This window comes from Wolffia australiana, chromosome 5 (genome assembly GCF_029677425.1).
Source record: "Wolffia australiana isolate 7733 chromosome 5, ASM2967742v1".
NCBI lineage: Eukaryota > Viridiplantae > Streptophyta > Magnoliopsida > Alismatales > Araceae > Wolffia > Wolffia australiana.
Window position 1 is genome coordinate 21,202,750 of NC_135839.1, and position 134,799 is coordinate 21,337,548.

The 134,799-nt window shown below is 42.1% G+C and overlaps 6 protein-coding genes across 7 annotated transcripts; 3 read left to right on the top strand and 3 right to left on the bottom strand.

The window, feature by feature from the left end:
• Nucleotides 1–7,206: 7,206 nt before the first annotated feature.
• On the bottom strand, nucleotides 7,207–78,709 carry LOC144703846 (zinc finger FYVE domain protein). Of its 2 annotated transcripts, XM_078576115.1 has the most exons (36): nucleotides 77,864–78,709; nucleotides 64,763–64,904; nucleotides 63,393–63,665; nucleotides 63,120–63,287; nucleotides 62,824–63,036; nucleotides 59,572–59,666; nucleotides 52,047–52,218; nucleotides 51,350–51,741; nucleotides 50,719–50,845; nucleotides 50,432–50,506; nucleotides 50,286–50,357; nucleotides 49,971–50,108; nucleotides 48,969–49,116; nucleotides 48,210–48,568; nucleotides 44,075–44,517; nucleotides 43,656–44,000; nucleotides 32,339–32,560; nucleotides 31,258–31,348; nucleotides 31,102–31,179; nucleotides 30,656–30,946; nucleotides 30,357–30,554; nucleotides 29,593–30,066; nucleotides 29,148–29,309; nucleotides 28,749–29,078; nucleotides 28,596–28,678; nucleotides 27,037–27,141; nucleotides 20,326–20,548; nucleotides 19,699–20,055; nucleotides 14,244–14,345; nucleotides 10,935–11,075; nucleotides 10,699–10,787; nucleotides 8,523–8,605; nucleotides 8,328–8,443; nucleotides 8,108–8,193; nucleotides 7,601–7,700; nucleotides 7,207–7,481 (listed from the first exon to the last, which is right to left on the bottom strand). In XM_078576115.1, exons 1-36 carry the CDS (start codon nucleotides 78,616–78,618, stop codon nucleotides 7,416–7,418), a joined length of 7,314 nt encoding a protein of 2,437 aa, XP_078432241.1. In that variant the 5' UTR covers nucleotides 78,619–78,709; the 3' UTR covers nucleotides 7,207–7,415. The 2 variants fall into 2 exon arrangements, with proteins under 2 accessions (XP_078432241.1, XP_078432242.1); XM_078576116.1 differs by lacking the exon at nucleotides 50,432–50,506.
• LOC144703847 (uncharacterized) lies at nucleotides 66,084–67,181 on the top strand. Its single transcript, XM_078576117.1, has 2 exons — nucleotides 66,084–66,771; nucleotides 67,113–67,181. The coding sequence occupies exons 1-2, from the start codon at nucleotides 66,150–66,152 to the stop codon at nucleotides 67,139–67,141; spliced, it is 651 nt and encodes a 216-aa protein (XP_078432243.1). The 5' UTR covers nucleotides 66,084–66,149; the 3' UTR covers nucleotides 67,142–67,181.
• Nucleotides 78,710–98,071: 19,362 nt separating the features above from the next.
• On the top strand, nucleotides 98,072–98,910 carry LOC144703850 (FCS-Like Zinc finger 10). The gene is made up of 2 exons (XM_078576121.1): nucleotides 98,072–98,610; nucleotides 98,687–98,910. Exons 1-2 carry the CDS (start codon nucleotides 98,108–98,110, stop codon nucleotides 98,784–98,786), a joined length of 603 nt encoding a protein of 200 aa, XP_078432247.1. The 5' UTR covers nucleotides 98,072–98,107; the 3' UTR covers nucleotides 98,787–98,910.
• A 1,576-nt stretch (nucleotides 98,911–100,486) lies between these two features.
• MFP1 (MAR binding filament-like protein 1) lies at nucleotides 100,487–103,221 on the top strand. The gene is made up of 4 exons (XM_078576118.1): nucleotides 100,487–100,877; nucleotides 100,957–100,982; nucleotides 101,058–101,186; nucleotides 101,271–103,221. The coding sequence occupies exons 1-4, from the start codon at nucleotides 100,622–100,624 to the stop codon at nucleotides 103,017–103,019; spliced, it is 2,160 nt and encodes a 719-aa protein (XP_078432244.1). The 5' UTR covers nucleotides 100,487–100,621; the 3' UTR covers nucleotides 103,020–103,221.
• Nucleotides 103,222–103,525: 304 nt separating this feature from the next.
• On the bottom strand, nucleotides 103,526–106,572 carry LOC144703849 (uncharacterized). The gene is made up of 4 exons (XM_078576120.1): nucleotides 106,247–106,572; nucleotides 105,518–105,623; nucleotides 104,425–104,568; nucleotides 103,526–103,891 (listed from the first exon to the last, which is right to left on the bottom strand). The coding sequence occupies exons 1-4, from the start codon at nucleotides 106,540–106,542 to the stop codon at nucleotides 103,631–103,633; spliced, it is 807 nt and encodes a 268-aa protein (XP_078432246.1). The 5' UTR covers nucleotides 106,543–106,572; the 3' UTR covers nucleotides 103,526–103,630.
• Nucleotides 106,573–112,591: 6,019 nt separating this feature from the next.
• Nucleotides 112,592–121,353, bottom strand: PPD5 (PsbP domain protein (Mog1/PsbP/DUF1795-like photosystem II reaction center PsbP family protein)). The gene is made up of 11 exons (XM_078576122.1): nucleotides 121,207–121,353; nucleotides 120,913–121,076; nucleotides 120,597–120,714; nucleotides 120,355–120,404; nucleotides 120,162–120,229; nucleotides 119,678–119,776; nucleotides 119,546–119,605; nucleotides 119,389–119,448; nucleotides 113,047–113,101; nucleotides 112,920–112,969; nucleotides 112,592–112,810 (listed from the first exon to the last, which is right to left on the bottom strand). The coding sequence occupies exons 1-11, from the start codon at nucleotides 121,293–121,295 to the stop codon at nucleotides 112,712–112,714; spliced, it is 912 nt and encodes a 303-aa protein (XP_078432248.1). The 5' UTR covers nucleotides 121,296–121,353; the 3' UTR covers nucleotides 112,592–112,711.
• Nucleotides 121,354–134,799: the final 13,446 nt, after the last annotated feature.

The window sequence follows — 134,799 nt, forward strand, 5'->3', positions numbered from 1 at the left end:
TTCAATGAGTATCCACAGCTCAATTTCCTACCATGTACACTTTTCATCACACTAAGTGATCCATTGTGCATTTAAAACCCAATATGAAAGTACATTTGCTTGCCATAAGAACATGGTAAATGATTTTCCAGAAATAACTTGGAGGTTTTCAAATTCATACTTCTGAAAAATAAATTATGATTCATTTTCATGAATGAATATTTAAGTAGGCATTAACATTCAAGTTTTAAGGTCATTTCTTCAATTTTCTCTCCACTTTAAAATTTATAGCTTTTTGGTAGCTTCATCAATGTTACCCACAAAATAAAATACATGTTTGGGAAGACTTTATAGTTATTCTGAAAGAATAATTTTAACGACATAAAAGGCTTATTCTAGGCCAATATATTTCTGTGAACTACTTAATATTTCCGCACTTCATGACCTTGGTCTAGCATGCTTTTGCCTCCACTCGTAAACTTGTACGTTTACAACGCTCTTCTATCTTAGTGAGGGAATCAGAGTTCACCACTATTTACATGTCAAAGTGAAGCCAGAAAAGTGTAGGCGAAGGATGATTCTTCACGTAAACATTGTAAAATTGCGCAGGTAGCAAGAAAAAAACCCTATCCAATACCGTAGTATTTGGCCTGTCAAGATATGTTTTTTTGTTTATCCATTTCCCTATTAATCCTGAATCTAATCCTCTGGTTGAGAGAAAGATATCCACGCGGATAAGATATTTATGGATTCATGAGAAGAGAGTAGCCTTGCTGGTCCCTTGGGTACCTATTAAATTTGAAATTGTAAATTTTTCTCTCATTTCTGACGTATCTATATATACTATATCTATAATAATATTGTGGATTTGTGTCGTACTTAATCAGTTGAAATGTCATACATATATGTGTGTGTTTGTTATGAAGGGCTACTCAGTCTTAGATAGAGTTAATTCCATATATCAATGCAATGAATTCAACTCTACTCTGAGGCATAAAAATTCATATGCATAAAATTAATGATATCAATATGCAAACACATGATAAAAATGTTATAAAACGGTAGAAAATAGCAACTTAAGCTAGATTTGGTGAAGCAAGTATATGACAATGGTGATAACACTGACAGTATAAATATATTTTTATAATATAAATTTTATGATGAAATACATGTTATCAGTAACCATAATTTCATTAATGTTATACCTACATAACTAACCGTTTCATCATTTTTAAATAAAAAAAATGATTCCAACTTGAAATTAAAATTGTAAATATACCAGGATCATTTGAGATATAAATTCATACAATTCATCCCATGAAATGAAAACAATATCTGAAAAGTATTTCAGTCATCCTCCCAATTCAATATCTTGGGTATGAACAAGTAAGTTGGAGTTTATTCACCAAGGAATATTTTTTGGAAAAAAACGGTAAAAATGACATAAGAATATAAATAATTGGACATGTTTATATTAACTATAGAGTTATATTAATGATACCATTCGCCTTTCTATATATCATCTAAAATTTCTTTAGGCTAGTATGGACCAGAAAAATCTCTGAGTGTGTCAGCTTGGGGGAACCATCTAACAGATGAAACTATTACCATCAAAAGGTAGATGAGATTAGTACCATACTTATGCAAATAAATGTGGAAAAGTTACTTATAATACTACTAAACTACGATACAACCACTTCAGCCATTGTTTTTGAAAAGCATATTATGGCTCTCCCATTGAGCCATTCACCTTCAGATATTGTTCACTTTTTCATTTTTTCTTCTTCTTTAGCACATCCATAAAACTTCTCGTAGACACAGTTATATTATCTAAATATGATTGAAAATATATGAGTCCATGCATAATTACACACTAAATATTAAGGAGATAAATAAATATATCTTTGGGATGGTAATTAAGGTTTTCATTGTTCCTCAATAATAAAATGATAATATTCTAAATATATTTTGCGTAATAAGTTCAAGTCAATAACAGAAACTTTTCTATCAATATCATCATGAGGGTAGAAAAACTAATAAATTATGATTAATATAGACTTTTTGAATGTGTTTAATAGATGATTTGGAATTTATACTGGCCAATATTTTTTACTCTTAAGTACCAGTCTACTATGTCATGAATATTTTTTTTTATTTAAGTTCCATTGCATATCATTGTAAAAAAATATAATGCTTTCAATGGAAACTTTTACCAATTAGTGATATTTTTATGTAATGTTTATTTATAATTTATTCTTATAGTGCTTAGGATTTTGTGCAAACTATTGAGTTTACGTAAAATTGTCTATGTTCACTAGAAATGATGTTAAATAAGAAATGGACCATGAATATGTAACATGCAAATTAATAATGTCATTTGGGATGAACATCCAACGGTTTTCATGTCATCATATTCTGAATTTTATGAGAAAAATAAATTCTGTTAGATTGAGTGGTACTATGACATTCAAGGTGAAAATATTAAGAATCCAGGATTGTAGTTTCTCACAAAAATCCATAATTATCAAATGATATTGTTTTATCGTAGGAGACTACTGCCACCTATAAACACCAATAAATTTCATTAAATTATTTGAATGATTCATCCGCATGCACATCTAACTTTAATATGTCAAAGGTACTATGTTTTGATGGTGTAAAGGAAATTATACTGGATTTTTAAACCAATTTCTTCTAGAAATAAGTTTCCCCCTCTTCCAAGCTTAAATTTTTTATCTAGGACAAATATTTATTGAGATAAGACCATCTAATTAATGATTCCAGCGGGTGCTCTTTATTTTACTACCCTTTTGGAGGATAAGCATTCCATGCATGATTATATCATTTTACTCATTTCATAAGATAAAGTGACTCCTTCGGAATTCAGATAATCCAGTAGTATCTTCCTCAACCCATAACCTGTGATTCAAAACCTTTGAGCTGCACCAATGTTCATAACATCTTATGCATTAGGGGGTGCATGGAGGGAGATTCCATTGGGAAAACATATTGATATTACACCTAAAATTTGACATTGGGGTTCTGTGATTTATGATCTTTAATTTATTATAAAATTATATGAATATGCATTAAGTATTATCCTCAATTTCATGCTAAATTACCTTCATACTGTATTTAATTTCCTTATTAGGTACTATTTAATTTCCCCCCAATTCATGATATATATTTTTATGATACAATTTAATTTTTATTGATAAATGGTAATGCATTTCAACTACCAATTCTGTGATATTTTTCATAAACATTATTAAAAATAATTTTATATTTCATTAATAATAATCTAAATAAATTATGGAAAGTAAAAAATAATAACTTTAAATTTTAAGAGTTAAAAATTAATGCTATTTAACTTTAAAAGTTACGGAAAATATTTGAGGACAACAAACCTGAAGGGCAGCCTCGCATGGGATGGCATGATTAAGGAGCCTTCTAAAGGGAGGGTCGCAGAGACGTTCCAGTAAAATCATGTTCCTTCAAGGGTTTAGATAAGTGAAGAAAGAAATGGCCCATGCGGATGGGGACTGTGCATCTACAAATCGAGTTGAGACTGGGTGTTTATTGGCAATAAAAAATCCTAAGTATGATGCTTGTTTGGGAAAAATGTGAAACCATATAGAGTTTCATAAGTAAAAGATTCATCCCGGCACATCAGAGAGTCATGTGAAGGGAAAATCCTACCTTTCATGCCTGGGATAGAGGAGCCCGTTATGGGCTGCTCCTAATTTCCTTCTAAAATCATTAAATATGAGACTATTTAAAATTTTAATTTAACGTAAAAGCTATTGGGTACATAGCACAAACAGGTGAAAAAAAAGATTGACAAAAACAATCATTTTGTGAATTTACTTTGGAACGAGACTGAGCAGCTGACCAATTGCAATTTTGTTGTTGACACTGAGAAAAATCAAGAGAACCTGACATCCATCCTTATCAGAAATTCTACAAGACTTATCATTGAGGACTACCAAAAAGCATAAAGCTCCAAACCAGCATAGAAATATGTTTTTTGATGGATAATATACCTTCCACTTGATCTTCAAACTTGAGGCTTTTGAGGAAAGGGGAGATAATTTGGATGAGTTTTCTCCAACTCTAGGTCATTCTAAAAATGATCACTATCTGACTGCTTAATTTTATTGTATGCTGATTCAATCGGAACGCTGAACTTGCACAAAATGATTCAAATACTCTATATCCTAATAATCATGATGGATCATCATTGAATACTACTAATTTTCCCTCTAACCATTTCAGATAAGAAGTTATCACAAAACTGTATCTTTTACTCATCATGTTATCATATTTTTCTTCCTCCATTTGTTCATATACCTTCTATTCCATCTTTTCTCTTTTATGAGTATCTCCTCTCCATGGGCGCCACTCTGTATAGCCTCCATGTGTCTTATATTTGAATATCCTTATCCTTCCACTACACAACCTTCTTCGCATACACTTACCTTATTTCTAATCAGCCTTGATGCCCTCTACATTACACTAAGTTAACATTCTTACTATGATCATTTTTTACCATAATTAATATCTGCCATGTCTTCTCTCCATCTGTTCTTTCACTCCCTTTTATTATTACTTTCTATATCTTAATATCATAATTATATTATGTCACCAATATCTCCAACTTCCTATTACATTTATTACAACCTCTTTACTCTCTCACTTAATCTTTTTAAAATATGAACTCCAATATTTTCTAATGACTAATACTTGAGCAGTTTATCTCACTCACTGCCACATGATTGATTATGTACCATCATACCAATATTATTTGACTGAAGATAAATTCAAATTTGAAAGACACCCAAACTTATGTTAACAATTTGGCATTATCACTGGGCCTGAAATAAGATTTTAATATTTCCATTTTTAAACCAAACGTATTAACTGAAAAAGTATTTTACTTGGATCTCTATATCTTCTAGTTCATCCTTAGTGCATGTTCCATTTTTTTTGATAAACTGATATCTGGTTATTTTACCCTTAAAAAGATAGGTGGACATTTGAGTTCTTCTTGAGCACGTCTTCAATTTTATTTCAAAAATATATAAATATCTATTTTCCCTTTCTTCATATTTACAGTTGAAAAAGAAATGTCATGGTAATATTAATATAACATATTTTTTAGTAGCTGATTTGTTTTAATATAATATGTTACCGTTTATCAGTATGATCCAAATACTCTTATAATTTAATAAAATGATTATTCATATCTCTCATATTATCCTAATGCATGAATTATTTCCTCTGATTGTAAAAGACATTGTTAGTTAAATGATACTGGAAATAGAATAAATTGGTCCTTGAATGCAGTAGATAAATGGAATGATCAAGGCTATGACTTTTGTGTACAGTATCAGACTTCTGACATGAGTTCACTTATAGAATGCCTCAAATTTTCATTTGATTTTTTTAAAAAAAATAACATAGGTTACTGAAACGAATTTGATAAATTTAAGAAGAGGATGCATTGTAAGTATCTCGGTAATCAATAATACATTTATGATCAAAATTAGTGCAGCATTAAATAATTTTAGGAGAGATTACAAAGAAGGGAGAGCTACCAAATCTGTAATCACGGTGCTTTTTAGAGATCCATCAAAAAGGGAGGATTTCCTTAAAAAACCAGAATTGAAATCTGATAAGTATTTTAGTAGAGCTTATAAATGACAGCAGTTCAAAATGGCGGGAAAATAACTAACACTGCAGGGAGAAGAAATTTGAAATTTAGGGCTATAAATAACACTGCAGGGAGAGCAAAAAGGGATACGGACAATTTTTTCTTCCACTTAAGATCCATTGTGGAAGCAGGAGCTGGAGCAGTCAGAAGGGCAATTCCCGACGGCCAGTTGAGCAGGATCCAATTGGATCTCATATCATCTTCTCTTTCATTCATCTGTTCATCGAACGCTGGTGATATTATTCAATTGTTTACAATACAATTTACATAGTTGATATGAAGATCAAAATAGTGTGGGCATTCGGGTTGTTGTTATCCACACTATATCAAAATCTTTACATATGAGAGTTAAAGAGAATTTAAAAGGCAAAACCCTATTCTCTCCAAAAACATAATAACACAATTAGATGTTTTACAAGATAAGAAGGTGAAATGGATACCAGATGATTTGGTAATTATCTTAATAAATTCCATAAAATTTCTAACATAGAAAGAAATTTACTCACTTTCATATCTCTCAGAACAAAGTTCCATAATATTATAACAAACTACTAAGTGAGCTTGAAAATTTTCATAATCTTAAAACCTGCGATTGTTTCTTTTTTCAAAACATTTCCGTATATATAATGATAAAGAGGGAAATGAAGATGATCTGGAATGGAAACATGGATAAAATGATGAACAACAATTGAGATTGTCTGAACATTTTGAAACAGACAAGTTTAGGTGTGCAAGGAAAACATGTCCAATACTCTTGACTTGTATGTTGAAATTTAATTTGATTGTTCTCCTTCCATTGAATCATACTAAAGTTTATAAATAACGTAAACTTAACACCTTCCTATTTGTACCTGCAATAACTAGTATTAGAACACGCTAACATTAATGTAAATTTTGCACACTTCCTCCTTTCAACTTTCTTATCAACTCATTTTGTAAGATTGAATTTTTTTCTACAAAATAGTTACTGTAAAGTCGACCCACTCATGATTATATAAAGGTTTGATAATTTCAGAATTATTTAAACAGTATATGGTCTGACCTGACCTCATCCCACTGTAAGGAAATGTGACAAACATATATTTGCTTAGGTCTATGCCACTCGAGCCCTGACCTGAATTCTATGAATTGATACAGTAATCAAACATATATCATTCTTTCAAGCGAGTAAGATGAATTAATCTGATAAAACACAACCACATAGTTTTTGTAGAATATACATTAGAAAAATGTAGTACAAGGCAAATATACGACAAAAATAGTCATCGTTGATATAGGACAGTGTTCACATTTTAACCATTAGACATGCATTTCACTCACTAGGAAGTGAAGTTTACTTCACAATAGGTCCTGTCAGACGATTCTACACTAAAACAAAGGCATTGACAGGATACAACCAGGGTTAAAATGAAAAACATAAATAATGAAAAACTTGCAATATAAAATCTCTCTACCTACTAGAACAGGTATCTCCACAATTTAAAAGATTATAAATGTTTAGTAAGCGGCAGAAGAACACGTGAATATCCTCATTTTTTCACATTATCAACATATTATCTGCACAAACAGAACAATAATCCACAGAAGCAGCTCTCCAACAGAATGAACATCTGAAACCATCTCTCTCTCTCTCTCTCTCTCTCTCTCTCTCTCTCTCTCTCTCTCTCTCTCTGTGTCTGTGTACACATACCTATCTCCAACACCCAACTGTTTTCTCAAGTAATTACATGTACTGCGCCAGCCACTGCTTGCACATGTCAAGGACGGGAAGGGCGTTGGCGTGCAAAGCCTGATATATTGTAGCAGGAAATAAGAAATGACAAAATATATTTCTATATATGAGAAAAAAATGAGTGCAAGTGTGATGGATCAGTGCAAGGGTGATGGATTAGTGCAAGGGTGATGTACCTGATGAGCTACGTATTGAACATCAGCCACACTTCCACTTCGCGACGCGATTTGGAAAGCACTCTTCAAGCGGCCACAGATAACGCATGCCAACACCTTCCTGTTCAACCAGATAAAAGCAAGAACAATTGAGTCACTCTTTTAACCATTCATCAGCATAGATTTTATATTAAATAAAAGAGAGAGAGAGTCGACCAAAGTTAGCAAACATATACGTTTCCTAAGCTTTTAAATTCAAGTGATATTCTGGGATTCACGAACCATCATTTTCAAATCAAGTTTTCAGAAGTAGCTATGATGTCTAAAGTTGGCTATCTTTTGAAAGGATTTATTCTAATAGATGATAAATTGGGAAAATAACCATTATAAATATCTTTTACTAAACCTGTAGACTGACCAAATATCTGCTACACGGCTTTCATCTTCCCAGGGAAAATTGACCTCAGACAATCATTCACTCATAAACATAAACCCAATAAAAATGGAACTAATCTGAACACAATCTACCTGTGGCTACTGGTCAACATGTCGATAAGTCGGTCTGGGCGCTCCTTGTGCTTATTGGCATACACATTGATTGCAGCCCCCAAAACCTAGGAGAGAGTGAGAGTGACATAATTGAACTTAAAGAATGAGTAAAAAATAAGAAAAGGTATGTTCGTGTTCTCTTCTCATTGTTCAATTATCTCTGGCTAAAAATATCTTGTTAAATAACCAACAGTATTACCTGGTCCCAGTCTTCTTCATCAATTAAGCCCTTAATATTCTTCAAAAAATCAGTTAACTGGCTGCCCCTCTTTCTCTCAGCAAGAGATGCTGCTACTGCAGCATAAATATCAGGAGCTGCAATCAAGATAATTAATATAGTGAGGAAAACACAATGGTTAAAAGATTTCAATAAACAAAGAATTAAAAAAAGTACCCGGAAGATTGAACTCGTGAATAATTTGGAAGGCTAAGTCAAAATTTTTCTCAGCGAGTTTTTCTGCAATCTTGCAACGCCGCCTGTTGAGGTACTAGTGGGAATTAGAGCCAGGAGAAGACCAAAATAGGAAAAAAAATGAAAAATGAAGAATCAATTATCCAACTAAAGCATCAATATCAAGTCAAATAAGCGGCAATGGATTTTGACATTTTCCCTCCGAAATGTCAAGAGGCTCGCTGTCAGAGATACCCAGTATTTCAAATATCTAGAACTGTAATTTTTTTATTTTCTGAAGAATAGAACTGTAAATTTCTACATGTTATATTTCATCAAATTTTTTTTGGATCCATGAATAAAACAAAATGGGCATCGAGTAGCGCCAGACAAAGAAGCAACAATTACTACTGAGTTGAATGTCTATTTTGCCATTGTAATGGTTCCCTACAACAACTTGGAAAATTTTATAATCAATATCGGAGCAACCAACTTCAGGTTAGTCATCAATTTAAAAGCAAAGAATCAATTTGGAGACCAATCATTAGAGTGAAAATCTATAAACCAAATAGTGCCCCCTACTGTTTTTAAACAACTTAGAGAAAGCCCTATAATTATTTCAATCAAGAATACCACAATTAAGGGAGTAATTATTTTGCAACTGAGAAAACAGATGATTATTTGATCCCTGGTTAGCGCTTGAATCTAACATTACTATCAGAGCCAGTTGGCAGTTCAAATCCCATAAGCAACACGCTGCACACTTGGGACATAAATAGGCAAGCGGCAGAAATAGGGGAATGTTGAAGAACAACGTCCTGCTTAAAGATGAAAAGTAATGTCCTTGCTACCAGCTATAGCTTTTAGCCCAGTTGTTCAGTGCTTGAATGTAAAAATCATAGCCAGTACTTTCCACCTATGCCATTTCACTTTTATACTTCTCCCCCCTACCGGTTCCTGCAAAGGCCTTGTACTTAATACTATTCATGTACAGATAGGGATTGGAAGTTTGTTGTTCAGTACCGAAGAAACATTGTTTGTCGACGAATGAACAGACAAAATTGCTTTTCCTGTTCTTGCTCATGTTAGTGTTCGTGTTTGTTCGCAAACATTCGAGATCATAGGCGAACAAACGCCATCCATCCGTGTGTTTGCATCTGAGTCCATAAATCTACGCATGGAACTCGCAAAAATGGATGCCAATCTGACGCTGATGCGCAACGTTTCTTCTCTAAGCAATATCAAAGGAAGAAAGATAGACACGTGTGATTTGACTCAGCGTTGACTAAGCATGTGGGAGTTCAGGTATAAATAAAGGGGCGGCGGACAACCAGAAGGGCATTCATTTTCTTCAAGAAGTGAGTTGTCAATAGTGGCCAATGCTGGGAGCAGGATCAGGCCTGCAGTCCAGAGCGAGGGGGAACATGAGGTGTCCTCAGGACTTCTTCTTCAATAATTTCTTTATCTCTCTATCTTCTTTACTTTTCTCCTGAACATTGAGCTTGGAAACTCTCAATAATTCCTATCGATTGACATACAAGTTTTCTTAGCATTGCGGATCTACTTATCAATCACAACATACAACAAGATTGTGGATTGATATTAGACGCACTGTTTAACATAGAGCCCCATCACTTTGTTTGTTCTCTCTGGTAGTTCCATGAATTTTTACCCATACTTAGACCTGCAGTAGAAGCATAGATGAAGTGAAGAGCAAACAAGAGATATGTTCAAGAGGAATTCAAACATATATTCGAGAGGAATGTTCGCCTCATAGAAAGGGCAATAGGTGAACCCTTTTGGAAATGAGAGGAAGTAGTTCTTGCTCTTCCAAAATGGCATCAGCTCCGAGCGACCAAGACAGCGAGACTAGCACATTTTCTTCCGCTGTCTAAGTAGAGATATGCTCAAAAAAACGGCACCTTTTCCCTGCCACATTTTTGCGAACAGACAAACCATTCTCTAACATTGTTTGCCAGGAATTTTCCTGTTCTTTCACGAATTTACGCACATTCACAATCAAACGGAATATTTTTTTCAAATATCTAAGTACAGAATTTTATCCTATCCGACGGATCTTCAATATTTCTAGGTTTGACAAACTTCATTCAAAACATAATCTAAGAGAAAGTATAGATATAGACAATACATAATCAAACCAAAAAAAAGAAATACCAACCGGAATGTATCAGGATCACTCGGATTTCCAAAAAGTGAATATTCCCATCGATGCTGATCGGTCTCATTGAAAGCTTTTATCACATCAGTCTGAAAGTTGTAAACCAAATAAGACAGCAGGTAAGGGCACTTAAATATTGCTACAAATTCTGAGTTATGCCCAACATTTTGAACAAAATGATACATAGAATCTCAAGGGGAAACGAGAGGAACAACATGAAACGACAACACAGGCACCTGAATTGCTGCCCGAGCGGAAAGCTTTACAAGGCCCTCCTCACTGAGCTTTTCAGAGGCACTCTTTCTGCGCGTAGTTTTTGTGGCAAGCTTCGTTTCCCCTCCCCTGTGCCTTGCGGATAATCCTTCCTCAAAATGAGTCTAACAACAGCATGTTCCAAAATTAATAAAAATGTAAAGGATACTTATCAAAAAAAGAAATTAAAATGATCAAACCAAAAAAACAGACAAAATTTATGTAATAAAATGACTTTAAATAAGAGTCTGAATAATCTTTAACCACTATCTGAAAATTAATACATCAGAGAAATCAAATATTATTGCAGAAAAAAATACTATCAAAATGCAACTCTCCCACAATCATTTAAACGGCATATTACTTGAACTAAGATCAAATTCTTCACGAGGGTAAGAATTGTGTATCACTATTTTGATCTAGACATCAGATCTGTGTGATTATTCCATCATCCGGTGCTCATCCAGTCCTTGGACTACATTTTGTCAGGTATATATGAGACTTAAATAATCACTCTGGAAAAAAGCAACACCATCTGTGAGAAAGCTTTGATATTGATGTGATCCGACACTGCATCTACGAGCGTCGGCCCAGGCCCACGTCGGGAGCCCATTAGCGGAGTCTACTTCAACCTACTGCCGGAGGAAGAGGGTGGCTTTTTGACTCTGGTAAGTGCCTACGCACCTCTCCCACTTCGAAGGCCCTTCTGATCTCCATCGATGCAGACGATCACTGCTGCGCGAGGGCAGCATCCCCGGCCGAGTCAGACGTAGTCGTCAACCCCGTCTGCTCAGAGGCGTCGTCAACCCTGCCACTCGTCCTCCCTATTCCTCTATCTTCCTATCTTCTTCTATCTTCCTCAGACACGTGAACTATTGGACATTGTTAAGTTCTATCAAATAGTTTGGAGTTACAAGGAGCTTAACAGATATGAGGCCTATTTACATTAATATGCACAGAAACTGAATCCACCTCTGAGATAAAAAGGGAGAACGGACGGCAGGAGAAGTCACTTTGGCAATTGACTCTTATTATCTCCACTTCTCTCTCCCTCCCCCACATGCACACAGTAGGTGGCTTTTGTGGGGTCATATGTTACCAGCCACTTCACCCAGGTCATTTTGATTTTTCTCTCCCACACACTCACATAGTATCAGCCTAGTTTTATCCACTGACACCTTTAACAAAAAAATGATAAAGGTCAATCAGTCTTAATAATTTCTTCATTTATCATGGTATGAGGATGATTAGGTCATGGTGCTCTTGATCATTATTAATTGAAATTTCCTTTCTTATAATGATTGCAATTTTCTTTGTCTTTGTGATACTTGACAATTCTCCTTGAAACAGTTTTTCCTCGTACAACTCTGCTTCTATTTCATAAAGCTCTTGATTCTCTATATCTTTCGCTTATTTACGAGGACAAGACAACTCTTTCTTCATATGGCCTCCTTTTAAATGTGATTCCCCTACTTGTGAGAGCACTTTCCTCCTTTTCTTGGGAGAACTTCATCCCTTACGATTACTGTCAACGGAGTATGACCAAGCACATGCTCCGTCACATATAGCACACAGTTTTAGGCAACTGTTGGCCGTTGTTATAGCCGTTGGCAGATCTATTGGGCGTTGGAAAAAATGGTTGTTAAGCCCAATAACTGTATATATGTAACCCTGGAAATCTAATGATACTTGAAGGTCTCTTTCTCTTACGGGATTCCCCGTTCTCTCTCCAATTCTTCTTCTTCTTGACAATCACAATTGAGTCTCATGTCGCAACCATTTTTTCCTCTTCGTGGCTGTGATTCCTCTTTGCAATCACTATCTCCCTCGACCTTCAGTGACCAATCTCTATTTCTCAATATTACTCACTCCTTTATGATCAGCTTTCTTGTGTTCAGAGTACCTACTTTCCTCCAGCAATTGCAAATTTTCTACTGTTGTCAGCGTAATTGGAGATCATTTCTTTCCTCTTTATGGATCCCTTCTATTCTTGGAGACAACATCCTTCTCTCTAAGAATCCGTTCTTTGTTCACAATTTATTATTCTCTTACACATTGTGATCAATAACACATCTTCACCATTAGATTGACAATAAAACATCCACGTCAGACATGTTAGATACATCGAGTGAGATAACTCTCCCTTCTTCAGCAGCAAAAATTACGAGGCCAATTATACATTTTGATGTGTGGTAGTATCACCTCCATAAATTACAGTACACTAGAAAAAAATACTTCCCATAGGGCCAGTATATCCAGATTAGCCTGAAAGGCAGATAGAATATTCATCTTAATTAAGATTCTCCACCATGATTATAAGCTATTACAATCAACAGATTTAGGAAGAAAGCCATCTTAATTAATGCCTTCCCCACACAATGTTTACGAATGTGGGTGAAGACTAAATACATCCAGACTCCGTCAAAAACTATGGTAAGCTACTAGTCTCAGGTAATAAATCAGATTTGGAATAGTCTTCCGAATAAGGAGAGCACATGAAAAGGCTTAGAAAACATAATTTGAAGCGATAACATTGTCAACTAGGATTGGCTGCTCCCCAAATACTTTTTCCGGGAGGCTCACATTAATGTTATTTCACATCATCAATAAAAATTTTTTAGCAACATTTGCAAACCTTCCCCCTTCATCATCCATCTCCTGACAAGATAGATTTAAAAGTCACGAAATGTGTCTTTTATTGCTACTTACCCACACAAAAGGCCATAAAAATTTTCATTTTCTCACCAAAACGTTTTTTATTTATGGATGTCAAGCTGAATGAGAAATCTCATTTCCCTTCAACACCTAAAAAAGTATTTTATTTTATCCAAATCATGTGGTGAGTGGCTTATTTTCCTATGAACCCATCCAGACCCATAACTTAGACTCCCATATCGGCTTTAGTGATCCCCAAGATATCCTCCATAGCTGCCTCTAAGGACAACAAAATCCCAACAATGATTTGGACAATCCTACTGCTTTGCATAAGTACAAAAATGACCCTATTAGTCTTCTTGATCAGTCCATCATACCTTCAGTTGATTCTACCTACACCAGTGCCCAAGCTGGATGACTTAGGTATACTTATAGCTGACCACAAGGGTACCCACGCTTGCTTGATATACCAGCTATATTATATGAGAAAAAACGAATATGGATAACCATTTCAAGCACACAATATGTCTCTTCTTACACCCGGAATGAGAAAAAAACCTTACAAGGAAAAATAAGGTGACTCGTTATTCTAAACACAAATGGAAAAAAGAAGAAACAGCTTAACACAAAATCCAGACCTTGGCATGTTCCAGATGCCTTATTGCCTCTTCTTGGGTAGTTGAATTCATAAAGAGTTGAATACAACAAAGACCCGCAGCAACATGATCACCTCTGATTACCTAGACAACAAAAGAAATAATTATTTGAAGTAATTCCATATTAATATGTAGAAATTAATGACATGCAGTTTTTAAGAGCAAGCATAATAAGGTTTCCAGCAGGAGGTCATAAATTCAAAGTATATTTTCAGATCTCTCTATGGAAACCGCGCATGCTGTATTCAATATAGGCCCAATATCATAGACATTTATACTATCTACAGTATACGCATACATCATCAAAAGAGTCGAGAGATTTGGCCATGCAAAACATACCAAAGGGCCTAAGATATCCATTTTTTGGTTAGTTCTCAACTCTTTAATATATTTACCCTTCAACAGTTTGAGGTACTTATAAGGATTTTAAATATCCATCTTGCCTGAAAATAATAAGTTTGCAAGCGGACGAGGACTAACACTTAAAGAAACCGATAGAAAACATTAGCACTATGTCATAAACAAATTACACAATTGAAGGTAGAAAAATAAATTTTAAGGCAAGGAATTATGAAATGATAAAAACATTCAACTTCAGCAGGACTTTTGTCTCTGAATGGCCCTACATATCCAGACAGTAGTATGTTTCTCCTAATGCCCCTCCCGTATCCTCGCGTAAGCCCATCAGTCGGAAAAATGGCGTTCACCCATTCCCAGGCATTTTGTTCCCCTGTGCAGGGAACTGTTCTGTAACAGGGATTGCTCCATGTCCAAGAATTCGGCCACCCATTGATCTGAAAGAGCACTGTCTATGATCGGGTTCCACATTCCGTCCCAACAGGCTCGCACCATAGCATTAGGGCACTGTGGCAATGCATATAAGCGAGGAAATGCCTCTCTCAAAGTGCATTGTGGAAACTATGCATCCAACCAATGCTGAAATGCTGACCCATTTCCTAACTTGGCAGAGAAGAACTTGCCCCTTCTCCATTTAGGCCCTTGATTCCTGCCCTAACCTCCTCTGATAAAGGTCTAATAAGTTCTGCATGTTATTCTTGAATCACAATCCATGCACCCCTACTTCACCGCTTCCACCAGGTATGTTTCCCCTTCTTGGAAAAAGGCTGAAAGTGTTACATGATGGTGTGACCCACTGCATATGTCTTGATATGCTCCTGGCCCACTACCATCTGTCTGGTTTGTCCGTCTTTGACCATTTGCTGCAGGATGGAATTTTTTTGTCTTAGTGTCTCGTGGCCCTAGCAATGATTACCTCAATCGTTGCCTCCAGTCCATCTCCAGTTTCTTGTCCCCTCTACAACTAACCACTCCACCTCTTCCATTCATTAGCCTCTTCTTCATCTAGAGTTCCTACGTCCTCCATATCTTCCAACTGTTTTATCATTGTTAAGGCCTCACTTCTCTTCTTCCTGCCCTCCCGTATATGCTTCCAAAACCTTAAAAGGTGCTCCTGAACTTGTAATTCTAACGGCAAGTGTCTGCCTCAGATCAGAGCCTACCTCGAGAAGCCAACCTGTTGTAGCCACCTCGTTAAAGCCGACCATTAGACTAATTTGAAATCATGTGGAGCTTCTGTACGCCTCAAATCAGGGTGTGATCTTATAGTGGCCATGGAAGTGATCTCACTCTTGCTAATCGGAACCGCTCTGCCAACTTTACTAAACATAGGAATTTTTCCAGTCTAGATCGCATGCTGCAGCTTGTCATGATCCTCCATGTATACAAAGTCCATGGCCCCATTTCTTGTAGGGCTGCCTCTGATACGAACCACCAAAAGACTTCTGGATCTGGATCCCACCAGTTCATGTCATTGGGTCAGTCCCTTGTCTCTAAAGACACACTGAAATCTACCCCTAGCAATAACGAACACCCTTGGAACCTGGACACCAGGTCAGCAAACTCATCACTCTGCCTTTTCAGTTTGACCTCTGCAGAAATTTGACCTATCAAGTGTCCAGTTTCGAGAACATTGCCTCATTTCAAGCTACCACCACCCCCCAGAACGGTCAACTGCATTAGTTGCAAGGAGTCCTCTTCTTACCACATACCAACATAGTTATATGTAAACATGCCATTGTGGCTCCCCATCCTCTCAGATAGCTTCCCACTATTGCCTCCTCTCATCCCGGAGGCCGCGAATGTCTCATGCAAAACATTTCATGGTTGGGCGAATGTTTACCCTTCCCTACTCACTATCGGCTGCAGTCCAACCACTGCAGTGATCTCTGTTATTCAATTATTTTAAAAGGGGTCTTCCTCCTCATTTAGCTCCCCAACTGCTCTGCCACTTCTTTGTTGATAACATCCTTGCTCATTCCCGAAGGACTGGCTGCCCCCATCTGTCCATGATCCACCTTAGTGCTGCATCTTTTTAAGTCCTAGGCTGCTAAGTTCACTCTTCTGCTTTTCTCCGCCTTCATTAATGCAAAGATTCCCCACTCATGTTTCATTCCCAATTTATTTATTTTGCATAGGAGCCCTTCCCCTTAAGTATCCTCCTTTATCACTTGTCGCAGACGCTGGCCTGCAACTCAGCCACTTTAGCTCTTGTCCTCAGTGCGTTTGGTTCCTCTAGTTGACGCATGAGCTGAGGGCCAAAGAGTGTTGTCCCCTCAATTTGTCCAAAGATTGCTACGGCGCTTCAGCCAATGCCAACTCCCTCTGCGTGCCCCCTGCTGGTCGTCATCACAATGAATGCTAGCCTTCATCATGCTTTCTGCCCCTTTTGGTGTCGGGTCGGTTGGGCTAGGTTTCAACTGTGTTTCCCCCCAGTGCATTGTGGGGGCCCCTCCACTGCTGCTTTCCAATCCCCCTTAATGTTGTTCTTTTCTTGAAGTCTTCTTCCATAAATGCCTTTCTAAATTGTGGTGGCTGCAGCGGCGGCGGCAGCCATACAGAAGCAGACCCCTAAATTACATTCTGGGCCCTGAAATTAGATAAAAGATGGAGGCGTGGCTTCCATAAGCCCCTTTACCTCATCTAACAACATGTTGGGGTTCCCTTATTCCAGTCCAACTGAAAGGACTTGCCAGAGCTTGCCACATGGCCTGATTAAAGCCTCCAATACTGGCCTGGTTTAGTATCTGATATGATCCAGCAGCAGGTATACATTCGGAGGAAGGCACGATCTGGGCCCATTACGCAAGCACAGGGCCAACCAGCAGCGTCTCATATTTAAAGGTCTCTCTAGAGGCAGCCTAGGCAGGAATTCACACAGTAAGCTTCCCCTTCCTCTCGTCTTCTCCTCCTCGTCATCGATCGTGACCCTCTCTTCCGTGGTTCGTAGGTCGGCGTCCTCCCAACCAGGCTGAGCCCTCAACTACTCTCCGGCGATCCTTTGCTAAGCTCCTCATCATTCCCGTTTCTTTCCTCTCCAACCCGCAAATTCATGTACCTTAAGTCTTGCTCTCTCCCTGTTCCTCTCCCTGCCTCGTGTTACTGCTACTTTGGAACAATCTCTGTTATTCCACTGAATTTTGGGCATTACACTTGGTCATTGATCCGTCCCCGACAAGGGAACGTATCAGTATCCCATTAGGACACACCGTGCTTCCAGAATGATTGTGTTTCGCCCCCCTATTGAGGTTCCATCTTTTGGAAGGACCCGATGCCAGTTTAGCTCCCTTCTCCCGTTCACCTCTTGTGAACAGCCAATGACTGTAATATATGCTGCAATAGAGGCCCCATAGACGAAGAAATCCCTATTCCCTAGAGACCACAACTCTGCTTCGTTGAGGAATGGAAATTTCTTCCCATTTGTTATGGCGCCTCCTCCATCACTCGGTTCCTCTCATAACCTCTCCTACTAGGCACCCCATGAGAACCCATGATGTCCATTCATCTCTCTCCTCTCCACTCTAGTGTCCCCTTTCCTCAGGGGTACCCCAAGCTCTTCGTCTCCGGCCTGGGAGCCATTAGCGGTTTGATCCTTCGTTCTCCTCTCAGACACTCCCGGCGATGATGGCCCATTCATCTATACTTGTGGCATACCAACAAGCCTCAGCATTCCTTCACTATTGTTCAAGTTTCACGCATCGGTATCAATTTAACCCCCTCCAACCCAACGTTGGTGACTCAGGTCTGAGAGATGCTCTCCACCGGCATGGTCCCACTCTAACCCAGCCTTCATCTTCATCCTCTTCTGTTGTGTAACCTCCCCAACCTCCTCTACTTGTACCTGCAAGGACATCCTGCTGGCGAACCCTGTATGTTCCCCTTTTAATACCACAGAGGCATCTCTCCCTCAGCGACCCGCTCTCGCCGGCAGCCTCGGACCACCTTTGAGTCTCAACCCTAACGCACCATCACTATCTGGAAATTGTTCCCCATGCTTATGCGATACAGCACAAGCTTGGAGATTCTTTGTGCGGGTGATCTTTGTGTGTGCAGCCACATCACCCAGGAGCCTCCTCATCCCATAGCTTGGAGACCTGGCCAGAACCATAACTTGCTGGGATCTTCTATGCTGAACCCGTGGCCCATCATCTTGCTCTTGTTATTAAACCACAGTTCTTGGATGATTGACGCAAAAATTTTGCAGCAGTTCTTGTTATTGCTCTTGTTATTCCCATAGCCTTGATTCTTTTTCCTCTTTAACTTCTATATTTTTATCTGGCCACCAAACCTAACAAGCTGAAAGTAAAGAAGTCAGGAATTAAATCGTGGGTATGTTAGTTTATCCTCCCTCCCCCCCCCCACCTCTCCTTAACTGCTGCAAAGACTGCAGCAAGGAATGCTGCAGGGCCACATCAAGAACTGCCAGAAGAACAGCACCAAGAAACACAGCAAGGCCACTGCAAAACTGCCCCCACTGCAGCAAGAAACCACCGCAGGATGAGTCATGACACGAAGAACCACGAGGCATGCTGCAGGAGACAAATTTTTTTTTGCCTTCCTCGTAATGTTGTTTTGTCTCCACCAATTCAGGAAAGAGTCTTCTTCCACTAATGACTCTATTATGATAGTCACTTTGTATTAGGACCGGGCCTCATTGGGCCTATTTTCTCTCCACCCCTCTCTTCTTTTCTTTCTTGTATGCCATACTAATATGGCATCCACTAATGGAATTCACTTGGAATGATTTTTTTCTCTTCTTCTCAGCCTTTTCAGTATCCTTCATGAGGAAACTGTTGCATGTTATTGTTACAGAGAAGGGAGCTCATGGTATATTCCATTCGCCTATTAAAGCAGATGCCTTGGAATAAATATAACCCCTGCTCCCTTGCATACATCTCATCTACCTTCCATCTGCTCAATCCTTAAATGGAATACTCCATATTGGAAACAGACAACATATCAATATCAAAATAACTATGAAAGGTAAATGCAGTAAAACAACATAGAATACATTTAGTTTTAAGTGACAAGCAATAAATTTCATATCAAACTCAAATGACAAATAGGAGAAAATATGTACCTGGAACTTATAGAGATAATTGAAGTGTCTATGAGTCTCACAGAAACTACACACACGCGTGAGGGAAAGTAAAATGTATTGTCTAACAACCGAATCTTCGGGCATCTTAGCATGCCTGTCAGAAAGAACACCCTCTAAAATACTCATTGCTCCATAGCCCACACAAAGCTCACACAGATCCTCAATAGTCCCATAATCAGTTGCCAAAGGGTCAGATCTTTGAGATGATAATGAAATCCCAGGACTATGTGACTGCTGAGAAAGAGATGGAACAGCATCAAGGGGAAAAAACAGGATACACGCATCCAAGTAGTGACCATGCCGGAACAAGAAGCTGAGCAATTTTTGTCGCGCAAACTGAAATTGTCAATTCGAAAGTATCATAAATAATTATCAAAAAATGCGCAAAAGAACAAAATTTTAAAATTAAAAAAGAAATTAAACAGGATATATGAGCATATTCCACCTTGTGTTTGATATTTGATTTAAAATTAGTGTAGATAACTGAAATAAAATATAATAAATGCTTTAATTTTATCCAACCATTAAGTTATGAGGAACAGCTTAACTTGCAACAAATGATCGACTCCCATCATTAAGTTCCCTTTTCAAAATGATAGAACAAACCTCTTGTAAATAGTACTTGCATTCAACTAATCGAATGTTGTCCAAGTTGCTGCGCGGCCCGTCATCAGAATCAGTCATTGATTGGTTATTCGAAGATCTCTCGGAAAGCCTTGATCTCTCAGAACGAGGAAAGGTAGATGGCATGTACAGAACATTTAGGTAAGAATCAGCAGAAAGAGAATCATCCAAAATTGTAGAAGCACTTCTCTCCAGATGGTCATACCTACACAATGCTCATTAGGTAAGAGGCACTATTACAAATTATCAAAAGCCAAAAATAGAAACAGTAAAAATATGCAAAAGGGAACCAAGTTATCAGAGCAAGAACACATATATTGTCATCATGTCATACAATTTATTATACTTGACAGAATTTGTGATCATGATTATAACTCAATACTCCAGCTCATATTCCTAAGAAACACTTTAATTTTATCTTTGTCTAAATGTGGATTAGAACATGGATCTTCAGAAAGCTAACCAATTCTCTTTCACAAACATAAGAAAAGATCTGTAAAATCCTATATTGAGAGCCAGGGAGAGAGAGAAACAGGGTGGCAAGTGGAACCCATTCCCCCAAGTCCGAGAGGAAGAAACTACTGACTTCTACTAGTAGTAGAGATAGTCAAATAAGTGTATAGACGACCAATCTTCGGGACGAGATATCCAGCAGAAGATGATCTCAGAGGATATCTCTAATTTAAAGTAGAAGCTGATTTCCATAAGAATTAAATATGTGAGAGTTTCTGGCATAAGATGATGAATGCAGCATAAGATGGTTCTGTAGAATCAATGCTCTTCTATTAAGTTTCTAGATGGAGGACAGAAAGAAAGAAGAATCCGGGGCAGAGAGGAGCAGGGCAGTGGAAGGAACTTTGCTCCCTAAGATGAGTCCCATACACTAAATATAGGAATATGCACATAATTAATCTTATAATCCCTAGGGTCATCTTCATTTATCTAGCCCATTAGAGGATTTTGAGCAGTTCACTTTGAAGGAAATTTCCTTAAATTCCAATACGCCTTTAAGTGGGCACCCAAGATTCAAGAATTTAAGCTTGCAGCTTTGCTCAACCACTCGTCTCCTCCTTATCCTATTCCTCCCCTGTCGACAATCCAAACATTCCCTACCTCCCTACAATTACTTCACTGGATCTTAACCCACCTTGCCATCCTCGGCTTTCGACAATTCCCTTCCCCTCTGATTGTCTCATCCTTACCAAATCTCCAGCCTACTCCTCACTTGTTCCCTATCTCCTCTACTTGATCTCGCTACCCTCTCTCATAAAATCATTTCCAACATAAAACTTACATCGACGTGCATATCAGTTCCCCTAAACCTAACAACATCTTACATAGACTTGCCATATTTCATCAGTAAACTGGATAAGTTATCATCAAAACGTTGAGCAGAACTTGACTGATCTATGGGATTAAAACTTTCCATATTTTGAAGGCAATAATCCAGGCTATTGGATCCAGTTAACAGATTGATATTGCCGAAGCATTTTCCTTACAGGAGAATACAAAGTATTCTCCATGATGATTGAAGAGTTCAACTTCTATAAGAGTTCTCCATTGGGTCACCACACGTTTTTTAGCTACCATGCTCCCCCAAGAGACAACAGACTGACTCTTGCTCTTCTATGACATAAAGTTACCACTTACCTCTTAAGAGAAACATTATAACTAGTAGTGGATGGCAAACAACTGCCAACTTGCCCAATCAGAGTAGCCACATGCATCCAAGTAACCCCAATTCTGGTGGAGATGCCCGTTGCAAGAATGGCATATGATGTAATGCAGAAACTCAAGGTAGCCGCTATATCATCAGTGCATAGGGAGGATAGAAGTGGCAATAATACCCATGTGAGGCTTGTCAGATGGCCGAACACGGAAAGCTGGCTTTCAGTAATGTGAGTGAACACAGTTTTATTCATTTCTATAGCGTACATGTGATGTATGGAGTCCTCTATCCAGTCTGTCCCCGACCCATTGGTTTCCTTATATTTGTTGACGACTGTAAAAATTTTACTTTGGGTACATCTCTTGAAGGCCAAATCTAAGGTTGCAAAGGCAGCCAAACTATTATGTGACATTATTCAGAACCATTTTGATACCTCTGTGAAGTGATTTCCATCTGACAGTGCCCGGGATTATTTTAATTCTCAAGTATCAAGCTACTTTGAACAAAAGATAATCCTCGATGATTCTTCTTTCTTGAGCACACCCCAAACGAATGGAGTCATAGAATGTAGATTGGGTATGGTATGATGTCGGCGAAAACCCTGATTTTGCACCGACATGTTCCCAAGGCTTATTGGGGAGAAGTTTTTCTTACCAGCACCCATCTCGTCAATTGGATGCCTTCTAGGAATTTTGGATATGAGAGTCCTCGACATAAACTGTCCAAACATTTTCCTTTGGTAAAGTTGAGGACTGATCTCCTCCCCAATACTTCTGGATGTGTGGCCTATGTTCATGACACTTCAATCTCTGGGGGAAAGTGATATGATCCGGCAGCGGGTTTATGCTCGGAGGAAACCACAGGCCGGGCCCATCACGCACGCACCGGCCCAGCCCACATCAACGCCTACTTAAGAACCTTCCCCGCGAGCAGGGAAGGGAGGCAATCAGACAGTAAGGTTTCACTCTCTTCTCCTACCTCCCTCTCCGGGTTTCCTTCACTCTCTCTCTCGTGGTTCATGGTTGACGCGCCCTCTTCTATGCAGAGCCGACAGCCACCAGCCCCGCCCATTCCCGTTTCTTCCCTTTCGACCCAGGGAACTTCTCCTCTTCCTCCCTCCCCTCTCCTTCCTGTTATCGACACTTGGATCGTTGAACTATTTCCACTTGGATCCTTCCTGTTATCGACACTTGGTGCGTATCGACACTTACATCACAGCTGTTCTATTCTGTACTAGTGTCACGTTCGATGAGGCATTATCTCGAGGAAGAAATTCCCTGAAGCCGGGAAAGTCACAGGCCAGCTTGAAGAGCCCATGTGAGGATTATATGGTCCTACAATACACTACCAATGAGCAGTCAATAATTGACAAAGGCAGCCCAGCATCTGACTAACCTCACTTAGACCAGATTCAAAGTTGCCCACTAGCAATGGTGCAGCTCCACTTCCCAAAACAGTAATCCCAAATGAAGTGCCCCAAGATTTGAGAATTGTTTCTGCAAAACCTTGAAACAGAGAGGAGGAAGACATGGACAGACAGTCGTATAGGCCCATGACATTGTGCAAAGGTATTTTTTAAAACATTTAAACAGACTATCACCTGACGAGTCTGTGACCCTCCCAATGGAACCTTACATACCCATTTGGTCTATCCAGACATGTTCAAAACCTCCTCTCTCCATCCATGCCCCAAGGAAACCAGGCCGTCTAACGTCCCTCCAATGCATGAATAGCCCCATCAATACATGTGGTCCTTCCCCTGAACAACACCTCATTCCTACGCAATCATGTGGCCCAAAGTGCAACCAGTTACCCACCCACCTTCCTTTCTTCTACACCTCTAACTCTAGATTGAGCCAAAACGCCTCTTCTGAATTCATGTCCACCATTGATATCTCTTGAATGGACCAAATTGTGTGAGCAAAAGGGTGGTCAAAAGATAGGTGTTGGCAGTCTTCTTCCCCTCTTGAGCATAACACACGTAACGACGATGTATCTGGGTATAGCTTGTTGCGAAAGGTCCGGGTCATTAGTCTTCTCCACAATAGAAACCGGGAAAAATCCAGGCCTTCGTCGGGACATTTTTTCCACCATATGAACTTACAAACTTGGATAATTGTCACGTGCTCCTCTTGCCCCTCTCGAATCCTCACATATGCCTTTTGAACCGGAAAAAGGGCCATTGACCCATGTCTGGCCATTGACCCATGTCTGGCCATCTTGTTCAGTGTACCTTGGGATTAACTGTGCTGCAGACTGCTCTATGTCCAGGAATTCAGTAACCCTTTGGTCCGACAAGGCACCACAAACATCAGGTATCCACACTCCATCCCAACAGACCCAAACCTTGGGATTAGGGGTCCGCATGATGCATGCAAGCGACGGAATGCTTCATACAATGTGCCTTGTGGAAACCATATATCCAACCAATACTGAAATACTGAGCCCTCGCCTAACTTCTCAGAGAAGTTTTTTACTTGAGGGAATATTTGTCTGTGTGCTTGCAAAAAGGGTGACAGCCCTTGGAATGGGGTTCCTTTTTTCTCCCACTCCAACCCCCTGCCATAGTTGTCCCACAAAGTATTTTAATTGTGCACAAGTTTTTGAAACTGTACTTAATGACCCTATTATCCAATCTCAAATTTCACATTCTATGAAAGATATCAAATGAAATATTAACCCGTCTGATCAGACAGTCTCGGCAAATGTGGGGACAATAAACATACCAGGAGTTGTAGAACAAGCTTTGGCCAGTAAACCATGGAGTCAAGCAATGGATAAGGAACTGAAGGTTCATGAGAAGAACAAAACACACGAGCTAGTAACTCTCCCACCGGGTAAGAAGGTGGTGGTGCGCAGTTGGTTATACACTCCTAGGTATCAAGCTCATAGAACTTTGGAAAGACAAAGCCAGGTTGATATTCAAGGTTTCACCCAGTCTTATGTCATAGACTACTCTAAGACCTTTGCACCCATAGCCAAATTGGATACTATTTAGGTACAATTGCTTTTGTCGCAGATCTGAATGGGGATATCCAATAATATTCTGTGAAAAATGCTTTGAACTTGGAGAACTTGACGATAAGGATTACATGTCCCTACCTTCCAGATACAAATACAACAGCAACAGGGGTATTGTATGCAGACTGAAAAAGACACTCTATATTCTGAAGTAATCCCTCCATATGTGGTTTGACAGATCTATCAAGACAATGAAGCAACTTGGCTATAGACAAAATAATGGGAATGACACCCTCTTCATCAAGCACCAGAACTCCAAACTGGCTGCCCAAATTGTTTATGTTGACGGCATAATTATCACTGGTGATGATGATAAGGAAGCCAAGCACCTCAGCAAGTCACTTGCCAGTGAATTCGACATGGCTCATTCCAGTGAAGATATACTCATTTCTCAACATAAGTAGACCATTGGCTTACTTCAAGAAGCCAATCAGCTGGTTGGTAAACCTGCAAGCACTCCTACAGAACCTACTGTAAAATTGGGTCTAGGAGAACCATTCCCACAATAAGTCGGGATCTTTAAAAGAGATTGAATGGCAAGTTGATTTACCTACACCATACACTACCCGATATTTAATTTGCAGTACGTGTGTTGAGCCAACAAAAGCATGATCCCCATGAGATATATCTCAATGCCGCCCACTGATCCTTGCATACTTGACTGGAACCCCAGGAAAAGGGTTACACTTCAGGAGGAACTCAGATTTGCAAGTCTATACCAACGCCGAATATGCAAGCTCAATAAAAATCAAAGGGCAACATTGGGCTATTATGCATGTGTGCATGGTAGTCATGCCAGTAGGAAGAGCTAGAAACAGCTATTTTTCTCCATATCAAGCGCTGAAACTGAGTTTAGGGCATTGGCCCAAGTTATTTTGAATGCATGTGGATCAAAGCTATCCTTGAACTGAAGTTTCCGTCAGACAGTCCAATCCAACTGTACAGTGACAATAAGTCAGCAATAGCGATTGCACAAAACCCAGTGTAGCACAACTGGACAAAACAAGCAGAGATAGATCGTCACTTCATCAAGGAAAAATTTGAAAGTGGCATTGTTGATCTTGCCTTTATCGAATCAGCAGCTCCGTTCGCTGATATATTCATCAAAGGACTCTCTCCATCAACCTTCCACAAGTTAATCACCAAGCTTGGCATAGACAACATTCACAAGGCTTCCTTCCCTATGGTATTTCATCTATTTTCCTTGGAACTGATATTAGGCCATAGGTGACAAGGCCCATACAAAATAACTTAAGTTGTATCTTATTATTCCGAGCCCATTTGTGACTTACTGCTATTGGGCCCTTCAACAATAACTGGTATTTAAGCCAGTGGTATCTGAGTTATAAATTTGAGGTTCTTATTTTCTAAACCCTAGCCTCCCACCGTTGCATCTAGAAGAGCATTGTCCCTGCAGTGTTCCACATTAATAATATGATCTACATAGACCACAAGTGATAGATAGACAGAGTATGTGTACCAAGAAAAAACATAATGATCCACAGCTCTGCAATTGACAATGTAGAAGGTACATATGACAAATGGATAAGAACGGCCACATACAGGAGTCCACTATATGCACAAATAGGATGGTGGGTGCAAAAGTGAGGAACCTATGCTCGGCAATGGGAAGGTCCAGCATAGCATGGGGGGTGGGGGTCATCAGACAAGAGGAAGACAGCCGTGGGAGTGTTGGGCAAGCCGGAGCATGGACAAATCACACATAAGGCTCTAGATACCAATCAAGCAAGAACAAGGATAAGGAAAATATTTCCCACCAGGCAGAGACAAAGGGTTAGGTAGCAGACTGGGTGAGTTAGGACAAAAGATTAATACACTGTCCATAACGGAAGATTTGTCCATAAACTCAAAGCAAGCATTGTCCCAGTTCAAGATGGGGAAAAAATTGATCGGTTCATAACTAAAAAATGCAGAAATTTGTAAAACAAGTAGCATACAAGATATGAAAATTAGCAACCCCATAAAACCATGAGCTCACTTACATAGAACGGACAGCCGAAATGTCCACTGGTGGTCCACCCTCCATTGTATTTAGGATATCTTCTATAATCGTGACAGGATCGCCTTTATATAATTGAAGAGCTTGCCTGAGTTTGAAGAAGAAAATCCACTAAAAATTATTAAATCATTTTTAACCAACATTTTGACAGAAATAATAAAGAAAATCCTAAAAGCCCTAAAAGTGTTTTCTGATAAGCAGAAACGGGAAGGAAATAGCCAAATTAGATAACACATTAACAATCCTATCTCTGGAATCAACAACTTAATGGTTTACCTTGAACTAATTTTTATCTTAAAGAAATCGCTAAGAACCCAACCAACATTTAAATCACGTACCCTCGAATTAGGGAACCGCCAACGTCATTCGTCACGTCATTCCTCAAGGTCACGAATCCATGAACGTTGACGTGACGGATGACGTGACGGTGATAGATGATGATTGTTTGTCCCCTGATGGTGACAGAAGACGTGACCAAAACCCTTGATCGATGACGTGACAGTAACAGATGACAATTTTTAGCCCCGTGATGGTGACAGATGACGTGACCAAAAGCCCTTGACGTGTGGCGTGACGGTGACGGAGGGTCTTGGATGTGTGACGTGACAGGACGGTCATCACGGATGACGATGGTGACGGAAATTTTAAAACATGAAAAAAGGAGAAAAGGGGGGTAATATATTTTTTCTATTTAGAATAAAGTTAGAAATATTGTGGGCAAAATTAAAAGTTGAAAATTTTAAACATACATTATATTATAAATAGAGGGAAAAACAAAACTAATGCCTGACTACTTTATTCTATAATTTAAAATTAATACTATTGGTCGTATTAAGAAAGTATTAAAGTATAAAATCCTATAAGATATTAAAATTTTAAATTATGGAAAAAGGAAATTAGGGAAAAATAAAATGTATTTACATTTATAATAAAAGGAGAGATATTTACATTATAATGTGTATGAATACTGAGAGAGAGAGAGAGTGGGAAAAAGAGAGACAAATGGGATCTTCGGAAGACCCAGAGAGGAAGTCTTGAGAGAGAGAGGAAGATTGAGAGACGGAGGGAGAGTGGGAGAAAGGGAGAGAGAGAGAGAGAGAGAGAAAGATTGAGAGACGGAGGGAGAGTGGGAGAAAGGGAGAGAGAGAGAGAGAGAGGAAGATTGAGAGAGGGAGGGAGAGTGGGAGAAAGTGAGAGAGAGAGGAAGATCAAGAGAGGGAGGGAGAGTGAGAGAACGAGAGAGAGAGAGAGAGGAAGATTGAGAGAGGAGATGTCCTTCCATTCCCTGCGACAAGGACGCCGATAGGAGACAGGACGGGGAGGGTACGATGGATCTGGTTAGGGGTGATGAAGAGGTGATTGATTTTCGTAAAATCAAGGGACGCATGAGAGGACAGGAGATGTGATGAACTTCCGGTCACGCCTCTGTCCATCACCATTTGTCATCCGTCCAATCACCTCCGAGCCGTCACATCCCGGACGTGATTCCCTACCTCGAATACCAAGAATTTGACTTTAAAACAAATAAATAAAGACGCTTACTTGAATTTCACTCGGGCCTGGGCATAATGTTCAATCCGAAGCAAAGCATGACCCCATGAATTCCACACGGTAAAAGCATCAATCTGAATGATGTAATTCACTTGATGAGAAAGAAAAATGTGAAAGGTGAAACAAAAAATAATGCAGCTTTACCTTGCACTTTTTGCAAGTGTAAATAGCCATGCCATACCGTTCATTCTCAATCAATCTGTCTCGTAAGCGAGCAGATGATTCATCATCAGCGATATCATCTAGAGAAGCAACAATGCCTGATCCAAGGAGACTCTGAAGAAGCTCAGCACGCCCTTGCCATAAATCGGCTTGTGAAATTAGCTCTGAGAGTTCGTCCTGCCCTTGACTAACAGTACAGGGACTGCCAGTATCAGTAGATTCATCTTCCATCTCCCTGTTTTTCTCAGAAAAGCTGGGTTGATCACAAGTCCCAGCCTGTCTTCTTAGCAGATTTCTTGTATAAGACAGTGCCTGAAAACTAGGGATAAATCAGTATAAGATATTATAGTCAAGCCAAAAGTAACAAAGAAAATAACATGCCTGCACAAACACTTCTGTCCCGTGATATGCCTGACCAATTGTTTCCATAGATGCATTCAATGGCACCATTTGCGAGTTTAAGACTTTCTTCATCTGGGTTATACACAAAATGAGGGCTCCTCCAGCAGATTTCAACTCATCAGAACATAGGGAAAGCAGCTCCTGTGGAAAATGTGAAACATTGGTTCTTAAGGATAACTTCCACCATGATAAATAATAAAATGATTAAGGAAAAATTATCTCCAAAACGTAGATTCCACAGAACATTCAACTATGAATTTCTGAAAACAACTGTTGAAACTTATGAATTTAGCCCTTTAGGAACTTCGATGAGTTGCTCATTCCACTTACTGTATATATATAGAACCCCAGATAAATCATGAATCTCAGGAAACACTAACTGGATCCGCAAAGAAAGCACATCATAGGCGAAATGTATTATTACCTTGAACAGACTTATGTCTGGTACGCTTTCATATTTGTGGGATGAGCGAATTGCAGCATCTTTATTAGGATCTCCAGTTAACACCCATTCCTCTGCAGCAGATATAAAAGCAGGACGTTCCTGAAAATCTGTAGAATATGACTGATCTTGACTGGCCCCCGTCATTGTTTCCCAAGAACCTCTATCTGGCGATGTGCCTTGATTCTTTCTCTTGAGAGTAACATCCTTAGAGGTGCTCTTGATTACTCTGTCACGAGACCAGGAGAAAGCCCTGTATGCCTCTTTCTGCAAATTACTCAAACTGCTGGTAAAAGTAGCCCTAGTTGGTGGCATTCTTTTTTTCTGCTTGTAACGAGGCATAGGAACAGACAATCTGGGTTCCCTTGGGGTGGCAGAAAGGTTAACCGAAATGGCCTTAGCGGCATACACGAGAATCATATTATCATCACACAGGGATGTGAACCTTTTCAATATCTGCATACATCAGAAATCCACAATGAAAATAAATAATTATGAAACATAAACGGATAAAATAATCACAAGAGGATACCAAGACTTAGAATGCTTCCATCATAAAATTAGTAAAAAAGAGATTAAAAATCTTCAAATCAAACAAAAATGAAAATATCATAAATTAGAGTCATGAAAAGTCCCAAACATGACACCTAATAGTCTTTGTGCCACTTTTTGTAGAACACAGAACGAATTAAACAGAACATTGATGAATTCTAAAAAATTGATTAGAAATAACAAATAAGAACTACCATGGATGCATATTGTAAATGCTTCATCATCAGCAGCACTTCCACAATCAAATGAGGATGTTCATGCAGACCCGAACACTTTTGCTGCCAAGGTAAAGGCAAAACTGCAAGAACCCGAAGGCCCATAGCCCATGAATTTAGTCTTGTAAGCTCTGGCTCCGACAGGTCTCCACCCCTTCTCTTGAGGAAAAAATGAACCTAAATGATACAAGAGATATATGAAGTATTGAAATATGTGGGAACATAAGTGGGAATAATGAATACTCGAGCAATATAGTTTTTTCCCTGGATATATTTACCAGAAGCTGCTTTGAACGAAGATCAGGTAAAAGCTGCATTGCGCTGATTGCAACCGCCAGGGAATCACCAGGTTCATTTAAAGAAGAAAGAAATCGTGCTGCCTCGGCAGGGCCGCCACCACTGAGAGGATCTGTGGTCAAAAGCTTGACAAGTTGCTGTGCCTGCAATTCTCGTTTCAGTTCAAGCGACAAAGACACACTATTTGCAACTTCCAGCGCTGCTGAGACAGCCCCTTTCCCGGCAAGCCTAAGAGCCAATCCTTCAGGGTCTTCCTCACAGTGGGCCTCTACCTGTGCATAAAGCTTATCAATGAAAGCAGGTGGCCTTAAAGCCTTCTACTGAGACAATACGCAACTCTACGTAAGTAAACCAGAGTGCATTTGATAATTTAAAAGCCAGCCAGTTTGTCATCCAAACTAAATTTATTTCAAGTTTAGAGGAATACCTCTTGCCAGCAACTGAAACTGTCGTCTGCATTTAAGACACTCTTGTATCTCAGTAAGGCATGTCTTCTTTGCAGAACCTATAATATATTGTAAAAAAAATTATGATTATCAGCAAACAAAGGTAGGAAGACAACAAACCTAGGCACAGTTGAAACCTCAGTTCTAATACGACAGTCAGGAGGTAAATGGCAACTACACATTAGAAGAACCTCCAATCCAGCATCTAATCCCCACCTGTGCAAGTTCCTAAAACCACATAAACAAAAAATCAAGCTTACTTAAACTTTGAGTCCATCATAAATTTTAGTTGGATGCATGATTCTACAGGTTACAGCAAAAAAGATTGTAGGCAGCTTACTTAACATTGTAGCACAACTCAAATCAAAAAATGTTTTTCGAGAGATCAAACATAAAATTTATTTGGTTTGTCATCACACAATGCAATCAAAGGCAATTATATACTGGGAAAAAAACAGGATGTAGGCTCTTTCATAATTTATCTTTTAATATAGAAGGATGTCAAAATAAGTATTTTCATGTGACTCAGAGAAATTGTTTGGTTCATATTATTCTGCCATAAGTTTGTACAACATCCAAGATTTCTCAAAAATAAAATTTCTCGCCAAAACATATCAATGTACGTTACTACAGTCAACCCTCAAAAGTTATTTGACTTGGCCTTTGTCAGCTAAAGGATTTGCATAAGAAACTAGACCCCAAATTCAAATGAGAAATAATTTCCTTATAAAAATAGATGGAGATAAATTCAAAAACTATTAATTTTCCTCTTCTTTATATTTCTCGAAAGAATAATAGCCCATATCCAGATCGCCTTTTAGCAAAACGTTTCAATTAACCATAAAGGAAATTTGGCAACACAGAATACTGATTTATTTTGGGTCACTGTGACTACTGATTCACAAAACTTTGTAAATCAATGGTTCTAGTCCGGCATGATTTCAACTGAATAAATATCAACATCAAGGTTTCACAAGGTATGTGTTCACTTCTAGTCCTTGAAAGCATTTTGAGAATATTTCTAGTTCATGTGAAAGCCAGAAGAAAACATTATGTGGTAATTCATTTTTCAGCATTAATGAGAATTTTGTTATTCATATGATCCTTCTGTAAACCAAGAATAGTGTATGAAGGAAACGTAAGATAGATCCCACAGAAATGTATCTTATTTGACAATTTCAATAAAGTGATTATTCAACTTATCGTGCAGATACTAACTTTAGAGCAAGCCGTGCAGCAAGTTCTTTATCTTTGAGCCGAAGACAATACTGCCAGCTGTCATCCGCAGAAGTCTGAGTAGAACCTTGTGGGATCTCAAAAATAGGAGTATTTACTTCTCCACGCTCAATTAACAACTTCAATAATCTATCTGATGCTCCACAGCGCAAAAAACGATCTGAAAGTGCAAGAGCATCCACGAGTTTTCCACGGTCGATTAACCTATCATCAGAAAGGAAATCAATGTGGATCCTCAGACAGGTCACCCAAAAAGTTCACCCAAGTATCATTAGAAGTTTCAAAACACTTCAGAATCATGTATAAGTAAAATAGGATACTCGCTACAAACAGTCCCCAAGATAACATGAAGATGTATCGCATGTAAAAAATTTTCAAGATTAATTATGAGAAATGCCCACAACAGCTGGTTCAGCTCTAAGAAGTGACATTGCATTTTACACGACTGGAAAAATATATCCAAAATTGTGGATGAGAAATTTCAAGAAGATTTGCAGCTTACCGTGTTTCAGTAGGAGAAAAGGTTTTTCATTGAGTAAGACCTTGAACACTAAAGAGAAGTCATGCTATACCCAACATATCACTGAGTACAGGCAATTGATTTTTTTGAAGAAAATAAGGAAGACCACCCTTAGCAGTGGTCAACCTGATGCTATTAAGAAATGGAGTAGTGTACAAACCATATACAAACTGACCAAAATGGTCTGCCATTCACCTCTCTCCAAACCAAAAAAATATTAGCGCCTAAAAGTCCTGAATGACATTCTCCATGGAAGCCTTCGTTCCTTGAATACCACACTTCATTGCGGTGCAGCCATATCGCCCATATCACCACAAGGAGTCTCCCCAAATCCAGCTTGCTCCTGTATCTTCTATCACCAGTTGAGGCCCAAAATGCCTCATCGGAGGACACATCCGCCCCCGCCAACTATTGTGATGCCCATATTCCCTCGGCGAAGGGACATGTGAAGAATAAGTGGGAGCAGTCTTCATCATCTCCGGCGTACAAAGGGCACTCTGTCGAAGCCGTCGGGACCCATCTCTTGCGTACGACTCTTGTAACTAATCGTCGCCGCCTCAACAACCAGCTGAAGAGCCTCACCTTGAGAAGGGTTTTTTCATCAACAAGGAGCATGTGGTGCTGATTGTTGAATCCTCCAACGCCTCCCCTCTGATCTTCATATAGGCCTCTTTTACCGAAAAAGTTGTCCCTTGCCACATCCATCCATCCCATGACTCCCTCATCGGGCTAAGATGGAAAAGGACTTGTTGCATCTTCATGAACTCCGAAAACCGTGGCTCTGATAATGCCCATGCCATGATTGGGCTTCATGCTCCATCCCAACACTCATCAGTGGTAGCGTGAGGGCTCCGCCCCAGTGCAAAAAGTCTTGGGAATTCTAGTTTCAAGATGCTTTTATTGGACCAGTTATTGGTCCAAAATCGAAAATCAGCACCATCTCCCAATTTGGCATCAAAAAACCCACGGATACCCGGTATGGCTTGACGTAGACTTCGTAAAAAATGGAGACTCCCCTAGAGTTTTTTCCCAATGCCGCTCCCAATCAATTTCTGAGCCATATCTGTCCATCAGGACATTCAAGACCAGGTCCTCTTCTGTCGATGCAAGTCCTACCACCCATTTGGTCAATAATGCCAAATTCATGGATTCCAAGTGGAGGATCCCCAAACCCCCTGTTTCACGGTCTGTATACTATGTTCCACGAGACCATAGGCAACCCATTGCGCTCTTCATGTTCATTGTCTCCCCAAAAGAACCTTCTCAACAATTTATCCAAGTGTTTTTCCACACCTGTTGACATCTTAAAGAATGAAAGATAGAAAACTGGGATTGCTGAGAGCACAAATCTCAGCAGCACCAGGCGACCCCCTTTTGATAGCACTCTGTTCTGCCAGCCGTCCAATCTCCTCTCCACCTTCTCAATCACTGGTTACCATTCTGCATTTAACATATGTCTCCATGTCAATGGAAGACCCAAATAGCTCATCGGGATCGACCCTCTAGGTGTGCCAAGAGCACTAGCACATTGGGCCTCCTTAGCAGAAAGTCCAAACCCCACAAATGCCGAATTGGCTCGATTCAAATGTAGGCCTGAGAAGTCTGAAAATAGATCTAATAATGTAGATAAAGTGCGTGCCTGCTCTGCCGATCCTTCTATGAAGAATGTTGTGTCGTCTGCATACTGAAGTAAGGGAATGCCCGCCAGATAACTCTGTCTGGAAGCCTCTTAGGAGGCCGCATGATTGCAGGCTTTGAGGTGCAAGTAGCAAAAGTATCCACTGCTAGAACAAAAAGTAGAGGTGCTAACGGGCAACCCGGTCTGACTCCCCTTTGTGGACGGATCCGACCTCATTCAGCATTTCCATTCACCAGGACTGAGAATGAGTAGGACGTAACACATCGCCACACCCAGGCCACCCATTCATTGGGGAAACCTCGTTTTCGCATAACAGACCAAAGAAATCTCCAATCAAGAGAATCATAGGCTTTGGCAAAATCGACTTTCCATAGGAAGCCCTTTGTCCCATCTCTCTTCCATGTTGATACAATCTCTCCTACTACCACTGCTCCGTCCACTAATTGCCTTCCTGGAATGAATGCCGATTGAAATGGTCCGACTATGTCTCCATTTTCCTTCTTTAACAGGTTGGCCAGCACTTTGGCAATGATGAGATAGATTGAGTTCGATAATGCAATGGGTCTGAAATCCCCCACATTGATTGCTTCTGGTCGCTTGGGCAACAGAAACAAGTGTGATCGATTGAGTCTTTCCAAGCCAAAATTTCCTCGTCGGAATTCGTCTAAATTGTCCATAACCTCGGACCTGACCAGCTCCCAAAACTCACCAAAGAAGAATACCAGAAATCCATCTGGGCCCGGTGCACACTCGCCATTTAGCCCTTGGATTGCTTCTCGCACTTCTTCTTCAATGAATGGTTTCACTATCTCAATCTTTTGCTCTTGTGTCACCCGGGATGCATTTCTTCCGCTCCACCTCCACCGGTTTCGACGCCTCCGTTTAGTTACTACTCTGAAGTGATCTGCTAATGGTCCTCCCACGGCTCGTGTTCCAACGTATTCATGGTCCCCTCCTGCACCCTCAGTATTTGGTTCGACCGACGTCTTCCATTCGCCATCAAATGAAAAAAGCAAGTATTGGCGTCCCCCACCTTCAGCCAAAGCTGCCATGAACGCTGCCTCCAATCAAGCTCTATCTTCTTGTCTTCCTCTTCCACCACCTCTCTACATGCCTTTCTTTCATTGACTTCAGCTTCCACTAAGCACTGTGTGTCCTCTGTGTCATCTAGCTGTCGGACTCTTAATAGTGCTTCATCCCATCTGTGGTGTCTCTCCCTATTTTCCTCTTGAGCCCCACAAGATGTTGTCTTAATCCTGTCAGTTTGGTAGCCAACCTCTCTGTGGCCGCGCCGCGATTGGGTTGTGACGTCCACCACGATACCACTTCTTCCTTAAAGCCCATCTCTCTTAGCCACGATCTACCCAATTTGAAATATGTAGATCTATTTTCGCCGACATTATCTTGCTAATGGGTATGATAACGGTCTAGGAAGTGCTCTCACATCAGCCAATGGGTATTCATCTAGCATTTCCACTGAGCACAAAAATCTGTCCAAGTGGGAGAGGGTGGAAGGTCCCCTCGTGCTTCGCCATGTGTACGTACAATTTGTCAGCCCCATTTCTTCCAATCCAGCTCCCCAAAAGAATGACCAGAAATTCTTCGATCCTAGGTCCTGGCCTCCGGCAACTTTTGATCTATCCACCGCCTCCAACGACACATTGAAGTCCCCCCCAAATAGTATTGGAGTCCCATGAAAGAGTGAGACCACTCCTTCCAGCTCCACCCACAGTCTGTCTCGCCGAGCTGCAATTACTGGGCCGTAGACTGACGCCACAACACAATGGAAATTATCACTCCTCCTTTTCCGTTGTACTGCCACCACATACTGTCATGACCAAGACCCTTCCTTACCAAAAGCTGCCGTGTTCCAAGCAACTAATAAACCTCCTGACCTTCCGACTGCATTGACTGCCACACATCCCTCCAAGAAATTGTGCCCCACCAAATTCCACTCTTTTGCACCACACTTCTCCAACATCATCGCTTGTAAGTAAACTATTGTGGCCCCCCATTGGCGCAAATATCTTCCCACCACTCCACATCTCCTTTCATCTCGGAAACCGTGCATGTTCCAAGAGATGTACTTCATAATTTCTCTGATGGCTTCCCCCCTTGTCGCAGCTCCGGCTGCAAATCCACTTTCTCGGCTAACTCACGCACCATTTGTTGCATGATCTGATTCTCCTCTATCCCAGTTTCCACTCTATGGCTGGATGGCGCTTCAATCTCCTTCCCCTTGTTGTCTTGCTGTCTTGTTTTGTCTCCACCCATCACTTGTCGTGGTTCCACTTTCCTTGACAGCCCTTCTTCTCGCAGCCGTATTTGACCGTTTTTCCCGGTCACCATAGAGTCAGTCAAGGCCAATTTCCCTCGCTGGTACACGATGCCCTTAAAGCGTTGAAGGTCTGCCCTTCTTGATCTGACGTGTCCTCTGGGGCGCCCTTACCCTCTGCCATGGTGGGCTTTGGCCTTCCTTGTTGTTTTCCCCTTGTTGGAAAGCCACCATGTTCGGCTCATCCGGAACATCTGGTGGCTGCAGATGATCTGAGCTGTCTCGCTCCATAACTTCCGTGGTCTTGCCAGGACATGACGGCACAAAGAGTGTCGGACAAGCCGTGTGTATTGCAGAACTGCTTTCTCCCGCCTATGCCAGACTTTTCTCTGTAGTATGCTGCCCCGTTTGTGCTCGAATGGGGGAGATCCTCTCCATCTTGTCTTGTCGAGCCCCAAGACTCCTAGTGTTTTCCGGTGCTGGCGGTGGGATCCTGGGTCGGAACTTCACTCTAAAGATGTCCCCGCCCTCTTGTAGCCGGACCGACCCTGGTATCGGATCTTGGGCTCGCACGGCGAAGGGGACCGCCACGCAGGGGAGGGGGGGGGGGGGAAGGGGGTTGTGCGGGCTCGGGCTCGCCGAGTACAGGTAATTGATACGATAAAATATGCCTCAAGAATCCAGAATCGAAAATTTTGGGAGAAAAAGTCGGTAATGACTAATGTGACTTGCTAAACACATTAATAGGGTTTCTCAGGCTTAATCAAATAATATTGGTTTTGATCAGTCCGGCCTCACGATTAATTCTGGAAAGAAATCATGGTTGAACAGTTGAAAGATATATTACGCAATGCGCGAGTGCATTTTCACAGACGTCTGGGCTTAAGATACTGAGAACATTAAATCCATTTCTTTCCTTTAGTTTCCTAGTTCCATTGTTCCATATACTGTCATTCAAACAGTCTGACTAAATTTAATAGTACCGCACATTAATGTGCGTTTGTCACTAGTTGAAGGAGTTGTTTTTTTTAAAGAAAAGCTGAGGGAGTTTATACATTTGTTATTTTGTTTAGTATATTTTTTTCTGAAAAAAATGGGGAAGATTACTAAAGAATAGTAACCAACCTGCTGTTATTAAAGAGAAATGACCCTTTAATGTACATGACAGCCAGGATGGGCCATCCTTCAGTCTCATCTTAACCAGTAAGTAACAAAACTTTCCAACTCATGAAGAACGTAGTCCATCAAAAGAGCACCACAAAGAGCCTTTCCCATTCCACCTTTTTCCTGGATCTGCTTTCCCTGCTAGATCCCCAAGAGGCTTCGTCAAAAGACATGTCCGCCCATGAGATATGTTATGATACCTATATTGCCTGGGCAAACAAACATGCAAAGAAAAGGTGGGAACAGTCTTCCTCACCACTTGTGCACATAACACATTATGTCGAGGTGTCCAGGAATATTCTATTCTAGAGGTTTCATGTCACAAGTTTCCAATCAACATCAACCATCCAAAAATCCACACTTGGATGGGAACCATCTATTCCATATCAGACGTCATGTGGCGGAAATTTTTAGATCCTCGTGCAATTTCCCTATTATCTACATGTAGGTATCCCAGACCAAAAAAGGGGTCCTCTCCACTTCCAGCCATCATGTGGCTCACTCTAAGGTCAGAGATGTAATAGTAATTGTACCAGGACCATCAGCTCTTTCACTCCAACCCCCAACTATAACTGTGCTTCAGGGCGCCCATGACCAGATCCTCTGGCTACATGATTATCCCCACATATTTTGTCAGCAGTTCCAAGTTCATGGAGTGTACATGAAGCATCCTCTCCCCCCCATCCATGGGTCAACAAACTGTGTCCAATGAGGCCAAAGACAGATCCTGTTCTGACTACATAATTCTGCCTACCCCTTTTGACAGTAGTGCCAAGTTCATGGAGTGTATCTGAAGCACCACCAACTCATATGCTGATTCTTAGACATCAGCCAGTTCAGACCTCATCTTAATTTCGCCCAAGTTTCATCTGGTTCATGTATAGATCACTCAGGTTCTGGTCCATAATGATTCGCAAACCTCGCATGGGGCTAATAGTTTTCACTTCCCATGTCATGGAAAACCTTTTTCCCACAACTTAGCCCTATCTCCTTCTTGGATAGATTCTGTAGGAACTCGCAGTCATATTGGGTCAAATACCTGTTAAGTCCCTGACAAAGACTTACCAGAGCAAGAGGAAATGCCAAGCTTCTGGTTGATATCCACTAAATACAGGAAGATCTCACCTCTTGTACCGGCAGTCGAAATCTGTCCTCTCATGAGGTGGTGCGGGAGCTTCGGCATAGGTATAGGAGTTCCCAATCACCAGCACCTTATTTTTTAACTGAGGATTCATAATTGCGATCTCCTGCATGATATGCTCAAGTACATTTGTAACTCTATTTTGGTTTGTTTCAACCTTGCTGGCTAGGGCTTCCAATTTCTCCTCTAGATCTGCCATTGGATCCAAGAATCGAGTTGACTCTGATACCAAATGTTAAGACTCCAAGAAGAGTGTGCAGTTTGGGGAGAAAATATAGAGATCTCACTCAACAACCAATATCCAACATGAATATTCGACCACAAGGCAATACAAGAATAGTCCTGACATACAGACCGAGATCTGTATGAAATAGGGATAGATCAAGAACAAGACAGGGTACAGTAACTTCCCTGTCAAGAACCGTGGAGTCAGCGTTCCAGATCGAGCAGCTGCAGTCCACACCTGGAGGATCTCCTTCTCTCAACTGGACGATCGAAAAAACATCCCCCCTTGGATGCAAACCCTGCCTTTATTTATATAGGCGCTCCCCCCGCTTATTTGAATCTTCACATGTGCGCCTTGTTACTCACGTGCGGAGGGAGCTTGGCGTTTCCTCTTGCTCTTGTAAGTCTTTGTCAGGGCCTTATCAATACCTAGCTACAAAGGTTGCCTCAACAAGCCATTCACGCCCTTGCCTACTCTCTTAGGCATTTTAAAGACCGAAAGATACAAAATCAGGATCTTTATAAGGACCAATCTCTGTAGCACCAAGCAACCACGCACTTTGTTCTGCCACCCTGTTTATCTCCTTTCCACTTTCTCGACGACTAGCTACCAATCTGTGGTTGAGAATCCTCCCCCCTTGATGGCAAGCCTATATAGTACATAGAAACTGACCCAATGGGTGGCCCAAGAACTTCCTAGAAATGGACCTCCTAGCCGAAATCCCAAAAAAGTTGATTTCGTGCAATTGATCAGTACGCCTGAAAAATCTGCAAGTAGACCTAATTATGTGGAGAGATTCCTAGCTTCTTCCATAGAGCCCTCCGTAAAGAAAGAGATGCCATCTGTATAGTGGAACAACGGGATGCCTTTTGGGTAGCTCGTCATCAAGAATCACTTCAGCAAGTCATATGCGCATGCTTCGATGGTAAAGGTGGCCAAGCCATCCATTGCTAGAAAGAAAAATAATGGTGCCAACGGACATCCCTGAGCACCCACTCATAAGACCAACAAAGAATGAGACATAACATATCTCCACACCCATTCAGAGGGAATGTATCCCTTCCTCATAGAGGACCACAAAATCTCAGCCAAGAGAATCATACGCATCCACATGTCAACTTTCCACATGAAGCTTCTGGTCCCCTTTCTCCTCCATGCCGTTAGGATTTTGCCTGCCACTATTGCTCTCTCTGCCAGCTCCCTATCAGAGATGAAGGTCAACAGAAATGGTCCGACTAGACCTTCAATCACCCCCTTAAAGAGGTCTCAAAACTAACAATCATAATGGCCCCCTAGTGCAATCAGTTGATTTGCTCTACTCCATACTCGCCTTTTCGAAACTTTTATAACATGTCCATAACCTTTGTCCCGACCAAGTCCCCGAATTCACTGAAGAAGAGAACTGGAACTTCATCAGGTCCCATCCACCTTCTCCATTTAGCCCCTAGACTGCCCCCTCACCTTGTCCTTAGAGAAAGGCCTCACCAATTTAGCCCCTCAGCCACTCATTTCTGTCGGTTTCAGTCCCCACCCAAAGAATGCCCTCAAATGGTCGGGTATAGCAACCCTAGTGCTTATGCCTAGTTCCCCACCTGCACATATATTATTTGATTTGATCTCCTCCTTCCATTCACCATTAGATATAAAAAAGTATGTGTTGGCATTGCCCTCTTTCAATCATAGTTTTCGTATCCTTGTTTCCAATCAATCTCCAGTTTCTTATCTTTATCCACCACCACCTCCATGCACACATTCTTTTCCCTCGTCCATTTTACCAATAGAGTTCGTGCATCCTCCGATAGATTGGCATGCTGCCTACAGTTCATCCCCTCCCGAATTGGCTTCGTGGCCACTTGTAAGTGACATTGTAATCACACACATTTACTGGCCAACCTTGCCGTGGCCCAGCCTTGCCCAATCTGTCACAACCGTCACAACACCAGCTCTTCCTTCAACCCCTTCTCCATCAGCCATTATATATCCATCTTGAATTATGTTTGCCCTTCTCTGGCCCTCATATACCTGCCACACTATCGAGTGATCAGACCTTCTCTGGCCCTCCTATACCTGCCATACTATCGAGTGATTGGACAACTGTCTAGGGAGTGATCGCATGTCCTCTAGAGGAAATTACTCCAATAGTTTCACCGAGAAAACAAATCTGTCCATGCCAGAAAGTGTAGTGAGCCCCCCTCACGCTTCACAAGGTGTATACACAATCTGCAGTTCCCACATGTTGGAACCCTGTTCCAGATATGAAGGACCAAAAGTTGGTGGACCCAGTTCCTGCTCACCAGCTCCATCAGGTATATCCTCCATCTATAGCATCAGGTTGAAGTCTCCCTCAAACATCAATGGGAGCCCCAAAAAGGAAGGGCCCACTCCAATTAGCTCCCATAGGGTAGCATTAACTAGACTGTAGACTGATGCCACAACCCACTCATAGCCATCACTCTGCCTTTTCAACAGTATTGCAACCATAACTTGCCCTGTCCATGTGTCTTCTATGTAGACCACCACTTAACTGCCAGATTGACCACCCTCATTCTCTGCCTACCCCACCAAATTCCAATCATTTGCCGTATAAGTTTCCAACATTCTATTGCACACAATCCACCACAGCACTATCCACTCTGCACTGCAGTACGTCGCTCGAGTCCATGCACATTCCATAAGACACACATCATGGCTGAACTGATGGCTTCCCTCCCTGCCTCCTCCACCCTCTGAAATTACAATGCCTCGACCATTGCACGAGCCCTCTGATTCATGAGTGGATTGTTCTCTGCCTCATCCTCTCTGCCTCCATAGAGCTCTTTTTCGAGCTCTCCATACCTGGACAGGAGGCCGTCTTATGGCCACAAAATGGCAGACCGTCATCAAGAAGGTGGAGTGAAGGATGACAGGATAGATTCTGGTTGATGCTCTCAGCCCACCCCATCTTCTACCTCTCGGCCTCAAAGATACCGGTGGGTGTCGGCAAGAGCATAGAAGGCTTGAGGAAGGGAGTTCTATGAAAGTCTTAGGGTTGGGAACAGGGGGATGGCCCCAGTATCGTGGGACGCAGTATGCAGATTGTGAAATCAAAAGAGGGGTGGGGTGGAGGGGGGGATCGGGATATTGCAGTTTGGGGAAATGAATCTTGTCCTCTTCGCTAAGTGGTTGAGTAACATTATGGGACCAGAGGTGGATATGATTTCAAAGGTCCTGCAGGAAAATTTCAAACCACAGCTGGACTGGGAGAGGTGCACGGCTCCAGTCAAAGTGGCATAAGCATTCCGCCAGGGCTGAGGCAAGTATCCCTTCAAGCTCAAGGACTTTTCAGCACCAAACAAGATGATTCTATATTTTTCTGATGGGGCCCTCTACTAGCAGAGTTCCCATATCTATTAACCCTTGCGAAAAAGCCTCAGGCCATGATTTGGGATTGTTGGAATGGCACGTGGATCGTCCCCAATTTGTCTGACAAGAGGGAGGAGTATAACATAAAACCGCAGGTGTTACTGCTTCTGAGCACCTCAAGTGGGTCACAAGACAATTGGTTGCAGTGCACCATATTCTTCTCAGCCCAGGATGATACGTGAAGACAAGCCCCGGCAAAGGCATGAGGAGCTGACAACCATTCATGCATGCCGACTCATATGGAAATATATGATCCCCTAAAAGTGAGGTTATTTGGATGGTTTCTCCTTGAACAAAGACCGATGATGATGGCCAACAAGAAGAGATGGGTTCAGACATCTCTGTAGTGCGTGCTATACACAGGAGCTGAAAAAAACTGTCATCACCTCTTCTTCAAGTGCCCTTTGGCAGGTTAGTGTAGGCTAGCCAGCCAACCATAGTGTCTCAAAGAGACCTGCTGGGACTCTTTATAGGCCAGGGATCCAGGGCAAGAGCTGCACCGTACCAAGGTCATTTTGAAGGGAAGGGAGGTTTTGCAGGACCGTGTCTTACAAGAAGTGGCGTGAACAGAGGCTGTGGATACCCTTCGGTCACATGTATATCCATAGACTTTAAATGACCTCCCTCTCATTTAAAAAAAAAACAATTACGAATCTGTTTTAAAATTGTGAATACTAAAGTATTGTAAATATCTAAAACTCTACCTCTGCACATTGTTTGAGAATGTAGGGACAAAATTTTGAATTTAATGTGCTTATCTCCTTCTCTTACCAAAAATTATAATGTAGCCCTAAAAAAGGATTCAGGCCTAGGATGTGCGTAAAACCCACTTTAGAGGGAATGCAAAATTAGAAATGTCAACAGATATGTTTCAGGATGCTTCTAGAAAATTTTCATAATTAGAAAGATATCATCCTTTCTTTGTTACATACCTCTCCACAGCTTTTTCATAAGGTGCCTCATTCTCCCAGTCTAAAGAAAGAAACATGGTTGAACTATCTGGAATACCATCAGCTGTAGATGACTCCTCATAACGGTTGGGAATACCATCGACTTGATTGTAAGCATCAGCAGAAGATACAGAATCATGGCTGCTGAAAACTGTCTCCACAACCTCTGACTGAACATCGGCTTCAGATTCTCGAAGGCGTTTAACAGAATAACTACCTTTAGGCATACCACTTGCCACATCATACATAGCAGTGGCTGCTTTTGCTGATTCTGATACTCTACAAAGGTTAGATTGCATTTGTATCCAGCGGTTCAAAGTGCCAAACCTGCCCAGAAGTGTGAAACAACGATGAGAGAATATACAAAACAACACAAGCCGCCCAGCTATCAGAAAATTTACCTCTCAGATTGATCGAGAGCAAATTCATAGAGTAATCTCTCAGCATCAAGGACTTGCAATGATTCCCCCTCTGGGCTCGAGTCATTATTTTTGAATAATATGCAGCTCCCAAAAACGCACCCCAATATTGCCCGCACCGGGGAGAGCTTGACCAAATGCTTTACAATGTCCAGTTTAAGAGGATAAAGAGAAGGTATAACCTCAGGAGGAGATGAAGGGATAGACTTAGTCCTCGAAGGATTAAAAAAGTCCTGCATTTCCTTTTCCTCTTCCAATGAACTGGATAAGACAGGCACACTAGCCCAGCCATCTCCAGAGATAGGTGGAAAAACTGGTGGCACACAAGCAGATATTATTTCATGAACAAAATCAACACACATAATCTCTGCCACTTTTGCCGCTGCATCAATACTTCCTCTTTCAAACACAAGGCGCGTTAAAAGCTGAAAATAGAAACGATGAATTAATTTGAATTGTGATGGGGCACCATGATCAATCAATCTCACAATTCAAGTAAAAAACATAAAGTCATAATAGAATTTTATTGTTGACCATGGAACGCATCTGTTAGGTGATTTAATACATAATTTAAAGGTGAGAGGGTTGATCACCATTCACAGTTGATCTTCCTTTTTTTATTCAAAAAAAAATCCAAAGGTGAGTATTGATAGGCTCAGTATGAGTGCTAAGGATGCTTAGTTTCCACCCTGACTAGGACATTGGACCCTGAAACCCTGATTTAAGAATGCTTCAAAAAGACTGCAGGCCAGCAAAGAAACCCATCGAGACTGAAGTAGAACACAATTTCCACATGAGAAAGGATGCAGAATTTCTCATTTTAATAAGGTATATGAAGAAATGAGCATGCTCTTATTGTTAATTTTTAAGTAAAAAAAGAGGATGAACACCTGACGAACCGGTGAACCTCCTATCGGAACCTTACGGACCCCCTCCCTTTCATTTCGACCATTCAAAATCACCCTCTGATAAGCATCTTCTGCAGACATACCACTCAAAGAAAAGAAGAACCGATAATGCCACACGTGTGGACTGACTCGTACGTGTGGATATTTGAATAACTGGCGGGAAACCAAAGAGCTTGCAGTCGATGGGAGGAGGTTATAAATAAGAAACAGATCTGGGCGGAAGGGCATCGGACATTTTTCGTCAAGAAGTTCTTGGAGATTCTCCGTGGCTCCGCCGATCCGGCCGAGTGGTCACTCCATACCGTCGTCGCCAGGAACGGCTATCCTTTAGTCGTTCTCTTCTTCTTCCACTACTTTCTGATCGTTCTGTGATAAACTGTTGCGTTGCCTCTATTGTTGCTGCTTAAGGAATACTGTTCTTCGGGAACTCCTTATTGATACAATTGTTGAGCGGGATCCCGCGGTATTCTAACACCCTCCTCCTCCTGCCGGTCACAGGAGCCACGCTGCCTGAAATCCTTCCTCTTCGTGTATAGCTCCATCCGTAGAAGCCGTTCTTCCCCTGAACAACACCTCATTTCTGTGCAGCCAGATGGCCCACAGAACCGTTATTGCTCGTCCACCTTCCCCGTTTCCTCTGCCTCTACACTTCTGTACCCAGTCCCAGAAAGCCCTTTCCGATGTCACCTTTATCCTTGTCAGAATCTGGCTGGCCCAAATCGTGCGCGCAAAAGAGCACTCAAAGAAGAGATGGTTACAGTTTTCTTCACCAGTCATGCAGAGCATGCATTGCGACGATGCATCTGGATATAGCCTTCTACGAAAGACTCTTGTCATGAGTCTTTTTCGTGCCAGCAGCCATCCAAAAATCCTCACCTTCAAGGGGACTTTTTGTTGCCGTATGAACCTACAGCATGCTCTTATTGTGATCCTTAAACAAATAGATTCTCAGTTAATTACCCTCTTCCATGTCAGTTTATACAGCCACTGGACCAGTCTTCTTCCTGCTTCCTTGCCTCCCATAACATATATGATAGTATTCTTCACATTCTTCTGGATTTCTTGTGGTTGAATTGTTAGAATTTCTTTATCTTTCATCATATTCTCCATTTCAAAGTTCCTCTGATTCTTTTCAGCAGAAATTTTTCAGTAACTGTCAACTCACAGTTCATCCTACTGGATTCTATTTGATAAGGTGTTGAGGTGTAAAGTTGAATCAATTGGAAAGAAGAATGGGTCAGTCTATATTGCAATTTTCTTTACTAACAGCTGGTTGCCTATTAAGAATGAGAGAGATTCAGATCTGATGGACAAGGTCAAATTACTCCATTACAGACTCGGATATCCTCCTTTGCAAATCATGCAGCATATGCTTCCTTCATCTTCAATAACAGAGTTGTACACAATACAAACCAAAGTGTTGATGATTTAAGTATAGCGCTCAATGAGGATCCAAATTTGGAGACAGAAATTTGAAGAGAGAAGTTCAGTTTACCTAGAACATAATCAGAGGTTGATTGGGCGGTTGATCTTTCTAGATTACACCAAAAAATATATGCAACAATCCGAGAGGGACTTGAGGAAGGAGCAAACAGCTATCCAGGCATCTTGGGCTGTATGGCAACAAAACATTCCGCTGAAGGTAAAGATTTTTGGCTGGCTTTCATTGCAAAAGAAACTGGAGACTTGCATCTTTCACCAGAGGATGTACACAAATACATCGGCGGTGTCCACTTTATGCACAAGAGGGGATGAGGACTGTAATCATCTAACCTGCAAGAGTCCCTTCGCCTGCACGATCTGGGCCACCAAAGCATTATCATAGGTGGAAGTGACATTGGAGGAAGCCTTCCAGGAGTTCATTTAGAGAAGTAGCTCTAGGAGGAGGAAAAAGGGGGGCCAAGCGATGGCAGTGCTCTGGGTATTATGGCTCCATCAAAAGGAGGTGCTATTTAGGGGGAGGAAAACTTCTACGAATGGGCTGGCCCACAAGGCCAAGGGCCTCATGGCGTCATGGTTCCGCGAGGGCAGAGGGGTTGACCATTTACGAGGAGAGCTTTAGGGTCTACACATGCATGTTGGGTGATTACCATATCCTCAGGCAATTGGCCTTTTAATCATCTTTCAAGAAAGGTGATTGAAAAATATCAACTGCTTCAAGCACAAGGTGAAGGAAGAAGGCATGTTTGCTCTCAGGTGCAGCAACAGGATCAGCGTCATTTGTTTTGGTATTCTGGTCATGCAGCTCCAGTCTGATGGAGCATCGGCAGGCTAACAGCCTCCGGAAGTGATGTCAGGCTAACTGAGGACGAGGAAAAAGGATGGGAATAGTTGCATCAGAATGAGGAGTTGTTCAGGCTATCCATGATTTTGGGTTCACGTAACATGGCCTGGTTCCCTCAGGTCATGGATGGAGAGTGGAGGATTTGAACATGTTTGGATAGACCAAATGCGCATGTAAGGTTCTACTGGATGGGTCACCAACTCGTCAGGTGATAGTCCGTCTAATGTTCAAAAATAAAAATAAAATCATCTATGAGAAAAAAATTAATTTTGGTTTGATCACCGATTTCAGATGACCTTCCCTTTTTTTCTTGAAAAAGAAAATTCATTTTGCCATCATATAATTCATTTAAATAGGACAGCTTTCCCATTAGGGGGACAGCCAAGAAGTATCAACAGATGTGTTTGGCTCCCCCAGCGAAGTCCATCCTGCCGCTATCTTCCCCCCAGCAACGTCCACCTGGTATTCCATGTCCCTTCGACCAAAAGCATTCCGACGTCCTCTCCCTCCATTGATATTATCTCCCCAATACGAACCCGCAGGTACGTATCACAACCCATGAGGAAAACACTATCAATTAAAAAAAAAAAATTTTGAAAAGTGATTTAAGGTGGTCAACCGACAAAGCGGCAACCACCCAGAGTTACATGATCAAGCCAAAAACACTATCAATTACTATCAATTAAAATAATGATAAAGCCAAAAAATAAGTAATTAGTAACAGGGAAAAACTCGTAAAAAGTAGGGACCATCAACCCAAAGATTTGATCTTAACTTTAGTATAACTTTTGGAAGACTAAAAATCTGAAAAAGATAAGTGAAAGAAAACTTGCATCTTTAGAGTCCAAAATTTAAGAAATAAACAAGCCCCATAAGCAAGATAACCTTTAGAGTCCAAAATTTTTGCTAGGGAAAGGAAACTTACATCTTTTGGCCATTCGTAGAGAAGTGAGAAGAAATTGAAGTCATGCGTAGTATCAATCCCATCAACGATGTCCCCAATTGTTGCAATATAAATAATAAATGCCGAAAGATATGTGGATGGTTTGGAACTCAAAGGCCCAAAGAACTTTGCAACGGGATCCTTCACATCCTTCGTTGAAGAACGGTTGATACTTTCCTCCCTTGAATTAGATTGCAGTCTAAGTCCAAGACCCAGAACAGTACCATCTTCAGGCATTAAAGTTTTTTCCCTATCCATATGGTAGTCTATACCTTTTTCCTTGAGATAACCATCATCTGCCACGTCGTCGGCTAGAGCCCTCGAAAGGTTATGAAGCTTTCCTGAAAGTTTGCATCCGAAAAAAGGAATAGATAAAATCCCCCCAATAGCACATACTACCTCAATCACAAAATTTGAAGCACTTCCAGCCTACAATAAAAGCCATATTGTTGGCGAGCAACACCCAGCCTATGTTATGTAGCACCCTTGCTATTACCTATGGATTATATCAGTGGTATGCACTTGAATCTTAAAATGATATCAGAGACAAGGTTTCAGGTTCAAAACCCTGAAATGACACACTTTGTCTGGGCCATTTATATGCCACTGTCAGGTGTTGTGGGGGAGTGTTACAGAACAATAATCTGCCTAGGTTAAGAAGTACCACAGTGGTAAGCATTTGAATTTTAATACATGTTGATTCCATAATAAGATCCACTAAATTATCCATGCTTTTCTTACCACTTAGGAATTGCCGTCTTCCCTTATGAGCATCATCAATGATCTGGTTGAGGATAGCTACAGCACGCCTCCTCTGCCGCCGCATTTTTGGTTCCACGTGTGCTAGTGACCTTCCAGAGAAAATTTCCGCCGGAACTGGAGCTTCCTCCTACAGGGAGTAATTAAAGGTCAAGGATATCAATTACAGCACACTCTCAACCAACTTATGAAGGGGAGCATTGTGAGATACCAATTGAAGAAAAATGAATTGGATTGGCTGAAATGAAAGAAATAGAGTGATATTGTTCAGATTACAAAACTCCTCTTCTTGATTAATTATGTCAAAATGAATTTCTATTCACGTTTGTCGCATACCGTAGAAAGTATTAAATTTTCCAGTTATCTTCTTTTCACATCTCATTATCGTTTGGGCGATTCTATTTTCATAACTAACTAAAGCACGTTTTTAAGGAATTTACCATTAAAATTTTATGAACCGTGATACCAATCTTACTATCTGCTAAGGGTTAGGAACTCCGTTCCGTCCCGTTAACATTCACCCGTTCCGTTCTATCCGTTCTATATTACCGTTGTAATATCTTATTGGGTCTAACACACCCAATAACAAGATAAATACTGATGTAATACCCTAAAAGGGTTAGCGGGATTTGTCCCTCTAGAAACAAGGAACGTTGATTCTTCTTTCTTCTTCTCTCTTCTCCTCTTGCTATCTCTCTCTGCTTGCTTACATCTGAGCGTCTACTGCCTAAGGAGAGCTTCTACTGCATCTCTCTTGCGTGCTCTTGTGTTGCCAGAGAAAAGGACGTCTGCTACACTTCTACCTACAGTATATACATTTCCTACACTATCTAATATGATATTGAAAATATTGGCATATTTTATCCCTCTAGTCATTATGTACACCGCACACAATGAAAAGGTCGACCTTTAATTAAACCATTACATGCTTCATTCAACTATGAAATGTTAAATAGACCTGAGAAGAGTGCATTGTGCTCTGACCTCATCCAGTAGATCATGAAGACGTTGCAAAACCCTTTTTACAACCGTAATAGTAGCAATTTCTTGAACCTGACTCCAGTAGGCAGAACCACCCTTCAGAGCTCCCTCAGGATTGATATCTGATAGCATCCCACTAGCCTATACAGCCATAAGTCCAGCACAGATAAGAGATATGAAGGCAAATCATAGTTTTTTAAACTAATGACATGAAAATACATCACCACTTTATGATAGATCAGCATAGAAGATCCATGGAGATGTCTAACAAAGGCTAAAAGCTTCACTGATCTAGCACTATGAAAAAGCTTCACTCGCCTGGTTAAGAAGAAGTTTGCATTTATCCAAGCTTTTCGATGATGTGGCAGCTGCATCAACACATAGAAGTATCTGGAAAGCAGAACCAAAATAGAATTATCAACGCATTTAAATAAAGATTATCGAGCATAAATCAGGTCATGTACCGTTTTAATGACACCCAACTGGGATTGAAATGATGAAAAACTCAGCCCTTGTGCGGCTTTAGTAATCGATTTGACCTCAATAAGAAAGAACCAAAATTCAGCAATACACACACCCCAATATTTCAGAAATCATAACATGGTTCCCAGACATGATTCATGGGAAATATTGAGAGGAAATATTTCACGTTTCCACAATAATACACCCACATGATGTAGGTAAATAGATGCTTCTACCCGAGCAAAAATTCTGAAACAGTAAATATGAACATGCATGCATAAAACCATACCGAAGATACTTTCATATCCTTAGTTGTCAACCATTCTGATAGTTCAAGGGCTACTCTGTCTTCAGGAGGTAGAGAAAAAAGATGTACAGCTTCTTTTCCCATGGCATACTGCGCTCGTTGAATGCAACTGAAAAGACAAACAAAAAGCAAAACAGGAGAGATAAACGCTCAGATAGTCGCGGCGACTGAAAAGAAAGGGATTTATTTTCCACAGACAGAATGTTGCATGTATCTTAATTTACATAAAATTAGCACATGCAAACGAAATCTATTGATGGAATGTCAAAATTCTAGTAGAAACTTTACTGAGGGACATTACTTGATTAAGCTCGTGCCCATTAACAATAAAAAATGAGAAGACATTTCATGTCGTACTGAGAAGAAAACTGTCATAAAAAGGTGTCTCAAGAAAAAAACATCAGAGAGAGAGAGAGAGATTGGCCATAAATGCTTTTTTTCAATAACTATTTTCCTTACGAGTAAAAAAATATACTAGCTTATGCATAGTATTCTTCGGGTTGATAAGATTTGTCCTTTTACAGTAGTACCCCAATTTCCAGTCTTAACAATGCATTCCAAAATGAAATAAAGTATAGCAAATAAAAAGCAAAAAATATGTACAAGAACTCACAGGTTGAGCAATTTAGATGGATCTGTACGAAAAAAAGCAAGTGCTCCCCTCCATTTAAATGAATTTGATGGAATAAGACACTCCAGAACAGAAAGACGCCACTCCCAACCCTTAAGAAAAACTTTCAAATTCGAAATCCTCCACTCTACGGCATGCCTTGCCTCCGATGATATTACACCTTCATCCAAGTTTTCCACTACACACGCCTGCAAATTTCCTCGAAAAATCTCTAGCAGCCTCCGAGCAAATGAGACCACCATGTTAATATCACCAGCTTCAGGCGATTCAGCCTGTTCTACTACAGAAGAATGACATGGATACGAGAAGAAATATTCTGAAGAAGATATCCCATCCATGCGTAACAGAAGCATAATTAGACTAAGCATGAATATCTGCAGTCAAAGAAGATGAAGTCCATTGCTCAGCAAGCATGCAGCACTGAAAGAATTTTAATGATTGCCAAATAAAGAATCATATTTTGTTCCGCAAAAGGATATATCAAAAGAAACATGAAAATTGACGAGATAAAAGCAAAAACAATGTTTGATTTTTCCGGTTAATTGAAAATTCCAGCTTTCCAGAGTCAAGGTTAGAGAACACGTGTAGAGAAATTTAAAAGCTAAACAGAGAGAGGAAGATTCAAATTCAAAAAGATAAAATGATGTCCCGTGTATTTTTGGACAAAATATTATATCACCTTGCGAGGAATATCACTAACAGCCTCAAGATGATTTCCAAGATACTTCAGGTGCACAACAGCCACATCGTAAAAATGTTTGTCTTCCTCTGTCCACATCTCCATGCTTCCTAAAGCTTGTACAGCCGAGCCAACACCATATCGCATGTTTATCAGTTCAACGTCATGCAATCTGGAAGAAAAATAGTATTGGGTCAACGTTTTGTAAAAGAGGAAGGGAAAAGGAAGGAAGAGAAAGTATTTGAAAACAGAAAAAAAATTCTGTCAGCAACTACGCGATTGAAAAAAATAGGGAAGATCACCTAGTCGTTCGCGGGTATTAAAAATATGGTCAACCTTAAGCTATTAAAAATATGGTCGTTCGCAGGTTGATCACTTTTTGCTTCTGTGACATTCTGCTAAGGCATCCCAGAGCATTCTCTTTGGGAGAGCTATAGTCATAAGAAGCCATCTAATCATCAACCATCCCAAATTTGACCCTTTACGGTAACTTTCTGTTTTGATAGAATTCAACGTACAGTGATGGTTTGATTCCTCCATCAATCCCTGTCTGATCTTCATGTAGGACTCTTGGACCAAAAAGGAGGTTCCTGTCCACTCCCATCTATCTTGTCTTGCTCAAAGGTCTGAGATTTACTAGGGACTGTCACATGTTCATCAACTCTTCCACACTCTGATCCAACAAGGCACGCCCTAACTGTGGTGTGGGGATTCCAAGCAAGGGCAAATAGGCATTGAATTTCCTCTCACAGGATTCTGTGGAGTATCTGTCTCATGCTGCGCCGTAAAATCACCAGCTACACAATTAAACAGATTTTTTTCTAAGAATACCCAAAATAAAATTAATTCTCGAAAAATGCTTCACAGTTGTTTTCTTAAGAGAGGAAGATCACCCGAGATCAGTGGTCCTCTGTCAACTCGATCTGAGAGAGAGGAATGAGGATCTATGAGAAGGGAGGAAGATGGAGGAGCTCCAGCCCTGGGGGCGGCGCCTGACAAGGAAGAGAAACCAAAAAAAAAAGAACTCACCCTTAGTCGGCTAGGGTTTGGGGCCTTTTAAAGGCCCCTACATCAAGTTCCCACGTGGGAGTCACTTAATGAGACTCCCACGTGGAGAATTCATTTAAAGAGGCTCCCACGTGTGAACCTCATTAAGTGATTCACACGTGGGGGGGGGGCCTGAGAGCAGTCCTCCGAGAGTATTTCCTGTGTGTGTGTGGGCCACTTATACTGTGTGTGGCCCACACTTACAATAGAGGAGCCAGTGAGAAGGAAGAGTCTCCCTTGTGGGCCACTTATAGAGTGTGGCCCACTTACAATGGAGACGAGAGAAGGAGAGAGAGATGTCTTGAGAGCTCCAGTTCAACATCCTCCCAGTGTGGTATACAAATGTTCAATGAATGCACACGAGCCCCAAAGGGCCCCCTCATACTCTGATCAAAACTCTCTAAACCAAGAGAAAGTAAGACTCACCACTGCTTGTATGTCTCCATCCAGTGACACCTCCCTCCCCTTAAATATAACCTCATTTTGCAGCTGTGTTGCCAATAGACTGCAACAGGCCATCCCTGCCGATTCCTAGATAAGCTGCACCATATAGAGTCCCAGAAGGCCTCCTCTCAGGAGACAACCACAGAAGGCTGGCAGGCCCACACTGCTTGGGCAAACACACATCAAAGAAGAGATGGGAACAACCCCGGTGGACAGAATACACGTTGTTGACTTTATTGGGAATTATCTCTTTATGACAATTCCCATCACCGGCCTTCACCAGAGGACCAACCAGGTAAACAACCACACCTTCATGGGGATATTTTGTATCTATACGACACAACAAAGGTCTTTACTTCCTCCTCACCGGTTGTGCATGATTTGTGCTTATACCTCACGGAGAGAGAAGACTGTGTCTATCCACCCCCAACTGTCTTGTGTCCCAGGCAATGATCTCATACGCAGTAAACTCAACAACTTGTAGATAAGACCCCTAAAGCTCTACCCATACATGATCATCTCCCCCCTTGTTTAAATGCTGCTCGAGGAAACAAACTGGTTACCACCTTAAGTATACATAAGACCCCTAAAGCTCTACCCATACATGATCATCCCCCCCTTGTCTATATGCTGCTCGAGGAAACCATGATGCCATAAAGCCCTTGTCCTCATGGGCGAGCCTGTTCATAGAAGCCTTACTCCCCCTAAATAACACCTCATTTTGGTGATCCCAAATTGCCCAGAGCTCTGTCATTGTTCAGCCACCGTCTTCCCTCTTCCTCGGCCACCCCTCTGTATAGACTCCCAGAAGGCTTCAGACGTCGCATTCACCATCTGATGTGCTTGGGTGGCCCAGATTGTGTGGGCGAAGGGGCACTCGAAGAATAGATGGTTGGTCGTCATCGCCTCTTGTACATAACGTACAATACCGACGTATCAGGATACATCCTTATGTGAAAAAGACAAGTCACCAGTTTTTTCGTAGTAAGAGCCACCCAAAAAACTTAACGGAACCTTTAGGTGCCAAACGGCCTGACATGCCCTGGTAGTCGGTTGGTCCTCCTCAATTCCCTCAAGGATCATCTCCTATGCCCTTTGAACTGAAAAAGAACTGGTCCAAACCCATCCATCTTTTTCTTCAGGTTGTGGACGGCTCTGATTCAAAGCTTGTTGCATGCCCAGGAATTCTGCCACCCTCTCGTCGAACAGGGCATTGTCTACCAGCTGGTTCCGTGTGTTGTCACAACACTCCGCACTGTAACATCAGGGCATCAGGCTAGCGCAAACAGCTGAGGGCGTGCCATCCGCAAAGGACAACACGACCATCATTCATTTGATCAAAGTGAAATCACGAGACATCTTTTAAAAAAAAACATTTCAGGCGGTAACCTGAATAGATCGGTAACCACCCGAGAAGTACATGTCGCAAACCCTAAGGCTCTATTACATGTATGTCCAACCTCTTCCCTCTCAATTCCCATCTCGAGGGAACCATGCCACCATGAGGACCTCGATCTCGTGAGCGAGCCCATCTGTTGAAGCCTTCCTCTCCCTTAAGATCACTTCATTTCCGTGCAGCCATATTCCCCAAAGCACTTTCAGCACTCGGCCCCCCACTTCTCTTCATCTAGGTCCGATTCTCTGTATGGACTCCCAGAAGGCCTCCTCTGATGTTGCATTCACCTCCAGCTGTGCTCGGGTGGCCCATGTCACATGTGCGAAGGGGCACACGAAAAACAGGTGATTACAATCCTCGTCGCCTCCTGTGCATAACATACATGCCACCGACTTATGTGGATACATCCTCTTGCGGAAGACCTCAAAAATCTTTACAAGAGTCACCCAAAAATCTTTACCTTAAGTGGGACCTTTAGGCGCCATATGACTCGGCACGCCCGGGTAGTTACTTGGTCTTCCTCGTTTCCTTAGCGGATCTCTGCAAAGGCTTCCACACTGAAAAGGGAGCACTAGTCCAATCCTAGCCGTCTTTTTTCCCCAGCTGAGGGCAGATCTGGTTCAAAGCTTGTTGCATGCCCAAGAAATCGGCTAGCCTTTGGCCTGACAGGGCACTGTCAACCCTCGGATTCCATGTGCTGTCCAAGCACTCTTCCACTCTGGCCTCGGTGCATTGGCCAAGAGCATATAACAGAGGGAATGCTACTCGCCAGGGGCCACGCAGTGACCAGTGCTCTGCCCAAAAGGGAAAAAGAGAACTGTCGCCTATTAGAGCTGAGTAGAACTCTTGAACTTTGGGAAAAATTTGTCCAAGGCCTTGCCAAAATGATGATGCCCCCCTGATTGGAGCTGTTTTCTCGGCCCAGTTCAGGCCCCAACCGTAGTTGTCTCTCAAGATTCGTATGGTTACATCCTCGCATGGTTGCATGATCCTTGTCACCCACTTTGATAGTAGCACTGCATTCATGCTTTGAATATGCAATACACCCAGACCTCCTTGTTTTGGTGGGCATGCAAGTGGTATCCCATGCTACCAATGTCAGCCCTCGACTCTGATCAGTTCTGGTGCCTTTCCAGAAGAAACGTCTCGTTGGACCTTCGAGTCTCTAAGAGATTCTGTTAAGCCTGTCTCTTGCTCATGATTTGGAACTCAAAATAGCAGAAACTTCCTACACCATGCAAGTCTTTACGGGTGAAGGGTGAGAGAGAGGAACAGGGAGACGGAGGTGCCGCCGTCAACTCTCGCAACTTCCAAGATTTTCAGCCTCGAGGTAGACGCCTTCGTTGGAGAGCCAGATAGAAACAGGGAGGAGGACGGGGTAGGGTTGGGAGAACAGAAGAGAGGAGTGCTTACAAGGGCTTTTTCTTCCTCCATCGATCTTGCCTCTCCCTTCTTACATCTTGTGGCACATCCACAAGTCATATACCTTGCTGGGCCAAGCCAGAGGCAGCATCTGTTTGGGCCAAAATACAGGAGTTCGCTTCGGCCCTTTCTACTTCTGATAGACCTGGATCGGGGTCTTAACAGAATCCAACTGGCAACTTGAACAATGAGAGATGAAAGATGGGAATTTCTGAGAGTACTGACCTCAGTAGCCCTAGCCGGCCGCTTCTAGACAACACTTTGGCTTGCCTTCCTTCCAACCGCCTCTTGACCTTCTCTACCACCAGCTGCCAGTCCGCCTTAGACATACGCCCTCTAATCAGTGGCAGGCCCAAGTATCTCATAGGGAGACTACTGATCGGTGTTCCCAACACCTCTGCACATTGTGTCTCCTCCTCCTGAGAAAGACCACAGCTCACAAATGTTGATTTTCCACGATTGCTGCGTAAGCCCGAGAAGTCTGCAACAAAACGAGTAATGTGGACAAATTTTTTGCCTCCTCCACAGAGCCTTCTATAAAAAAAGTGGTGTCATCTGCATACTGCAGTAACGGGATACCCTCAGGGTAGCCCCTAAAGAGACCGCGTGTACAGGCTAGGTTAGTGCATATGGCAACTGTGTCTATCGCTAGCACAAATAGTAGGGGTGTGAGCGGACACCCTTGCCTTATCCAGAAAAAGACAATTAAAGCTATCAGTAATAATAAGTACCACTCAGATCTAATTTTCTCGGCCAAGTTAGGCGACGGGAAGACATTCCAATTCTGGAGAGACCCATGGTCACCACGGGGCATCCGTGGTGAGGTATTCCCCCGACTGTATGCATTGGTCCAGGATCAGAATGCCCACGTGCGAGACTGCTGGGAGGGCGTGTGGAACCCGATCATACAAGGAGCCCTATCTGACCAGCGTGTGACGGATTACTTGGACCTGCAACAATCACTATTTCAGCTGCGGCCCGAAGATGGAGAACGAGATAGTTGGACATGGACAAATGGCCCCTTCTCGGTTCATAAGGCTTATACGATGATTCGAGAAGGGCAAGAGGAAGACACGGCACTGGTCAGTGCATGCAGGCTTATATGGAGTCAAAAAGCCCCATTGAAGGTGCGGTTTTTTGGGTGGCTGCTAGCAAGGAAAAGATTAATGACAAAAGTCCTCCGCAAAAAGTTCTACCCTGATACTTCATCGCAATGCACGTTGTGTCTCAATGGGGAAGAAGATTGCAATCATCTTTTCTTTGAATGCTCCTTTGCTCGCACAGTTTGGGCCAGCCAGCTACTCTCAAGGTTGAAGGTGACATCTGAACAGGCTTTTTGGGACTCGGCATGGCATTTTGTGGGAAGAAGAAACAGGGAAGGGGGTCGAGCACTTGCCGTGTTGTGGGCCATCTGGCTACATAGAAACGAGGTGGTGTTCAGAGGAAGAAGGGCTTCTACCGATGGAGCTATACATGAAGCAGAAGGACTTAAGGCAGCATGGTCCTTGCAAGCGATGGGAAGCGAAGGGAGGTTTTTGATGATGACTATCTAGCATGTAATGGGCCTATGAGGTCTTGACGGGAGGTTCACCGACTCGTCGGGTGTTCATCCCTTGTTATAGTTCAAAAAAAAAAAAAAAACACTCAGATCTAATGAGTTGAAGAAGACATCTCTTCACGTTTTCCACCATGGGCTATTGGGTTATTAGGCCCTGCCCAATAACCCTTCCACCATCTCTTCTTTTAACCTAACATAAGACAAAATTGTTGCTTTAGTTTGTACAACATTTATGTTTCACTTATCCACCATGTTGTAGCCTCCAGGGAAACTAGGCGTCTGCACAGTACCAGACCTTCCAGTGACCTCCACTTGGGACTCTTCTGAGGTGACCTTCTCACACTCACATCGATGGCTTCCTCTAAATGGCCTCAACTCGACAGTTTCCACTCTTGGTGGTCCCCTCCACTTTGGTCAGACTTGACTCAGCAGCGACTATGGTTAATTGGCTGTGGCTCTCTTATCAGCAGCCTCCTCTTAGTGGCGTCCCTCTCTCAGAAGTCTTATCTCAGCAGCACCACCCTCTTTGGTGGCAGCCTGCCGCATTTTCAGCGGCAGCCTCCTATTAGCAGCAGACTCCTCTCAGCTGGGGCCTCCTCTCATCAGCCGCAGCCTATCCTTGATGACCACATCCTCCTCTTGGTGCCTCCCCTCGGCAGCACTCTCCTGTAGGCAGCTTCCCTAAGTGATGTCTTTCTTAGCAGCTACCTCATCCTGACAGCAGCATCCACTAGGCATCTTCTTGGTAGCTGCCTCCTCTCAGAAGCAGCCCCTCTCTCTATGGCCTTCCTTAGAGTCTGTTTTCAGTCTGTCCTAGTGTTATGTATTCGACTTTTTGTGACCTCCCTCTCATTCAATTTCAGCAACCTTGCTCAAAGCTCTCAGCCTGGCCCCTTAGAGAACTCTGCTTGGCTTTCCTTGGAAATCTTCCCATGGGCTATCCAGCTCTATGACAGAAGACTGGCTTGCTGAGTACAATTAGGACCACACTGGCCCTTCCCTACCATCCTTTGGTCTGGCCATTCCTCTATAGCTGAGAGAATAGGGCAGAATGGATATCACACAGGAGAGGGGGGGGGAAGGGAACATTGTTGGGAGGGAACAGCAGGATGGACTTTGTTGAGAGAGTGAGAGGGAGTCACAGTAACATCAACTTAAAACTATTTTTTTCTGCCCTCCCCAAGGAGGGCCACAGAAGGGAAAACTAACCAAAGAAGGAAAATTGGCCAAAATACCCCCTGGCATGCAATTTGACATAAATACCCCTAGTGGGAAAAATGAATAAAACACCAATAAATATGATGTATTGTATAATATATATACAGGAAAAATCAGACTACACTCTAAATTGCTTTCGACCTAGTATTTTCATGAGCGAACCACTAGCATATTAAAGTTGATTCTCATTAAATTAGCAAAATCCATACCTCCATTCTCCGACTTAAGGAAGTTGTAAAATTTATGTCCGAGTTAATGGCCGCACTGTCTACGTACTTCTCTATGTATATGTGTTCTTGAGCTATGTATATCTACTATGATGTATACCATCTTTTAAGAATTATCAATATTTTCTATTCAATTGTATTGAAAAATAAAAGTTTAGAAAAATATTCATTCGATAAGACAGAGGACAACAAACGCATCAAAGAGAGACATACATCTTCCAATACGCAGACTTGAAGGGAAGAGGTTGCATCCTTACAAACTTAATAGCATCGTTGGATTCCATTCCAGGAACTGTGTCAAATAAGACCTGAAACATACAAATTGACATTAGTTTGATTCATAATTTTCATGCATCTAATCAAGTGGCTGCATCACATGGTTTCAGAAAAGATAGCAGACAAAATTAATCAAGAGGATACATCATAAGTTTGAGTTATCTCAGAAGGTACTGCAAACTCCCTTCCTCCCTCTCTCTCCATCACTCCCCCGTCCCTTATTACAGTTGATACTCAGCACTCAACGACCAATGCATCGCCAATCAGCCCGCATGAGTAGCCGCACTAGTCGTGGCCATTACTTCATAATTTACGGGGATTATGGCCTTCATCAGCCATCTGTCCTGGTGCCTAAAGTAGGGCAACATCTTGGTGGTGAGGTATTGAGTCATAATAACCACTGTTAGGATCACTGGTCCAGTCTCTTTCAAAATTTGTCCATTCATCATGCCTCAACCCAGGTAAGACATGAGCGAAGCCTACCACCATCAGCCGAACTCATCTGGGCATTTGGGTAGTCCGAAGTTTCCTCCCTCCTCCCTCCCTCTCTCTCTTTCCAGCTAGGGTTACGAAAGGTGGAGAAGGCAACAGGGAGAATGAGAAGCCTCACCTGTTGATCCTTCTTCTCACTAATCAGCTGAAAGCTGACTAATATTCACTTAGGTAGATATGATCACCACCTGATAGCTCAGTAAAACTAACAATAACACCGGTTGTGACAGTCTATGTTACCGACCATGACAAGTTTGTAGCATCATGGGTGTACTGGGCACCTGCGTGTCTTTGGCAAAGGGTGCTCTCCAATGCCCTTCTGGATCTAATGCCTTACGTACAGAATGCGGAGGTTGTGGTGCCAATCATGGGGTTTCCCAACCCTGCGTCAGCACCACCCTGCTTCACGCAAGACCCACGTTTATTGTGCTTAAGTCATCACCGAGGACCCAGACTGATATGCCGAATGAATTTTGCGTGTAGGACACTACACGTGCGGCATCGTCACATGCTGGTTATAAGTTGTGGTGAGAGCCCTGTTACTACTGAAACCGGCCACATGCCCAGACCTGCCGGATGCAGAGCAATGTTGGTCATTCTTGCTTCCAAGAGCAAATGTGGCAAGATTCCCTATCTGTGTGGGATGCCAATAAGAGTGCACCTGGATGGCGGCGAGACCCTATCTGTGTGGGATACCAATAAGAGCGTACCTGGATGGTGCCTCGCCCCCATGCTTAATGCCATCAAGTCATTGTACCCTGGGCTCCCGCACAGTCGCCACAGTGATGATGTATATGTTGGGCGCATGGATGCCACAGCAGAAATCCAAACGAATTAGTGGCTTTGCACTACTGCTGTGGCTATTGACAGTCCTCAGCCATGACCCTCTAAGCAGCATTTTGGTTAAGGGCTTGCATCGACCACCTGGCTTTATCTCCATGGATCAGCCAGACATGGCGTCTACTCTAGAACTTCATATATGTTGACTAACAGTCCCCGGGTGTTTTGGTTGGTTCATCCTCTTTTGAGGTATTTCCTTGGGGTCAGGGCTTCCACATTATGATTTAGGTTATTCTCTTTTAAATGTCCACGTTAGCAACATCATTTTTACGAGTGATGAGCAGTTAAGCATTTCAAGGTTTAAGACCAAAGCAAGGTTGGCGCAAAAGATCTTGGTCCCCTCCACTATTTCTTGGGTACTGAGACTGTAAAATCTAAAGCATAATTGATTATTAATAGAATGAATTATTCAATGTATCTTTTTATGTTATTGGTCTCAAGGGGTAGATGCCAACTCCTACTTAGCCTCCAAGGCAACATAGCACTGAACATGTAACATTTTGGCAGATCCAGGTCAAACCTCCACCAGGTGTGACAATTGAAAAGCCTCACAATGGCATTGCAGTATATTTGTATGCCGATTATTGGTTTCTCCTTGCATTACAAAATAGCACACTCACAACGATTTTCTGCACAATAAACTGATGGAACTCCTGTCAGCCAGTGGTGTTATGTCTTGTGCCAGCCAATGGCATTATATTTTGTATTGAGTCGCTTACTCCGATACAGGTTAAAGGGTATTCCCATTAGCCCGTCCATGATGTACTAGTGCCTGGTATTTAAACCAAATTTAACAGTAATGAACTTATCAGTGTACTATTTTCTTCCCCTTACCTAGGGTTTTGCTCGCCAGGTAAGCAAAAGATTGTTGACAACACTGATCCCAGAAAAAGGGCAAATTAAATTGTCAGACTCTACGGCAGTGGTAGGGATGGGGGTACGAGAAAGTGAGAGGAAAGGCTGAAGGGAGGGAGTCTATCACCAAGGAGAAGAGCCTGCCCGCCTGCCTGTCTAAAGTAAGCAACTCCACCTGTATGACAGCCAGGGAGGAGAAAGTGAGAGGGGCCGGTTGGGAAAGAGTTGAGACTAATGAATACTGACGTTTGCTGCCTGTTCCCTCTGCCTCCGCGCCCTTTAAGATTGTCACTTGGTCAAGATGGGACTGGTCATTCTGGGCCAGGCCTGTGAGCACAAAACCCAGGACAGTGTTTTGCCCTGGTGAATGCCTGCATTGATGATCGACTATAATCCAATCACTTCGAGATTCATGGTTATCTCAATGCACTTTGGGCAAGTTCGTATGTTGTCAGTCCTCAACACTTCATTTCTGTTGGTGCTAACCTTCTCTCATTGAAGTGCAAGAAGCAATCAGTTGTCATCAGGCAAATCGGGAAAGGAGGAGACAAAGCCAGCACGATTCGGATCTTCTGCAAGAAGACTGATGTTCGTGAGGTGAGAGGCTGCATTCTGCCTGCTCGTTAGAGGGTATTGTTTCCACTCGGTCATTGGCATTAAATTGGTGGAAGGTTATTGATATCTTCTTGGGGGGGAGGGGGGATGGTTCAGATGTATATCTGAAGAGGTGATATTTACGTTTTGGATGTATGTCATCGTTATGCAGCCTTTCTCAAGCCCAAAACTAGTAACACTAGAGCCTAAAAAGGATTTTCGCACAGGGACCACGATAAATCTAAGAATTAATCCTTCAGTATATTAATTCAACAGTTTTCTTCAAATATATATATATATATATATATATATATATATATATATATATATATATATATATATATTAATTCAACAGTAACCTCATATTAAGCTTTTTAGATATATACAAGTGAACAAGAAAATGCCTACTCTTATGGGAGTCTGAACAGAGAGCCGTTCAAGGACATAATTTTCAACAAATGGATCTGAATGTATGTTCTCCTGGGCCGTGGGACCTGAACTCGCGCTTAGAAGGAAATATGAACCTGAATCCCAACATTCACCAGAATTGACACAAGCAGAAAATGACGCAAGATCAAGGTGATAGCACAAAAGTTCACAGAGATACTCAATGCAACATCCCTGCAAGGAAAATTTAATGTGTCAAATTTTTAATTTTTTATCAATTAAGCAGAATAATAGATGATTATCACAAAAATGTCTACCTCATCAAAATGCTGCCCCTGTACAGATAACCTCTCTAGCCTCAAGATATGCGATCTGCTAGTCCATAACTTCCACAATAGTTTTCTCCGCTCTGTAGTCTTACCACGCAATAAGTCCCATCCCAACACAGCAGCTAGAGGTTGAAGAAGGGGAAACAAAGAAAGAACCTGCAAAATTCAAGAGCAGAATTGGGTAAGAAATTACAGGAGATGATGTGTCCCTTTCATTTTACATCTTCTGTGCATCAAAAGACAAAAAACTGATTAGCATACATCACCAGCATCGTGAAGTTGCGCTTGCTTTATCAAAGAAAGTGTAGTATCCATTATACAGCCTAGAACATGGAGCCCAGAAATGCGTGCGTAGTGATATAACTCCCTCATCGCATATTTGGTAGCTGAACTTCTGAAAGTTTCCTCATCTAAAGCTTCACTTTTCCCTGATTTTAACACAGCAAGGTACTTCTGGAAGGGCAAATGAATCGCGTCCTTTTCAGAGAGTTTTATCCTTTTAATCTCTTCCTCATACAATTCATCTTGAATGTCCTGCATATTAAACCCAATAAGAAAATCATTCGATTAAGAAACATGAAAGTAACATCAACAATGAGGCAAAACATTGAGTCCTACACCTAATGGAATAAAGAGACGGAACAAAGCCTTAGGCCTGCTAATCAAACAGATTGTCAAACATATTACAGACTATCAACTGACTTTTGTTTTTAGTAGCGGGATAAAACTTCAACTCCATCAAACTGTTATCAATCCTCAGCTTCGGATGAAGATGGGACTGATAAAGGACTCACAATGCTATGAATCGGACTTAACAATCGAAGAATGTTGAGAGAGAATTCTCCAATACAATGTCAGGAGAAGGAATAGGGAGAATCAATGATCAAGATAGAAAGAAAAGAAAGAAAAAGAGAGGACTTCACGCCCTATCTCCCCGAATCTGGATGGCAGGCCCGATCCTGCTTCCCCAGCCTCTGCCACTCTTGGCAACCAATTCTTGACAATGGTCGATAGTCCCCTGTCGCCCCCTTTAACTTTATTTATAACTGACTCACACGTGCATAGTCAACGCTGAGTCTTCACACGTGCCGACGTTTCTTCCATTGGTATTTCTTGGAGAAGAAACGTTGTGTATCACATACTTTGAGTTAACTTTCATTAGGCATTATATTTATAATGTTTTTGGATGAGTAACTCTATTTGCAGATTCATACGTTTCATTCCTAGAAAACTTCTTGCTTAAAGGAATTAATTTTTTCCCAAAGACGGTTGACCAAATAAATCTGGATAAGATGAGGCCTTTTTCCTGATTAAATAGATATGCAGTGATGCATTTTAAAAGTTGATTCACTCTTGCCCAAGGTTCTCCAGTAGGCTACTCCAATTTCTTTGGTTTTCCCTCTTGACTCTATTCCTTCTCTACTCTGCTCACATTTATGCATCGTCTCTCTGCAAAACAAACAGACCTGCTCAGCTCTCTAATGAGCGGGCCACTCATGGAATAACGAATAGAAAAAATATGCTAATTTCATGAGCTTAAAATATAATATACTAAGTTAAGAATTGAAAGCTTAAGGAAACAAGACGTATAAAAACACACATTTCAAAGTTAATGTGTATCCGCGGATAACCTGAATAATATGCATTATTTCGGAGGAGCAAGAACTGAGAGCCTCTGTATACATCAGGAGTAAATCAGAGACGTTGACAAGCCATGCTCTGTTCTGATCTTCTTTGAGAAGAAATTTCTTCAAAAGAGCAATCAATGCTGCCCTAAAATAAGATAACATTCAGCAAAAACAAAGGTAAGAATGAAAGTTGGAAAGAACAGAAAATCAGAAGTAGGCTAACTAATACCAGCAATTCGTGTATCTATGTTGTTGAAATGTGTTGAGCATTATTTGGCCCTCTCTATGTTTGGCCCTCTCTATATTTGGCCCCTTCTATCTTTGGCCCATTAGGGCCCCCTATATAAACCCTTGTAATCACTATTCTCAGATTAAGAGAATCATTTTCTTGTTTACATGGTATCAGAGCCCTAACCCTAACCCTAATCTGGGTTCTTGGGACTCTCCTCCTCCTGCGCTCAGATCTCAGGCAGCTCTCCGGCCAGCCTGATCTCGAGCACCGCCATTGCCCTCTGCGCTCAGCCGTCGCCCTCGCACAGCCGCAGCTGCCGCACACCGCGCGCAGCATTCTTCGGCCGCGCGCAGAGCTTATACGGCCGCGCACAGCGCGACAGCCCGCGCGCAGCGCGCGCGGCAGCCGCACACGCGCGCCAGACAACCGCAACAACCGCGCAGACGACGGCGCTCCGCCACGCGGCTGCACACAGCCGCGCCACGGCCGCCCACCGCGCGCCACGGTTGTCTTTGCTTGTCTTTGGCTGTCCTTAGCCTCCTGCACGCTTGTCCGGCCTGCCGTCCGTGAGCTTTGCTTCGACTGTGGGCGTTGCTTTGACTGGGCCTTCATCTGCCGTTTGTGCTGTCCAAGCCATCTCAGCACCTCTCCTTTGGCCAAATCTCAGCAATGACGAATCCTATTGCTGCTGCTGAGTCACCTGAAGCTCCGACCACCTCGGTTACGCCAAACTCGACGCCGGCTTCGACGCCACATGCACCTGCGGCGCCTATTGAGTCGGGAAACTGGTCTTTCTCCCCAGGACCTTTCTCTTTGCCTCGGATGCCGCCAGATGGCATGTTCACTGGCTTTAATCTGTTGCAATGGCGCCAGTACGTCCAAATTACCCTAAAGGGGCATCTCATGCGCCACCTTCTGGAAGACGGACCTCCTCGGACCGATCCGAAGTACTACGATTGGCTGGATGTCGAGGGGATTGTTCATCGCTGGCTCTTGGACAGCATTTCACCCAGCGTTAAGGGTGAATTTCTGTCCCTGGAGTCGGCTAAGGCAGTCTGGGAAGCGGTGCTTGAGAGTCACTCCAAGAAGCATAATATCGCCACTTTGTATGAGTTGGTGCATCGGGCCTCCAATCTGCGGCAAGGGGACCGGACCATTATGGAGTACAGTACGGAGCTCATCTCCTTGTGGAATGAGATCGACCACTACATGCCACCGGATCCTCACTCGGTGGATCGCAAGTACACTCTTCAACTTCGGGTGTTCCAGTTCCTCATGGGACTGAACCCGGAGTATGAGTCGCTACGGGCTCAGCTAATCCATCGGGAGAAGGAGCTTACCTTCAAGGATGCTCTTCGCAGTGCCAGAATTGAAGAATCTCGCTTCCAGCAGGTGCAGACCCCGGTCACGGCACTTGTAGCTCAGTCCTCTCCGGCGCGCCCATCGACGACGACACCACCCGGTTCTTTGCCGCGTGGTCCGACTACTCGGTCTGAGGAGTCTCCAAAGGGTGATCCCTCTCTCTTTTGCAATTATTGCAAGAAGCGGGGCCACTCCAAGGAGACGTGCTACAAGCTTCAACGGAAGCGCGTGCAACAGAGCAACCTTGCTACCGTCACACCTTCCGTCAGCCAAGTGCCTCCTCCGGGTCAAGTGCCTATGCCATGCGGACTTCTTCCCACTGGTGCCTCGCCCGCCGGCTTCACTCCGGAAGAGATGGAACGCCTCCGCCGCTTGCTTGATCCTCCAGTCGTGGGCTCATGTTCCTTGGCCCACGCAGGTATGTCCACCGTTCTTCCTCCACCCCCATCTCCTTCCGACAATCCCTCTTCATCTTCCACTTGGCTTCTTGATTCCGGTGCCACCGCTCATATGACCCCTAATCCAAGAGCTTTTGTAACGTATGAACCCGTTTCTGGATCCTCTAAAGTCAAAACGGCCTCCGGCGATCTTCTCACCGTGGCGGGTATTGGTCGTGTGGCCGTCTCTTCCTCTATGCAATTACCTAAAGTTCTCCATGTTCCACGCCTAACTCATCATCTCCTTTCATTGTCGAATCTTGTTCGCGATTTGAATCACGATCTTACATTCTCACCTCATTCATGTTTTTATCGTGATAAGGTGTCGGGGAGGAAGATTTCCATTGCTGAGGAGCATGAGGGGCTCTATCTTGTTCGACCTTCTTCGCCTTCTTTTCCTGTTGCTGCTAAGGCATTCTCTCTTTCGGCTTCTCACGAGCGTTTGTGGCTTCTTCATCGACGTCTCGGCCATCCTTCCTTTGCTACCCTTTATCGTCTCTTTCCAAAACTTTTCCAAGGCCATTCTGTGGACCGATTTGTTTGTAATGCTTGTCGAATTGCGAAACATCATCGCACTTCTTATCCTATCTCGTCTTCTCATTCTTCCACTCCTTTTTCTCTTATTCACACCGACGTGTGGGGACCTTCCCCTATTCACAGCACTTCCGGATCTCGATGGTTATGCATCTTCATTGACGACGCAACTCGTTTCACGTGGGCCTATTTCTTAAAGAATAAATCGGAGATATCCCGTGTTATTCCCCAATTCTACTCACTTGTTCAAACTCAATTCTCTACGTCCATCCGTCGCTTCCACTCCGACAATGCTAAAGACTATGTTTATACCTCGTTAAGCACCTTCTTTCAAGACAAAGGCATTATCCATGAAACTTCTTGCCCATATACACCCCAACAAAATGGCGTTGCCGAACGTAAATTCCGTCACATCTTTGAAATGACTCGGAGCCTTCTCTTCCATATGCATGTGCCCAAGTATCTTTGGGGGGAAGCCGTCTCCACCGCCATCCGTCTCCTTAACCGCCTTCCGTCTAGAGTGCTTGATTTTTCCACACCTATTGACCGTCTTCAGCATGCCTTTCCCTCCCTCTCTCTCCGAACTAATCTTACCCCTCGTGTATTCGGATGTGTTTGTTATGCGCCTAACCATCGCCTTGGTCGTGATAAACTTGACCCTCGTGCTGTGAAATGCGTGTTTGTTGGCTATTCCTCCACGCAAAAAGGTTATGTATGCTATCATCCACCCTCTCATCGGTTCGTCGTCACTAAAGATGCCACTTTCGATGAATTTCTCCCTTACTATTCTTCCTCTTCTCCAGAGCCACCTTCATCAACACCCTCATCCGATCCACTTGAATTCCTAATTCTCCCTCAACCATCTCCGTTATCCGTCTCTCGTCCATCCTCTCCGGCCCCGCCAGTCGTGTCTCCTCCAGAAGTTGTGCCTCCCGACTCGCCTCCAGAAATTGTGCCTCCCGACATCTCTCCGGCCCCCATCTCCGTCCCTCATGTGGAGCTTCCTCCTGTCCCGGCTGCTGAATTCTCCTCTTCGGCAGCACCTTCTTTGCCTCCACCACTTCCTATCCGCCGATGCCCGCCTGAAAAACGCTATGGTATTACTCTCGCTCGTCGAAGACCTCGGGTTGTTACGTCCTCTTCCGATGCCCCGCCTCAGTCCTCCCCACCTCTAGAATCCACATTAGCCGTGCTGCCCTCTTCACGTTCTTCTCCTCTCTATCCCTTAGAGGCATCCATTTCGTCTCACCGTCTCTCACCATCCTATCATGCACTTCTTACCTCACTTGATGCCACTTCCCTTCCGAAGACGGTGGACATTGCACTTTCATTTTCGCATTGGCGTCAGGCTATGGAGGAGGAGCTTCGTGCTCTTGCTCAAAATGAGACGTGGGATTTGGTTCCTCTACCGGCCGGGAAGCATCTAGTGGGTAGCCGTTGGGTGTATGCTGTGAAGCATAATTCCGACGGTTCTATTGAGAGGCACAAAGCTCGGGTTGTGGCGCAGGGGTTTACTCAGAAGCATGGCATTGATTATCAGGCGACATTTGCCCCCGTTGCCAAGCTGAATACGGTGCGGATCCTCTTGGCTCTTGCTGCGGATCGTGGCTGGACTTTGCAGCAATATGATGTGAAGAATGCTTTTCTGCATGGCGATTTGACTGAGGAGATCTACATGGCATTACCTCCAGGCTATACTTCTTTAGTGCCGTCGTCTCCGAATTCTGTTGTCTGTCGCCTGAAGAAAGCACTATATGGCTTGAAGCAATCTCTCCTCGGCGTGGTTTGGTCGTTTCACGACGGCCATGAAGCGCTGTGGCTATCGTCAGTGTAATGGAGATCACACCTCTTCTACCGCCATTCCACGTCGGAGTCGCTATTCTGCTTGTGTCGTGGATGACATCATTATTACGGGTGATGATACGCGACCATTACTGAGCTGGCCATGTATCTCTCGTCGGAGTTTGCTATTCGTCATCTTGGCCCGTTGAGGTATTTTCTTGGCATAGAGGTGGCATATTCTTCGAGCGGGATTTTTATTTGTCAGAGAAAGTATACGGTGGATCTTCTCTGCGACCTTGGAAAGGAGGATTCCAAGCCTATTTCGACACCGATTGATGTGAACCATCGACTCGGTGCCGACGAGAATGAGGAGCTTGCTGAGCCCGGACAATATAGAAGACCTGTGGGCAAACTGATTTATCTCACCCACACTCGTCCAGACATTGCTTACTCAGTGGGTGTTCTGAGTCAGTTTATGCAGACTCCTCGCAAGAGTCATCTTCATGCTGCTCATCGTCTCCTCCGGTTTCTGAAGGGCACCATTGGTCGTGGACTACTGTTTCGTCGTCATACAGGCATGCGTCTAGAAGTCTACACTGATGCTGATTATGCAGGCTCTGTCGTCGACCGACGGTCCACATCAGGCTATTGCACCTTCTTGGGCGGCAACTTGATTACGTGGAGGAGTAAGAAGCAGAAGGTGGTCTCCCGCTCGAGTGCTGAAGCGGAGTTCCGTGCTCTGGCGCATGGTCTTTGCGAAGCACTTTGGATTACCAAGCTCCTCCGGAAACTACGGTGTCCAGTTAGCTCTCCTGTCCAACTGTTCTGCGACAACAAATTGGCGATTAGCATTGCTCATGATCCCGTTCAGCATGACCGTACAAAGCACATCGAGACTGATCGTCATTTCATCAAAGAGAAGCTTGAATCGGGAAATTTTTGCACGCCATATGTTCCGTCCGCTGAACAGCTAGCAGATATCTTCACCAAAGGGCTTCATGCTCCTCGGTTTGAAGAGCTCTGTTCCAAGCTGGGTGTGGAAAACATCCACGCTCCAGCTTGAGGGGGAGTGTTGAGCATTATTTGGCCCTCTATGTTTGGCCCTCTCTATATTTGGCCCCTTCTATCTTTGGCCCATTAGGGCCCCCTATATAAACCCTTGTAATCACTATTCTCAGATTAAGAGAATCATTTTCTTGTTTACAAAATGAAATATTGAAGAACGATCGGTCAGTTGCAACCTAATCGAATATAAACTTCAATCTAGAAGAGCATCCTCAAGTATCCATGAGTTTGATGGAGAAAAGAGATGAACGATAGACGACAGAGCCGCCCTGGCAGACTCCTCCACCCGTGGTCACTCCCCACTGCTCCGGACTCTGGTGACTCCGACCACACTCTGTTGCTGATCTTGAAACTGCCTGTTCCGTCTTCCCCGGAACAGGCTAATTAAAGAGCCGTTGCATGTGCAATGTGACTCTGGCCTCCATCTTCTGTGGTACACAATATCCCCGTCTTCTCGTCCTCGATGTGCTCGAAGTATCGATGCTGCTTTCGAGTATGAGGCCTGCCGGCGTAGCACTTGCCACCGACCTCGCTCATCTCCTCCAGCCATCTGAAGAGGCTATGGCGCTCCCAGTAGCCTTGTACGTCTTCTTTCAGGGGCGACTCCTTCGCAGCTCCCAGCATGAATTTCGTCTTGGCCACTGCCTGCGCACACCACTGGCCTTGTGCTCGCAGGAGTACTCCTCTTCTGGTCGAGAATTGGCACGACCTCAGCTCCCTCGTGTATCTTGCACTAGACCTCTCCTCGAGCATTCTCTTGCGCTTCATCTCTTCCCTAGCGATCTCATTCATCCGAGCCCTCTACTCCTTTTGCTGCCGACTAGCCACACCCCTCAACCTAGCCGCTTCCTCTTCAGCCAAATCCCGCTCCCGAATTGTGGCCGCCCTCTCTTCCAAATCAGGCTCGCCCTTTTCCACGTCGCGCATTCCAGCGCCAGCGGCCCCCTCCGCGGTCGACAAGCCATGAACGACTATATTCCTTCACACCGTTGCCACCCTCTTCTCCGATCTGACCCTGAAGGAAGAACCTCCAAACAGGAGCCATGTTACCTCTGCACATCTGCTGGATCACCTCCGGCCATGGCAGCGGGCCTGCGTAGCCCATCTCCTTCTGCAGCCACTCCATGATCTCCTCCGGCTTCGGCGCCAAGCCCTTCTTCCTGAGGCCCGAAGTGCCAGGCTTCAGGCCTTGAATCGGAGACGTCTCCTTCCTCGACACAGTGAAGAGCACCATCTTCCTTCGCGGATCTCTGATCGCTGCGGGAGCCGCTGCCACCACTACCACCATTGACAGAGCAACAACCGGGTGTGACCGAGAAAGCGCATCCGAAGACCTCTTTTGCAGAAGGGAAATCGACGTCAGGTCAGAAGGAGGCTGAGATCACCACGGGGCATCCCAAAACTGCCTCCTCCAGAGAGATGGAAAATAACACAACGGGAGGGAATCTTCAGAGTGTAGAGGAGACACAACATACCAAAGCAAGGGAGACAAAGGGATCCAAGAGCCCCAGCACATGGCCCAAATGGGAGATGCATTGGTAGGAAGGGAAGAAGGAGATCCCGCGAATCCGTACACGGTACCTCCCCTAGGAGACGGTATGTCTGGAAGGACGACGGCGACCGCAGGAAGCAGCAGAGCAGTGGGCAGGCCCCCTAGGCCGAGCAAAACGGGAGAACCAGGTTTGTCCAGCTTTGTATACAAATGCACAAAACTTGGTATCCATCACGAGAGGAGAATTGTTACATGGGCTAAGGCCGGTAAAAGCGGGTGACTGTTAATAGCGGCAGAGAGTGTGATGAAAGGCAACACCAAAGCGAAGTGCGGTACAAAGGGGGAAGCTGAGCCTCGGGGGAAAGGCAAGGAGATCACGCGCCACTACAGTAGTAGGACCACAGAGCCTGTCGTGTTACGACAGGATGTGGTAGAAGACTCTCTTAAGACTCCCCGTGCTAAAGCGATGGCGGCAACAGTGGGACTGAAGCTGTCACCAGGCAATGAAGGGGGTGAAGAAGGTTTACCATGAAGTGCATCTCATGGAATGTCTGAGGCCTCCAAGATGAAGGTAGGCGCCGAGTGGTGGGAGGCTACCTGAGAGAATGGGGGGCCTCAAGTGGCATGTTTAAAGGAGACCATGCTGGAATTGTGAGCCAATGGAATGGAATACAGTGGGCAGAGGATTCCTTGAGGGTTTTATCTCGGTCAATGTAGTCGGTCGGTCTGGGGGAATTGTGGTAGCATGGAACAAGGCCATGTTCTCAAAAGTGGCTACGTGGACAGGACAGTTTGCTGCAGCAACCAAATTGAAGCGCTCTAACAACAATCTTGAACTGATTGTAGCCTCGATATATGGCCTTTAAGAAGAGATAACGAAACGTGGCTATCAAAACCAAGATTACATTCCGAGACGAAAATGCAAGCCGTCAAAATACAGGGGCTGCGGCAGCATTTGGTGAAGTTTCAAAAGCGAATGCACGAGCACAGAAGAAGACAAGAAACGAGGCTTTGTGCAGAATCAAACAGTTGGACGATCTGGAGGATACATGGTTCTTGAATGAAGAAGAATCAATTGAACGAAGTGGAGGGGGGCGGTAGTCGGAGAAGACAAAAAGCTCGAGATGGACTGGATGCAGCAGTCTCAACAGCTGTGGCTCCAGGCAGGCGACACGAATACGAGATTTTTCCACCTAGCAGCAAACGGGAGACGTCGGATCAATAGCATCTGGAAACTGACAGTAGGAGGCCAAGAATATGTCAGCTCACAATTGGTGGGACATGTAGTTGCAGATCATTTTCGCACTTTTTACAAGGAAGGCAGACGCACTACATGTTTATGGTGCAGAAAGGATGCTCGTACCTTGGACACCTCATGCAAAGAGGAACTGATTCGACCGTTTTCGGAGGAAGAGGTCAAGGAGGCGATCAAAAGCCTCAATGGTGAAGGGGAGCCAGGCCAGGACGGATTGCCAGTTTTCTTCTATAAAGAATTCTGGAAATTGGTGAGACCGAATGCGATGGCCACGCTTGAAGAGTTCCAAAGAGGGACATGCACCATGGAGAGACTAAACGTGGCGTTCTTGGTTCTAATACCCAAGCAGCAAGGCGCTGAATGGATTGAGGACTTCAGACCAATCTCCTTGTCCAACTCCATATACCTAATCATTGCAAAGGTCCTGGCAAACAGGCTGAGAGAGGCAATTGGGGAACTCATAGGACCCTCTCAATCAGCCTTCATACCCGGTCATTTGTTGGTGGATAGCGCCGTAGCAGCAGGCGAGATTCTAGCGTCATGGAAACGACATGGAACCAAAGGTCTTAAGTGGAAGGTCGATTTTGCAAAGGCATATGACACGCTAGACTGGGGTTTCCTCTCGGCGTCAATGAAAAGGAGGGCCTTCCCCAAGGAATGGGTAAAGTGGATGAAGAGATGCATCACAACACACTCCTTCTCAGTGTTGGTGAACAGAAGGCCAGAAGGCGAGGTGCCCACGTGTACCCCTACTATTTGTACTAGCGATACATGCACTCTCCACATGCACTAATCTTGCATGTAGACATGGTCTCCAAAAGGTTACCAAACCGCTAGCGTCCCAGAGGGTATCCCGTTACTCCAGTATGTGGATGACACTACTTTTTTTGTAGTAGGCTCTGTGGAGGAGGCAAAAAATCTGTCCACGTTACTCGACTTGTTTGCAGACTTCTTAGGCTTACGTATCAGTCGGGCCAAGTCAGCATTCGTAAGCTGCAGTCTGTCCCGGGAAGAGGAGACACAATGCGCAGAGGAGTTGGGAACACCGACCGGTAACCATCCTATGAGATACTTGGGCCTTTCATTAACCAAAGGGTGGATGACTAAGGCCGAGTGGCTGCCGGTGATAGAGTAGACCGAGAGGTGGCTGGAAGGATGGCAAGCCAAAGTGTTGTCCAGAGGTGGCAGGCTGATGCTAATGATGGCAGTCCTATCAGCAATCCCCATATTTCATCTCTCAGTATTCAAGATGCCAACTGGAATCGGTCAGAGACTCGAAGGCTTGATGAGGCGATTTCTTTGGAAAGGCACTAGAATTGACCAGAGCCAAGGGCTGACCCTGGTGGCGTGGGATATGGTCTGCAGGCCCACCAAACAGGCCGGCCTAGGTGTGTTTCATATCCAAAGCATGAACACGGCATTATAATCAAAATGGGTGACACGGATCATGCAACCATGTGAGGACCTAACCATTCAAATCTTGAGAGACAATTATAGTCGGGGCTTGAATTGAGACAAGAAAATAGCCCCAATAAAGGGGGCATCGGCATTCTGGCTAGGCCTTAGACAAATCTTCCCCAAAGTCTGGGAGTTCTAATCAACCTATTGGTTATCAGTTCTCTTTTCCAATTTTGGGTAGACCACTGGTCGCCGCGGCCCCCTGCGAGAAGCATTCCCTCGGCTATTTGTGCTCGCCCAATGCCCCGAGGCTACCGTGGGAGAGTGCTGGGATAGCACTTGGAACCCAAGGGTAGAAGGCGCCTTATCAGACCAAAGACTAACCGATTTCTAGGGTATACAACAAGCTTTGAGTCAGATTTGCCCTCATCCCAGGGAAAAAGGTGGTTGGGAGTGGACGGGCGCTCCCTTCTCAGTTCGGGAAGCCTACGCTTGCATTTGCCAGGGTAACGAGGAAGCCCAGGCTACGACCCCAGCATGTCAAGTCATTTAGCATCTAAAGGTTTTGCTTAAGGTAAAGATTTTTGGGTGGCTCTTGCTCAAAAAGAGGCAGTTGACTCGTGTCTTCCACAAGAGGATGTATCCAGATGCCCCATCAGTATGTATACTGTGTACAAGAGTCGACGAGGATTGTAATCACCTGTTTTTTGGATGCCCGTTCGTGTGCATGGTTTGGGCCACCCAAGCATAATTGGTGGTGAATGTGTCATCAGAGGAGGCCTTCTGGGAGTCCGTGCAGAGAATCGGTCCCCGACAAAGAGAAGTGGGGGGAAGAACGCTGACAGTGCTTGGGGTATATGGCTTCATAGAAACGAGGAGATCTTCAGAGGGGGGGAAGGCTTCAACGGACAGGCTCGCCCATGAGGTAGAAGACCTCATGGTGTCATGGTTCCCTTGAGTTGGGTTTGGAGAGGGAAGAGGATGAACATAGATGTAATAGAGCCTTAGGGCTTGAGACATGTACTTGTTGTGTGGTTACCGATTAGTTCGGGTGACCGCCTCATGTATTTTCAAAAAAAAAAAATAATGAGCAAAAGTGAGATATTTCCTTTCACCATGGGAAAAATGGAAGGTCGAGAAAATAAAATAGAGCTTCAAATGGGAAACTGATATGTTCTTTTCAAGAAAATATCAAAGGCGAGCCAGTAAAAGAAGTAGGTCCACTTCAGCTCATGAAAACTAAGGGGCCAAGGAAACTATAACTAAAGTCAGGGAAGGGGGCAACAGACATTGAGTCAAGAAGTAGTTGGGGTCCGATTCAAGAAGGGGAAAGGCTGGAGAGCAGGAGGAGCCTGCATCCAGAAGGATTGCTCGATCCTTGGTCCTGGTATATCGTATTCAGCATTCTTGTATTCACATTGTCCAAAAAATCCCATCTCCCTCTCTCATTCTGATCAAGAAGTATATTGAATTGATAATAATTTCTCCCAAGAAGATAGAAGACAATCACATTGTCGTCTCTATTTTCTTTGACGCTATCAGAAACAAAGACCAAAGTTTTCTCTGTATCCAAGATCAGACAAGAAACATTCATGGAACATAAATAGCACTCAATCCGCATGAAGTACCAATAGAAATCTATTTCTTTCAAAGGTTCTCTGCACATATCATGATGAGCAACTATCTGGGATTAGAAATTGAAGTACAAATTCTTGTAATAAATATTTCAAAAAAAATTATAGTAATAAAAGCCACAAATCATCTCACACTGCGCATGATAATGACACATGAGAGGCATTGTGAACCAGATACCAACAGTACTTTTGTCCAATGAGATGAATGTGTAACACTTCTCATACACCATAGTGCATCATGCCACAATAGATCCAGCACATCATTGGCTACCGCATCAGAGAATCTCCAACAGGCTCAAAAATCGAATCATGCCACATTCTGAATATGAACATCGTCACGCGTATTATTGTATTCTCCTGAAACCTAGAAGATCAATAAGGGCCAAATAACAACATCTCCTTTGATTAACAGAAACTGGATCGGTTTTCATTACCAATTCATTACGACCAACAGCCAGCATAAATTTGTGCACGAGCCATGGAGAAAATGAAATATGGCCTTTGGGCTCCATGAAACGTAAGGTAAAAGGCATAGGAAAGACACTAAACAATTATCCATGGGATCAACCAACAAGATATATCTGCATACCCATGAGACCAAGGGATGGTCAACAAAGACGCGTACCAAAGGCTCTAGCATCACAAAAAAACCCCTAACAAACTACAACTACATCCAGAATGTGTTGCATCTTGTTGAAGATATGGGCTAAAAAGGTGCAGGCGAATCGGGCTCCTCCTTCATCAGTATCGGGCCCTGCTAGATCCCCTATCGGGCTCTATCGGGCCCACTAACGACAGCTAACGGCTAGTTAAACTAGCCGTTAACTAGCCGTTGGAGAATTAGCCGTTAGACAGCTCCTATAAATCTAGCAATGTACCATTGTAAAGTTTTATCCTTTTTAGTGAAAGTGTTAACCTCTTTTTCTCTTCTCTACCTCTGTCATCCTCTCTTGCTGGATCTTCAAAGTTGTCACATCTCAAGCATCTAAAGAAGCTAACTTCGATTCATCTCAAGCATCTGTTGTAGAAAATGTATATTCATCTGTTGCACAAACCGCAGATTGCGTCACCATTTTTTTAACCATTGATTAATCCAATAAATGTATATTCATATGAAAAACAAAAAATGCCCAAAAACAGGGCATCTTGGAGTCGGTTGAAAATGGGCCAGGCATCTTGGAGTCTCTCGATGCGAGCAGTCCCAACAATTGCATACAGCGTTTATCGTGTTGATGAGTACGGCTGCCAGTTATGAAGAAGATGATTTCAAGCGCTCCCGATGACTGCGGCTACACGCACCAAAATCGTTTTTCTTATTATTCGTAGGTGATCATTTCCTGGCATTCAATTCACGCTAGGAGAAGAGATCGTGATAGAAACCACGAAATTGTCAAACAACAGTAACGAACCAAATTCTTTCCCCATGGCAATGTCTGGCCTTTTCATAGTCTCTGAAGTTATCGATTCATATGAAGAACACAATTACATGAGCACACTTGGAGACTCCATTTTCGGCAAAGTCAAGCCATTTCTAGACATCCATTTGATGACTCCCTACTGTTCAGAGGAAAGATCCTTCGGTGATACGACATTCTCAAATGACTAACCATTTTCCGTACGAAGTACCAGGTATTTTTCCTGCAACTGCCACCGGAGCCCAATAAATGGAGAATCGATAATGTAAATTTCGCATATGCTGAGGGTTTCTACAAAGAACAGAGCGTAATTCCACCAGAGAAGAGAGAATTAGGGTACTCTTGAAAGGTAACGAATGAAATAACCAGATGAACATTGGGATAAATGATAAGAAAAAATAACTTTTCATGCGCGATTATTCAGCTGCAGCGTCATTGTCGTTGTCATGAAAGAAAAAATTAATTTGGAAGAAAGGGATTCCACCTAAGAATTATTACCTGTAATCGGACTCTTCCACACCGAAGCCCGTATGAAGAAAACGGAGGCGAGAAACGGCGCCAACGATGTCGTCTTTCTCCACACACTGAATCAAAACTCTCAAGTGCGCCTTCTGAACTTCACGCGGTAATCCAACTAGCTCCTCCAATCCTCCAGCAACTGAAGACTTGCCCCCGACGACACTAACGGCCAACTCCGACACACTATTCCTTGACCAGTCGATCTGTCGACGAATATTCCGGCATACAACATCAAGAACATCGGACTGGCCCAAAACAACGTCACACAGGCCTTTCAACTCCTCCTCCGTGCACGAGAACCAATTATCCGTAGTTCCATCGGCCTCGGCGGCGACTTCATTCTTCAATTCCCCCACCAAATAGTCTGACATGCGACGAAGAACCTCAACGTTCACGTCATCGCAATTCTCCTCGGACGCCCATGAACAGAGCTGCTCAACGAGAAGAAGACATTCCGCCTTGATCCGCAAGCTATCGGGATCAAAAGGCGAGTTCCCGATCTGGAGAAGCTCAATCGTGGACATCCACGCGAGGTGCGCGGGAGAACGACAAGAACCCGACCAAAGAACTCCATCAAATCTTCCTCCTTCGGCCACTATTGTGGTCAGAATCGCGCGAGCGAGCTCAGGCTGCCGCGCGTGCAGGCTGAGGATCACAGCACGGAGAGCCTCGAATTGGCCGAGGAAGAGATAATTCGCGGCCGCGCGGCATAGCGACTCGTCCTCTTCCTCCATTCTCGACGGCGATTTCTTCAGCGGACTGAGGAGAGGGCGAAGAACATCGTCTCAACTCTCAACGGTTTCTCCTCGCTCGAGCCTCTTCAATTCAGTCTCGGCCCTGTATTTATAGCGTCGTCAAGACTGAAACCGCCATAATTCAGCTCTAAATCCGAACCGATTGGAGATCCGACTATCCGATAAGGGAAAAATATCTTTGACCCGCCATAATTCCAAAAAAAAATCCAAGTGCCGGATGCAGAGTAGACATGGTCGTTCTGTTCTGTTCGTTTGAAACGAACGCAAAATTTGCACAAAAGAACCGCACAGGGCCTTGTTCTTTGTTCCATTCTTTTTCTTTTTCAAATACGAACAAAATTTGTACATTCGCACCAAATTAGACTAAAATTCGCACAAAGCGAACAAAAGAACAGAACAAGGGTCTGTGTGATGTTCTGTTCGAATTTACTTTTTGTTCTGTTCGGAAAACTGAACAGAACGAACAATTCGCACAAATTCTCACCAAAAGAACAGAACGACCATGTCTAATACGGAGGAGATGGTTTTTTCGTCCTAGACGACAAACCCGTCTCGTCCAAACCCGATGAAGTTGGACAGGATGACGTCCCCGCTGGCCTCTAATTCTCAACATACTACACTAGGGATCAGCAGTCGTCGTCCTCCGGTTTTTAGTCAACATCATCAAAATATGAGGTCGTCAACACCTACAAATTACTTATGACGACGTCAATGCCAGTTTTCAGTCCACGTCATCGACCTATGTCGACGTCGATGCCTGTTTTCAGTCAATGTCATCGACCCATGACAACAAACAAATACAAATTACACATGACGACCTATGACAATGTCAACACCTGTTTTCAGTCAACGTCATCGACCTATGACGATGTCAACGCGTGTGTTCAGTGAACGTCACTGACCTATGACAACATCAACGGCTACAAATTACATATGACGACCTATGACGATTTCAACGCCTGTTTTGAGTCAACATCATCGACCTATGATGACGTCAATGGCTACAAATTACAAATGACGACCTATGACGACGTCAACGCCTGTTTTCAGTCAACATCATCGACCTATGATGATGGCAACAGCTACAAATTACATGTGACGACCTATGACGACGTCAACGCCTGTGTTCAGTGAACGTCATTGACCTATGACGACATCAATGGCTACAAATTACATATAACGACCTATGACGACGTCAACGCCTGTTTTCAGACAACGTCATCGAACTATGATGACGTCAACGGCTACAAATCACACATGACAACCTATGACGACGTCAACGCCTGTGTTCAGTGAACATCATTGGCCTACGACGACGTCAACGGCTACAAATTACATATGGGAATCAGCAGTCGTCGTCTGTTCTTTAGTCAACTTTTATGCCTACGACGACATCAATGAACAGCTACAGGTTATATATAGGGATCAGCGGCGGTCATCTGTCCGTCATCCGTCAATGCCGTCTGCCTATGACAATGTCAATGTCTACATCAGTGTCAAAGCTTGTTGGCATTGACGTCATCGTCTTGGTTTCATCGCCATGTCGTCAACGTCATCAAAGCTGGTAGTGCAGATCTTTAGTTACATCAAAGTCTGTTATAGTCCACCTCCGCATTCCATCCATATATAAATGGACAAAGTCTACTTAAAAAGTATAATCTTGTCGTCGGGACGGGACGAGGTCAGATTGGACGAAAAAACTCTGAACAAGGACGAGGATTACAGCCCATCAGATCCGTCTTCTCCATGTTTTTGTCTATGTGGCGAGTGGTAACTTTTTCAAGTTATTTTTATTCCAACGTCGTACATATAAAACATTAAAAATTGTTTTGGGATAAGCTCATTCTATAACTAATAGTTTATTTTTGGGAGCCACCCTGAGATCAATCGATCCTTGAAAGCCGCGGAAAATTTGCACCTTCCTAGTTATTTTGGCATCCATATCAATGAAATGTCATTAAAACTTTCTCTGAAATATTCTTAGTTTATAATAAACACCTTATCAAAATGCTTTTGGGTGCATTTCAATTCATGTATCATTATACCTTGATATATTTTTCAGTATCATTTTCTGGTTCAAGTGACCCTAATTGATTTTGACTGTAATTGCATAATAAATGTGATGCGCTAACTTTATCTTCTTGGAACTACTTTCGTCGAAACATGAAGTTCTACCTCTTAAAGTCTTGATGTTATGCTCCGAACGGAAAAAATATATAATGGAGTTAAAAATAGGCTGCCTCGTCGAGGAAAAGACAATGCCGAGAGATATTCAAAATGTATAATTTTACTTTTTTTGTCAATACCAGCCATTATTTCGTTGTTTTCCTTCATTTTATTATTACATGTCCAAGATATTTGTCTGCTGGAAATCGCAGGCAATCAATAACGTCCTGGAAGAAAAGTCAAATAGTGAGTATGAAATATAGGAAGATGAACACATCAAATCATTGACCTAGATTCTCAGTGGAGTCTTAAGAATCACTATCATTCAAATAAATTTGTTCTCGATATATGTTATTCATATCTAACATATTTCCAAAAAGTGGTAACAAAATATATAACTTGTAAAAAGTGGTATGTAAGAATTTCTCAATTCCAATTTTACCCACCACATAATAGTAAAGAGTTCCAGTATGGACGTCATGAGATGACTACCACATATATTCATCAACATCTAAAGATACACCTCTAAATAGAGATAACCGATGGGATAAATGGATGATGACATATCATCAAATGGAAGAGAAAGAAAATCAGGGAATAGTAACCTCCAATAAAAGAAGTATTGTAAATAGGGAGATCACTTGTACGGGGAGATCAAACAAGATGAAGGAGTAAGAGTGCAAGTTGCAAAAACAAATATACAATAAAATCACAATAAACTCAATTCATGATGCTACTCAGAGTATAAGGCAAAAGAAACAATAAAAAACTTATAGCGAACCCTTAATCACATGTATATCACTTAAAAGAACAAAAAAATACTTACTTCCTAAAAAGCTCATCAAACCACAAATTTCACATCAGTGTTCTCATAAATTTTACTTAGAACTAGAGCTTTCACCACACCGTAAGTTGTCCATATTCATGAAAATTCATGCTCCCTGAATCAATTCTAAATAATGATTCCAGTTATTTTCACCTAGATGTCTTGTCTTCTCATTTTTTTTCACCATTAACAAACTATTCTCTAAAAAACACAATAACTCATGTGGTTGATGATATTTCATATGAATGAGATTATTTACAATGACTGTGAGTTAATAAACACATATCATGAACAGCATTACTGTTCGCATATTAGAAAAAAACATTAAAATATATTCATAGAATAAGACCATGTACTCCTGCCATGACAGGAATGGTGTATTGCATAACCATTTGTGCAGGACACTGAGCGATACTAGGTTTTCTGATGACAAAGAATTAACTAACTTGAGCAGTAAAAATTCCTAAATGAAATCCTTCCTAAATGCCAATTTTTAATTTCATGCCCATATTATGTGAGTATTCATTAAACTCAAGACTCTAAGGGCATATCATGAATGCATGATTGTAATTGAATTATCAATCAATGAGCCATTTATCATGAGAGTCCAAACACTTGTATCTCAAATAAAATAACAAGTCCACAGATATAATTTTTTTGTTGAGATGGGTAGTATACACAGACTCCAATTAAGATTTGATTATTTACCATATCCTGATGTTGGGATTAAGATTTTGATTGACTTGATCAAAACATGATTGTGAAACAGAATGTAGATAGCAGCATTCTTAGTTGATAGATATGGAAATACATGTTTATTTGACTTAAATTGGTTTGTATGTATGTTATCAAGCCAAAAATGATTGAATCAATTCTTAGAATGATGTTTTAATTTTTAAAATATTTTTATGTAATTTTCACATCATTTCTGAAGTAAAACAACTTTATGAGTTGGAATATGATTTTTCCTCAATTCTGCAACATTATATCCTAAAGATAAATTTTTCTAGAGTCGGCATACATAGGTGGATTTGTACTTAATTTTATATGAATTATTAATGTATTTCGGGGTTTAATTTCCATTTTGCCATGTATCTCAGTTTGATGCGTTGAATGGACCAATAAATCATTCTTGATAATGATTGGCATCAACCAGTCATTAAATCCCATTATTTATTGGTGCCATGCAATTATTAAAGTGATACCATTATGACATCATGACTATCGATAACATAATAGCATTAATTACTCACGTTTTTTCTTATAATTTTTTCAATTGCATTGATGACGTGGGCCAATAAAAATGAGATATTTCAATCACAATAATATGATACAAAGACCGAGAATAATAAAAATTAAAATATTTCTTGCTTTATTTTTTAGTTTTTGACTGGTCAAAAAGTGCAGCGTCGATAGCATGTGACAAGGCACATAGCACCATGTATACACAAGGGCATGGTGATAAACTCAAATTAGGGGTAAAACTACATCGTTGTGAATTTGAGTTTAATCAATAATATGTATAAACCTTTACTCATAATGTAATTGGATAAGTTAGTGATGAGCAAGGGTTGTCTCCACAGGTAACAGATCTTAGAGATATATCTCTCTTTATGGGATTAACTCGAGATGACGAGAAGAGATATAAATAGCGTAAGAGGTAGCATTAGAATGAAGGAAGAGATGAGAGATAAGGATACTTCTTATTTAAGGAGAATGAGACGTTAAATACACAAGTGGCAATCGTGATTATAGTGAGTGAAACTAGAGAGTACGAAACGTGGAGCGGTGATGACGAGACAAGATGAGAATTAATGATAAGAGGTATCTTACTTAGGGTTTTATAATATAAGGTTTAACAAAATATAAGAGGGTGTGAAGGCGAGACGAGATGAAGATGAAGATGATGGTGTTGGACATCTTGATGAAGGCACTGAATTAGGAGTACAGTGAGGATTGAAACGGGAGGAGATAGTGCTTTAGGTTTTATTAGACAAAAGTGGAGGGGACACATTGATTTAATCAAAAGATTTCTCTCCCCTCATCCTTGTCAGTACCGTCATGCCATTATATTAGGGTTTTGTTTCATCTTGACATTTAATGTGATGATTGGTTCAGGTTCATCCTTGTGCATTCACGATGAACAGATCAATTGGAGTAGTTTTCTAAAAAAGGACAAAGGGAGGAATAGCAATATTCTTAATAATTGTATGATGAGGTCGTAATACGGAGATTACTAGTCTTTAATCACGTGTTCTAAATATTCCTATTTGAAGGATAGTCAAGAAGGACATTGAATACAGATGCATCGTCTTCCTTGAGTTGTCACCTCTTATACCAAAGGTGGATGATCCCATTTTGATCACTCAATTGTCTTCGTGAACTTCTTGATGCACCTGAACTAAGACCGTTTAGAATCCATGATTAGAGACTCGTTGGCCCAGTCAAAGTACAATCATTCATCCACAAGACGTCTTTGGTGTCTCAGGTCTAAGGACCACTTACACAACCGTGACGTGAATCGACATGATTAACATTTTGGTATAATACCATTCAGGGATTTGTACGGATCAATTCAGTGAACTCTTTCCACTAAAGGGCACCCACTATATATCCTTAGTATCTCAACACTAATGGCTACGAGACCATCATACTCATCATATGAGTGAGATTAGATATTGCAATTCTATCCAGATACTTCGATGTCCTTCTCACATATCCTTGAAATAGGGATATTTAGAAAAAATGCTTAAGGACTATTTATCTTTGTATTACGATCTCATCATAATTCATTAATTTCGATCATGTATTTATGGACTTCATTATAAGCATCACACGTACACTATAATGAATATCTTGTATTAATGAACACGGAACGAGATGTGGAATGTGTGATTAGCATTCCAGCCACATATATTTCCATCAAGGGGAAGGCCAAGGAGCCCGTGTAAGCAGGTCAAGCTGATCAAATTACTAGCACAGCGTGGGAGAGTAGTATCCTTGACAAATTTAGATAGTGCGGAAGTATCTATTGGAATATGAGGTTTATTCCTTATGTTTTGATCCAAATTTTAAGTGAATGGATCTTCTAAAGATGGATCAATTGACATCGAATCAAGGCTATGCCACAGAGATGAATTGGTTGGAAGTTGGGACCGAGTGTCAATACATCATTATTGCACACGTGCAATTGGCTTAACCTTAAATTTAAATCACTTAAATCTTAATTAATAATCTTACCATATAGTGATAACATCGTACACTAGTAGATAAGTCCAATGTTTTACATTATTGTATCTTTTTGAGTTTTTATACTTTTAAGGTAGTTGGAAGACCTTCAATTGTTAGTTTTGTTCTGATTTCATTTATTATATTTTCTTTCATATTTTATCTAAAAGATGAATAAAATTTATTAAAAACTTCATCAATGCTTCCAAATTAACCTCTTACTAATCGTGTTAATAAATCCCAAATCGGTAGTTAAATTTTTTATCCCTAGTTAAGACGTGAAACAATCACCTGTCAAATTATTAAAATAAAAAACAGCATAATGATAAGTCCGAATTTAAGGAGTTTTATGTCGTTGTTTTGATTCAGACTTAGCCAACAATATTTATGAAAATTTCCACTTAAATACTCTATAATTAATATAGGGCAAGTAAGGGGTCGATCCACGGAGAGGCAGAAATTTAATTTCAGAATTCTTTCTCAAGCTTGGGGTGAAGAAAATGATTTTAAACGTGAAAATTACTATTTTTTTTTTTAGATTAAGAGATGTTTCTAGATTTGTTGGTAATTTTCAGAATTCCCTATGTTTTTAATTAAGCCAAAGTACAAGGAGAAACACAAACTTCAAATTTCTAAACTAATTTTTCTATTTTATCTTAGCAAATTAATCAGAAATAAATATTTTTAGAATTTTCTGGGATTAATTCACATAAAAAACACAACTATTAGCATTAAAATGAGAAATAGATTTTTTTTTTGAAATGTTTTAGGTGTTAAAATGACTTTAAATAGCTTATATCAATTTTCTAGATTTTTTCAAATTTTTTTGGATTTTAACGTAGAAAACAATTTTTTCCGATTTTGTAATTAATTTTAAATATGAAAAATGTGAAATTTACCTACTCGCGTCGCTGAGCGGTGGCGGCGGGCGGGCGGAGCGGCGGGCGGCGGAGCGGCGCGGCGAGCGGGCGGCGGCGGAGCGCGGCGCGGCGGCGGTGGCGGCAGCGGCGGTGGCAGCGGCGGCGGCGGCGGCGGTGGCGGAGCGGTGGCGGCGGCGGCGCGGAGCGGCAGAATGGGCGGCGGGCCTGGATTGGCCCGTGGAGGCTGGCCTCCTTAGTCGGTCAGCCGCTAGGTTAGCCAATTTGGCTAAGTCAAGACTTAGCCAAATTGGGCTTAAGCTTATTGGGCTTAACCCAATGGCTAGGACTTAGCCGAATTTGGCTAAGTCCTGCACAGGACAACCCTGTGCCCTGCGGTCTTGTGCGCTGGCTGCGCGCGGACCGGCGGGCAGAGGGCGATCTCTGCCGCACAGGCACTGCATGGCGCCGCACGGCACCGCACGATGGCGGCTAGAGGACAAAAAATAAGTGCTTTGAGAGGATAAGAAATGATATTTCAATGCAATTTTTTTTGGGATTCGAAGTAGGGAATGCAGGAGGATCTAGAGAGATAAAGGGAGAAATTTTATAGTGAGAGAAAAATTTTCTAGAGAGATAAAAGGTCGAAATAAGAGGATAGAGAGAGAAAATGAAGAGATAGAGAGAGAAAATGAAGAGATAGTGTAGAGAGAGTTTGAGAGGGAATTTGAAGGTGTAGATGAAGGATATTTTTTTTGAAATTTTGTGGTGATGAACTGTGGATATGTATGGACGTCTAGAGAGAGAAATAAAATATTCTAGAGAGAGAAAGGGCCGAAATGAGGAGATAGAGAGAGAAAATTAAGAGAGAGTGTAGAAGGAGTTTGAGATAGAATTTGGATGAGCAAATGAAGAAAATTTTTTATGAAATTTTTAGGGGAGTAACTATGGATATAGATGAAGGTCTAGTGAGAGAAAAAACCTATTTTAGAGAGATAAAGTGGAGAAAATTAGTGTTTAGAGTGAGAAAGTGATGGATTTTAAGGGTAAATGGATGGGAAATGATGGAGAGGGTAGAAATCTAAGATCCTAAAGCCTCAATGCAAGTTTACTGAGCCCTCAATGCTTCCTCTCAAGTATGGATCCTTATATTTCGCCAGGATCAGGTGTTTTTCAATGCAAACAAGAGACGAGATTAAGAGAAAACTTCAATAAACTTACATTAAGCAGGTTGAACAACCTGGATTCTGAAAAATGCCTTGTCCTGATGTCCAGCCACTTGCCAGAGCACATCCAGAATGAGGGAAAATGAGGGAGAAAAAGTCTATTTATACATTGTGAGAATTACTAAAATACCCCTTTGGGCATTATCTATTCTCTTTTCTTGCCATTTTGCCTCTTTTTCTCCATGGGTTGAGAGCTTTGCCTTGTAATTTCCAGTTTGTTTCTTTTGTAATGTGTTTGCAGGCCCAATATGTAGGTCAGGTTGTGGTCAAAGCCCCTCTGGTCTCTCCTTTAAAATCCCACAATTGTGTTTCATCATTTGCAGCCCATTTTGATAATCACTAAGCTCCCAAAATCCTCCAATTTTTCTCATAATGATATCTTCTAATTCCTGTAAATTTCTGCACATTTGGAACTATAAAATACTCGTCAGAAATAAAACTGATTGACTTCATAGAAGTCAATGAAGTTAGTGAAAAATAATTATAATGTGCAAAAGTTGGAATTATTAGCTAATGCATAAATATTTGGTTAATTCAAACAATAACATGATAAATTATAAATTAATAATACTAAAAACATCTAAAATGTATGCAAATATAGGTTAATTTATCATGTTATCACATAACAATTACTTTCTCTAGATTGTAAAGCTCAAAACTAAATCAACGTCCATTCTTGAAAGAAAATCTCAATATCAAAACTCTTCTCACACAAGAAGCATAGGTATTTGATCCAATTATATATGGTACAATGAATAAAATCAGAATCCAAATTTCAATAAATCAAAGACATCTCTATTTCGTATTTTTAAATTTTATAAATTTTGGTTAGTGAAGATCTATCATAGGATATGATTATCTGTTTGTTGATAATAATCCACAAATTGTCCATATGGATATCCTCTCCATTTTGTTTTCCTTTTTGTAGTTTTGGAGCATATTGTTCTTTAATTTTGGTTAAAAATTTTATTCTCTAAGATTTTTATGGATAATAGTTGCAGTTTGCAATAAGGGTAGGTTGTAATGTTGTTTTGATTTCCTTCACATTCTTCCACTGCGTGAATTGCTTTTGTTTCATCCAAATCAAGGCCTTAGAGTCGAACAATAACTCACATGTCTCAATCAGAACCTGGACGTCCATGCACAAGATGTCCTCGGTGTCTCAGGTAAACGTACCAGTTAAATAACAGTGACATGAATTAACCATAGCCGATCTTGAAAATTGACTATATGAATATTTAAAAAATCGATGCATCCCAACTTTTTAGTCGATACACACTCTTTTGTATCTTCTAGAGCACGAGGTGTAACTTGGCACCCTACATATTGGAGACTCTACCTACCAATTGGGTTAAATTGATACGGCATTAATTAATCTATATGTTGATATAGTTAATTAATTGGAGGGCCAATAAAGGTTATTGGGCCGTTGGGGGTCACAAGCAAATGGTTTTAGGACGTCAGAAGATACACTTAAGTTTAGGGGGTTTTATCAATAATGCCCACTTAGTATAAACAAGAAAAGGCCTTGAACGAAACTCACCCAAGCTAGAATTGTTTAGGGGCCTTCCTCTTATTATCCCTTTTTCCATGTCTCTTCTCCATGCCTGATGGGATCAGGATGACTTAACGATAATGATGGAGGTTAAAGGGGGGTCGTCAACAAAGAGGAGATATGACGTTTAAGTCTTCCGCTACAGATCGTTTTGATTTGTTCATCCATATCAAGGCCTATAGAATCCAACATGAGGATCACTACACGGCTCACTATGTTTCACTTGAATTATTACATTAAAAATGGCTTAGTATTGCTAAAAGCTATTTTTAACACTAATCCCAATAATATTATCAACGTCTATTAAGATGACCTCAATATGATTCTTTAAATTTATTTGATTATATTTCCTCAAAATGAATAAATATGATCTTAAATAAATCAAATTGAATTAAGCCCAATAAGCAACAAAAAACCTTTTTATGATTTTTTTTAATGACTATTTCAAATACAGCCCTTTGACTTATTCCTTTAATCATTCACAGTCCACTATTTTCCTTAAATCAACTAATCCATGAAATATCTTCCCTTTAAATATCTATATATTCACTCTAAAGCTCAATCTCAATCACTGAAGTTTCCTCTTTCTAGGTTCACTCAAATTCCCAATCTCAGTCCACAAACTTTCCTCTCCTTATGCTCGCTTTATGTTTCAATATAAATCAACACAATTTCAGCTCTAGGTTCTCTTTGATACATAATCTTAATGAATTGAATCCCTCTATGAGATTTTTTTCAGTCTCATTCAGAATATCAAAGAACCTTCCTCTCTGAGATAATTCCAATTCTCAATCAATAAAACTCCAATGAAGCTCCTCTCTCGAGGTTCACTGAAATCTCCTCCTTAAGGTCAAACCCTCAAAATTCCTCACTGAAATCTCCTCCTTGTCATCACATCCAGCTACCCTCCACATGACATCATTAGATTCTACAGAAAGGAAAATTAAATGTAGCAAAAAGAGGAATGGATCTTGCAAGAAGATCATCAATCTTCTATCTCCACTTTGAGGAATAATTGAATGATAGAATAATGGAGAAGCTTTTGAGTCTCTTTTCTCTTTTAGATGGAGGCACATTCATTTAAATGTTCATAATCATAAAATTTGTAGTGTAGCGCGTTCAAATAAGCCACTTAAGTATGGGATTAAATGTGGAAGGGATTTATTAAGATAAATGCATCATTAAGGATGTTAAAATATTTTCAAACAAAACATTCTTTCAAAAGAATGTCCCTTTTAATCTGTATAAATGGCCATTAATGACATCTCAACGGGCTTCGTAAGATTTGGAAAATGACCCAGGTTATCTTTTAGTCAGAAAGGTCGGTGGAAGCCATTTAAAGAAATAAAGTTAAATTAAAGTGTATCCTTCACATTCTTACCCTCTTTCTCATTTGAACAGAATCCAAAATTTGCGAGGTCATTATGGTAAACCCTAAAAGACCTTTGAAGTTCCACATATGACATAAATTCATCCATATCATCAATAAAAATATCAAAATCACATGGGGAAGAGTAAACCTATATACCTTGTCCATTGGTCTACCTCCACGCACAAAATCAGTTTTGAAAAAAATGGGAAATATTTTTTTGTGGAAAGCTAACTTAAAAACACATTGAAAATTATATAAAAATCCATTACTAATCATTTAGATATTTGCCTTTAAAATTATTCCTTCAAAAAGATCATGGTTGACCTAAAACAGGACTCCAACATTAACCAACACTTTCAACATATATAAATTTTCTTTGACGCTTCATGAAAATATATAAAGTTTTATTTTAGGGTACGAGATTGCTTTCATTTTTACGATCATATATAAAATATTTAATTAAATAAAACTTAGTTGACCCTAAGCAAGAAACCAGATATGGGTCAATGTGTTTGGCTAGCCAAATCGATTGGACTTGATCCAAAACTATGGGGTTCGATAAAACCTTCATGATCTAGTTAAGCATTGAATATGGGGTCAAAATATCCATGTTTGGCTCATTGACCTTGCCAAGTCATGAAGTTAATGGCATCTCTATTGATCTATGGTGATACATTCATTCAATTAATGTATTTGAAATATTAGACTACCTCATTCATGATAATATAACTTTCTAACTTTCTATGTAACTTTCTGTCTTGAGAATATGATGATAATGAATTGAATAAATTATATTTATAAATTCATCAAAATTTAAAAAGTGAACTATTTCTACAGATTAAAACAGTTTTGATAATCCACTAAACTACATCATTAGATGCAGATTTTGCTACCCAGAGAATGTACACATAAGACATATATTTCATATCTAGACATTCTTGAGGGAGGATATCCTTCCTAGCTTATGGGTAGCATACTTTGTAGTTGTCACCTGTGTCACCAAGGTTCTTGAGATCTTATATCTTGACTCTACTCACCAATCTCCTAAGAATTTTCCAAGGATCATAAGGTGATTAATAGAGGGTGATGATAGAATGGGGGAAGTTTTAGCAGCTAGGTCGGAAAGTATTAGGAGTCCTACATTATTTTATAGCATATGAAGGAGGAATATGAATAATATACAAATGGAAAACAAGTCCAAGGGATCACCTTGATCTTTTAAAGGCATTTGGGGTCAAATCTCCACCTTAAGTGTACCAATTTATTGCTTGGAGATCCTCATACTCCCATATCTCAATTCCTGTAAAAGTATACATAAAATTCTCCAATTATGGAATAATGGTGTCAAAATAAAAATAAATGGGGAAAAGATTGAATTAAAATATTAGGAGGAATGGACTGTAAATTTGGGAAGAATGGGACACAACACAATTCCGAAATGTGTCATATCATATTACAGGAGGTGAAATCCCTACCTCAAGCATATTATTGTATTGTATTTTCTAACCATTTGGGGTGAAGCCCCTGCCTTATGTGTACCATTTTATTTTCTACAGGTCTCCCCACTGTCATACCTCACATCCCCTAAAATGATATGGAAAATACTTCAATTATGGGAAAAATGAAAGTAAAACTGTAAATAAATAGGGACGGACCTGAAATGAGGCGAGAATGGAAAAAACACACAATTAAAACTTCTCTAATATTGAGACCAACGAGATTTCGCTCGGGTTAATGCCAATATGAAAAAAAAACTGATTAGCCATAATTTACTGTAATATAATCATTTAATGCTTCTGATATATGCAACAATATTTGCAGAAGTTTTCTTCCTCAAGGATAAGAGTTGAATCCATAAAGATCAGATAATGAGATAGCGCAATATTGGTTAATATATATTTATATGACATTGAAAAGTGGTAATATTTCATTTAATATAATTTTTAAAAATACTGAAAATGAGGAGGAAAATGTTTAGGAAATTATTTTATTCAATGACAATTGTTCTCATTTTTTAGTTTTAAATAAAATTTTAATCAATTTAATAACCAGTAAATTAAAATATACCATTTGTATGCATTGGTAGTGTTTGGTAGGAGTTGTTGGCATGTCTAATGGGATCATTGACATGAGAAAATGAATGGGCATGAATTGCCAAATCCCAAGTTTTTAGTTGGGGTGAATTTACAAAGTCAATGTATCTTAAAAATTGAGCAGATCTAATAGTCATTTTTTAAAAAAAATTATTTATTTATTCAATTATCTTATAGTCATTTTTTAAAAATCCATAGTCTAAACTGGTCTAAGGTCAATTTTTATGTATGAAGAGAGTGAAGTCAAGATTCAGAGAGGTTAACCAAGGGTTTTGGAGAAAAACTCCACTTTTCCTAAGATTGGCATGTAAAAGATATTAGTATGATGTCCTTTCTTAGACATACTGATTTCTCCCGCTAATTAGCTGTATTTCCCATAGGTACCCACCATATGTTAGAATCCCAAAAAAACAACTTCGCTAAAAGGGCCTCACGTGGCTCGTTCAATACCTAAAACACTCGGCTATCATTTTCACCACATGTTGGGTGCAGATCCACCCAAAATTTATGCACGAACCAACACAAAAGCACAATTTTCGCATGGTTTAATCCGAAGCTAAGAAAAATGCTAGCATCAAATGCATGCTAGCCTCAACACTTGGGCAGAAATGCTGAGCAGCCTTTACATGTGTAGCGAAAGTATCTTGGAACAACTTTATATTGTTCGGAGGTCAAGGAGAGAAGGTAGGGCTAGGTCCCATACATCAATCGGGACATTGTCTTATAAGGAACAAGATTGCATTTTCGGAAGCCCAAAAATGCTACCTAAGTAACAAGACAACTGCATACCTTTGGGTAGTAGCACTCTTAAACCTTGAGGCCCACAGCCCCACGCACGCGTCTGCGGGCACCATTGTTACAAGCGTACCCCCCAGACGAACGTTGCGCGCCGGTGGCTCATGGCCCTTGGCCCATCCGCCACACCCCTGGTGCTCGATCCCAGCCTTGACACTCCTCCCGCCATCAACACCCGCCATGCTTGATGCCTCAAGCCTTGGCGCTTGTGAGCCGCAACACTACCAGTAGGGACGCCATATGCCCGGCGGCCATCTAGGCGTTCTGCGCGCCATGGCGCTTTGTTTGTTGTGGCTTAGTCTCCTAGCATAATATCTTTTGCCCCACCCCATGTGCACGTCACCCATGCCTAGAGCATGCCACCTATCGTCCTTGTGTGCATGTGGTGCTTAACGCCCATATCTGTGCCCCTTGCCCGTAGATGTGCGTAGTGTGTGGGCTTGCTGCACAGCCTATGGAACCCCTGTGTGTACGCGGCACATAACGCCAACACCCTCGCTTCCTTGGTGGCCTGCGCGTGCAATGCTCATGGCCTACATGGGTGGCCTGCCCTCATCTGCCGCGCTTGTGCACTGAGGAGCACGCACACCTAGGGGACATTGGCTTTAAAAATCTAGGTCGGACATCACCACACGTCGTGTGTACGGGTTGCACGCTAATGAACTCAATCTCCTATTCTGAGTCCAAGTATGCGGGCATGTCCTCAACAGTTAGCATGCATGCCTCTATGCAAGAACGACACCCAATTTTGAGTTGAATCCATAGCCTACATACAATTTTAAAAATGACGCCGAATTTTGTTTCATATGAGTTGAGTTTTTTATTGTAACAAGGTCTAAATTCTTAATCCATATTATGGTTTATTTTTTATAGCTCGTTTGAATGTAGCCCCTAACTAGGCGGCATTCCCTGCCCAGAGGCCTGCATGCTTATTGGGAGGGCGTGTCCACGTATTCTGCTCACGACGTTAAAGGACTGAGTCATTATGGGTAGCGATGGCCAAATACCTGATCTTTCAGGCCATTGCCCCTGTACGTGGTGAAACACTGCAAACGGTGCACGTGCCCGTCCACGCCCAAGGTGGGATGGTTCAGGTACGGGCCGCGTGTGCTGGGCGCGCGGGCTGATCGATGTGCGCGTGTGCGTGCCAAGCACCGCGCGCCAACGCCAAGCGCCATGCGCGGGCGCCAACACTATGCGCAGGCACCAAGCGCCGCGTGGGCGCGGGACGTGCAGGCCGGGTGGCGCGCTGCAGGTGCAGCGCGCGGAGTTGTGCGGGGTGCCGCGCAGTAGCTGCGCGGGCAGCGCGCGAATTGCGTGTGCAGGGCGCGGGGCCGGGAGACATCCCGCCAGGAGACTAAGGCATGTGGCGAATTGCGTGCGCCGAGACGACACAAAGGGCGCGTAGCGCTCCCGCGGGTAGTGCTGGGCGTGCAGCGCTTAGCTCAGGGCGTCGAATGCGGCGGCGTTGTGCAGACTGCGCGCGGGGGTGTTGACACAGGTGCCGGTGGCGCGTGTGATCATCAAGGCAGGGGTGGCGTGTGTGATCGCCTCACCCGCGAGCGCCCAGCCCGGCGCACTTGAGTAGCGGCACAGCGGGCACGCGTGCGGAGCGGCGACCTTGAGGCGGTGTGACGACACTACCTTGGCGCAAAGCGCCTCATCTTGTTCCTTGTATCACCCCTCATCTTCCCCCATGTAATGATCCCAATGATGATGTACTCTTTCATGATATTAATGCAATGACCTTATTCCCTGACGGGGCTGAGTCCTCACCATCTCCTCTAACCCTTTCTATGCGATCTTAAGCATCTGCAAAGCTTCTGCTGCAAGAGATCAAGGCTGCTCAGTATTTTGCCCTGAACATTGAGGCCGGCACACGCCAAATTCGAGTAAGAGACCTAGCTCGGGATTTGACACAACTGTTAGAGTAGTAAAATCCGAGGGCCTAAAACCCATTATATTTTTGTAGTTAATTTAGTGTTTTTCTAGAGTAAATCTTTTCTGGGTACGGCGAAGCAGGTTTGGCGACGAGGGTTAAAAATGTGAAGGTAAAATCCTAGCCGCAATGAAAACACATGACAACAATAGTTGTTTTTCTATGCCTGCTCGATACATTTTCCATTAAATGTATCAATATTTTCTTGTGCGCACCGGTCTATACATTTTTCTTCTCGTCTCTTTACCTTAGCTATATTATTGAGTCCTACCTTGATTGGAATAACATATGTTTTTTCCGAGTTGGATTTTCGTCTTATTTTTCACCCCCAACGATTTCTTCTTCGCTGCAATAAACTAATATTACGAGTCATTGGAAATATCACCACGCTTCCTATATTTATCTCCAGCTAAATGTTCATAATGGTCCATGCCATATGATCCCACCTAATAATATGAATTCTTCGTATCATAACCTTTAAACCTCCTCCAAGAACTTGCAGAGAAGTGGATGGCCGATTAATGCACAATTCACACACCAATTTTTCCTGTGATGGGAAGCACTGCAGTCCACATTACGACAGTTAACATTGAACACGAACTTACACTCAAACAGTTCACTTATCTCGAAAACGGGAGCTTTAAATAAAGAAAAGATAGAGCCATTAAATGACGAGATGAAACCATGAAGAGATCCGACAGCTGTGACTCGTAATATTAGTTTATGACGAGATGAAACCATGATAGAGCCACTAGATTGATCATTATGTGAATGGCAGGGATAGGCCTGACTTGAAAGGCTGGGTCCGGCCGAGCTGACTAACAGCGACTCGTTTTTTGCATAGGCTTATTATGACATCTTTAGGACGTACATGCCTTACTGGAGAATACAAGGCCATTGCAGGATTGCATCATATTTGCAAGCCCCTCACTGTTTCCCCATTTATGTACCCCCGGACACTGGAGAAAAACGAATCTCTCTCTCTCTCTCTCTTATTCTCTTTTTATTTTCTTTTTTTTGTCGTACTCATCTTCTCTGTATCTCTCTCTTCTTATCTCATTATTTTATTTTTTCTCTCTTTTTCTCTTCCCTCCTGTTATCTCCTCTCTCTCTCTTCTTATCTCTTTCTTTTCTTTTGTCCCCTTCTTTTCTTTCCTTTCTCTGTCCCTCTTCTCTTCTCTCACATTCTTTTCTTTCTTTATCCGTCTCTTTTATTTATTTTTCCCTCTCTTCTGCTCTCTTCTCTTACTCTATCTCTCGCACCCTCTTTACTCGCTCTCTTTCTCTCGTTCTCTATTTTATCACTATCTGTATCTTAAGGCCACGGTGAGTCTGAATCTCGAAGGCTCCAACAACTGCGGCTTGCAGGCAACTTAACCTCGCAGGAAATGCGGCACGAGAAGTTGAGTGGCCTCGATGAAAGCTACTGCTGTTGTTGAAGAGCGGGGGACCCTTTGCAACACCTCTCACGGCCGAGAATGCTGCACGCTTCTGCGTTCGGAAGAGCGAGACGCGTGTATACATTACAAAGATAAGAGAGAAGTCTCTCTCTCTCTCTCCTTCTCTGCCCCTGCTAGATGAGATGCCCGAGAAATACAGTAGAGAGAGAGATGGGTGCTCTAAACTTACGAGTTATGACATATCTCTCTCCCTCGACTTGGAGAGAGTGCAAGATGCATCGGTATTCGGGAGAAAGAGACAAGAGAAAGATGGGTCCTCATGTCACGCAGAGCATTATATCTCTCTCAAACTCTGCAAAGATAGATGCGAGAGGCATTCCTATACACGAGCCGCCTCTATCCCTCTCTCTACACTTATGACATATCTCTCTCCCTCGATCAGGAGAGATAGATGCACGAGGCATCGTATTCGGGAGAAAGAGACCAAAGAAAGATAAAGGAGAGAGAGAGATGGGTCCTCGTGTTACACAGAACATTAAATCTGTCTCTCCATCTGCATGCGATAGGCATCGGTCTTCGAGAGAGAGAGAGAGATGAGTCATCATGGGCTCTATACACGAGCCATCCTATCTCCCTGTCTTTACACGTAATGGCATATCCCTCTCCGTCTACCCCTGCAAGTAGACAGATGAGAGAAGCATCGGTATTCGGGAGAAAGAGAGGAGAGAAAGATGTCACTCAAAACAATATATCTCTCTCTCCATCAACAGGGAGAGATGCGAAAGGCATCGGTCTTCAGAGAGAGAGAGATGGGTCATCATGGGCTCTATTCTCTCCATACTTATGGCATATCTCTCTCTTCCTCTGAAGAAAGATACGGGGGGAACTCGGGAGAAAGAGATAGAGATGGGTCATCTCGCTCTCTACACAATACACAAGACACATGACAATATCTCTCTCTCCTTCTCCCCGTGCGAGGGGAGAATCGAGACGCGCAAAAACCCATCGGTGATCGGTGTTTGAGACAAACAGACACGAGAAAGACAATAAAGAGAGAGATGCGTCATCTTTCATGGCGCTCATCTCGAGCCATCCATCCTTCCTCCGCACGACTCCATCTCTCTCTCTTCCCATCCCCGATCACCGTCCGATCAAGACGATGAAGAAGAACAGAAAAAATAAAATAAGAAAAATCCCAGTTTTTCCACCCACTCTTCTTCCCCGCTCGCTGTCTCGTTAGGGTAGACAACCTCCCCCGCTGCTATAACCCCGGGAACATCCCTCACCGCCGTCCGATCTCCCCCCATCGCCGAATCCCAGCCGTCGGGATACGAACCCAAAGGAACAACAGATAAACCGCTGACGCCAGCTCTTTTGAATTCCGAGCCCCCAAATCCAACCGTCAATTCCCTGACTCGCAAGAATCTCCGATCCAGACCGTCAGATCGGTCCCACCGGCCCACCCGTTAACGTGTCGCCTCTCCCCACCCCACGTGGCAAAACCCCACAAAACGACAAACCATGGGCTTTTTCGTAATTTCCGCCTCCCCGACGCAACGGTAAGCGAACCCGGCCGAGTAGCTCTGAGTCGCACTAATTCGCCATTAAAGAAGGCCCCCCGAGCTGGAACAGCAATCATGGAATAGCAGTGAAACAGCGAGGTTTTAAACCGCGGCGGCGGAGCACCGTAACACCCCCGCTTCCGCTCCTCCGCCACCGCGCTCGACTTGATTCTTCGGTTTATTTACTGCCTCTGACAGCCGTGAATAATAGCAGGGCCCAGGAAGTAGTATATCAGAAGCCTCGCTGATTTTGATGCGCGCAGAAGATAAATAGAAAGGAGAGGAGCGCTGTAGAAGAAAGACGACTTCTGTTTCTGCCATTAATCGCGGACACGCAGGTCAGCAGACGTGACGGGGGGATCTTGTCTTCTTCCGGGGGGGGGGGGGGGGTTACAAAGGGGAAAGGGCGGTTCTTTCAGCCTCTGATTCAGTGTGAGAGAGGGGGGGCGATGTTGAGGAAGAGGAGCCGGGCCATGGGCGAGCCGTTGTTCACCCTGCCGAGCCTGTTCGTAAGCCAGGTGAAGGGCCCGGCGGACTCGGACTCGGCTCGGAGCCCGATCTCGCCGCTGGAGCCGAGGGTCTTCGGCCGGAAGAGCTGGGACTCGGACCGGGTCGGGCTCGGGCTGGTCGACTCCCTCGCCGACGCGCCGACCGGGTTGATCGTCTCCGGCTCGAGCCCGCGGTCCGGCGACGGGGAGGCGCCGCCGTTGACCGCGCGGAGACGGTTCATCGGGTCGTTCGAGTCTTCCGAAGACTACACTCGGATAATCTCTCGCGGGGCTAATCCCAAGACTACGCATATCTTCGGGGACTGCGTTGTGGAGCTCGTCGAGGATGGCGGGTGGTTGCTGGACTGCGCCGCGGCGCTCGTGCCTCTTCCGCGGGAGAACTTCCTCTGCTTCTGCGATGGCTGCGAGAAGAAGCTCGACGGGGAGGATATTTACATGTACAGGTGGGTTGGAGAGGAGAGGAGGGGGGTTTGGTGTTCTTCTGGGTTTGGACTGAGGTTTTTGAGGGGTTTTTTTCAGGGGGGAGAAGGCGTTCTGTAGTAACTTGTGCCGGTCTCGGGGGATGATGGAAGAGGAGCTGGATTCGTCCGGGGAGCCGCCGGAGAAGTGGTCGGACTGAGGATGACGGCAGAGGTTTTTTTTTTTTTGCTTCCCTACCGATCGCCCGTCCATCGGCCTGTACATGAATTCGTTTGCCGTCCTTCTGGGTCGATGCCAAGGGGGGGTTTCGCCGTCTCTCTTTCTATCTCTATCTCTCTCTCTCTCTCTGTATCTCTCTCTACCCAAAATCTCTCTCTTCCTGTCTCTTTTTACCCATCTTTCTATCTTCCCATAGTCTCTTTCTCTTTCTTCTGTCCCTTTCTATCCATGATCTCTCTCTCTAGCCATATCTCTTTGTTCTATCCATCTCATTTCATAATCTCTATCTCTCTCTGGCCATATCTCTTTCTTCTCTCCCTCTCTATCCATAAGCTCTATATCTCTATAGCCAGCCATCTCTTTCTTCTCTCCCTCTCTATCCATAATCTCTATTTCTCTCTAGCCACCCATCTCTTTCTTCTCTCCCTCTCTATCCATAATCTCTATATCTCTCTAGCCATCCATCTCTTTCTTCTCTCCGTCTCTATCCATAATCTCTATCTCTCTCTGGCCATATCTCTTTCTTCTCTCCCTCTCTATCCATAATCTCTATATCTCTCTAGCCATCCATCTCTTTCTTCTCTCCCTATCTATCCATAATCTCTATTTCTCTCTAGCTATCTCTCTTTCTTCTATCTCTCTATATCCATAATCTCTAGCTCTCTTTCTTCTATCTCTCTATATCCATAATCTCTAGCTCTCTTTCTTCTATCTCTCTATATCCATAATCTCTAGCTCTTTTTCTTCTATCTCTCTATATCCATAATCTCTATCTCTCTACATCCATAATCTCTATCTCTCTCTAGCCATCTCGCTTTCTTCTATCTCTCTATATCCATAATCTCCATCTCTCTTTCTTCAATCTCTCTCTATATCCATAATCTCTATCTCTCTTTTTTCTATCTCTCGACATCCATAATCTCTATCTCTCTCTAGCCATCTCGCTTTCTTCTATCTCTCTATATCCATAATCTCCATCTCTCTTTCTTCAATCTCTCTCTATATCCATAATCTCTATCTCTCTTTTTTCTATCTCTCGACATCCATAATCTCTATCTCTCTCTAGCCATCTCTCTATATCCATAATCTCTCTCTCTTTCTTCTATCTCTCTATATCCATAATCTCTCTCTCTCTCTAGCCATCTCCCTTTCTTCTATCTCTGTCTAGCCATCTCTCTTTTTTCTATCCGTTTTATCCAAAGTCTCTATCTCTCTCGAGCCATATCTCTTTCTTCTATCCCTCTTTTTCCATACTCTCTATATCTCTCTAGCCATCTCATTTTCTTCTGTCTCTCTATATTCATTTCTTTCAGCGTCTTTCTCTCTACCCATAATCTCTATCTCTCCACACTCATCCCTCTCTCTTGCCCTATCTCTCTACCCATAATATATACCTCTAATCTCATCTCTCGTTCTTTCTATCTGTTTATCCATTTCTCTCTACCATCTTTTGAGGAGAGGAATATGTGGGCCTTCATCGTTGGGCCCAAAATTATTGCCTCCGTGGGCCAAATCTAGGCCTGCCACGCGGCGACAAACGACTGGGCGAAAAAGGATAAAGGAAATCCTAGCCGTGGGCCCCGCAAAAGCGCAGTCCGATACCGACGTGGCCAATCTCGGGAGCCGTTCAAACTCCTGCGTCAGGACGCAATTTAACGAAAGCGGGGGTCTTTTCTGTAATTGTCCCCTGCGAAGGAGAAAAACGGATAGAAGCTTAGAAGGAAGAAGACGACGCGCAGTAGGAGCAAGAGAGAGAAACAAGGGCGGCGCTGAAGAACTTCTAGAGAGAGAGAGAGAGAGGGAGAAGTCGAGAAGATGGTATACTCCATGGCGGGGAGCTCGGGATGCACTCTTCAATCTCCAATCTTCCAGTCTTCTCCTCGTTTCCTCTCTTCGTCTTCTTCTCAGAGGAGAGCGGGCCGGCGGAAGGCGGCGGCGACGTCCGCCGTGAAGGTGGAGAAAGCTCGAGCTTGCGGCGGCGCTCAGCGCCGGGCTTTAGTTCTCGTCGGCCTCTCCTCCATTCCCTTCTTCCAGCTCCCAGCCCTCGCTTTCGTCGAGGGTTTGGACCTAGGTCAGCGAAATCTCGCCTCTAATCCCTTTCTGAATCCGTTTTTTGCATCCGTAATCTGACATATTTTCTCCGATTTCAGAAAGAATCAGCGAGAAGGAACCGCAGGTTAGCGATTAATCCTTCGGATTGCATCCCTAGTTTATTTTCTGATTATTTCTCATCGGGAATTGATGTGAGCAGGATCAGGCGAGCGGCTCCCCCTTGATTTCTCTCCTGAACGAGATCGGAATCGTCGGTTCGGGGGTGCTCGGCGCCTTGTACGCCATCACCTCCAAGGAGAAAACAGAGATGGAATCCTCCATCGCTTCTGTGAGCTTCCGTTTTGAATCAAAACCCCTCTGAATCTTCGTTTTCCGAGTTTTGAAATTCCTTCTTTGTTCCCATTAATGGCAGATGAACACGGCTCTGAGCCAGAAGGAAGCGGCGATGGTGTCCCTTGAGAAGGACTTCGAGAGAAGGCTGGAGAGCCAACAGGAGGCGAACCGGAAGCAGGTGGGGAAGCTGAAGGCAGAAGAAGCCTTGCTAATTCAGCAGTTGGCGTCGGCAAAAGACGCAATGGCGGCCATTGGAGTGGAGCTCAAGAGCGAGAAGAGACTAGCCGAGAATCTCAAATTGCAAATTGACCAGCTCCGGGCTGGCCTTGCACAGTCCCAGACAGAAAAGAAGGCTCTTGAAGGGAAATTGAAGGAGAAACAGGACTCCATTCTTGAACTAGAACAACAAGCTGGGATACTGTCAAACAAAATTGAGGATAAGGAACTCGCTGTGGTGGCTCTCAAGTCTGCTCTGAGCGAGAGAGAGTCTGAGATCAACAGGGTCACCTCCGCCGCCGCGCAGACCAGGTCTGAGCTTGAGGAAGCCGTAGCTTCGCTAGCCCGGCTGGAGGCCGATCAGGTTATGATCAATGGCGAGCTGAATGCGAAGACGGCCGAGGCCGATGAGCTTGTGAGGAAGATTGATTTGCTGATTGTGGAAAGAGACGATGTTCTTGTGAAGAACCATGTTCTCAAGGGAGAATTCGATCAGTTGAAGTCCAATTTCGAGCAGCAGTCCGGCGCTGACGCCGAGCAGCTGAAGAAGAGAGACGAGGAGATCCGGCGGCTGGAAGAGAACCTCGGCGCAGCGCTCGGAGAGGCGAGAAGCAGCTGGGCACTGATCACAGAGTTGACTTCTGAGAAAGACGGTTTGATTGCAAAGCTGGAAGAGGAATTGAAGGTTCTGGAAGCTCTTAGAGATGAGCTCAAGCAGGCCCAGCAGAGTCTTGAAGATTCCAAGCTGTTGGCCTCTGATCTCCAGTCTCAGCTCCAAGAGAGCCAGAAAGTGACAGAGCAACTCACTTCTGAAATCTCCAGGATCAGTGGGGAGTCAGCAGAAGCTCATGAACAGCTGAAGATCAGACTCGAGGAGGCGGTTTCGGCCTCAAAGGTGTTATCCGATGAACTGGAATTGATTAAGGGAGCATTGACCAAGGCCCAAGGAGAACTTGCAGCCACTTCCGGTGAGCTGAAGGCGGCGGGTGAAGCTCGCGAGGAGCTTCAGAGGGAGCTGGCATTGGCGGCGGAGCGGTCAACGGCCACGGCCCAGGAGCTGGCAAGAGAAAGAGAGGCTGCTTCTTCATTAAAGGACGAGCTGTCGGCTTCTGCGCGCCGAGGGGAGGAGCTTTCCAGGGAGATAAGTGAGCTGGAGGGAAAGCTGGCGGCGGCCGCGGCGTCGTTGGCCGAGGTCAACCAGAGGTTTACAGCGTTGACCCAGGAGGTGGAAGATGGGAAATCGGTCAACGCGACGCTCCAGGCAGAGAAGGAGATGCTCTACGTGTCTCTAACAGAGCAGAGCAATGCCACAAGGGAAGCCAGAGTGAATTTGGAAGATGCCCAGAGTGTGATCAACAGGCTGGGGGAAGAGAGAGAGAGACTGGAGAAGAAGGTGATCAAGTATGAGGAAGAACTGGCTGCTTCCAAGGCGGATATTCTGAGGCTGAGGCGGCAGGCCAGCTTAGAGAGAGAAGCTGAAGCTGAGCTGAGCAGGAGTGCTAAACCTCAAGCTGAGGGGGCTGCCCAGGATTCGACCGCTGCCAAGAGAGCCTACTCTGGTAGGAGGAGGAAAGCTGGTTCGGCAGTTAGAAATTCCCAGCCTGAAATCTGACTGGAAATTTGAAGGTCTCGATGAGAAGAGGGGCTTCGTTTCTGCCCCCCAAGTGAGTTATTTTTCTTCAAAATTTGCCATTTTCTTCAAAAATTTTATGTTGTATCCAACGGGAAGAGCTTGCGACCTTCCAGTGTTGTGTGCTTCCTGGGTTTTGATTTTGTGGATTCAAAGAGATATATATTCAAGGAAATGTTCTCCACCCTGTGGTCAATTTTTCTTCAAAATTTTTCAGTATCCTAAAAAAGGGTTACATTTTCCACTATGAGGAGTTATTGCGGCCTTTGAAGAAAAAATACTGATGTGAAAAATTACTGAATTGCGCTCCCAGAATGACTGATGGGAGAAAAAAGGGAAAATTCTTTCCCCTTGTTTTCTTGTTTCATTTATTCCTAATTTTCTCATTCCATAAATATTTTTAGATGTTTTCTCTAGGGGAGGAGCTTGCAGCCTTCCAGAGTTGTGTGCTTCTCGGATCTGATTTGGTGGCAAATAATATATAAATAAATTGAAGGAAAATGCTTGATCTCTTTCATAAAATTGGGTAATATTCCACGGTTGATGTTGCCAAAAAGTGAAAGGGAAAGCAAAAGAGGCCAACCCATATCTTCTTACTCAAAGAGATCATCGTAGGCAACGGGTTTGCGTATTCTGCTCAAAATTGAGGGCCTCTCGTTCTTCAAAGTGGGAGGTTGATTTTCTGTTACCTCACTATCCAGTTCTTGGGCCACAGATCCTTGCCGTTGATCCGGCCCCTGAAAATTAACGGCCAGATCTTGCTCCACCGATCCTTGCGCTTCACAGGGAACTCCTGGAGAGATAACTTCTTTGGTCCCTCTTGCTTCTTTGGGTACGACTGGTTTGAACTGCCTCTGTGATGCAAGGAGCATGATAAAGACATGTCCATAAAACAATAATCATGAAAGATAAAAATGATGTTCATGTGTTTAATACGGATTATACCTCATTTAATCAGTTAACTACTATCTTGAGTTTGACAAGTAAGGCTCTCAAAACAAGTGTTTGAAAATAAGTTTCCTTTGAAGCCAAGATCCGTTGCCAACCCAAGAAAGCAGAAAGAAAACCAGTCTTTTAAACATTATGAAAAATAATATGTAAAACTATTCTCCCAAAAAAGTGTTTCAATCTAAGTTTCCCTTTCATTATGAATAGTTTTACATATTTTCTACCCACAAGAGCAGAAAACAATCAGTTTTTTAATTCTTGAAAATATATAGCGTATAATTATTATCAGTATCGAGAGTACCTTTTTTGGATTCTGAACTATATCGAAAAAAATGACTAGGAATATAAATTTCAATGTAACAACTGGTAATCAGCATGATACCTCCAAAAAAACAGTTAAGTCTGTACAGTATATCATTCAAAAAGGAGTTTTTATTACCTCAAATTCTCTTCCCTTCGCCATAATTTCTTTGTAAGCCTTCGGATCACGGACTTTTAGTATGTTCCAGAGAATGCCTCCACCTGTGCGGTAACGTTTTCCGTCTGTTGTCTTCTGACCACCGCAGCTTTGGACTGCATCCACCTAAACAAATAGGCCAGCTTTTAGAAATCAAGTATAAATTAATACGACTAAGAAAGAACAGATGTTTGATCCTTTATTATTCAATGATGGAATCTCCTGATGAAAAGTTTTTGGCTCCTTAAGAACATGTAAAGGAATTCCCGCTGGAAAGATTCGAGGATTCCTTCTTCTATAACTCAACGAGAAAATCTGATGAAAACTTGATATTTCTGTTTGAAGATTCATTACCTCCTCCAGAATGTATTAATTCGAGAAAGAAAACCAATGAGTTTTTTTTCTACGGTTCAATTTATATGAAAGCAAATCGGAGGTAAACTTTCAATTTTCTGTTTGTAGAGTTATTACCTCCTTCACAACGTGTAAATTAATTCCAGAAAGAAATATCAGTGAATCTTTTTGTATAGTTCAGTTATTATAAAACCAAATCAGAGGTAAAATTTTTTATCTTCTGTTTCTATAGTTGCGACCTCGTTCACAATCTATAAACTAATTCGCGTGGGGAAAAGCGGATGATTCTTTTCATATACTTAGATTTTTAAGAAAACAAATTTGATGAAATCTATTTCTTTTCTGGATTATAGTTATTGCCTCCACCATGTATCAAATAATTCAAGAAGGAAAGATTGGATGATTATTTTTTCTATATTTCAATGATTATGAAAGCAAATCAGAGGATAACTTTCTTATTTTCCGTATGTGGAGCTAAAGTCTTCTTCAAAATGTACGAATTACCTCGAGTAAGAAAAATTAGAAATTCTTTTTTCTAAGACTCAATGATGAAAGCAAACCTGATGAAAACATTTCCCATCTTCTCATAGTATTATTACCTCCTTCACCATGTATACGTTAACTCGAGTAGAAAAGATCAGATGATTCCTTTTCTATAATTCCACGATTATTCAAGCAAACCTGATAAACATTTTTTATCTTCTGTTCGTAGAGTTATTACCTCCTTCACAAGGTCCTTCAAGGCAGGAATCCCCAGACAGCCAACCGCGTTCCACACTAAGTAGGATTTCCTCTCCCTCAAATGTCTACAAGTCTCAATAACAAACCTAAGAAAAAAGAAAAACACATCAGAAGGGGGATTTTTTGACCCTAACTAAACATGATTAATTGGAAAAACGAATACATACAGATTATTGAAGGACATTTGCTGCCATGCTTTACCATAGGCCGAAATAAAACAAAAGGTAAGCAAAATTTGGAAGCCACATAAACCCTAGAAAGTTAAAGAGATAACCACCCCCCCATGCTCAGCCAGATTGCACATAGAGAAAATAAAGCTTAACTTAAAAGAAGGAGCTTATGAATTTCTCGTCAGTTTTACAAACTTTTGAGACGAGCTATTGAATAATTTGGTTTGACTCGAGCACCAGGATGAACTTTTGTGGTAATATCGGCAATTCTTTTTGAATGAAATCATATCACGAGGTCAGTGAATTTTACTTTCAAAGTTAAAAAAACTGCACTCGGTAGAATTATAAAACCATAGAAAAACAATAAAACTTAAAGCGAGGACAGAATAGAAGAAACCGCAGAAAGGGTGTCTTCTAACAAACGAGAATCTTGCCAGGAAACCGTCCACACCGAAATCGCAAAAGCAACCAGGAAGAACTGGATCATTGTTAAATCGAAAAAAAAAACTACGGCTAGAGTGGTGGTTTGAGGAAAATACTTGTTTATGTCAGTGACCCTAGCATCCTGCGGCGCTCGTTTCTTCCTTTTCTTAAACTTCTTACGTTTTTTCCCTGAATCCTTCATCCCTAGGCCTCTCTGAGGATCATCACGGCCTCTGATGGCCTCATCGCCCTCGATTCCTTCAATCTCTGGAGGTCGGGACTGATGATCGGATTCCTCGATCTCTTCCGCATCAAGCATATCAACATCGTTCACCAGAATACCATCGTAATCAACATACTCCCCGTCTTCGAAGATCGTTTCCAGAACGCTACTGCCTCCGGGAACAGCCATCGATCCCGACTGAAGAAGCTTCGATTTCCTCCGCCACCTCCTATCGTTTTTATATGGTTTCCTGTTGAGGGATTATAGAAGTGCTAATAACTAATTAGTGCTCCTAAAAACCAATAAATTAAAGTTTTCCTCAAAGTTTAAGGCCAAGTAAAATGACTGATTTTCCTAATCTAGGGAACCAATTTAATTATTTTTCTTCTGGAACACTTCTAGAAATGCGTGCCTGCTTGTTTTGAGAGCAAAAATGATTGCATTAAAGAGAAATATCTAAACTGACATGCATAGCATTCATGATTCCCATGTTATACAGTACATGTTAGTTTCATTATAAAAAATAAAAGAGTTAAACTTCTCCATCATTCATTACTTATTCTTGGATGTATACTTGACCCAGAAGTATTGCCTTCTTATTGATACATATAGCTTGATTACCTTAATTATTTATTCTATATCTACTTTTTATATCTCATCCAGATTCCATAGGGTTGGGTCCAAATCGTTGGTGCTGTATGAGGTTTACATTTTAATGATTCCATGGTTACACGACAAAGTGATTGTATGATCATGTAGGAAACTTTGATCTAAAGGGAAACATGTTATGTTTGGTCAGTTTATGGTACCCCATTCTCAGTAATAATCATAAAATAATGATTATTCTCATACAAAACAAACATCCATTTAAACAATATTTTATCTTCCATTATTTTGTCTCCCTTAGAATGAGTAAGTATCGCACAACCTAGTGTTTTCCATTAAAAATGCACTTTCTATAATAAATTGACAATCTATGCATTTGATTAGGTGCATATTCTTGGTCTTACATCAAGGTGCCAGCAAATAGTCTAAAATGTTTTTTAGACGATCACTTAGAAGATCATTAAACTTCTTTAATGATTTTAGATTTATCTTAACATAGAATATGGTCAGTCATTTTTTTCTTTCCACAACAATTTGATAACCACAACTTAGTCAGATACCACTTTAAAATAAAACTGGAAATGTAAAATCATGATAAAATCCATTCATGTTACCTTAGCATAATAATTGATTCAGTGAATTACATGTATATATTATTTTGAGCACCAAATATTTAATAAATTGTTTTCAAATTGTACTAGAATTTAGAAATATTTGAAATAAATTAAAAGGCTATATAATCTTTTATGTAGTCTAATTGCATAACCTTTTATTAAATTACAGAATCAATAATTTAAGAATATATTATGTGAATTATTTAAAAAGTTTGGGCTTAGGCAGTAACAGAGAAAATAACTCATGATCAAATGTCATCTCTATGTAATCTGTTTTGTAGATTTCGTGAAACTCATGATTAATATTATTTATTGAGGCATAAAATGAATCTAATAACTAGATTTGAAATCACAAAAAACTTTATAAATTTTTTTTAAATCCTATCATAGTGAGTGAAAGGTGAAACACAGGGAGATTGAACAATATTTAACATCTGTGCATTTTTATGTGCAAAGGTGAATAAATGTTTTATAAATGAAATAAAAAAATATGAAAATAGGCAATTGAAGGTCTTTAAATATCCTTTGAGTGTGAAGGCTTCAAAAGTAAGGTTGGGCCCATTGATTTAATTATTTTTATGGGATTTATATTCTCAAAATTGATCTCAAGTCAAGTATAAACCAGTTCCTAACCTGGTTTCTTGTTGGATTGATCTGTTTGCTCGCGTAGTGTGTGGGGCCTGCTACACAACCTGTGCAGCCTAAACGTGCACCTTCGAGTAGCGCTCGCGCCCACACTTCTCCATTGGCCTGCGTGCACAATGCCCATGACCAACGTGTACAGCCTTCCCTGGTCCACTATGCTTGCGTGCCAGCAAGCACGAGCACCTAAAGGGCATTGGTTTTATTGATCAAGGTCGAGCATCACCACTCGTGATTGTGCGGCATCCATGCTTATGAACTCAATCGCCTATTCTGAGTCCAATTATACAAACATGCCCTCAACAGTTAGCACGTAGCCCTCTATGAAAGAATGCTGCCTACTTCTGGGCCTTACACCTTGTCATAGTGAAAAAGGATGATTTGGCACAATCTTGGGATCATGATATGAACATCTGATGGAAGCATATGTGGCTCCAAGTCTATCACACATTTCATATATAGTTCCATATTCATTAATATAGTATATTCATCAGAATTAACATGCAATGTTTATGATGAAGTCTATGAATACATTTTGACATAGTGAATTATGATGAGATCATAATACGTAGATCACTAGTCTTTAAACATGTGTTCTAAACATTCCTATTCAAAGGTATTCGAGAAGGACATTGAACTATCTGGATAACATGCAAGGTATTTGATATGATGAATGTGGCAATCCCATAGCCAGTAATTTGGAGACAATAAGGATAGACAGTAGGTGTTATTTAACGAAAATGTTCACTAAATTGATCCATATGCATCTCTGAATGGTATTACACCAAGTTGTCATTCGTATTACTTCACGTCGCAATTCTATAAGTCATCCTTAAACCTGAGACACTAAACACGTCTTGTGGATAGACTGTTATACTTTTACTATGACTTGAGACACAAAGGAGTATGGACAGATCTAGAGATCATGGGTGAGGCCCTTAGGTTTATGCAAATGAAAATAGTCAGACTATATACATTTCCATATAAGCTGAAATATTTATTCTAACTTAAATAATTTAGAAATATCATTTTAAACATAAAATAAATGCATAAAATTATGAAAATAAGAGAATATGAAAAATAAGAGAAATAAAATTATGCATAAAATATTATTGCTGATTCTTGACTTGAATAATTTAAAGTTTAAATATTTAATGTCAAATAAACCATAAATATAATCTGGAAATGTGGATTACCTTAATGTAAAAGTTAAAATTATTTAATGGCAAATTTAAAAGTTGAATAATTTAGAGGTTAAATTATTTAATAGAAAATAAATTCCAGAAAAGTAGAATAAATATGCATTCTATTTTATTTATCAAAATATATTAAGAGTTAATTTATTTGATGTCAATAAAATTCCTTAACTTAGGGAATGTATATATTTTCTGAATAATTTAATGGAATAACTTAAGAGTTGAATTATTAAATTTGATAAAAATCCTATAACCATGTTAATTGTTCTAAATACTTTTTTTTTTGATTTATCTTGCATGATGTTCATGCTTTAAATTAGAAAAAAGTTAATTTGATTTTAATTTTCTTTCATATTTTATTCTTTATTTGATTTATAAGTTGGAATATTTTGTTCTTGAATGTTGACTTTAATGATAATCTAAAAAAATCTAGATGGATCCAATGTAGGATCCCTAAATATCGTTGACCAATATGGAGAGATATTGGGCTTAGAATTTTGACTATGATTGAGAGTCAAAATACATTCAATTACGTGCACCACACACGAGACATATGTATTATTCATATGACCTAGATGAAGACACATGTGGTATGAGATATTCCATAGTGCGCCTCATGACAATATATACCAACATGAAAACCCCATGAATTCAAACATTAAGCTGTAGCATAAGAATGACATACTCAAGCGCGGTTCTCCTTCATTATAGTCTTAAGATCCAAATATCTTTAAGTTGGATTAGTGGAGTCCACTCCGTGCTCTTTTATTCAGGAACTGGGACTAAGTGCTAGTATATGACACAAGTTGGATTGGTGGGAATGTACTCCTCTATTACACATAAATTTAACCCCATTAAGTAATGGAGGCATTGCTCATACCAAAATCAGTGGTTGGTTGGGGTATACTCAATAATTGATGAGCATTGGGAACTAAATTACGATCAGATATTGCAATTGGTTGCAAGTCCCATAAAATTTGTGCTCAATAATATGTATTATGATTGGGGGGCTATACTCCTTGTCATTGTGTGTATTTTGAGAGTCTGATCCCTACTAGGAAGGTATCAGTTTCTATGCTTCTGCACATGTGAGGGTTGGATGGAATGATAAATATTAGTGGGCGCCCTTATTGATGAATATAACATATGCTAAAACTTACTAGGTCTTAATTGACCTAATCTCCTATAAACACTCATTGTCAAGTAGCCCACCACTTTGCATGTTTTGATGCAACTCTTTGACAAGTCTATAACTTATGATGTGCTCAAGAACTTGATGATAGGCTTTGAGTATAAAAGTTATCTTATATCCTTAAAAATTATATTCACGTTGAGATGACATTATATGTCAATGGTGGGATATGAGTAAAAAGTTAGAAGTGAAGAGTTCAGTATGATGTAGTTCAATGTTAGGTACCCTCCATGAGATATCAACTATTAAGGTAGCATGAAGACATAGAACGTAAGGTCATGAAACACTATATGATAGTTGTTTGATGAGCAGAATGTGACTTATGGATGAACAACCTCAAGAGTCTAATCAAAGCTCACATGGTCGTGAGATCTTCTACATATGATGATGTGCCGAAGATGATTGAACTAACAAGTAGGTGAGATCTACTTGAAGAATAGTTCTCCCTTAAATTTATTGTTAACCTCATCATACAATTCTTTCATGACTCATAATTAACTTTCTTAAGAATTTTAGGGGTAAATCTGTCGAAGAAAAACATACTGAGACACTTTATTTGGTATGACCAGTTAAAAATTGTTCCATGTCTTTAAGATGGATAAGGGAATGAAGCACGTTAAAATAACATTATCTTCACAAAAACATATATGGAACAGTAAATTTTTACACTGTGGTCTGAAAGGTCACTAGAAGATGAATTACACGTAGTACCTTGATAAGATAGCTCAGTGCAAGTTGAAACATAAGGATATTTTAATTGCTTAAAAGTGGACGAAAGTTGAGATAAAGGAAACATGAACTTGAGGTTGGGAAACATTGTAAAGAATACAATGATCCCTATATGGATAGTGAACCTCAAGCTTCATTTGACAGATATGGTATCTTTGGAAGATCATTATGTTCCTAACATAGTGAAGAATGTCACATTTATGATGAACATACTTGGATATTCCCCAACTATTGTGAACCACGGTTGTTCCATTTATTTTAGAAATGAATTGATCGCTTCAACATCAATAGCAACGGAAAAAAATTATTAGATGCTTCTTACCATTATCTCAAAGTGATATTGCCCCTAAGTAGAGCAAGAACCATGTGAAGAAGGCTCATCTTTATGAGCATACATAGCATTTCACCCATTAACAGAGATACCATAAGTAACACTACTTAGAGTCTAAAAGCCAATTACTAATATCAGAGATAAATGAGAAAACTTCTTGAAGCTCATCAGAAGATGGGGGGTTATTGTATGTTAAGTTGAGAGTTTGTAAGTCACACCAGCCTCTGATAGACGGGGCAAAGGATCATTTCTGCAACATCACAGACATCCAAAACATGAGATTAAGGTATTCAAACATTAAAACCAATTTCCACCTGCAAGGAGATCCAATCCAGATGCATCACCATCAACTTAGACTACATCACCAGCTCTAAAGACATCGATTATGCAAATAAGCAAGAAATCATGGTCCAGCACCGCAAGGAAAAAGCTTAACATATAGTACCCAAAATGTGGAAGGAGGAATTATTGACCCTAAAAGATGGTCCGACATTGTTTTGGTGTATTTTTTATTGAGAGCGTATTCATCTCGATCTGTGCTTTTATATACGATTGTTTATACATCCGGATCTTAAAGGGTTGATAATTTTTTTGCTATTCTGTATTGCTTTATCTGTCTATTTTATGTTGGTGGTGTGGAATAATTTGGCCTTAAACTGCCAATATCATGTTACAAGGCGGCAGAGATCCTCCATTGTCGTGCTACATTCTGCATTTCTCTCTACAATTTCATAAAAAAACAGAATAACTTGGTCTGTTTTTTTTAAGAACTGGATAACTTGATCTGTTGATAGCTCTAAACCTGATGATTCTGGATAATTTTCCGCAACAAATCTGTCATGTCTTTGGTGGTTAGTTATCTTGTTCTTTAGACATAGTTTACAAGCTCTATTATGTCTCTCTTGGTCAGTTATCTTATTGCTCGCTGTTTTCCATGAAGGTTGCAACCCTTCCTCTTACTTACGTCATCTACATAAGATAATTCAAAATAGCGAGGACAAAATAAGAAGCTTCCTCACTTTTTCTCTCTACCTCAAGGTTTTGTGCCTCACCAAAATCTCCACGGGTCCTTGAAGGGAGGCACGTAGTTCTCTGTTGGGGGAAGAAGCTGGAAGGAGGCCACTGTCTTCTCCAGGAGAGGACCCATCTGGAAGTCAATGAACCCATAAAAGAAAGAAACCGCCCAAATCAATATACCATTTGATTCGCCGGATGAACAATAATTATGATTAAAATACGCTTAATCAGGGCCTTACAGAGTCCCACTGCTGGCTGAGGGTTGATGCACTCAACGAATAGAGATAACCTTGACAATTCAGTAGATGCATATCATTAAAACATTAGCTAAGGGACAACTAGGATAAAAAAAATTCAGCGTATTACCATCCCGTTCGGCAGTTGAGGCCACATAATGCCGAAAAAGATTTCCTGCCTGTGCCTGATGATGATAATGATTGTCATAATACAAACAATGGACTACTGATGATGATGATAATTGATTGATCAGTTTGATTGAATAACATTGTTAAGAACGATATGTGATGATCTATTGGACTATCCAAACTCCATTGGTAACTGATGATCAAACAGATTGATCACGTCTGATCAAACTGATCAACCATAATGAAAGACTGGGCAGGATACATTATGACGATTGATCCAATTGATTGATGAAGTTAGAGCGGGCAAATTTGGTGGGTTCCATTTGGCAAGATAGATCCGGTTATCGTGATAGGGCAATTGATCATCCTGATCAACCAAATAAAAGATCACTGGCTGTGATCCAGAGATAGTGGACGGCAAGCAAGACTCAACCAGTAATGTGTCCCAGGAGGGGCTCAGTATATATAATAAACCATTGGATCTCCACCGGAGCTTGACGATCTCCGCCGTCGGGCACGATCTCCGCCGTCGGCCCCGACGGTGGCCCACTCGTCGTCGGCACTTGCCTCGTCGCCGACGGCCCCCCCTCCGCCGTCTGCTGCAAAAACTCTCGCCTCCTCCAGCCTCTCCGTCGGCTCCCGACCCAGCTTCCACATCCAGGGTGATGAAGATTTCTGCCATGGAAGGGAGCTCGAGCGAGAACCGGAAACCCTAGCGCCCGAGGAAGAAGAAAGAAAGGACTGGAGGCGACGCTGCCGGTCGGTTCAGGGCGGCCGTTTTTTCCTGAAGCGGGGTTCCACCCCTCTCGCCGACGTGAAGGATCTGCTGAGGGTTTCCTTTGGCGCGATTGTGCAAAATACATGGCACGGATATACGTTGGAAACCTGGACGCCAGTTTTACTAAAAGGGAGCTTGAAGACAAGTTTGGCCTCACGCGCTTTGAGAAGTGTATGGGTGGCTCGTAAACCTCCAGGTTATGCTTTTGTTGAATTTGCTGACAGAAGGGATGCTCTTGATGCTATCCGTGAGCTTGATGGCAAAAATGGATGGAGGGTTGAGATGTCTCATGGGGGAGGTAGCCATACTCGGGAGCGACATGTGGGGTCGGCTATGAAGTGTTATGAGTGTGGCGAGCCGGGGCATCTTGCCAGAGTGTGCCGACTTAGCATCGGCTCCAGAGGGATGGGAAGTGGAAGACGCCCGAGTCCTAGCCCCAGGCGACGAAGAAGCCAAAGCTATGGCCGTAGGGCCTGGCGGGCCCCCCCGCGCCACGGACCGAATGACCGGTCGGGCAAACGGCGAAGTCCAGGCCGTGCGGGGTCAGAGGCCGATGCTGGCAAACGGAGTACTTTTGCAGACATACTCCGAGAAGCTCCGCGTGGGGCTGGCTCTGGTGCGCACCCTTTGACAGCCCGATTTGCCCAGCGAGAAGAGCATTCCACACAACAGAAGCGACGGCTTGAACGAATCAACGAGAACTGTTGCTTCCGTTGCCTGGGACGCGGACATGTCGCAAAAGACTGCAGAGATCCAGTAATCTGCCGCCGATGCCGACGCACAGGTCACCGCCGATCCGAGTGCCCAATGAACCTAAAGCTGGGAGGCCGTGCTGACTCGAGAAGTTTCGTAGAGTTCAGAGTCACCTCTCTCATCGGGGAGGTTCAAGGAGGCGCTCCGACATTGGAGGCAGTTCAAGCAGGTTTGGCGGAACACTATGCCCCGCTTTTTCAGGCGGAACTCCAAATGGTGGACGAGAAACAATTCCTACTTAGAAGATTGCCTCGGGCAGCAAGAGAAAACATCTGTGGATGGCACCAGCAGATGCCGGCGCAAGGAACAGTCAAATGGCGGGGAGTCAAAAAGACAGACGGGGGATGCAAGATAAAGAACGGTACAATCTTGGTGGAGGTTCATGGCATTCCGTTCGGATATCGCTCAGTGGAACACACAGCCCATATGGTGCGAAAATTTGCTCGCCTTTGCCGGATTATATCCACCGGGCTGGAGAGCGGAGACCCTCTAATCATAGTGCTTGAAGTGGAACCCCACAACGTCGGCATGCTCCCTCGATCAGTTTTATGCGAGGCGGCCCCAGGGGCCCCGGTTGTCCAGCTCTTGGTGGTCCCACCGCCTCCTCCTCTTCCTCGATCGGCCAACTTTGTGATGGTCAGGAACCCCCCCACAGGCATCGAAGGGGACGGACGGTCCACCAGGGGAACCTCAGGGCCTCAGGCAGGCCGAACAGAGTGGAGGCAAAAGTCTGCGGCACTTTCCACGATTGGCTCCGAGAGCGTTTCTTCGCTCATTCAAAATTTGGGGCGCAATCCTCCGACAACGCGCGATGCAACTCCAGAGCAAGCAGCCAAGAATGACTCATCGGAGGGGAGAGAAGCATGGACTCAAGCAACAAGGGAAGGTGTCATGGCAGACGAAGGGGCCACCTCCCCAGCTGCCCCTATCGCGGCTGAGCCCAGCTCCCAGGGGACAGCGCCAGAACGTGTTGAACATCCCAAGACGAGAATGATTGCGGAGGCAGCAGGAGCTATGATGGCTTCGACAGTAGAGGGTGCCACGGTAGCCTCCCCATGAATTGCCTCTCATGGAACGTGCGAGGCCTCCGTGACGTGGCGAGAGTAGTGGGAAGATATATCAATGAATGGGGGCAAAGGTGGTGTGCATCCAAGAGACTATGTTAGAGCAGGATCTACCCCAAGTGTGGGCGCCTCGGCCGGGGTGATGGAGCACACGCAACCGGTGATGCAATTGGCCGATCAGGGGTATTGCAGTGGCTTGGAGGGCGGAGGACGTTGATAAGCTGGAGGAGTGGAAAGGGCGGCGTGTGGTTGCGGCCCGTTTGTCCAACCGTGAGGACGTGCGGACATGGGTGGTGGCCTCGGCCTACGGACCACCGGCCTCGCGAAGAGGGGAACTGGGGGAAGATATTTACGCCTTTGCCCACAAATTCCAGGAGCTCCCGATTCTCATTAGGGGTGATTTCAATGTGACTGTGGCGGCCGAGGACAGGCCGAATGGCTTGGGGGGGATGGACCCAGGTTCGGCGGAGTTCAGGAACCTACTGGCCAACTGTGGACTTCAAGAAATGGGGCTCTCAGACCGACGATTCACCTGGCGAAGCGCAGCAGGCCCTCTGGTGCGCTCTCGGCTCGATCGATTCCTATGCTCCATCGCGCTGCTGGAGATGTTTCCGCTCGTAGAGGTCACGTCCCGACCCCGCCCTATTTCTGATCATACTCCTATTTCCTGGCAGGCACAAACAGGAACTGCAAAGCCCCCTATTTCAAGCTAGATCGTTCCTGGTTACGAGAGGAGGGCTTCAAGAGGCGAGTTGCCGAGTGGTGGGGTACCGTTCCTGCTATCGGATCAGCGTCGGCACGGCTGGCTACTAAGCTGACAGGGCTCCGCCGACACCTCATCGACTTCCGCCGGAAGATTCGCGAGGACCGGAACCAAACCAGGGACGCTGCTCTTGCGGAGATACAACGATGGGACACAGAGGAGGATAGCCGGCCTTTATCAGCGGAGGAGTTGGCGACGCGTCAAGCCCATCGGGACGTAGTGGCTGAGGAGGATTTAAAGACTGAAATGGACTGGCGACAGCGATCACGGCAGCTTTGGCTGGCGGCAAGGGATACAAATACCCGCTTCTTCCATCAAGCAGCAAGTGGGAGACGAAGAATGAACAAGATCAACCATTTACGGGTGGAGGGGACAGTGGTCAGCGGCCAGACGGAGGTTGGACGTGCCCTAGCTAACCACTTTCGGGCTTTCTACCGTCGGGGACCGCGTAACAAATGGAAGTGGTCTGGAGCCGACGCACCCAGGATCTCGGAAGAGCAACGAACTAAGCTAATCGAGCCTTTCTCAACTGAAGAGTCTCAGCTGGCCATTCGTGGGTTGAATGCTGAAGGGGCTCCGGGACCGGACGGCATGCCAATTTTCTTCTACAAGGAGTGCTGGGATATGGTGGGTCCGGAGGTCATGACGACTTTGGAGGAATTCCAGAATGGTACCTGCGAGATGGACCGGCTGAACAAAGCTTATATCGTGCTTATCCCAAAATGTCCGGGAGCTGAACAAGTGGGAGAGTTCAGGCCCATCGCTCTCTCCAATTCGATATACCTGATCATCGCCAAGGTACTTGCCAACAGACTCCGCGAGGTAATCGGCTACTTAGTGAGTCCTCTTCAATCTGCTTTTGTCCCGGGTAGACACATGGTGGAGAGTGTGGTTGTGGCAGAGGAAATTCTTGCGGCCTGGAGGCGAACAGGCACCTCCGGATTTATGTGGAAGGTGGACTTCGCCAAGGCATATGATACGCTTGACATGCGATATCTATGGAATGTATTGCGCAAGCGTGGTTTCCCGGAGGTTTGGGTGCGATGGATGAAGCTCTGCGTAGCGACCAGCACTTTTGCAGTCCTAGTCAATGGCCGACCTCAAGGGGGCTGGATCCAACCCCAAAGGGGTATCTGGCAAGGATGTCCACTGGCCCCGCTTTTATTTATATTGGCGGCGGATACCTTGACGCGGTGCTCGGAACGGTTGTGTGCAAGGGGGCTGCTCAGACGATTTCACACCCCTGGCTGGCCTAGCGGGATCCCACTCCTTCAGTATGCAGACAACACTACTTTTTTCATCGAGGGATCGGTGGAGGAGGCTGAGAACCTCTCGATCTTGCTGGACATCTTCTCCGATTTCTCTGGACTCAAACTGAATAGGGCCAAGTCTACACTCGTCAGTATCGGGCTATCTCCAGAAGATTTGTGTCAGTGCTCCCAACTTCTATATACGCCGATTGGCTCCCTGCCCATTCGGTATTTGGGCCTGCCTCTCACTGATGGCCGAGTTGGAGCACGGGAATGGCAACCGGTGGTGGAGAGGGTTGAACAGCGGCTGGGAGGCTGGCGAGGTCGTCTCTTGTCTCGAGGAGGGCGACTGGTCTTGGTGAAGGCTGTGCTAGCCGCGATTCCTCTACACTTCATGTCAGTCTTCAGGATGCCGGTGAGCGTTCGTAGAAGGCTTGAAAGCTGCATGCGGCGATTTTTTTGGAGCGGGCCCAGTCAAGGGGAATCGAGGGGCGTGGCCCTCGTCAGCTGGGACACTGTATGTCTCCCCACGTCACAGGGAGGCCTCGGTGTCAGGCACATTCAGCACACCAACATGGCTCTGCTGATCAAATGGGTACGTCGACTGATGCAGCCTCCATCAGATCAGGTCACGGCGGTCCTGCACGACAGCTACGGAAGGGGAATGGACTGGGAGCAATGGGCTACACCCCTCCGAGGGGACTCCGCTTTCATCAGGGGGCTGAGGGGGGTCTTCGCCAAGGCTCAGCCTCTCTTTCGGCCGAAGCTAGGGGATGGAACCAGCCTTCGATTCTGGTTGGACGATTGGACCGGTCTTGGGCCCCTGCGAGACCTATTCCCCAGATTATATGGTCTCTCGCCCGCCCCCAGTGCCCCGGTTCGGGGGATGTGGGACAATGCGTGGTGCCCAACATTACCTGCCCATCTTTCCGAGCAACGAATGGAAGACTTCCTCCAGTTACAGCGATTGATTGCCTCTTTGCAGCCGCAAGAAGGGGCGCGGGACACCTGGGAGTGGCGAGGAGCCAGTTTTTTGGCCAAAACTGCATACCGCATTCTGCGGGGACAGGGGAGTCCAGCAGACCGCTCCCTCATACCCCGAAGTCGAATACTGTGGAGGCGGCGAATCCCACAGAAGGTGAAAATCTTCGGCTGGCTTCTCTTGCGGCGTAGACTGGTGACGCGACAGTTCCGTCAACGCTGGTACCCGGGGAATACTGCCGAATGTGTCCTATGCTCCGGGGCGGTGGAAGACTGTGGCCACCTGTTCTTCCGATGCCCGACGGCCCAGGCTGTGTGGCAGGCGGCCGGGGTGGGTAGCGTTGACCCCGCTACTGAAGAGGACTTTTGGAACTCCATCAGTGGTGGGCTGTTCCGCCGGGAGCCGGAGTGGCAACGGATCTTCGCCCACCTTTGGGCGATATGGCTACACCGAAATGAAGTCATCTTCAAGGGGAGGCCTCCCTCCGTCAATGCTATTCTGCACGACGCTAGGGGATTGGCAAATTTTTGGAAGAGAGGTGGCTGTGGCCCCCTGATTTCGTCCCCCTTGTAATGCATGACTTGATTTTCTATGTCATTATATCAATGGCAACGGGGGGTCCCTATTCTGGGGGACTCTCTCTATTTTCCTCAAAAAAAAAAAAAAAAGATCACTGGCTGTAATGACGATTAAGAGAATGATGGTGATGGTGATGGTGATAATGGTGGCAAAGCAAAAGCAAGAAGAGCTCACAATGTTGCTTGGCGATTTCCTGACGAGGTACTCGTAGCACCAATACTTCTCGCCATCAACCTAAAAAAGATGAATTTTATGATAATCAATATTCGATGACTATCCGCCAAGCTAGATAGCAACATAAAAGAAAAAGCAAACATTAGTAAAAGCTTACTTCCGCTAAATGAACATCAAGGACAGAGCTCTCTGCCAACCTTTGTCCAGTTGTCACACGCTGTGCACGAATTTCTCAAGGTAAGATGAAGAGCTTAACACCATGTTTTTAGTTTTATTCCCTTTAACGCACCAAGGTGGACTTGTCGGAGAGGATAGAATCTACGACATCTTTTGGCTCCCAAGAATTCTTATCAGGTGCGGTTAGAAAGCTTGAATTTGGGGGGCCCACCTGTAGTAAGAACATAATATAAGCTTCTGAATTGGGACATGTACGCTCACTCCACGCCTATAAACGCTGTTGAACACTACATTTAATAAATAAAATCTCCCTGGGTGGCGTCCATTGCACGGCTGGATCGGTCTACGGGCACAACCCTAGGGGTTGGTTGTACCCGGCACAGTGTTTTTTGCCCAAAAAAAAGCTTCTGAAGAATAATTCAATTCATCACATTTACGAAATCTCATCATTGAAATATTAAAATAATTCTCTCTCAGCCAATAGTCATGATTTCGAAATAACAGGTTATAATATGGAAAGATCAATATATCGATATGCTCATAAATATATGTATAAGGAGAGAGAGATACATATAAGCATGTCTCACTCCACTTACTGAAACGGACAGGACGACATTGTTGATCATGTCAACGTGTTCCGACACAATGCGTTGTCTGGCATCGGCTGCAGAGCAAGTAACAGTTTGTCATGTTTGACTTACTCTCAATTAAATTAAGATGATAGGAGAAGTTTCAAGGAAGAAGAAACTTTTAGAGGAGTTCATGATTAACGAGTTTCTTCAAACTTACGAGACAGAGGGGCAGCAGATGAGTATCTCTCTGGTTTTCTGGATTCCACCCTTCATTTTTTCCGGCGAATTATAATGTTAGTTATTCAGGCAATCCGCCGGCAAATCAAAATAAAATTTCATCGTATATGAAACATTTTTTCACTTAGGACCAAAACGCTAAGAGAAACAAAAGACAATTGCAAGTGCTTAGTTGTTTGGCAGCTATCGTGACAATAACGAAAAAAAAATCTAGTTTCTCACCATTTGAATGCTTTCTTTCCTGGAATCTCAACGGGGAAGACAAAAGAATAAGCGTTTATTTCATCCACAAACTTAGTAGTCTTAACATCGTTCTCCTGTTCAGTTGCAGCAGAGATCTCTACGATTGAAACACAAAAATGCAAGCGGTTATCAGTTTGCCTTCAAAAAACAGATACACAGAAGAAGACGTTTTTTTAAAAATCAAAATAGCTTCAAGAACACGAACAGTAAAGTCTATTGGAAATCCAAACCCCGAAATAATGCACTGTACAACAAAACCAATGACAATACTGCGAAAATAGGAACATATTCTCACCGGAATGCGGGAAAACGAAAAAGGCAGACGAAGAAATGCCGGACAAAAGAAGCTCTCTTTTGCTAAAACCCCCCTTCTTCCCAGATGTCGACGAGCAACCAACGACGCCCGTAGAACTGGAAGTACGGCTCTTCCTCCCTATAATGGCGGTCTTGTGGCATATCCTATGGAGATAGAACGATTGAGAGAAAGAAAAAGAGTACCCATTATCGTCAAATCGAGAATAAGGACGAATTCAGCTGAAAATTGAACAAAGCAGAAAACATCAAGAACAATGAAGGGAACAGCGCACACCTTAGCAGAAGCTCGGTGGAAGAAAACGATGAAGCGGGAATTGAGCGAATTGGCGGAGCGTGCGCCGGGGAGAGAAGAGCTTGAGCCATCTTTCCCCACGTCCGCTGCAAGGGAGGGAGCCAAAGAGGCACATCCACAAAGTATTTATTATGAATATGGTCCAAAATCGACTAATAACTAAAAATTATGAAAATGAATGTGAATTGCATTTGATGGGCATCAATTTTCTAAGAAAATTTTCATAAATTGGTGATTGTGTTTGGGTCAGAACATAATGAAGACTTATTGGGAAGATGTAGAAAATATTTTCACACTAGGTATAAGAATATTTGGTTGTTAGAGAAACAAAGCTAAATGACTTTCAAACTGAATATGAGAATCTTTGGTAGTTAGAGAAACAAAGCTAAATGACTTTCAAACTGGGTATAAGAATCTTTGGTTGTTAGAGAAACAAAGCTAAATGACTTTCAAACTGGGTATAAGAATCTTTGGTAGTTATAGAAACAAAGCTAAATGACTTTCAAACTGGGTATAAGAATCTTTGGTTGTTAGAGAAACAAAGCTAAATGACTTTCAAACTGGGTATAAGAATCTTTGGTAGTTATAGAAACAAAGCTAAATGACTTTCAAACTGGGTATAAGAATCTTTGGTTGTTAGAGAAACAAAGCTAAATGACTTTCAAACTGGGTATAAGAATCTTTGGTTGTTATAGAAACAAAGCTAAATGACTTTGAAACTGGGTATAAGAATATTTGTTAGTTAAAAGCAACAAAGTTAAATTACTTTCAAACTGATATATAATCTTTCCTTTGCTTGTAGAATTCTGTGTGGCTCATCAATCTTAGATTTGGAAAATGGAATTCATTATCTATCTTAATAATTTCCATTAGTTTCATTTTTTCAAATCTCATGTTTCTATGTTTTGAACAAGATGAATATTATTCCATGGCTTTTTCCCTATGATTCTTATGAAATCAATGTCTAAACTAGGTTGTCGCCTAATATAATGATCAAATACTGTCTAGAAAATGTGATAAGATAATATATCACAATTGAAAATTGGTGTATATATTTTTTTATATATTTTAATGCCACAAACTGTTAGAATGCATTATTTACCATCTTGGTGTAACAAACAATCTTGGTGCACTAATTACATTATATCATTTTGAAAAACCATTTTGATGCTTGTATTATACCAAGTATTTATAATAGACATTGTTCACCATGGCATGGAAAATATACAACGATAACACCCCTTTAGATAAAAAATAATGTGGTGAATTTAGTTAATATTTTTTTAAAAGGACGTCATCCAGATGAGGTAGTGTGCCAGTTAATATAACATATCTTATCATATTCAAATGGATATGTATTGTTTTCCGTTTCATAAGTTATTAAGAATCATAAATGATGTTATTCCCCATGATATAATATTTCCTCGATGTATTTATATTGAAGAATATTCTTAAACCATCATATTTGCGATCATCAAACACTAGATTTTTCTGCACCTTTTATGACCATGCCATCACAACATCCAAACCTAAACTGGAAAATAGTAAAATTTTAATTGTTTCATTTTTAAGTTTCAAGAATCAACTTCTTTATTGATCAGACCAAGATGCCTAAGTTCTTGTTAATCATGACAAAAACATGGTTCTGATACCAACTAGGTTACGTGATGATTGACTCTGACCCAATTTTTACATGATGGAAGAAAGAGTGATGTAATATAACATTTATCTTAAGCCACACACGTGACACACCTCATGATGTATTTTCAAAGTGTACCAAACATCATATATTATAGTCTTCTCCTCAATCAGAAATACTATTGGTCAGCGATGATCTCCTCAATATTCTGATCACATAGAGAGTGGAGCATGCTTAAGGAGTTGCGAGAAGAAAGTGGGTGCCGAACAGAAACTCACAGGGATTTATCTCCCTTTGAACTTTGGGTCCTTTCATAATTAATGGAGTTTTTTATAAAATCCATTATATCTCAAATGATCTTGATGGATATATGTGGGAGTCAAGCCAATCATGCCACCATGTTTATTTAAGTTCATTGAATAAAATGTTATGTCCATTATTATTCCAGCATGATGATTATAATGAAGTCCATGAATACGTGCAATGACATACTGAATTATGATTAGATCATAATACAGTGATCACTAGTCTTTAAACATGTATTCTAAATATTCATTTTCAATGAATAGTCAAGATGAACATTGAATTATCCAAATAGAATAGCATTAGGTGATCCTACTTATACGATAAGTATAGTTGATCATGTGGCTATTAGTGTGGCGAAACTAAGGAAATTTAGTGGGTGCTCTATGGAGAAAGAGTTCACTGAATTGATCCGTATGGATCCCTGAATGGTATTATACCTAAATGTCAATTAGGTTGATTCATGTCACGACTGTATAAGTGATCCATTGACCTGAGACACCAAGGACATCTCGTGAATAGAGCAATACATTTTGACTATGACTAACGAGCCTCTAATAATGTGATTCAAACAAGTCATAGCTCGGACGTAGTAATAAGCTAACTGTGATGATTGAATAGTCAAGACGTGATCCTCTACCCTCGGTATAAAAGGAGATTGACTTAAGGAAGATGATGCAGCAAATCCTTTGCCAGGGTAACGAGGATATTGGAAGAGTTCTCCAATGATCCCCTTTACGCATTAGTATTAATTGAATGACGGATTAGGGTTTGAAGATAAACCATACCCTAAGTTATTCGAGAGTCTTGCGTAGATGATGGATTATACTTATATGGTAAATGATGGCAGTAAAGGTTTCATGAGAGAATTCAAACACTACTCTGTACCTTCCATGAGAGAGTTCCAAGAGGTGTAGCTTGACACCCCACGGGATGAAAACTTAACCTATCGATTGGTTAAATCGATCCTTAGTTAAATAGTATATATGTTGATAGAGTTTATTAATAAGGTTAGCCAATAATTGTTATTGGGCCACTAAAGTTATTAGCTAGAATGATACATGGGTCTAGAGGGTCACACACATACGGTCATAAGGGCTTTGGTAGATATATTTTACATTGTAGGGGTTTCAAAAAAAATATAAGCGAAATATAAATAGGGAAGGGGTACTCATTTCAAGCACCCATGCCAGCCAGATTTGTGATCTCCCCTTTCTCCACTCTCTTCTCCACTCAACCAAGGAGAGTGTCATCATGGTGAGAAGATCTTCAAAATTTTCAAGAAGATTTGAAGAAGACGAGGTGGAGATCCAAGCGCCAAGTGATCACGTGGATACTTCTAGAGGCCAGACACATGAACGGCTTCAAAACGATCCGAGAGAGGCAAAGTCACGGGCGGATCAAGTTCCCCACAAGGTACATTTGATCTATGCTTTAAAAATCAAATTTTGAATCGATTTCATACGCTTTCGCATCCATGGAATCGTGTTTTCCATGGACTAAGTAAGGCACAAAACCCAACAGAGCTTTATGCATGTGGGCCTCAAGGCCAATCTACCTATCTGGATAAAGGCTCCATTAGCCTAATAACTTTTTATTTCACAATGAAGCGTGACCTTTCTTGTTTAAATAAAAGTTGATTCAATTTTTTATTAGGTATGTTTGTTTTTAGGATTAATATAGAATAAAATTCTCGAAAAAGGGTATGAAAACAATTAGTCGCAACAACAACAGCAAGGCACATTCATATTTGCCAGCCACAATGACATCATCTAGCGGCAACACCAGCCACAAAAGCCAGTAACAAACATATCCCCAACTACATTAACAAACATACTTGTTAACATCAGCCACATCCATAGTCGTTAGCATCAGCCACAACCACAACCACAACGATAGCTACAACAGCTAGCCACATTCATAGTAGCCAACTGTAGTTGCAACAGCTAAGTACCACGAGACCTAGTGTTGGGTTCTAGGGCCTTGAATGAGATGAAACTTGATTTTTTCATACAGAATAATTACTACATCCTAGTTTAAGATTTTTTCAATATGCCTTAAATTTAGCAGATCATTGGCTTGACTTGTATACTTCATTTCGATTCCTTTTTTATTGTCATTCCAACTTGTATACTCTTATCATTTTAGGCAAATAATAAGTAAAAATAGTTCCCTTTATTAGGACTTAGATTTGAAAGGTAATATATCAGATATACATTAGGCAATTGGTTTCCACACATAGCAAGAGGCACCTTCATGAGGGTGGGGAGAAATTTTCATTCATATGAATGTGGTAATTCATATTTATGAATATGCTTACCTATGCACTTTAACTTATTTCCAAGAAAATGAGGTATTTTACAATGGAGTATATGTTACTTACGTAGAAACAAGGCTGGTGTCTATTGCTGAAATATATTTTATGAAAAGGTCTAACATTACATTAAGATTTTATTGTGCATTTTAAAGTCCTGAGATAAGTATATCTAATGATAAATATATTTACAAGGGGACAAACAGTGCATAAAGTAGGGGTACACTAATTTATGAAGAAACAACCTAATCATTATAAATCATTTGAAGAAATAATATAATAAAATTATCCCTAAGGGTAATATATTTTATCTAAATGCATAAATGATAGATTAAAATGCATGTTTTAGTCCTTTAATAAATATTTTTCCCCACAATATTTCAAAATTTAAAGTAAACCAAGAGATATTCCTAATGTTATATTTCCTAGTTTTATTTTAAGATCTTATTTTGATTGGGTTTTGCATGATTAAAATGCATGAATTTTGAGATTTTATACAGAAAAAATAATAAATTATAGATTTCATTTTCAATTACCTCAATCCAAACAGCAACTTATTAGTACTAATATCAAATTAGTGAGGCTCGTAAGGTCAACAGAGAACATTTCTTGTTCTATAGGCAACCACACAAAGAACTCTCATCAGATGATCCTATCACCTTATGAAGAAAATATTCCAATATCATTAGTTTCCTTGGATGAATCTCTTTTAGCCGTCCACATGTCTAGCACCTAGGTGTATTACAGTCCTAAAAAAATTATCTCATTTTTTACTACGACAATACTCCTTAAAATTCTAGCAGATCTCCTTGTCATATTATCTGAATAAAAGACAGATTTTGAAAGAATCAGAGAGGAGAGGAGGGGTTGCCCAGGTATGGCTTGCATGGGCATCTGAAAGGAGGCGCCCTCACCTATTTACAATGTGTGGAAACTTTTGATAAAAATTTCTTAAATTAGAGTATAATTCCAACATCCAAAAGTCTTAGGCATGTGACCTTGAAGGCCCAAATATGAATCTAGCATATAACTCTAATGATATAGTAACAATTATTAGCTAGCCTAATTAATTAACTATATCAACATAAATAAAATACAAAATATTATGTCAACACTCTCATAGAATCTTTTACCCCATCAGTTTTCTGTGTATAAGGATTCCATGCTGTGGAACACTTATGATGGAATTGTACTGACATCAACAAAATGACAAAACAAATCACCTATGCACGGATTACATCCTTGATTTCTTGGATCTTGGAGTGAGACGAGTCGAACTGCATATGCATGCAGCTTCTAGATGTATCCACATGATCCTCGACACATTTAATCTCCTCCTTCACCTTGGCGAGCTTTGTTCAATCTCTGTCATTGTCGTTATGTCGTCCCGAAACTGTCGGGAATGGAGAAGAGCTATGGGGAGAAGGGAGAAGAAGGAAAATGCCCCCGTATAGTTTTGGCCTGTGTGAATTTCGTTCAGGGCCTTCCCTTATTTATACTTAGTGGGTAATTTTCATAAACCCCCAAAATTAAGTATAACTTCCGACATCTAGAAGATCATTTACATGTGACCCTCTAGGCCCATGTATCAGTCTAGTTAATGAATCTAATGGCCCAATAACCTTTATTTTCCTTCAAGTTTCATTAAATATATCATCATAAAGATTAATTAATGTCGGTTAACCCAATTGATATGTTGAGTCTTCAATAGGTGGGTTGCCACGCTACATCGCGTGCTCTGGAAGATACAAATGAGTTTGTATCGACCAACTCATGGAAGCTATTCATCATTGGTTACTTTGTATGTATATTCTGTCATCCATTGGACACTTCTAAGACACCTTCGGTTATGGTCAATTGTCAAACTCTAGTTGTTCATTTGAGTTAGTACTAATGTGTTAAAAAATCATTGGAGAACTCGCCTCTAACATTTCACTACCTTGGCCAAGGGCTTCATCACATCGTCTTCCTTGAGCTGTCACCTCTTATACTACTGGCAGATTGATGGAGCACGCCAGCTTGCTCCCTTGAAGATGTCTCCAGCACCGTCATCCTCGTCATCGGCGGCCCGCCGATTAGTGCTCTGTCCGATTGGAACACCAAGGCGCCACTACGCTCATATCTTTTATCGCGTTTGGGTTTCTTTCGCCCTCTTCGTTCAGTTGTGTTTATGTTTTTGGTCTCATCTAGTCGCCTTCATCGTGTCGTATCCATCGTTTCGTTCGTCGTTTATGTGTGCATTTTAATTCTATTTTTTAAGGGTCCTCAGTTATTTTGGCCCCCTTCTCCCTACCCCTTTTATGTTTTATTTGGTTGTAATGGGGGCCCATTGTATAAGGGCCACCCTTAATGGACAATTGCCCCCATTATGGTCCTCCCTTTAGGGCTCATCCCAATTTTCCTATTTAAGGGAAGGGATGGCACCCCAAGAATGCATAACAGGTTTTTTTGTTGTTATGGAATATTCCCGTCAGATCTGGTCTCACTATAAGACACAAAGGAGGAGGAGACTGATCATGGAGAAGGAAAGGAGGGGTGGCGACAAACGAGAAAGAAGGATGGGAGACCTGAGTGGATCTTCCTGTCCCCCCCTTCCCCCCCCCCCCCCCCCCCCATGTGGACAAGGGTGTCGCCTGCCCCAAAACGTGACGGACAAGGTGCATGATTGCACCCCATTGGGAAGATCGGTCGTTCCATCGGCATATAAGCATGCCCTGCAACTCCAACAGAGTCAATGTCCTGAAGGCTGCTTGAATTGCGACTGGGGAAGGATGGCACCATGAGCCATACCTCTTCCCCTCCCCTTGTCGCGATTATACAAGGAAACTGCCTGCCAGATCTAGGACGACGGTCCTCGACGCCGCATCGGTTCTTCACCGGCCAAACGTTCAACACTAGCGAACTTTGAGTGGGCCCCCTCCCGGATAGATGGAATCGACTTATCTTCCGTGAGCTGCGCGACATGCATAGGATAACACCAGATGCCTCCGTTTGAGTGTGCGGACGTGTACTCCTCACTCGACCTGGGTTCGACATGCGTCTCGGACCTGGCTTGGGGCTGGGCCCACGGAGAGCCTCCGAGCGAGACATCCCATGGTTTTTCCCCACCCCTAGTACGTCCAAGGAAAGCACGTCATGCGTTTGACCATGCGGCTCAGAGGACCTCCCGGGTTCTGATGTTATAACAATTATAGAGTGTCCAAAAGCCCACAGCTAGGACCCTCAACCTTCACGGTCAGCTGCCACCTCCGCAAGCATCGCCATATTACTCCCCTCCTCAGTTGGATCACCCTGAAGCGCCTTCTTTGGCATTCTCGGACCAAAGACGTCGGGGGCCCAACAGCCTGTTTCTTCCCTCCATGTCCACGATTGTCTCTGACTTCAGCTTCTATGCCAGCTCGCTAGTCGAGCCACGCAGAAGCTCTCCGGCTCCTCTCCACTCGCAGCCCGCACCGGCCGTTGCAATTGATGAAGATTCTGCACCACGGGCTGAACACTGATGAGGTATGACATCCTTCGCTTGCTCGTTATATTATTCCTTGCATTATATTTTCGATTGCCTCCAGCGCGCTCGGGCTAGAGATAGGTGAGAGAGGATTGAGAGATAACTACGAATTTGAGTGTCTTACCGGTACGCGTCAAGCCCGTCCATTACATGCGAGCCCCCTACAGATTTATTTTGTTCGGCGCCATACACACCATCATCCCTTTGACGAGGGTCAGGAGGCCACCGTCGCCATCACCCGACAACCCTTTCGGAGCTTGGAGTTTGGCACACCTCCACGAGTCGGGGCCTGCAAGTACGACCATGCAGGACTCATCATATTTTTTGTAGTTACATCTCTGTAGGGAATTTATCCATCAAACGACAACGTTGACAACGCCTGAAACCACTATCTAGGTAACTGAGCATCGACCCTATACTGACCAGACGACGTAGGTGGCGTCCGACATCATAGTTGATCCCATCTAGACAAGTTAATCATCTTCGTGACGTCTTGTTGCACTTAAACTAATATTGTTTAGAATCACATGATTAGAGACTTGTATGTCATAATCAAAGTACAACTGTACATCTACAAGACGTCTTTAGTGTCTCAGGTCTAAGGACTAGTTATACAACCGGGATGTGAATCAACATGATTGACAGTTTGGATGCCATTTAGGGATCCGTACCAATAAATTCGGTGAACTCTTTCCACCAAAGAGCACCCACTAGATATCTTTAGTATCTCCACACTAATGGCTACGGGACCGACCATACTCATCATATGAGTGAGCGTAGATAATGCTATTCTATCTGTTTACTTTAATGCCCTTCTCAAGTATCCTTTGAATATTAATATTTAGAACACATGTTTAAATACTAGTGATCTCTGTATTATGATCTCATCAAAGTTTACTAAGGTATCTTTTTCCACCATTCACTTACTTCTTGGGAAAGATACTTCAAGCTGTTCAATTGTCTGACAACATGATTAGAAGGTTGATGGATCTCCTTTCATTCTTCACAAACTCTTCTTCAAAACCTTATGGATCTTCTCACCATCAGGGAGTGGTTGTGGAGTGGGTGGAGAAAATAGAAAAATAAATAAAGGGGGCCAGATATGGCTAGTATGGGTACCTAAAATGGGTTCTCCCCTTTATTTATACTTATTAAGAATCTTTCATAAAAATCCTTATTAACAAAAAAGTCCTTTAGTATTGTATGTGTGACCCTCTAGGACCACTAACATTTATTGACCAAACTTATGAGTTAACTATGTCAACACATAGATTAATTAATAATAGATCAATTTGATCCAATCAATAGGTTAAATTTTCAGCTTGTAGGGTTCCAAGCTACACCTCTTGCACTGGAAGAGATAGAGTAGTATTTGAACTCTCTTATGGAACCTTATCTATCATTAGTTGCCTTACATGTATAATGCTTCCTCCACACAAGAATATCGAATGCCTTAGGATATGGTTAATCATCCAACCCTCATCCATCATTTGGTTAGTACTAATGTGTTAAAATGATAATCAGGGAACATGTGCCGAGGATTTATTTGCATTATCTTCCTTGAGTCGAGTTTCTCCTATGCTGAGGGTCAATAACCCCATCTTACTATATTCAAGTTGAGTTATTTGAGTCACATAGATACTCATAAGCCATAGTAAAAATATTGTCCTCCATCCACGATATGTCTTTGGTGCCTCAAGTCGATGGATCACTTATACAACCATAACATGAATTAACCTGATTGATGTTTATGTACAGTACCATTCATGGATTCAGACGGATCAGTTCAGAAATTGTTTTCTCCAAATAGCACTCACCATATGCTAGTGTCTTCACACTAACAGCCGTAGGATCAACCATACTTATTATGTAAGTAGGACCAGATAGTGCTATTCTATCCGAAAATTTGATGTCCATCTTGGCTATCTGTCAAATAGGAATTTTTATAATATATGTTTCATGATCACTATATTATGATATCATCATAATTCACTAGGTTATTCCATGTATTCGTGAACTTCATTATAAACATCACACAATTGTACAAGTGAATAAATGTTTCTTTCAATTAACTCAAATAAAATAAAATGATGTAATTGGCTTGACATCCACATAATATCCATCAAGCTCCCACTTGGACTACAAACAATCTCCCTTATTCAACAATCCCATTATTTTACAATAACACTCAAAAACATTCTGAGTTAGTGATAAATACAAATTTAGGGGGTTTTATGTCATTACTTTAATTCAGACTTAACCAACAATATTTAAAAAAATTTCCACTTAAATACTCTATAATTAATATAGGGCAAGTAAGAGGTCAATCCACAGAGCGACATAAATTTATTTTTAATTTTTTTTCAAGCTTGGAATGAAGAAAATGAATTTAAAAGTGAGAAGTATGATTTCTAGGATGTTCTGGATTTTTAGTTAATTTATATTTTTCTATAAATTAAATTGAGTATATTTTTCTATAATTTTATATTTTTCTACAAAGAAAAACAATTAAAAATATTTTAAAGTAATTTCGTAATTTTAATTACCACAATAAATAGAACATGAATATTTTTCAAATTTTCTGGAATTTAATTTACACAAACAACTAGAAATATTAAAAACGAGACTTAAAGATTTTTAAAGAATTTTTTAATGTTAAAATCACAAGAAATTTATTATATCAAATTTAGGGGTTTTCGTATTTTTTTGCAATTTTTAAATGCAGAAAATATTTTTTCCTAAATTTTACTTTTTTTTCGATTCTTTATAGTTTTTAAATGCAGAATATGAGGAAAATACCTGCTCTTGCGATTGCTGGCGGTGGTAGCAATGGAGCGGTGGCAGAGCCGTAGCAGAGCATCCATTTGTGGGTCTTCATGCTTGCCTAATTGGTCAGCCTATTGGGCTTGGCCCACTTTTTTCTTTTGTTTTTTTATCACTCTGGTTTGACCTGAGTTAAACCGGGTCAGGGCGGTATGGGCCGCTACAGGACTTAGCCGAAAAAAGGCTAAGTCATGAATGACACCCTTCTGCCTAGTGGGTGCAGCACTGTGCGCGTGCACAATCGGCGAGCGAAAGGTGCTCCCGCCGCCCGTGGCGCTGCTGTGCAGTGAACACCACAACACGACATCAGTTGCGATGGAAGAAAATCTAATTTTTTTAAAGCAAATCAGATATTTTTAACGTAATTTTTTTGGATTTGGGAAGGCAAATGAGGGGAAATCTACAGAGAGATAGGGATAGATTTTAGAGAGAGATAAATGGTTTTACAGAGAGAAAATGTCAAAATGAGGAGATAGAGAGAGAAAGTAAAGAAGGGGGTAGAGTGAGTTTGAGATGCAATTTGAAGCTGCAAATGAAAGATATATTTTCTGAAATTTTTAGGGGATGAATAGGGATATGGATGAATGTTTAGAGAGATAAATGGCCTATTCTAGAGAGATGAAGTAGGGAAAATGATAGTTTAAAGTGAGAAAGTGACGGATTTTAAAGATAAATGGAGGAATAATAGTGGGAAAATTGTAAAACAAGTTTCCTAAAACCTCAATACAAATTTAATGAGCCCTCAAAGCTTTTTCTCAAGTCTGGACCCTTATATTTTACCAAGATTAATGCAAACAAGAGATGGAATTAAGAGAAAACTTCAATAAACTTACATTAAGCAAGTCGAACAACCTGGATTCTGAAATATGCATTGTCCTGCTGGCTAGCCACTTGCTATAGGACATCTAGAATGAGGAAAAATGAGGGAGAAAGGGAGTATTTATATATAAGAAGAATTACTAAAATACCCATTGGGTATTTTCTATTTTCTTTTCTTGTCATTTTTGCCTCTTTTTTTCTATGGGTTGAGAGCTTCCCCTCATAATCTTCAACTTCTTTCTTTGCAAGGCCTTTGAGAACCCAATGGCCAGGTTAGGTGGTGGCCTATCTGATGAAATATATGTGGCCAGCAAGCCAATCACATATTCTGCATCTCGTTCTATGTTCATCAATACAATATATTCATTATAGTGCACGTGTAATGCTTATAATGAAGTCCATGAATACATGATTGGACTTAGTGAATTATGATGAGATCGTAATACAGAGATCACTAGTCCTTAAGCATATTTTCTAAACATTCATATTTGAAGGACACGTCAGAAGGACATCAAAGTATATGGATAGAATAATACTATCTAGCCTCCCTCATATGATGAGTATGGCCGGTCCCGTAGCCATTAGTGTGAAGACACTAAAGATAGATAGTGGGTGATGTTTAGCGGAAAGAGTTCATTGAATTGATCCATACGAATCCCTAAATGGTATTATACCAAACTGTCAATCAGTTTGATTCACGTCACCGTTACGTAAGTGGTCCTTAGACCCAAGATACCAAAGACGTCTTATGGACGGACAGTTGTACTTTGGTTATGGCCAGCGAGTCTCTAATCATGGGATTCTAAATGATCATAGTTTGGCTACATCAAGAAGTTCACGAAGATGATTGAGTGGTCAAGATGGGATCGTCCACCCTCAGTATAAGAGATGCCTGCTCAAGGAAGACGATGCGATGAAGTCCTTGGCCAAGGTAGTGAAATATCGGAGAAGAGTTCTACAATGATTTCCAAATGCATCAGTACCATCTTGGATGACCGATTAGGGTTTGATAGTTGACCATACCCTAAGTCGTCCTAGGAGCATCCAGTGAATGAGGGATTATACCTACACGATAACCGATGATGAACAGATTTCATGAGTGAGTCGATACACACTCCTTGATATCTTTTGGAACACGAGGTGTAGCTTGGCACCCTATGTGTTGGAGACTCGACGTATCGATTGGGTTAAATCGATCCGACATTAATTAATCTATACAGTGATATAGATAATTAGTTTGGAAGGCCGATAAGGGTTATTAGGCCACTAGAGTCGTTAACTGGATTGATATATGGGCCCAGAGGGTCACACACAAATTGTCTTTTGGACGTCAGAAGGTATACTTAAGTTTTGGGGAGTTTTTATGAAAAATACCCATTTAGTACAAATAGGAGAATGCGCTGAACAAAATTCACCCAGGCTAGAATTGTTCAGGGGCCTTTCCTCTTCTTCTCCCTTCTCCCCACAGCCCCTCTCCATGCCCGATGTGATTGGAACGACGTAATGACAACGGTGGAGGTAGAACAGGGCTCATCAATGAGAAGGAGGAGATTCGACTTGCCGAGGATTGCATGTATATGTCTAGAGGCGACACACTTGAGCAACTTGACTCATCTCACTCCGGGATCCAAGAAATCACGGATGTGATCCATGCAAAGGTACTTCGTTTCATGATTTTAATGCTGTTGTTCGATTTCACAAAAGTCTTCCGCTGCGGATAGATTTAATTTCTTCATCCAGATCTAGGCCTCTAGAACCCAAACCCATCTTCCTCATATTTCTCTTTTGAAGGTCCAAACACCACTTGATCCATTCAAGACCATCTTGATAATCACTAAGCTACCAAAAATTCTCTGATTCCATAAGAATTATATCTTCTAATTCTAGTAAATTTCTGCACATTTAGAACTATAAAATAATCATCAGTAGTCAAACTGCTTGACTTCATAAAAGTCAATAAAATCAATGAAAAATAACCATAATGTGAAAAAATTAGAATTTCTTGCCAATGCATAAATATTTGGTTAATTCAAATAATTAATAATACCAAAAAATCTAAAATGTATGGAAATATACATGCATTTATCATGTTATGAGTTAGCAGCTTCGTTAGTGGGATTATTATTTTGTCAATTGATGGAACCAATTCTCCAATTTATACTAAGTTGAGAT

Excerpts from the sequence above, each read along its gene's own strand:
- LOC144703847 (XM_078576117.1), top strand. The coding sequence starts at position 66,150 with ATGGAGTACAGTACGGAGCTCATCTCCTTGTGGAATGAGATCGACCAC. Across the intron at positions 66,772-67,112 it reads ATGTTCCTTGGCCCACGCAG|GTGTCGGGGAGGAAGATTTC; the intron begins GTATGTCCACCG and ends TATCGTGATAAG.
- LOC144703846 (XM_078576115.1), bottom strand. The coding sequence starts at position 78,618 with ATGGAGGAAGAGGACGAGTCGCTATGCCGCGCGGCCGCGAATTATCTC. Across the intron at positions 20,549-27,036 it reads ATTTCGGCTGTCCGTTCTAT|GTATGACCATCTGGAGAGAA; the intron begins GTAAGTGAGCTC and ends AGCATTGTGTAG. Across the intron at positions 7,701-8,107 it reads ATGTTGACCAGTAGCCACAG|GAAGGTGTTGGCATGCGTTA; the intron begins GTAGATTGTGTT and ends CTGGTTGAACAG.
- LOC144703850 (XM_078576121.1), top strand. The coding sequence starts at position 98,108 with ATGTTGAGGAAGAGGAGCCGGGCCATGGGCGAGCCGTTGTTCACCCTG. Across the intron at positions 98,611-98,686 it reads GAGGATATTTACATGTACAG|GGGGGAGAAGGCGTTCTGTA; the intron begins GTGGGTTGGAGA and ends GGTTTTTTTCAG.
- MFP1 (XM_078576118.1), top strand. The coding sequence starts at position 100,622 with ATGGTATACTCCATGGCGGGGAGCTCGGGATGCACTCTTCAATCTCCA. Across the intron at positions 100,878-100,956 it reads CGTCGAGGGTTTGGACCTAG|AAAGAATCAGCGAGAAGGAA; the intron begins GTCAGCGAAATC and ends CTCCGATTTCAG. Across the intron at positions 101,187-101,270 it reads TGGAATCCTCCATCGCTTCT|ATGAACACGGCTCTGAGCCA; the intron begins GTGAGCTTCCGT and ends CATTAATGGCAG.
- LOC144703849 (XM_078576120.1), bottom strand. The coding sequence starts at position 106,542 with ATGGCTGTTCCCGGAGGCAGTAGCGTTCTGGAAACGATCTTCGAAGAC. Across the intron at positions 105,624-106,246 it reads AGGGTCACTGACATAAACAA|GTTTGTTATTGAGACTTGTA; the intron begins GTATTTTCCTCA and ends CTTTTTTCTTAG. Across the intron at positions 103,892-104,424 it reads CGAAGGGAAGAGAATTTGAG|AGGCAGTTCAAACCAGTCGT; the intron begins GTAATAAAAACT and ends CTTGCATCACAG.
- PPD5 (XM_078576122.1), bottom strand. The coding sequence starts at position 121,295 with ATGGCTCAAGCTCTTCTCTCCCCGGCGCACGCTCCGCCAATTCGCTCA. Across the intron at positions 120,230-120,354 it reads ATCTGCTGCCCCTCTGTCTC|CCGATGCCAGACAACGCATT; the intron begins GTAAGTTTGAAG and ends CTTGCTCTGCAG. Across the intron at positions 119,777-120,161 it reads ATGTCGTCCTGTCCGTTTCA|GTGGGCCCCCCAAATTCAAG; the intron begins GTAAGTGGAGTG and ends TTCTTACTACAG.